This window comes from Pelodiscus sinensis, chromosome 3, assembly GCF_049634645.1.
Source record: "Pelodiscus sinensis isolate JC-2024 chromosome 3, ASM4963464v1, whole genome shotgun sequence".
Classification (NCBI taxonomy): Eukaryota; Metazoa; Chordata; order Testudines; family Trionychidae; genus Pelodiscus; species Pelodiscus sinensis.
The window spans coordinates 35,836,590-35,959,352 of NC_134713.1; the positions used below are offsets into that span (position 1 = coordinate 35,836,590).

Consider the following 122,763-nt stretch of genomic DNA (forward strand, 5'->3'; position numbering starts at 1 on the left):
TTAGGAGAAAAGTGCTGAGCTGGGGGGTGGGAGCACCAGTGAGTAGCCAAGAAGATCAAAGAAGCAGTGCGGGATTGGGGGGACGACTATGGGTTGAGTGGGAAATGTTGGGAGGAGGAGAGAATAGGGGATGTTGGGAGGAGGTGGGCTGAATTGTGGGATTGTGGTGGAAATGGGGTCCTATAGGGGGAAACTGGGGACTGGGATGTTGGGGACGAGTGGCAGATGTTGGTGCTGGGGTTGGTGGGGCTGAGGTGTTGGGACTGCTGTGCGCAGGACATATGCTCAGGGCTCCTGGGATGTGTAGGGCAGTTGTCAGGATAAGTGGGGGCTTGTGGACAGCGGTGAGAGTACATGTAGGGTGGAACGGACATTCAGGGATCTGTATGGGGCAGGGACTAGCAGCAGCTGGAGCAGAGCTACATCAGGGTTGCAGTGACACTCAGGCTTGGCCCAATCATCCCTCTATCAGGATACGGGAAGAGTAACTGGGCCAGACTGGAGTGGAGCTGGAAACACCCCAACTTCCATAATGAACATTGCCTCAAAACTCTTTAGTCCAGTTCCATACTCAGGTTTCCCACTGAAGTGAGAATCATGCATATGTAAACTTATATTCTTAAGGGCCATATTCTGCCTTTTAAAGGTGAACAGTAAAGATGGGGAGGATCTTTCTGCCCACTATCCTTGAGCAGCTGGGTAGGGCCAGATTTCCAGTCCCATTTCCTAGGATTGCACAGTGCCTCAGTGAGTCAGGCAAGGGAAAGGAGCTAGCAATGCCCATGGCTTCACACCTCCTTATCCCTATGCATGGCTAGTGGGAAGTGCTGGAGAGTGAGAGCTCTACCCTGAAAGAGATGAGGAAATGAGAGAGGTTACAATTTCTTCACAGAGGCCGCAAAAGTCACAGAATCCATGACTTCCAACAACCAGATCCCATGGTGGCCAGGAGTTGCAGGGTCCCCCACCGGCCACAGGGACCAGAAACTATGGGTTCCTTCACTGCTCCCTGCAGCTTCTAGCTGCCACAGGCAGTGGGGACCCCTGAAGCTCCAGGCTGCTGTGGGCAGAAGGGGTACCCTGGAGCTCCCGGCTACCACAGGTGTTGGAAATGCAAAGTACCACCAAGTTACTGCAAGTGGCAGGGTGGTCTCCCAGGAGCTAGAGCAGCCCTCAGACCTTCCTAGCCACAGTGACCAGTGTGGGGGCCCCACCACTAAGCTCCTCATTTTGTCATGGATATTTTTCACCAAAGACAGGGACAAGTCATACTCTTCCACGATTTTTTCTTCATTACCCGTGACCTTTTAGTATGGCTTTTACTAAAAATATATGAGACAAAATCTTAGCCTTTGCAATGAATGTACAGCCTCTATTTATTCTCCTTCACCAAAGACTCTTCCAGAATGGCACAATCTGGGCTGTTCGGCTATGTCTACATTGCAGCGCAATGTACCTGTGGTATCCCGAAATAGCTATTCTGCATCTTTTGAACACGCCCATTATTTCAAAATAAAACAGGCTCGCTATTCCAACATCCCTGTAAACCTCATTCCACAAGGAGTAAGGGACATTTCGGAACAGCGATTTATTTCAAAATAAGTGCTGTGTAGACAGCACCAAATTTCTAAATAAACTATTTTGAAACTGACTTGAAATAAGCTACTCAATTTGCATAGCTCAAACTGCGTAGTTTATATTCAGCTATGGGGTGCAGTGTAGACACACCCTTAATAAATTCTTCACAGATATTACTAGTCTGGAATATCTTGATAAGTGTTTTTGTAAACACTACAATAAATAATATTTTTATTCCCTGTTGTAGATTATCATTTGATTACTAAGCTATAAAACATTATTTATTGTCATTCTGTGCATTAACATGAGTGTAACAGCCTGACACTGGTTCATCCATTGACTTTTATAGAAATTTTAAGTACACAAGCAACCAAGTATCAGATCTTATATCTGGTTGCATAATATTACAATATTTAAAGGCTAAATTCTGCCTTTACTCGAACCAATAAAACCTCAATTGAGATGATTTACTAGGAGCAAATGAGGGCATATTTTGACCTAAATGAAGTATAAACTGCTCAAAAATATGGCTGCTGGATCTCAGAATCTCTTTAGGATCTATAAGCTGATTGCTGAAACATATGATACTTAAGCCTTATTTTAATTTGTTCTAATTTCATGCAGAAATGATTCTGCAGAACTGATTCTTTACAAAATGTTCACTTCTTTATTGAGTATGTGTTTTTTCTGGTTTAGCAAATGATTATTTCCAGTGTATACTGCTGCCATCTAGTGTCCAAACCAAGCAACATACTTAAGTAATATATTTTCCATTTAGGGTGCATCTACACTGCACCCATAGCTAGAAATAAGCTATGCAATTTGAGCTACGCAAATTGCGTAACTTATTTCAAGTCAAATTATAAATAGCTTATTTCATAATTTGGTGCTGTCTACACAGTATCAAATTTCGAAATAACCTACTATTCCAAAATGTCCCTTACTCCTCATTGAATGAGGTTTACAGCGACGATGGAATAGTGAGCCTATTATATTTTGAAATAATGGGCTTGCTGTTAAGACACAGGATAGTGTTGCCTGGGTAAGGATGATTTGATCAATTGCTTTTTTAAATGGAGTCTCTTCAGATTCCTTCTTGTCTCTTTTTCCTTTGTAACCCCTTTCCCGCCAAAACATTAAGTGCACACCGCACTATGCTATGTGCACCCCACCCCATAATTATGCACTCAGCTCGAAACTGTGCACTAGGCACTCAAATGAGCTGCACACCACCCAGAAACTGTGCACTCCTCCCTCCTAGAACATTGCACACAGCACCATTCTGTGCACCCAACCCTTATCACCCTTTTCCCGCCTTGAAGAGTTTATAAGCCCTGACCAAAGAGGGGTTTGGATTCAACACTGTCCATCTGTGCTATTGTCAGTCAGTCACTGTCTACCGTTTAGAGTCCTGTCAGTGTTTGTCTGTTTCCCGTGGTGCTCCATTTTGTGGATATTGGTACAAGGATTTAGCTTGAGTCGTGGGAGATAGCCACCGTGAGTGTGGGAATATCCCATTTAATTGGTTGCTGGCTTCTGCCACATGGACTTGGACTTTATTACCATCATCCTTACCTCCTGGATTGGGCTGTGAGTCGAAGGACTATCGAGTGCCAACCCCTGAAGAAACTTACCTTTTCCACTGGAGGCGAGGATCCATCTGCAGGAGGACGCATTTGACTGGACCAATCCCTGTCAGCAAGGGACGCCCTGCTGTCCTCCCCTAAGGCTTCACATTAGCCACAGGGTGGAAGGTCGCAGGCCTTAATCGCCGCCTCTGATATTGTAACGTATACCCCTTGTGTATTCGGGACCTACCTATCTCCTTTCTTTTCTGGGATAGGGTGGGTTTATACCGTTGTTGTTGTTGTGCGTTTGACTTTTCAAAATATATGGTTTGGACCTAAACATTGGTCTCTCACCTGATTTGTGGTTACTCAATCCAACGGCAACTAGATACGTAACACCAGGCCGAATCTGGCTTCTGTGGGGGGCTTCTGTGGGGGGCAACCTGCCTTAGGCCTTAGGTTTCACTACAGGTTTTGGCTTCCACAGTAATTGTTTACCTAAGTCCCCCAGGTAACAGTTTGGTGACCGCGGCAGGACCTGGTGAGGGTTGGTTCAATTCTTATCAGGCCCTGGGCACACTCACACTTATATGGGTGGTGCATGAGCGAACAACAACAACAATTGTATCACTGTCCGTTGGCTCAGGGAGGGTTTCCATCCTCGGGGGCCCTATCCATCATCCCCGTTTGTGGTTTCAAGGTGGTGCTGTGGTTCCAGCTGAGGGGGACGCTTCTCTGTGACCCAGACCACCCGACAGTGACAGGTTCCCGACCCTGTCAGCTGAGGGTAAAGCCCTAATTCTGGGAGCGGTAGCTTGAGAAGGTGGAAGGCCTACTCCGGGTGGTGCACCTGGGCGCCATAGTCATCTTTAAACCCCTCCGCTGCTTTTTGCGGACGGAAGAGCACTGCTCCATATTTGTTTGCGGTTTTGTGTTTTCAGGGTTTTTTTAGTGAGGTACTGACTGGCAGGCTTTGGTTTCCAAGCCTAGTCATAACCCAGTGACTCAGATTCTCTTTAGTGTGGGCTGGGTAAGTAGCCCAATTTAGCAGGATGGCAGCAACTCAGCTATTTGACATCGACGGCTGGAGGCCCATGCGTAATAAAGGTTCTTTAGAATTTGCTGTGAATTCTTTTGGGAATGGAACTAAACCTTGGATAAAAGATTCTTTCAAGGGGGAAGACTCCCTTGACAAGTTTGGTAGTTTATGGGAGAAATATGTGGAGGCTAAGCCTCATCCAAAGAGAAAACACCAGGAAAGGGCCTTGTTATATGGGTTGGCCATGACAAGTCAGGAGCTAGCCTCCCAAATGAGATTGTTAAGATCAATGTATGATGAATCAATGCATCAATTGAATGTAGCTGAGGGAAATTTGGAATGGAAGGAATTTGAGGTAGAATCCAAAGACTCCCATATTCAAACCTTAAATGCCAAAATCTCCATTTTGGAGAATAAAATAGCTGGTCTATGTATAAAGGAAGACAAAGCAAAGGAAATAATTTCAGAAAAGACTAAGCAGCTTAACGACACTCAGGCCACTGTAAGGCATCTTATTAAAGAAGCAAGCAGTGTGCGAGCTGAAGGGGATCACACCAAGTGTAATGCGACCATTTGTAAGCTGCAGCGGCAGCTAGGGATGGCAAAGGGAGTGGTGGCGGCTATTCAGCCCCAATACCGAGAGGTGGATTGGTTGGGAGAAGGTGGAGCAGTCTGGTCTTCCCTCCGCTCCCCCTCCATCGTATCCAGGAAGGGAAGAAACGTTAGAGTCGATGGCTATGGCTCCAATAACCACCACCCGGGTGCAATATCCTGGTCAGCCTTACCCAGTGATAAGGCAGGAGCAGAGCGCCTTAACCTCAGAACAAGCTCAAGCTCTGGGTAAGAACATGGGACTATGTAACCGAGAAAAGGTGTTAGATTGGGTTGCCAGGATATGTGCCACCCCAAATTGGAGCCCAGAGGATATTGTAATCTTATTGAAAGAGTGTATGCCAGTGGAGGATTATCTGGCTCTCCCATGTTCTGTGGTCAGTGAGCCTAACCCAGAAGGGAAAGCATTGCTCACAGCTGTATTCAAGGTGTTCTTCCCTCAAGAAGATCTTATAGGGAAGGCTTACTCAGATCAGCAAAGAGAGGGAGAAAAACCAGAAATATATATTATCAGGAAAAAAACGTTATCTTGGTTGGCCGAGCTTGGAGATCAGAGGGGTGATAGATTGGAGTGTGATAACCCACAATTTAAGAAAATGTGCTATCAAGGCTTACTCCCCTACTTTGAAATTGACCATAGGAGCTTTTGATTATTTGAATGCTCCCCTTACCATGTTAGAGGAAAAATTAAGGGAGGTTTTTGAGTTGCAGCAAATGGCAGCTGCTGGGGCCAAACAACATACAAAAAGAATATCAGCCCTGAATGAGGAAAATCAGGCTGGAGAAAAGCCTTTCAAACTTGAAAATCAACCAAAAGAACAAAAGGCAGTGAAGTCTGGGTTTCCCCCTCGAGTGCTGTGGGGAAAGAGAGAAGAAATTTCTGCCACAGAGGCTTTCTAAATATTTGCCCTGGGACAAGATAAAAACAATGAACACAGACTTTATTTTTAATGAGTTGGTTCGGTGGGAAGGAAAAACGGCTGCCGCAACAGGGACTCCATTTTGTGAGGAGAGATCTAGGGGTACGGCACCACCGTCTTGCCACAGTCCTTTGGGGTCAGATGGGTGCTGCCATTTTGGCAACCGTGAGAACCAATGCCGCCATTTTGAAGACCGTGGGAACCACGATTCCCAATGAGGATGCCGAGTTTCCCTGTCCCTGAAGATGCAATGGATTACATCATTATCATTTGATTTATATGGACGGCCAGTGATAAACATCACATATCAAGGGAAGTTCGGAACCACTGAACAGCAAGCATTGGTGGATACAGAGACCTCTACCAGCTTGATTTGCACAAGACAATCACCTATGATCAAAAATACGACAGTGGACCATATAAGAACTTTACAACCTTATAATGGCAAGACCTCTATTGTACCCTTCATTAAAGATGTTAATTGTCAATTAGGATCTTTATGGATTACAACTACTATTGGTTTGCAGGAACTGGATAATGTAGGCATCATTGGCATGGATTTAATTAAAACCTATGGACTTGTCACAGATCTGCCTAACCAGTGCTTATATAAGATGAGTGAAGAAGATGAAGTAGGAACCATCATACTACCCTCTCACCAGATAGGATCTATAAAAGCATGCCAGGATATAGCGATGCCTACCTGGGAACCAGAGGTGCAAGATATAGTAAACCGTCATTTGGAGGTATTTGCACAACATAAGCTTAGTTGCGGGAAAATACAACAGATGGTTAGTGAAAATGAACCAGACCCGTGACCAATTAAGCAATACAAATTCCCCATAGAAGCACAAAAGGGGATAGATGACACCATCCAGGCTTTATTAACGCAAGGGATAATCGTCAAGTGCGATAGCCCATGTAATTCCCCAATATGGCCAGTTAAGAAGGCTGATGGGAAATCTTGGCGGCTTACTGTAGACTACTGGGAGTTAAATAAAATAACTCCTAGGATGACCACGGTGGTTGTGAAATACCCCGAAATAATCGCCCAAATTGCCAGTGGGGCGCGATGGTTCTCAGTTATCGACATATCCAACGCTTTCTTTTCAATACCCCTCCATCCAGAGTCTTGGTACAAATTTGCTTTCACTTATTTACATCAACAATTTACGTTCACCCAAGTACCTCAGGGGTTCCTTAATGCCCCTACAATTTGTCACCGAACTGTCTCGAGTTTATGGAAGAACTGAAAACATGCTAAACACATTTTAAGCTATGTAGATGACATTTTGATTGCAATGGAAGATTGGGAGGAGCACTTGAAGGTTCTGGACGAGGTATTGGACATTCTGAAAAAAGCTGGATTTTTGATCAATTCTTCAAAAGCCCAATTGGTTAAGAACAATGTTACATATTTAGGAGTAGAGCTGGGCAAAGATGGCAGGAAACCTGATCAAGAACGTATTAAAATGATTGCTAGCCTCCCTGTGCCAACAGACGTTCATACTTTAAGGATGTTTTTAGGCCTTCTGGGTTTCAGCAGGGATTTCATTGAGAACTTTGGGCTAAAGGCAAAACCGCTTTATAAGCTACTGAAGAAATCCCAGCCTTGGCAGTGGGGCACTTTACAACAGGAGGCATTCATGCAGTTAAAACAATCTTTAATGCAAGCACCAGCACTTATCTATCCTGACCCCAGCAAGGAATTCAATCTGCAGTTGTCTACCGGAAAAGAAGCTATTGGGGCCATATTGATGCAGAAGAAGGGAACATCGGTCAAACCAGCTGCATATGTGTCCCGGACATTATCCGAGGTAGAGCAACAATATACGGCTTGCGAAAAGGAGGTGTTAGCTTTAGTGTGGGCTCTACAACACTGGGAGTACCTCGCCGGGATGGCCCCCATCATTTTGAGAACTTGCCATACTCCAGTGAGGTACATTGTATCAGGAAGAACCAACAACGGGTGTGTAAGCCACCCATGCATAACCCAATGGACATTGGCCTTTAGAACCACCCAATTCGAGTGGAGCCATTAAAGACTCAAAATATTGCCCCAGCTTTGCTTTGTCAACCCATAGACTCTACTGCGCTTGAAGATCATAAATGCCCTGTTCCTGAGTATCGAGCCCCGGAGGAGACCTCCCCCTTCTCATTGATAGAAAAACATGAGGCGATTAAAGAACATACCCCAGAAGAAATGTGGGTAGTAGACGGTAGTTGCCTTCAAACTAACAGGAAACTGTCTGCCGGAGCAGCTGCATTACACGTAAGATCCAACAAGGAGATACTGCGATCCATCAACGTTACCTCTGCTCAAGCTGCAGAAATTGTGGCAATAATCCTGGCTCTCGAAAATAGTGATCCCAATACAGACATGACCATCTGTACCGATTCCGAATGGGTGCTTAGAGCTCTGATTGACTGGATGATAGTGTGGAGAGAGAGAGAGAGGAATGAATACTACTAACAATAAGCCAGTAGTGCACGCGACTCTACTAAATCAAGCGTGGAACCTAGCCAAACAACGATTGGACAGAACATACTTTTTTAAAGTAAAAGCACATAGGAAGAACCACGCAGAAATCTCAGACATCAACAATGCAGTAGATCAGTTGGCTAAAAAGGCAGCCACCCTACCCTGGGAGCAATCGTGGAAGACGCCGACGTCACAAGAGATTAATTCCATAGAACCTAAAGAAGATCAGGGGACTATGGAAAATACAAGAATTATAATATCTTTAAGCATCCATGTGGGGTGGTAATGGAGCAATGGCAAAATTGTGACACTCTTGAGGAAGAGGCCCCGGTGGTAATTATGCCTACTGCTCTCCGCCAAGAGTTAGTGTCTCTATCTCACACCCAAGGACACTTTGGGGTGGAGAATACTTTGGATCATTTGTCAGCTGTGGCTTGGTGGCCACAGATCCAACCAGATGTAGAGTATTTTATTCAAAACTGCCTTAGATGCGTACAAAATAACCCGAAAAACAACAATTATGGTAAGCCAATACGACATCAACCCATAAATGGACCATGGTATCAATTACAAATAGATTTTATCGAGCCACTTCCTAAAACTGCAAGAGGAAATCTATATTATCTCGTAATAGTAGACCCTTTCACTAAATGGGTTGAGGCAATACCCATGAAGAATTGTACGGCAAAGACTACTGCTCGAGTTTTACTTAATGAAGTGTTTGCGCGGTTCGGATTGCCATCAGAGATAGACAGCGACCAAGGGACGCATTTTACAGGTGAAGTGACCCAACATCTGTGCACTGCTCTGGGAATACGTCAACAATTACATATTCCGGGACACCCCCAGTCCTCCGGTTTAGTGGAGTGGTCAAATAGAACTATAAAAAACGCTTTACGTAAAATTATTGATTCTTCTGGTAAGAGATGTGATGAACACCTTCCCTTGATCCTCATGGCAATATGATCCATGGTGAGTGCCCATGGGTATTCGCCACATGAGGCACTTTTGGGAAGACCGATGAAAACGCCAGAACTATGGTGGGTTCAAGGAGGGGTGCCTCCAGATGAATTTCGACCACGAATGTTGACGGACCAGTATATACGCCAGCTGTTGGAAACGATATCTTCCATACAAAAAACAGTAGCTATAACTCTGAAAAGAAACATGCAAAAAATGGATAAAAGATTGGCAGAACATCTTCAAATTAAGGAGTTGGAGATAGGAGATCAAGTTTTATACTGCTACGTGAGCGAAAAGCAACATCCCTTGAGCCCACGATGGATAGGACCATGTTACATCATTAATAAAGCAGGACCTACTGTTTATCAGCTGGAAATAAGCATGGGAAAATGGAAAAATAAAAAGTGGTTCCATAGTTCACAATTAAAACAACGAAAGTCTAAAGATGTTAATTCCCAGGTGTCATTATCCTTAGGAGGGAACCAGGTGCTGGAAAATCTCCCATAATTCTAAGAGACTGAGACTAATTATGCTTCTTTCTCTGTCTTTCAACAGATGGAGGAGCTACTGTTCGAGATCTTACTGTTAATTCAAGCTTGGATGGGACGAGGATTGTTATATAGAGAAAATGAATATTGGAGATGCACTGTAATTGATAGACCACTGCGCTATTGGAACATCCCAAAAACTTCAGCTGTAATTACCACCAGACAGAGAAGAGTGGATTTGGTACACTTCCAATCACAAGATCTTATAATGTATGCCTATGCAGCAGGGGATGAGTGCTACTTCAATGTAATTGATGAGCAAACAGGTCAAAAGGAATTAGTGTTTGCTGCTAAAAAGGAGGCCAAAAAGATAGTGTTGCGGATGCATAACTGGTTCGATATGGGTTTAGGCCCTCATGGAGGATGCGATTGGGGAATAGACATCGAACAAGTAGGGTGCCAGACAAAAAGACCGGTACGTTGCATCATTAATTGCCATCGCTTAATTAGTCAATGGGACAATACCAAATACGTTTATATGGACATACTGAGTCCCACTTTCATCAAACCAGGACGCATGAATATCACCGTTCAAGTGGTACACATGGCCAATGAAGTAGAGAGTGTTCCAGTCACCATATTCAATCCTATCAGGCGCAAATACGATCAGAGGATTCCATGTGGGTTGTATGGACAAGCGGCCCAATCCACTACTTATCATGAATCTCCATATTGTAAATGGGAGAAGAGAAGGTATATGATCGGTCATGGGTAATGGGTATGTGGAAGTGGTGGCAATAACTGGTACATGGACCATCCGAGGCCCGTACGAAGTTGAATATAAGCTAAATATCACTATAGCTCATCCTCCGATTATTACTAATGTAGGCCCATATGTCATCAAAAAGGATATTATAAGAACTGTTATGGTGGAACCCAGATACTCCATGAAAATTGTCACCGTGCCGCTGCATGTCTCAACAATCAAATTGGATCCTGCATGTCAAGAGTAAGTAGTTCCCCTGTTGAGCAGATGGAATAGATGGTTGCACATCGTGGAACAAGATATTACACCTAAAAGACCAAAACGAGATTTGGTCACAAAGTTAATGGGAGGAGTCAGAGCAAGTTTAGGCACAATAAACACCATAAATCAAATCCGTATGGCCCAAAGATTAGCTGGTGTGTCCAACAATTTTGCGGCACTAACACATCCCATCCAAGAAGCATTGTTAGCCCTGAACTATCTGCAGGTAGAAATTGCGAAATTGTTACCCTTATGGCTTACCCTGCAAGAAGAGGATAATCTCAAACTTTTACATGCCATAGGATCTCTTCAGGCTAACTTATCTACTGCCTTAGCATGTATTCAGGCACAAACCCTGTTAATAGATGTTGTTAAAGATATAATCCGAGATAGCATCGCGGGGAAGGTCCCCGTCGAAATCGTTACATTGCTAAAGCCTCAATTAAGTAGCTTCGACAGGAGAATCTGGAATGGTGGGCGATCATTGACATCTCTTATGATATAAAAGAAGAATGTCTACAATTGGCCATCCTTACCCTAGTGAATGCCCAAAAAGAGCATTTACATCCCATCATTCCTATTGGGTTGTTTGTAAATTATTCCCTGATGCTTCTGTTGCAAGATAGAATGTGGGCCCATGTAAATGAACAAACCGTTAAAACTGTAAATCTACAGGCTTGCGTAGAGCAAATGGGCCTGGGATATACTTGCACTACCGGTCTATGGGAGGAAAACCATATCTGCCTTAATTCAGATCAAGGGGAATGCCACTACGATCTTCACCCTTCTGATCCCACTAATAACCACTCCGGAGTGGTACAGATTGCGGAGGGATGTCTATGCATCCGCAGTTTGTGTGCAACCTTTATGGTTAACATCTTTTACAATGTAAAGAATTCAAAGGAAAGCAATATGTGTTTATGTGGGGTATTCCATCTGCAAGTGTGCGATATAGAGATAACTCTATATAAGACGGTACAGGAACAACATAGCATCGATATACAAATTCTAAGAAGGATCGAACCTATTCATATAGGCCCAAATATAAATGCTATGGCTTCTTTGTTTCACCAAAGAAATTACTGCTTAGTAAAAGAAATTACTGCTTTAGGCAATAAAACAGGAATTATCATACAGCATGCGGTTGATAAGATTTGTAAAATCAGTAAAAAGGTCCAAACTGAAATTGAGACGCATCATTTGTGGGACATATTCTTGTCATTTGATGATCTTACCTCTATGTTTAGTCATCCTCTAACCATCCGTTGCAAAAATGTATGTTAGTGTATTTAGTTATATTAAGAGTGTATGTATGTCGTAAACCAAAACTGAGATATAAAGATACTTTTGTGTTAAAGAAGGATGAGGAAATGTAAAAAGGTTATATTGTTGATATTGTTATGTTGTTATATACATGTAACCAGTTTAAAATACATATTGTGATGGCTGTGTAACATAAATCCCAATTACTTGTTATTCAGTTACTGCCATCAAGGAGGGGAACTGTTGCCTGGGTAAGGATGATTAGAGCAATTGCTTTTTAAAATGGAGTCTCTTCAGATTCCTTCTTGTCTCTTTTTCCTTTGTAACCCCTTTCCCGCCAAAACATTAAGTGCACACTGCACTATGCTATGTCCACCCCACCCCATAGTTATGCACTCAGCTCGTAACTGTGCACTAGGCACTCAAATGAGCTGCACACCACCCGGAAACTGTGCACTCCTCCCTCCTAGAACGTTGCACACAGCACCATTCTGTGCACCCAACCCTTATCACCCTTTTCCCGCCTTGAAGAGTTTATAAGCCCTGACCAAAGAGGGGTTCAGGTTCGCCACTGTCCGTCTGTGCTATTGTCAGTCAGTCACTGTCTACCGTTTAGAGTCCTGTCAGTGTTTGTCTGTTTCCCGTAGTGCTCCATTTTGGTTTGTGGATATTGGTACAAGGATTTAGCTCGAGTCGTGGGAGATAGCCACCGTGAGTGTGGGAATACCCCGTTTAATTGGTTGCTGGCTTCTGCCACATGGACTTGGACTTTATTACCATCATCCTTACCTACTGGATTGGGCTGTGAGTTGAAGGACTATCGAGTGCCAACCCCTAAAGGAACTTACCTTTTCCACTGGAGGCGAGGATCCATCTGCAGGAGGACACATTTGACTGGACCAATCCCTGTCAGCGAGGGACGCCCTGCTGTCCTCCCCTAAGGCTTCACATTAGCCACAGGGTGGAAGGTCGCAGGCCTTAATCGCCGCCACTGATATTGTAACGTATACCCCTGGTGTATTCGGGACCTATCTATCTCCTTTCTCTTCTGGGATAGGGTGGGTTTATACCGTTGTCGTTGTTGTGCGTTTGACTTTCCAAAATATATGGTTTGGCCCTAAACATTGGTCTCTCGCCTGATTTGTGGTTACCCAATCCAACGGTGACTAGATACGTAACACCAGGCCGAATCTGGTTTCTGTGTGGGGGCAACCTGCCTTAGGCTTCACTACAGGTTTTGGCTTCCACAGTAATTGTTTACCTAAGTCCCCTAGGTAACAATAGCTATTTCGGGATACGTTTGGTATTCCAAAATAGCACTGCAGTGCAGACATAGCCTTATTGTAAAACTAGCAGACTTACAGGTCTGCCACCAGTGGTCTCTGAGCTGTGTGCTTGTGGGGGGCAGCTCAGAGCTGGGGACTGGAGGGAAAGCCAGCCTGGTGCCAGGGTTTGGGGATAGGAAGAGGGAATAAGAGGAAGCTGGATACAAAATGTGGTGATTTTAGCTCTTACTGTTTAGGAGGAGTTTTTGAACAAACAGGGACATGTCAGATAAATGCACAAATCTCTAAAATATATAGAGACTAAGCACCCTGCTTTTAGTGCCCTTAGTTCACTTCTAGATCGGTCCTCTCTTGACCTTGACACAAGCTATGGATACCTCCCATTAATGCTAATGAGATTTTTACAGTTATGTGTGCACACTGGGGATAGACTGTATACCTAAATATTTTCTAATCATTTTAAGAAACAGAGTCTGGTGTCCATAGTACACTGAAACAAAGGTCTCTTGATTATATATTAAACTAAACTGCTGATACATGAAGGCTGCCAACTACAAGTAACCTTTATCAGACTTAGAACTCTGAAAGCGAGAGAATGACTATATGCATTATCCTAATAGCAAGTGGTAATCTGTGACCTTTTGGGACACATGATGGGATCTCCATTGAGGGCAATCTGCATGCAATCCTCACTCATAATAAATAACTTACCATTATGGCACCATCTGTAAAATGTTGGAAACATGTGAGACAATATTTCTTTTAACTCAGCATTGTTTACGTTAGTGTGGATTCAATAAAGGTGTCAGACTAGTCTCATTAAAGTCAGTGGAAGTTTTGTCATTGAAGTCATGTTTTAGCAACAGTGCAAAAGATTGTCTAAAAATCTTCTTCCAAAACATTTGTGCTGATGCTACTAAAAGGTAACTTCATCAAAGGAGCAGGAGCCCCCAGCTTCTCCCGTGTGGAGTTGATGAATTAAAGTTGCATTCCCTAATACTTTCAACCTCTGACTTCAGAATTTTACAGCCCCTCAATTGCTGTTGCTGCTGGGATGGATTAGAGATGCAATTTTTGCCATCGCTCAGGCCTCCAGTTATTGTCACTCATTTCATCTTGCTAATGTTGGATATATTTCCAAAAGCAGATTGCTTTTTCGATGCGTTTTTGCTGTGTGGATGCTCTCTCTCAAAAGAAGTTTTTCTGGAAGATCTTAAATTTGTGTCCCAACACGAGCTACATTTGTATTAAATGCAGGGATAGCTAAAATATGGTTACCAATATTTGTAATTTTGTGGTAATAATAATCTTTTTTAGAGTCATTATTTCCCATCTTGTAAGAAGGACCTGCATTCTTTGTTCATGGATGTACACATTTATGTTTGGCTGTATTGAAATGCATACTGTGTACTTTATCAAGTATCTGGACCTGTCCCATTTCCCTATTTACTTCACCACTACTTTCTGTGTTGTCTACAAACATTGTCAGTAACAATATATTTCCTTCTAGATCACTGAGACAAACATTAAATAGTATAGAACCAATCCCTAGGACCTCACTAGAAACTAGTCCATTTGAGGATTATTCCCCATTTACAATTACCTTTTGACACCTAGGCTACGTCTACACTGGCCCCTTTTCCGAAAGGGGCATGCTAATTTCACAGGTCGTAATAGGGAAATCCGTGGGGGATTTAAATATCCCCCGCGGCATTTAAATAAAAATAGGAATAAGAGGAATTCAAAGTAGGAATAAGAGATCCTCCGGAAAAGGGCTTTTTTCCGGAGGATCGGGGCCAGTGTAGACCTTCTTTTCCGGCTTTTCTAAAAGCCGGAAAAAAGCGGCGGACATTTTTTATTTAAATGCCGCGGGGGATATTTAAATCCCCCGCGGATTTCCCTATTACGACCTGTGAAATTAGCATGCCCCTTTCGGAAAAGGGGCCAGTGTAGACGAGCCCCTATAGTTTAGACATCTTTTAATCAATTTAATGTATGCCATTTTAATTTTGTCTCTTAATTTCTTAATCAAAATTTTGTAATACCAAAACAAATGCCTTACATAAGTCTAAGTATATTATGCCAACACTATTACCTTTATCAACCAAATTTTTTATCTAATCAAAAAAAGATATCAAGTTTGATAGGATCCATTTTCCATGAACTCATCTTGTTTGGCATTAATTATATTACCCTCCTTTTATCCTTTATTGGTCAAATCCCCTATCCGCTATTCCATTATTGTACCCAGGATCAATATCAGAATGGCAAGCCTATAATTATTTACAGCATGTGATTTACCTTTTTTAAATACTGACACAACAGTTTCCTTCCCATCCTCTGAATCTTCTCGTCTTCCAAGAATTATTAAAACCCAGTATTAGCAGTCTTGCAAGCTCCTTGACCAGCTCTCTACAGTCTTGAATGCTACTTATCTGGACATGCTGATTCTGAAATCTTTAACATTAACTACTAAAGTTAATGTCCCCCTGAGTTACTGTTGGAGCACTAAATGTTTCATTATTATATCATATGATTATATTATCAGTTTTTCTTTCCAAATACATAACAGAAATATGTCGAGTATCAGAGGAGTAGCCATGTTAGTCTGAATCTGCAAAAGTGGGGAGGAGTCCTGTGGCACTTATGCGTATGTCTACACTACCACCCTAGTTCGAACTAGGGTGGTAATGTAGGCAACCGGAGTTGCAAATGAAGCCCAGGATTTGAATTTCCCGGGCTTCATTTGCATCTTGCCGGGTGGCGCCATTTTTTAATGTCCGCTAGTGCGGACTCTGTGCCGTGTGTAGCCGCGCGGCACGGAGTCCGCACTAGCGGACATTTAAAAATGGCGCCGCCCAGCAAGATGCAAATGAAGCCCGGGAAATTCAAATCCCGGGCTTCATTTGCAACTCCGGTTGCCTACATTACCACCCTAGTTTGAACTAAGGTGGTAGTGTAGACATACCCTTATAGACTAACCGAAGTGTTGTAGCATAAGCTTTCATGGGCAAAGACGCAGATGACATGCATCTGACGAAGTGGGTCTTTGCCCATGAAAACTTACACTCCAACACTTCGGTTAGTCTATAAGGTGCCACAGGACTCCTCGCCGCTATAACAGAAATAGTTATTGAACACTTCTGCCTTTACTACATTATTGATAATTCTACCATTTCCAACTAGGCACTAATATGGCACTCTTGGTTTTCCAATAATGCTTTTTAAAATAGGGTGTTATAGGAGGAGGAGATAGGATGTGACCCCCCACCCCACCGATGGATTCCAATGAGAATGAGCGTTGGAAGTACAAAGTGTTCCCTATCCCAAATCATTCTCTCTTTTTGACTGCGCCCAGAGACCCCCCACACCTGTGCAGGGATTTGATTTGGAATAAAGGAAGATGCTGGGCCAGGGCAGAACCCAATGGATGGATACCATCCCTGGCATCATCATCCTAGCAAACCCACAGGACTTTAAAAGAGGAGTTAGTGTTGACTTTGTCAACACTCTTTTATCAGTTGACTCTCCTGTGATGGTTAATCCCCTGAAAGGGTTCATGAGAAGCAGTCAGTGAGGCATTTCCTCCAAGTGCAGCTCCTGGTGGAGCTAGAGAAAGCAGGGAAAGGAGGGCTACTGCTGAGATACACAGCTTTCATATGAATGTGCCTCACCTCCACAGACAATAGGATCCATGGGTTCTGAGTACAGAATTCTGTTACTTTGACACACATCTTCCCCACTTCTTCAGAACAATGGGATAAATTTCTACAGATGCAGACCCGCTATTACTTGTTTTTGTAGCTAGTGCAAGGAATGATGTGTCTCTGATTCAGCACCCTTAAAGTGTTAAAATCAATGAGACTATTTCACCACTGGTATAAGTTGACAAAACAATTGCACCAGTTTACACCAGCAGTGGAATTGGCCCACTGACTGTCATGGGACTTTATGCTTCAGTGAGAACTGCTGGGGAAGGTCCAATATTAACAGACATCAGCACAGTTCTGGAAATAATGTTTGTTAATTAACTGCTGAGACAGCAGAAGCATCACAAACATTTTTTATTTACATAAGCAGTGCTGCCTCCTTTAAGATTTCTCAGGAGATAATACTTTCATTGGTACTTCTTCAGTCCATATGAATGCTAGGGTGATGGTGTGTCTCCTACCATAATCAGGCAGCTGAGAATCTCCCTGGTCTGGTGGAATACCTGGGTAGGTACCTGGGTAGGATAGAGTTGAAAAGACAAAACCACAGTCTTTTGGTATCATACCACAGGGCACATGTTATACCAGGCATATATCAAAGGCTGAAGGCAAAGAGGCATGTTCATAACTCCATGCACTCCTTTGATCTCTATGTGCATGCAACTGTCTGCCACCATAAACTAGAATAGCTCTGACGCTGCTCTGACTTATGGCGGGAGCCAATCTACAGCCATATGGACTGAGAAAGCACAAAGATGGGTAAACCTTGTCCTTCACCATCCAGGCACTCTCCTCTGCATAGTTTGTTTAGATCCAAGGACTGGAGTCAAAATATCCAGTATGCAAGTCCAAATAAATAAAATCTGAAGAACAATTTTAAGCTGAATCACACATCTATATCTTTCTCAAATTTTAAAGTGCGTTTCTCAGAGTCTAACTAAATAAAATCTGAAGAACAATTTTAAGCTGAATCACACATCTATATCTTTCTTAAATTTTAAAGTGCGTTTCTCAGAGTCTAACTGTGAGTCCATTTGTTCAAGAACTCCTCTGAAAAGGTAAAAGCGAGGGCCTCCAAATTTGGTAGGCAGCTTCCTCTTAACTTAAATCAAAGTCAGGATTTGGTTGTCAGGACAACTGGAAACCCCAGAAAAAGGACTGTTTTCCATAACATGCAAAGTGAGGGGCTGCTGTTTAGAGGCATATAAGATTGTCCACTGAGGGCAGTGAGCCTGCAGGGGAAAGCTATCCTTCTGAGTTTCCACTGGGGGCAGCCATACCACCAAGGGAGAGGCCAGCAGGGTTGGGGCTCCACCATCTTGCCTGCCAGTACACCAAGTAAGTAGTCACTCTGCCCCAAATCCTTCCCCTCCCCACCCACTCCTGTCCCTTAGCTGTAGCACCTTGGTGGCCCGGGGGAATTGTCGGGGGGAAGGAGGCTCCTAGTGACTGGGGGAACAGAAAACACCCCTAGTAGCTATGGTGGGGCTGGGAGAAGAGAAAACGCCCCTGACAGCTGGGGCGGGATTGAAGGGGGGAGAGAAAACAGCCCTGGTAGCTGGGGGAGAAAAAAGGCCTGTGTTGGATGGGACCCACTGCCCTGAGCCCCTTCTTACTTCCCAAATTATACTTTCACAACTCCTACCCCCAGCCTCTTGCACTGTCCCACTACAACCCCAAGGCCCTGCTGACTCTTGTACCCCCCATCTGTCAGCCCTCTGCCCTGAAGAAACCAGGCAACACTGGCTAAATCTCCTAGTATAAATATTTTCCAAAATATAAAAATATTGCCTTGTGTAAAGGCCTGCCAACAGAGGGCAAAGGAAGCAACTTCCCCGGGGCCCTGAGATTCAAAAGGGCCCAAGGCTCCTGGTCACCGAGCCACTACTGTGGCAGCAGCAGTGGCCAGAGCCCTGGGCCCTTTAAAACAACACTGAAGCCCCGCACGTCATACTTGGAGCAGTGGAAAGGGATGGCTGGGAGGGCAACATGCAATATAGCAATGCTTAAGGCTGGCTACCCCAGTCCTGTCCCTTCTGCCCAAGGCCTTGCCCCTTCCGGGATCACAGAGCTGCTGCCCTCCACCTTATCCAGTGGTTCAGCAATTCTGTTGGCTCCGCTGTTTGTGTGTGTTGACATTTTAGAAATCTCTGCATTTTTACCAGAAAATTATCTCTTTAATACAAATGAGCACAGGAAGTCAACTGCAGACTTTTTAAATTTAGGATTGAGAAACTTTTCCTTAATTTGGCATAAATGTATAACATCTTTCAAGTTTGTAAATCAAAATGATGTGATAAATCTAATGATCAATATGTAATTGCTGCATCTTTCCAAAGCTGAAGAATTAATATGATGGTTGAGGTTAACCGTGACAAGTTCTAGTGTAAATGTCAACATGTTCTGTTAAACATATTGATTTAAAAATAAGATAGATCACAGACAGCAGACTCCAATTAGGGCCAAATCCTGGAGTTGTTAGTTCGGCAAAACTCCCTTTAACTTTAATATAGGGTTTCTTTGTTCTGGAACTGTAGAATTTGACCCTTAACTTTAATGATAAGAGACAAATAAAGAGGATCAGATTTTGTCATCTTTTATCAAATTGAGTGGAACTATGTGTAATCTGATTGGCACTATTTAGCTCAAGTAAGGATCGTACATCCTGACCCAAAGTATAACCACCCTAACCTTTTAGGGGTTGTGTAAGGAGTGATGTGGTGAGAGAAGAAGTCTGGGGTAGAAGGTGGTCTAGGGCAGCCTGCCTTTTCTCTGAGTACTGATGAAAATTAATCATAGAACCCAAAATGCGTCTACATTCCAGTTGGAGCCACATTGTCATGAGTTCAGGAAAGCTCTCTGTCCCTGTGCTCACCTGCAGGCTTTTCTCCAACCACTCCCATTGGTCAGAAATCACAGGCAGGGGGCGGTGCCTGCAAGCACAGTGCAGTGCAGAGTCACTGCCAAACAGGAGCTGTGCCAGGTAAACACCCCACTCTCCTGTCCCCTCCCTCTTCCTATCTTCCTCCTTGACCCCACACTCCCAATCTCCTCCCACACTCTGCCACCCTTCCAGACCTCATCTCTCCACTCTCAGCCCAATGCAGCACCCTACCTCACTCTCATACCCTGCACCCCAATCCAAGTCTGCTCCTGCATCTTACCACTCACTCAGACCCTATATCCCTACCTCCAACCTGCTCCTTGGCAGACCCCTCTCACTGAACTTCTCATTTTTGGCCCCACCACAGAGCCTATGGGCAGGCCCACAAAATCTACAAGGCCAGGTTCCCAGACGAGGTAAGCCAATTCCACCAGCAAAACGAAGCTATCTGCCTGCTACATCAAAGGTGTGTGTATACGTGAGTCCTTTGCCTGTCACCGGGGTACACTGTAGAAGGCATTGCCTTCTGAAGCTATGGGGTTCAAACAGTTGAGAAGGAAGCAGGGCAGGTAAACAAGAAGAGAACACTAAGTCAATAAATGTGGCTTCTGACCCATGCCTCAGGACTGTAAAGATGTGTTTATGCATCCTTTGGAAGTTACAAATTAACCAACACCTTGACAAATGGTATGCTCACTTAATTGGGATGGATACAAGACAAAACATGTAATGTTAGGTACTTCAGTGGCTCTAGACAGTAGGAGAACTGTATATCCAACTGTGCAAAGTCAGTTTAAATAGCATGCCTGATGTTGCCTGCATGCCTGCTCACAGTTGTTTACTGGTATTTGCTAGCATCAATTTCCTACTCTAAGGCACTTTGCTCATTTCATGCTGCTTCTCTCTTCTAATATTGCTGTAAATGAGTTTGTTTTATCATAATAGTTTTAAAAAATAATTCAATGTTTTGCACGTTGCTGTGTTTTAAAGGAATTAATGAGATAAGTGTGACTCTCTCCTAGCACTAGAAATCTCTAACAGTGGAATATACATACCAAGACACATTTTCCTTTTTTACCAAGGTGTGCCAGGAAAAGGATTTACACTTTATAGGCTGGACTGTCTCATCTAAAAGTTTTTAAACCTTTGTTTCCATTTAATAAGACAGTGACTGCATATTTAAAAGCTTCATGTAAAAATATAAAATTCTAAACATTACCGGTTGAGAGGGAGAGGGAAGGTTTATTCAAGGTCAACTGCTATCAACCCTTACTTAGGGCTAGCATGAGAAACATAGAATCATGGTACTGAAAGGAACCTTAAAAGGTTATCTAGTCTAGTTACCTGTATTCATGGGAGATGTGTCTAGTCTGCCCATAGGGTCACAAATATACAAGCCATGAGCCTGACCAAGGGGAAGTATGTATGTGGCCTGAGGGGCAGACCAGGAACCTATTTGTGATAGAGTCAAATTTATCACATTGACAAAAATGATATATGCTACTGTTGGGATTTTGTGGTTCCCAGAGAGTCAGGTGCTGGGCAGAATCAAGAGTCTTCCATACTTCAATTCAATTCAATTCAATTCAACAAGACTTTATTCAATGTGCACAAAGGGAGAGCCTCTGGTACTAAAATCAGCCAGAGCCCTTCGAGCAAGGAGCCCCTCCCCTTGCTGTTTTATAGCACATGGCAGTTACACAACAGGTTACATAACACAAACTTCTAAACCAACCTTTCCATATATGGCTTTGTCTGTCACATGCTTGTACTTCTCCACTCCACATGTTGAGTTCACCCTTCTCCCCTTGGCCTTTTCTAGACTGTTCCTAGGGTGGTGAGCCACAGCATGCTTCTTTATGCATATCTACTTTCCAAACCACATTTTGTTTAAAATGAACACATGCATATCCTTCACTACCATGTGTCACCAATGCCATTGTGCCATGTACATTGGAGAAATCTCTGCACAAAAGAAAAAATGGACACAAATCAGACATCAAGAATGGTAACATATAGAAATCAGTGAGGGAGCACTTTAGCCTCCCTGGACACACAGTACAGACTTGATAATTGCCATACGTGAGCAAAAAAACTTTTAAAAACAGACTGCAGCATGAAATTGTAGAACTGGAATTCATATTTTAACTTGAGACAATCAGACTAGGTGTGAATAGAGATTAGGAGTGGTTAGCTCACCCCCAGAAGCAAATTTTCCCCTTTTTGGTATTCTCCTCAGCTTTACATCAATTGTTGGGAGTGGGCCATATCCACCCTGATTGAATTGGTCTAATTAGCTTTGGTCTTCTGCATAGTAATGTAACACTCCCATTTTGCATGTGTATATATTCCTGCCAAAGTGAAGTTTCCACTTCATGAATCTAACAAAGTAAGCTCCAAACTATGAAAGTTTATGCCCTAATCAATTTGTTTTCTTTAATATGACACAGAACTCCTGGTTGTTTTATTTGGTCTTTCTTTCTGCCTTGCTCCTGGAATGATACAAGCTTTTTAATACCATCTGATTTTGTGTATGTTACAGCTTCAACCACTGCTGGGATAGTGTTAAATTATAGATACAGTTTACTAGGGTATTTCTATACTGCAATACTATTTTTAAATAACTAGCACTATTCCGAAATAACTTAGTCCGCATCTACACAGCAGGCAGTTATTTCAAAATAGTGTCAAAATACTGTCAAGCTGGAGGATTTCTTACTCTGACTCCTGTAACCCTCCTTGTAAGAAGAATAAGGAAAGTCAGAGGTAGAGTGCTCTATTTTTAAATAAGTGCTGTGTAGAAGATGTAACTCAATTTGCATAGTTTATTTCGAGTTAAGCCCTGCACTGTAGATGCACCAGAAACTCAGCAATGAACTGCAAATCAATCAGTGTACAGTTAAGTTTGTTACAACCTTGATCTTGTTCCAGTGAAATCAAGGACAAAACTTTTATTAACCTCAGTTCTTATGAAAATATGTTCATCACTCTGCATCCAGTACTAACACAGTAAGCTGAAAATAAACAACTACAATTCAAAGAATTATAGGTAAGTTTTTTATTGGACTCACAATAATAATAAAAGTCAATTTTCTAGTCTTTAGAAGGAAACGGAAATTTACAGATTGTAATTAAATGTTGAACAAGGCTGGAAATGACGATAGCAAATGTATATTGTACTACAATGTTGTAAATGTATATTACTCGAAATGCTCTCTCAATCTAGCACTTCCAAAGGGGAACTCTTTCACCGCTGCAAGAGTTTATAGCATTAGTAACCATAAGCTATTACTGCATTTCTGCAGTGGACTTTGGAGCCATCTAATTAGCTTCACATACAGTAACTCATATCTTATTTGACCTTCAGGTTTTAATTTCAGTCTAATTAGAACCACTTATCTTGTCTTTCAAAGAGAGACTAAAATTATTCTAAGCTCCTCCACTTTAATGCCTTCAAAGTTTATCAGCCACAGGGCTGGTAAGGAACTACATCTATCAGCTTGCTTGGTCGATCTGTGCTTTCTCAGCTCCAGTGAGACTGGTATCCCACTAGTGCTGCTCTTCTGAGGTACTGCAAGGTTCTCCTTTAAAAACAACTTGATAATGTTAATTAAAGCACATTTTATTTCTCATAAAAGAGTAATCATTGGGTTTATATGAGTATAAAGATCAGCTATACTTTGTCTCCAACAAAGTGAGAAGTGGATTTTTTCCCATGAAAGCTCATGATCAAATAAAGATGTTAGTCTTTAAGATGCCACAGGACTCCTCATTTTTGGAGATAAAGGCTAACGTAGTTACCCTCTGATACTTAGTCTCCAACAGCTGTCCAGGACTGTGTGGACAGTGCACTCAGTCCCAAGAGGGAAAAAGAACCTCTTTATACTTGCAAGTGACTCCTTTGGCCAAAGGCCCAGCAATGAGCTACATCTACGTCCCATTATTTGGAGGAAAGGCCAGAACTCCGGACCTTCTGAGAAAGGACAGAGTAAAAATGGGAGAGAAAGAGACTTCAAAATGGTTTAAATGGACACCTGGGTGGTGGGGGATGAAAAAAAAAGCCTATGTCTGTCTGTCAACAGCAATAGTGCATCTTGAAGAGCAGTAAGGAAAATTAATCAAAGATACTAAGATACCTACAATAACTGCATCTGCTCCATCAATGTTCAGTGTCCCCTTTCCATTGAAGTGTCAATTGTATAAGGGGTTGTGACAAAGCCACTAAATCTGATTTTTTTAAAATTTATAGTGAGGTAACAAATATAATCAAGGGTATTTTTTTTTACCTTTTCAATAAAATAAAAATGATCAGCAGCACAACTCCGGAGCCTATGTAGTTCATACACTGAGCAGCATAAAATAAAATACATTAGAGTTCTCCAAAGGTCACCATTTGAACATCAAAAACCTAACTCTACCACCAATTAATTACTCACATTCAAACAATGACAGAACTGAAAAAAGAACAGAAGACATTAAAAATGTAAACAACCAAGAACTAAATTAATAATTGCCAGGAAAGTGGAGGGGTAACATGCATATATCCACACACCATCTGTATCCATTAAATTGCACATCCAAAATTTTCCATTTATAAAAAAAGGTAGAAACTTGCCAATTCTGATAAATTATTTGGGTATGGAATTGAGAAGACAGATGAAATAATCAGAAAACAGGCTAATTAATTTAGGACCTAATACAAAATCTGCTGAAGTCTATCAAAAGACTCTCATTGACTTAAATGGGCATTGGATGGGGCTTTTATTGTACAAACATTTTCTTTCACTTCCTCCCTCTTTCTTGCTCCATGCCCATAGTTTACTTACATTACAGGATATTTGAAGGGGACCACTTAGGGGATGTCTACACAGCAGTGTTATTTCAGAATAATTGATGTTATTCCAAAATAACATAGTACACATCTATACTATAAGACTTTATTTTTAAATAATTTCGAGCTGGAGGATTTCTTACTCTGATTGCAGGTAACCCTCATTTCACAAGGAGTGTTTGTCCTTCAATTTCCTGCTGTGTAGACAGTCCCAAATGCCAAATTAAGCTATTTCAACTTAAACTATGCAATTGAAGTAGCTGAAGTCGTATGGCTTAATTCAACTTTAGCCCTGATGTGTAGACGTACCCTTAGAGAACTCAGGCTACATTTCATTAACATTAGTAGGGATCTATTGCTGTAATTAACCCCATGTCTAGACTTGGAAAACAGATGTTTTGACATGAGTTATGTGGCAAAGCTCTGGCCATGCCCTGAAGGTCCTGCACTTCCTAGTGGTTAGTGATTGCCTCACAGGCTCTCTGTGACCCTCCACACAACCTTTGCATTTTACTCAAGGCAAAGGTCACAGCATACTGAACCATCCTCATCATAAGCAAATCCATAGTTTGGCATAAAACTCTGTAGTCTTGGTCCCCCCACCCTCAGGGGCAAAGACTATAGTGGCATGGGAAGAGTTGGGGGGGAACCCAGACCCACCCACTATTCCAGGTTTTGGCCCAGGGACCCTAATGCAGTGTCAGCGTTTCTTCCACTACCAGTCGTGCAGACTTTTCCTGGGCCGCTTCCCCCAAACGATTCTTGCCAGTACCTTCTCCCTAATACCTGAGCAATTCTTCCTGCTTCTCCACAGCCCTCTTTCACACTCCCAGTTCCTATCTCTCTTACTGCACCTCTCAGTTCTTAGTCTTCTCCCCTGCACTTCCTGCTGGGAAGCCTTTTAATTGGTGTCTGCCTGCCTTGATTATGTGCAGCAGTGCATGGTCAGTTCATTCAGGGAACAGAAAACTATTTACCCAGTTTCCTGTATATTTGCCCTCCACCAAGCTACTGTAGCCATCTGCTCTGTGTCTGTCACAGCAGAACTTTCCTCCCAATGTAAGTAGTGTGACAGACTGCTGGCCAAGTCAGAGCTCTGCTACTACAGCCTGGCTGAAAAGGCCAAATGGAAGCCAGCTGAACAAGCCCTGGCCTGAAGGGCTAATAGAAGCAGCTGTGGGCCGCATTAGTCAGAGGGCTATATAAGGCAAGGCAAGGCTGGGCTGAGTTAGCTGCTAGAAAACCAAAGCTCTGTAAATAGAAGGTGGTGGGACATTGGCACTGACAATAAAAGGCATGGGTGACTCTACCAGAAAGGGTTTCTGGCTGATTTGTGGACAAAGAAAGTGTCCCAAGGCGAGGGGTCTGAGTAAGGACCTTGCCGCACTAGGAAATGTCATCATTTAAAATCTATCAATTTATCATAGTGCTAAGTATAAGCCATGATCCTGATTCTGTTCCCATGCATTTAATAGTCAATAAAAACTGTACTGAAGTCGATGGAGCTATAAAACATCGATAACCATGTAACCATTATTCCCTGTAAGCTGTGCGCTTGTGTGACCACTCAGGAGCAATACAAATGCTGGACAGATGATTAGCAGAGTGTCCACAGCTAAGTTTTATTTATTTCTACTGATGGTGCACATTCACACGTGCTTCAGTGCACATAAAATTTTATTCTGTGCATGGATAGAAAAAAAATCTGCATATGGATGGAAAGATTAGAGGAAACACCGATTACTATCACACACTTAGGCTTTGTCTACACTAGTGGGTTCTTGCACAAGAACTCTTGTGCAAGAACATATTCACACTGCCATGTGCTTTTGTACAAGAGCATCCGTGGCAGTGTGGACACACTCTTGTGCAAGAAAGCTCTAATGGCCATTTTAGCCATAGGGCTTTCTTGTGCAAGAAACCCTTGCTGCGCATCCACACTGCCCTCTTTTGCAAGAGCTCTTGCACAAGAGAGCTTACACATGTTAGAAAAGAGTGCAGCTCTTGTGCAAGAAGCCCTCTCTTACCACACTTTACTGTAAATCTTCTTGCGCAAGAGCGGGTGGGCAGTGTGGAAGCTCTGCAGAAGAACAGCCATTCTTTCGCAAGAACCCTTAAACATAGCCTTAGGTGCATCTATACTGCACCATGACTTGAAATAAGATATGCAGTTTGAGCTATGTAAATTGTGTATCTTATTTTGATGCTATTTCGAAATTTGCTACATGGCGCCAAATTTCAAAATAAAGCACTATTCTGAAACGTCGCTTACCCCTTGTAAAATGAGGTTTACAGGGACATCAGAATAGCGAGCCCAAAATAAGGGGCTTGCTGTGAAGATGTGGAATACCTATTTTGGGATTTCCAGTATCCTGAAATAGCGCTGCAGTGCAGACCTAGCCTTAAAGACCTCCTCAAGTAGAGCATATATATTAAGTACATATTAAGTATTAAGCTCTACTTACCCATTAGTCATACAATAAGGATAACATTTCATTACCCCTACGTCCACAACAAAAGTAAATTTGAACCCAAAATAGATATAATTAATCACTTTAGCAAAGCAGGCCCATCTGTTTATCGCCTACATAAAACAAGTGTACTTACTCAAATATGGCCTGCTCTTGTGATCTTTTCTCTTAGTTCATGAACAGGTGACAGGGAAAAGCTCATTCAGCCCTTGATTATAGCTGCAAACTTTTTTCTTCCCATTGTTATCATTTTGCTTCGTGTCTGATTTTGTTTATCCAGAGAATGATTCCACTGTTACATATATGGTTATAACTTTTGAGATACTGATAGCATCACTCCTATCCATACTTATCCAGTTTGTTTTTAGATTATTCCATTAAGCAATGGTTATTTTAGAAGAGAGATTGCTAAATAGGAGATAAATGTGATATGGTTAAATACTTTAATTATGCTAAATACAGAAAGTAATATAGATTCAATGGAAATAAATTAAAAATAGTACCTCTTGCATAGGTTTGAGAGCAGAAATTTAAAGGCTACGTCTAGATTGCATCACTTTTTTGTAAAAAAGGGATGCAAATTAGATGTATCGCAATTGCTAATGAAGCGGGGATTTAAATCTCCCCTGCTTCATTAGCATAAAAATGGCTGCCGCTTTTTTTTGGCACGGAGCTTTGCCAGTCTAGACGCGGATCTTTCGGAAAATAAAGCCTTTTCCGAAAGATCCCTTATCCCTCTTAAAATAATCTTTTAAGAACAATCTGGCATAATACAGGAACAATCACTAAGGGCATGTCTACACTACAGCGCTAATTCGATCACCACCCAGAGGACATGGACTGTGTGAGCCCCCAGGATGTTGTCCAGGGCCTCATAATGAGGGCAGGCCTCCAGGTTGGCCCCTGGCTGGGAGGCCCTGGAGTAGGCCTGCCGCAGGTCCTTTATTTTACAGCAGACCTGCTCCTGGGTCCGCATGTGGCCTCTGGTGGCCAGGCAGACAGGCATGTGGCTGTAGACGGCCGTGTTCCTGTGCCTAGTGCAGAGATCGTGGACGTTGGAGGCCTCCCCACAAACCTCGATCAGGTCCACGATCTCCGCACTAGACCAGGCGGACACCTGCCTCTTGCTACCCTGGGCAGTCTCCTGAGAGCCGCCAGCCTGGTCCTGGGAAGAGGCGGAGGGCTGGGTGGCAGCGGGTAGCTGGCTCATGCCGTGCCAGGTTCAGGGTTTGCTGGCTGGGTGCTGGCAGGCTTGCAACTGGCACAAGCACTGTAGCCGGACCGTGGCCCTTTAAGGGCTCTGGGCCGGGAGGGGGGGCAGAAGAGTTTCCCTGGTTTGGTCCAGAGTGGCCACCAGGGCAACCTGGGAAGGGCTAGCCTGCAACTAGTTCGAATTAAGTGGCTACACAGTCCTTAATTCGAACTACTTAATTCAAACTAGGCGTTACTCCTCGTAGAATGAGGTTTACCTAGTTTGAATTAAGCGCTCTGGTATTTCGAATTAAATTCGAAATAGCGGTTTGCATGTATAGCTGCTTTTAAAGGTAATTCGAACTAAACGGCTGTTAGTTCGAATTAACTTTGTAGTGTAGACATACCCTAAGCTACTAAAATCCACTGTCCAGAGTTGGTCCCACTGCCACCAAAACTGATACAAATTTATTTCGGTAACAATCCCTCATGAAATCATAACATTTAAACAGACAAATTACAGAAAGTTACAGGTTTTAATCCTGTTTCATTAACATCATATCCAAAAGGGAAAAACACAATTTGCCAGCCTCCCAAACAGAAAATCAGTAGTTTCAGACTCTGCAACACCCAAAAGTAATGAGGTAAAACTTGTAAAAGGAAGGTATTGAGGCCTACCCAGAATATGTCAAATGAGCACCAGTTTAATTGTAAGTGGAAAGGAAAGGCAGCACTCTCAGATACAGGAGATAAAAATAAAAACAAAATTTGATTGGTTAACCAACAATAATCCCGCTTTTAGGGAAGTAAGTAACTCAGACAGCAGTATGCAACAAAAGTGCTGATTACCCCAAATGGAGCAGATAAAAGTTTTTTGTAAGGGCAGAATGAGACAACAAAAATCTAACGTCAGCAGTTGTCAGGCGAGTGGAGGAGTACCAAAATACCGAAACAGGGTATATAAGGTTGGCTGAAACAGACCAAGAGCGGACGGGTTGCGAATCCGAAAAGCCAGGTCTGATCAACCAGGGCTCCCTCCCCGGCGCTGAATCTCGCTGCCGCACATAAGCTCCGAAAGGGGAACAAATAAGCTCCGAAAGGGGAACGAATACCGGTCGTAAGTTGCAACGAAAAATCCAAAGAAAGGAAAAACATAAAGAAAAGAATATCTCCTGAATCTAAGCAATGCTTCTATCTTTCTTAACGTGAGTGTTATATATTTGTTAACTCCATAAATTGTTTAAAGGTAACTCAGGAGGGTATATCTGTAGGAGAAGTTATTATTTCTTATGTTTTTTTAACTGTACTGTTTTTCTACTTTTTCTTTGTATATTATATTGTCTTAAAAGAATAAAAAATAGTGAATTGATTTAAATGGAAAAATTAATTATAAAGTAAATAGAAAAAATAAAAAATCTTTGTTTGACCCTAAAAAGAAGTATTCCTCTCTCTGTGGTTTCAAATCCTTTAAAGAACCAAACCCAGTTACCCAAAAAACTGAGCACTCCCATTCTCCCATTACCATCATATTTCCCTTTTGCTAAGCGGCTTTAAATGGTGTTCCCAACTCTGATAAATTGGCCTCTTATCATTCTATCCTTCCATTTTATAATCTAAAGCAACATTTGACACAATTTTACCAGCTGTTAATACATGAGATACACATTTTAAGTCTTTGACCTCCTTGCAGGAGGAATAACAGGTAGTTTGAATTAGGGATTTAATTTGAACTACCGGCTCCCTGCCACATGTAGCCCGGGCAGTTAGTCCGGACTAGTGAAATTTCAAAATGGCGACTGGATGGGATGATGCAAATAAAGTCCGGGATATTTAAATCCCGGGCTTCATTTGCAACTTCGAATGCCTACATTAGCCTCCCTAGTTCAAACTAGGGGGCTAGTGTAGATATACCTTTAACTCCCATTGATTTCTCCACTGAATCATTTTGCTGAATCCAGCCACAATCCACCCAGCATAGCAATTTTCTAGAAGAATGTATTGCTGCTCTTAAAACATAGTTATTTTATTACAGCATCAATACAAACATTACATTTTGAAAGTTTTAAATGTAAACTCTAAATATTTTCTCACATCCCATTTTTTCTTACTTTGAATACCATGCAACCTGCCTTTTATCAACCAGTGCAATTCATGTGTTAATTTCCCAGTACTTTCATTTGAATATGTCTCTCCAGATAAACACTCACTGTACTTAATGTTTTCTCCAGTGTTTTATTCTCAACATTCCTCTCAGCAGGACTTACATTTTCATATTTTCCAGAGTCACCCAGACACTCCCCTTAACATGCTATGAAAACTGCAGTGGGGTTAAAAATATTTACTGGCACTCTACTCCAGACACCTCCTGCTGAATCTAAACCCTGCGTATCAGGGAGAAACCAAGGTTTCTAATGCATTATTGGACTCACTCTATTTCACCTTGTCTACTATTTCCCGTGCAAGTTGTTGCCAATTTTTTCTGAGAACAATAATTTGTTAATCCAACCATGGATTATTTTCCAATGAAGTACTTTTTATACCAAAATTCTATCTACGTTTGTTTATGCATCAATACCAAAATAATTGCATCTTTTGATAACTGTAATTGCCCCTCAGGATAAAACATCTATTAGGATTTTAAAACAACAACCAACAAAAAAACCCTACAAACCTCTAATTTTATGAGATGTTGCTTTCTTTGATGTTTCTGCTGTTACTTATTTTACTCTTAGATAGCAATTTCTCTTTTATTTTATTTTTCTATTTGTTGAAACTATTGTATTGATTATTTGGTAAAGGTAAAAACTCCTGGAAAGTGGCTCAATAGTAGGACTGGGCATTTAACTACTCAGCCTGATCCAAACAAAAGGGCACCAAAATGTGCATTGATTTATGGCCTACCTATGGTGGGACAGGAGTTAAACTCACAAGTGCAGCAGTTTGCACAGCAGACAGCACAGGCACTTGAGGAACAGCAGCTTAAGAAGCAAATGGCAAATGGCAGAACAGCAGGCAACAACTGTCCAGTTCACCAGCCTTACAATATAAGGCTCCTAATTAGAACCACAACTGTGGAGCTTGAACACCTCAGCTACTGCTGTTGCTGCTACAGAAACTGCTGTGGAGGTGAAATATAGGAAGCATCAGGAGTTGCAAGCAGTATGTGGTGAGATGACTGCCCCACACTGGCCAGAAAGGGTTAATTCAGGCAGGAGGGAGCCTGCTGGAGCCTTGACCAATTAAAGAGAGGCTTTTTTAGTAGCCAATCAGAGTAGTTTTCTGGGCCATCCCTGTATATAAGGAACTGCCGAGCAGAGCAAGCCTGTTAGGCCCTGCCCATGAAAGGTATAAAACCTGATTCCTGGAGAAGCACCTTTGGGGGAGCAGTGCTGGGCATGTTCAGGCAGGTTAGAGAGGGAGGCTTCGGTCTGATACCTGTTTGGCTGCTGATCTTGCTTCAAGGACCAAAAGGGTGCAAAGGGCCACAAGGGAAGTTGCCCAGGGGACAGGAGGCAGTGAAGGGGAGTAGTGTAGGGTAGGAAAAGGCTGCCACAAAAGGGTTTCTGGGTTGGAACCTAGAGTAGTGTGCGGGCCTGTTCCCCACCCCCATATTACCTTGTATTGTTTCTACCTACCGTGGTTGTGTGGCCTGGAAGGACTGTGGTTGGCCATGGTGGCAAGTACTAGATGAAGGACTGCTGATAACATCCCAAAAGAGGGTGAGAGACCAATGGAGTGAGTACTTCTGCAGGTCAGTGTCCTGAAGAGGATGCTGTGGTTGGAGAGTGATGTGGGTCTGGAACAGGAGTGTTGAATGAGGATGGGGGAGACACCAGCTCGAAGGAGGTGACCTCTGGATTTAAGAATTAATTCCATGGAGCGACCTAATTCCAGGAGGCACTGCAATGGTGATTTACCATAGTGAAAGAGGCCCAAGCTTGCAAACGGTCAGTAAGCCATCTATACTGCCAACACCAGATAGAAAAGCTGCAAAGACAACTGCAGTTAGCTAAGGGTTTGATGGAAGCAATGGAAATTAAAACTTTAGCTGCTTTTAATTCTTGGTTAGATTACATCCAACTCAGATTTTGAAACAGGAGACCTTCCACCAAGGTATCCTCTGAAAGAAAGGCTGGAACCCTCAGCACCTAAATGCTTTGGGGAAGACATGCCTGATGCTAAAGGGTGCCCATTGGCTCCTACAGCGACTGCCATAATGCAGTATGATAATCAGAGACCTCCAGTGATCAAGCATGAGAGTAAGACCTTCACCCCAGAGCAGACTAGGGATCATGGGAAACAGATGAGTCCTTGTAATAATCAAACAGTATTCAATTGATAGGCTAAACTATCAGTGATACCAAATCTTAGTCAAGATGATGTAGTGACACTCCTAAGGGAATTCATGTCCATCGAGATATTTACTTGTTTACCGTATGGAACAATAGTTGATATTAATGCTGATAATCAACTGTATGTAAATGTGTATTGAAATTGTACTTTCCTAATGAGAATATTAAGAGTAAGACATATGCGGAAAGCAAATGCCAGATGAGCAACCAGAAAGGTAATTTTAAAGGAAAAAAAAATTTCATTTTGGGTGGCTGCCATGGGTGTGAACAATGGTGGTATGATTAACTATAATGTCCCTGAACTGAGAATTATATTTTCAGGGTTTGTTACTCAGTATAAGGTTCGGACTAGGCCCAAGAGATGCCTGTTTTTACACAATTACCTGTGTTAGAAGCAAGGGTAAAGGAAGTATGCATGCTACATCAGGTAGCATACCCTAGTGAAAGAACAAGAAAAAGGGTAGAAGTGGTTAATAACAAAACAGCTCCTTGTAAATTTTCAAATAAAGGGCAAATCCTGCAACAAATTACAACACCTGAATTTAGCAATAAACTATTTCATGGCTCGGCAGAGATGAAATTTTTTTACTTAAACTTAGTAAATATGACAAGTCATAGAATAATTGGATAAAGCAAAGATTATTAGCAGAGGAAATGTTCCAGAAATTGGCTGGATGTAAAATAGGAAAAACCAGGACAGATAAAGAAGGAAATAGTCAAAATACTCCACCAGTGGCTTCCAGCTTAGTGAATTAATCATCAGTGATGTCTAACCAATGGACACAGTACTGAGATACCCAGAGCATGGGAAGTTCAGCTATGTTACTCATTTAATTAATGATCAACAGGGAACCCTCAGCATGACGGTTCAACTGAAAGGGAATTTCAGCTGTATTAATCAACAAATTTGGGTTGATACAGGGGTATTTACCAGCTTAATATATACAAAGGCCAATCCTGAAGTAAAGGCAATACCTATTAAGGATATGCAAACTTTCATACCCTGTAATGGAAAGGACAGTTCAATACCTTTCATGGCAGTTCTTTGCTCTGTGGAACATTTAAGTATTTCAGCCTCCCTAAGCCTTACCAGAGGTGAGGATGAAGAAGTGGGCATTATAATACCAGCAGTTCATAGAATCAATGGCTACGTCTAGACTGGTATGATTTTCCGCAAATGTTTTTAACGGAAATGTTTTTCTGTTAAAAGCATTTGCGGAAAAGAGCATCTAGGTTGGCACGGGTGCTTTTCCGCAAAAGCACTTTTTGTGGAAAAGCATCCGTGCCAATCTAGATGCGATTTTGCACAAGAAAGCCCCAATCGCCATTTTCGCTATCGCGGCTTTTTTGCGCAAAACAGTTTTTAGCTGTCTACACTGGCCCTCTTGGACTGTAAGATGGATAGAAAGCTGGCTAGACTGTCGGGCCCAACGGATAGTGATCAATGGCTCAATGTCAGGTTGTTGGTCGGTTTCTAGTGGAGTGCCCCAAGGATCGGTTCTAGGACTGGTTTTGTTCAACATCTTTATTAATGACCTGGATGAAGGGATGGATTGCACCCTCAGCAAGTTTGCAGATGACACTAAGCTAGGGGGAGAGGTAGATACTTTGGAGGTCAGGAACAGAGTTCAGAGTTTCCTAGATAGATTAGAGGATTGGGCCAAAAGAAATCTGATGAGGTTCAACAAGGACAAGTGCAGAGTCCTGCACTTGGGACGGAAGAATCCCAAGCATTGTTACAGGCTGAGGACTGACTAGCTTAGTAGCAGTTCTGCAGAAAAGGACCTGGGGATTACAGTGGATGAGAAGCTGGATATGAGTCAACAGTGTGCCCTTGTAGCCAAGAAGGCTAATGGCATATTAGGTTGCATTAAGAGGAGCATTGCCAGTAGATCTAGAGAAATGATTATTCCCCTTTATTCAGCTCTAGGAGGCCACATCTGGAGTATTGTGTCCAGTTCTGGGCCCCACACTATAGAAAGGATGTGGATACATCTGAGAGGGTCCAGTGGAAGGCAACCAAAATGATTAGGAGGCTGGAGCACATGACCTATGAGGAGAGACTGAAGGATTTGGGTTTGTTTAGTCTGGAGAAGAGTGAGGGGGGATTTGATAGCAGCCTTCAACTTCCTGAAGGGAGGTTCCAAAGAGTATGGAGAAAGGTTGTTCACAGTAGTGACGGATGGCAGAACAAGGAACAGTGGTCTCAAGTTACAGTGGGGGAGGTTTAGGTTGGAAATTAGGAAAAACTATTTCACTAGAAGGGTGGTGAAGTACTGGAATGGGTTACCTAGGGACGTGGTGTAATCTCCATCCCTAGGGGTTTTTAAGTCTCAGCTTGACAAAGCCCTAGCTGAGTCGATTTAGTTGGGATTGGTCCTGCCTTGGGAAGGGGGCTGGACTTGATGACCTCCTGAGGTCTCTTCCAGCTCTATGATTCTATGAACACTGGAACTGATGTACAGAAAGTAGTACCCATTAATTTGATGGAAGCAACCTGAAAAGTTGATCAAAGATTCAATAATAATTTGAAGTATATTAAATGGAATGCCGGGGACCAAGTCCCCTTTAGGTATTTAAAGAGCCATCCTTTAAGCCCAATATGGATAAGACCTGTGACCATTATTAACAACGCAAATCAAGCTACTTATTTGCTTGAGCTAAGATCTGGAAAATGTGTGCAGAAATGGTTTCATAGCTCGCAGGAAAGGAACTTACAGCAGTATCAATAATAGAGCTCTTGAAAAGGAAAAGAAAGTTGATTTTAAAAAGCCCATTTTAATGGACAACTAATTCTTCTGTTTTCTTTGTAAAAAACAAAGAGGATAGCGATTGATACAGAAATTTTAGTATACATATATATAACCCCCCTTTTCCAGAACAGCTACAAATCATATACATCTAATAGAATACTTTAAAATAAACAATCTTTACTGAACTTAAATAAACAGGGATTAACAGATTAGCAATGAATAGCATTAACAACACATATAACAATAATTGAAGCTTATATAGCTAACATTTGTACTAACAGTGACCCCACCCCAGAGTGTGCACACCCCTGGACTCACAGTCCCAGACGCTTGCGTTGGCACGCTGATGTTGCAGCTGTAGTGGAGATTCGGTCCAGGCTAGACAGCAGCTCTGTCCCAGACAGCACTTTTTCAACAAGGCCCAGAAACTTATTGCCTCATGCTGTGCCTATCGGAAGCAGCCTGCTAAATCCCAGTTCCAACAGGCATCTAGTCCGGTCTGTAGCTGTGCTCCAACAGCCCCTAGACTGGATCGATGTCCTTGGCAGCAGCCTGGCTCCTCCTTTGGTTCCAAACTCTAAGACAGAGTCCCAGACTACTAGGCCTCTTTTCTTCAAGCACATGGAGAGAGCAGTCCTCTCTCACACAAGAGTTCTTCCTTCCTGTTTTTCCCAAGGGCTCGTGGGAACTGTAGTCTGGATTGTAGCACACATGGTCTTTTCAGAATAAAACGGAGGCCCCTTTAGTAAGGGAACTACACATAGTTACAACAATGACTTGGTATTCAATTTTTTGTTTGAACATCAGGGAAAACGAACAATGGAAGTGTCAATTAAATGACAGTACAAATGACAGATGGTGTAGAATTTGTTTTGAAATTTGATATTCTGGCTATAGTAGAGTATATGCCATTGGAAGGATTGTACCAGATATTGTACTGAGTAATGGAAGATGACGACGAGATCTGCCAAAGTGAATTAATTCCTCTGGGTCTGAAAAATTGACCCTGACAACCAATTTCTAGCAGCTATTTTGTACAGGTATTAAAATGAGAGGTACTGTTACCTTATCACAGAAGAAGAGTTGAAAAGGAACCAAATTAATCCATTTAGGCAGCTTCTAAAGGCACATCAGTTCCAGAAAATTGGTCTGATAATATTAAGGAAAAAGAGCTCTCAATGGTTGTGATTTGATGATGGACATGGAACATGTTATAAAGGTTTCTAAGAAACTGGCCAATTGGAATTCATCAATGTGTATTTTAAAGTGGATAGCCCTCTTATAAACCAGCATTGAGAGTCTCATGGCCAATGTTGTGTAACATAACATACATGCTTATTCAATCAAAATATACATCTACCCTCCTCGAAGTGAACACCTAATCATGAATCTTCACTGGCATCTCTGTATAAAGCAATGTTAAATAATTATGTTAATTCTAAATTCTGTAGAATGGATGATAATTGTGCTGCTTTACAGTATCTGGCATCAGATACCTCATGGTAAACATCAGCACTCTATACAATGGAAGGTGGCCCATAAAGGACTCTTTTGAGATGATCGATACTATTGAGCAGCATCTTTTAGTTAGAAGGATTGGAAATTTGGGCCATATTTAATCTTTGACAGAACCTCTGTCTTCAGATCTAGGAACAACCAAATTTGATGTGGTAAATTGGTTGCCTTAGTGGTTGGGAATTCAAGAGCAAGATCATCTCCAGGTTTTAGGTACCATTGGAATTAGACAATCAAATCTGTTGGAAGTTTTTGCTTGCATAGAGGTGCAACATGGTTGCTAAGTGTGGCTAAATCAATTATACATGATGACATCTCAATGGAAACATGCCATTGGAATTAAGGAAAATTATTTGGAACAATGTCAATAATTTCAACCATTGTCACACTTAAACTCACCTGAAAGGCTGCCATTGAAGAAAATATTTATCCTTTGGTGCCACTGGGAACAGTAGTTGAAAAATTAGGTCTCTGATTCTAAGGAATACTGTTCTAAGTTTAAACAAAAGACAGGATTATGCAGCACTTTAAAGACTAACAAGATGGTTTATTAGGTAATGAGCTTTCATGGGCCAGACCCAGTCCTCAGATCAAATTGTGGAAGAAAATTGGAATGACCATGTATACCAAAGGGATACAATCAAAAAAAGTGAATACGTATAAAAAAGGACAAATCAAATTTCAGAACAGAGGGGGGATGTGAGGAGGAGGTTAATGTCTGTGAGCTAATGATATTAGAGGTGATAATTGGAGAAGCTATCTTTGTAATGGGTAAGATAATTAGCATCTTTGTTGAGGCCCAGTTGTAAAGTGTCAAATTTAAGCATGAATGACAGTTCAGAGGTTTCTCTTTTTGCAGAAGAAGTTTTTGCGGAAAAAAATGCAGTGTAGATAGGGCCATTTTGTGCAAAAAAAAAAATCCCTTTTGCGCAAGATCGCTTATTCCTCATTTTTTGAGGAAGGTTTTTTTTACAGAAAAGGGTTTTTTTTTTTGCGCAAAATGATCCCATCTACAATGCATTTTTTTCCGCAAAAACCTCTTCCGGAAAAAGGATCGGAAGAGAATATGCAAATGACAGCACAAGAAATGCTAAAGAGCACTTCATTTGCATTTCCTCTTCAGCAAAAACCTGACAGTGTAGACGGAGCTTATGTGAGACTGAGAAAGATTCTTCTCCAAGGTTATATTGGCAGTGACGTTGTGAGGTTTTCACTTGCTTTTGAAATGTGTGAATCCAAGTTACTTACCAGGATTATCTGCATACATCTCACTTGATCATTTCCTGCCATTAACAAGGACTCAGGCACCTGCTATTTTCTGCCTGTGGCACATAACAGTATAGTTTCCCACGGGCTATAACATTTTGACCTAATTTTGGTGTCAGGTTCATGTGCTGATGGTCTATGATATACAGGAGGTCAGACTGGATGATTTAGTGGGCCCTTCTGAATTTAAACTCTATAATTCCTGATGTCTGACAGGTCTCACCTAGCAAGCTCTCCCCTCTAGACCTCAAGGGTATGTCTAGACTATATGGCTCTGTTGCCAGACATTTGGGTATGTCTAGTAAACTAATCTACATGGCTCTGGCGACAGAGCCATGTAGTCTAGACATACCCAAAGTGTCCTCCTTTGGGTACTTCTACACAGCAGCGTTATTTCAGAATAACTGACGTTATTTTGAAATAACATAGTGCGCATCTACACAGCAAGCCATTATTTCAAAATAGTGTGGGGATGGAGGACTTCTTACTCCAACATTTTATGAGGCGTAAGGGAAGTTGAAAGAAAAGTGTTCTTCCCTCTACTTCCTGCTGTGTAGACAGCGCCAAAGGCCAAATTAAGCTATTTCTACTTCAGCTATGCAACTGATATGTAGACGTGCCCTTGAAGTCCAGTTAGCAGCTGTCCACTCACAGATTTTTATATATATATATATATATATATATGAGAGTTTGTGCGTCTGTTTATCTGTGAGTCCATCCATCCAACTGTAAGTCTGTTTGTTCAAGAAATCCTCCTAAACTATAAGAGCTAGGACCACCAAATTTAGTATGCAGCTTCCTCTTATAAAAACTTAAAGCAGTGGTCCCCAACCTTTTTGTGGCTAATAGCACATTCATGTTTTCAGAAGAGTGTGGCGGGCACTAACAATTTTTCAAGGCTTATTTTGTATTTGTACATTAAATAATATGAAAAACATCATATTTAATATTACATAATATATGAATCCATAAGATAAAAAAGGTACTTTTACATGTAAAAGGTATTAATTAAATTATTCAGCAATTATTTGCCCCCCCCTTTGGAGAAAAAATAGAAAAAAGGCATCAAATGCGCAAATTGAAGGCTATTTTCATATTAAATGTGAATTGGGTAAATTTGATAGAAACTTAATTTAGTTGGATAATTTTTATTTTAATTATATTGTAATTCATTTTAAACAAAATTCTGCATTAATAAAAAGGGGGGATGTCCAAATATTGAACAAAAAAGTGCCTTCCCCTCCCCCCCAAAAAATCATGGCACCTTTAAATCTCACACTTCCCATCCCCACCATGTCCCCACCATCTGCTGCCATGTCTCCTCCCCTTACTCCATCAGCTTCCCTGGTGCCTGCTGCCCCCCAACCTCTCACTCTCCTCTGCTGTCCTGACTCCTGCCCTTCTCACTGCTGAGACCTGCCCCCCTCCACCAGCCCTTCTCTCCCCCCTGTGCCCACTCCTCTAGTAGCCCCACCTCCCTCTACACACCTGTCCTGCCTCTCTCCTCTGGTGCTGGTCCCTCCCCTGCATGTGTCTGCCCTTCTGCTTCACCCCCAGAATCCCCTGGCACCTGCACCTTCCCTTACCCCTGCACCGTCCTGGTGCCTCCCCCTTCCCTCACTGCCCCTGCCCCCTTTGACCTCTTTTTCCCTGATGCCCACCCCTGATCACCCTCTGCCCCTGTTCCCCTCATGCCCTGTGCCTTCACACATGATTTGCTCCATCCTGCCTTCCTCATGCCCATCCCTTCTTTCAAGCCTTCTCCCAGAACTTTCCTCTCTCCCTTTAGCCCCCAATGCCCGTACTCTCTCCTCTCCCAGCATCACCCTGTCCCCCCTCCCACTGATACCTCCCCTTCTGCCCTTTTCCTCATTGTCTCCACTTGGCCCCCTGGCATTTGTCTCTCCTCCACGCTGTCCCTTGGTGCCTTCCCTTTTCTTCTCCTGACCTGCCCTCCTCCCCTCAGCACAAGCCCCTTCCTCTCCCACACCTTCCCCCCTATTTTTCCCGCATCCCCACCTTCTGCCTTCCAGTTTGAGTCTGTGATTGGGCCTGGCCCCAACTGCTTCTGTGACCCCAGACCACATGCTGGGCCTGGAGCTGGGCTGCACGGTTTTAAAATTTAAAGTCCCGGGCTGTGACATCACGGCATGCCAGGTGTCTCCCCTCTCAGTTGTTGCACGGGCGCTTAAACCCACCGTACATGCGCTCCCTCGGATGTCTTGCGAACCTGGCATCTCCCCTCTCAGCTGTTGTGTGGAGGGGGTGCGCGAGACGATCGGAGGGAGCGCATGCCGCCATGCAACAGCTGAGAGGGGAGATGTTGGTTGGCAAGACATCCGAGGGAGCGCATGAGCAGCGTGTTCACTGTGCATGCGCTCCCTCGGATATCTTGGGAACCAGCGTCTCCCCTCTCAGCTGTTGCACACTGGCATGCACTCCCTCCGATAGTCTTGCGCAACCACTGGGGTGTGCGCACCCCACTTTGGAGACTACTGTTTTAAAACACTGGCACGGGTGCACATAAATGCCCCAGTGGGCGCTATGGTGTCTGCAGGCACCGCCTTGGGGACCCCTAACTTAAAGCAATGTCAGGCTTTGGTTGTGCCAGGAAAACAGGAAGTGCCTGGAATGGGATTGTTTTCCATAACAAGGAAAGGGAGGGTCTGAGAGCAGGAACAGTTATGCTCCATAATGACCATTGGGAGCAGTAAATGTGGGTTGGAGCAGTTATACAGCAGAGTAGCGGCTTCACCAGGAAGAGAGAGGCCAGCCGAGGCCAGAGCTGTCCGTATTGCTGGCCACTGGCTCCCCTGTTCCAAACCTCTCTCCTGGCCCTGAGCCCCAGTGCAATCCTGCCCCACCCCCAGAGCGGTGGGATGGGGCTAGGCAGTGCAGTCCCATTCCCTCCACTCTCCCATGGAGGAGACATGTGGGCTGGTGTTTGGCAGTGCAGCCCTCGACCCCCTGGAGGAGTAACACAGGCCAGGCAGTGCAGCCTCAGCTCCCGAAGACAGCAAGGCCTTGGATATTCCAGGGAACTGCTCGAGCAGCATCATTTTCACCGCTGCTGTAGGCAGCCCTGGTGAACACTCCCAGCTCTCAGCCCTGACTCCTGCATCCCTTTGCCCTGAGCTCCACAAGGACCTGAGCAACACCAGATAAATCCCCTAGTATGATAAATAATTTTCAGGTCAGCAAGGCTTTTGGCCAAGTTTTGTTCTTGTTCTAATTTTTGTCCTGAAAAAAAAAAATGCAGCTGCCAGCAAAACTCCAATTCCTGGGAGAGCAGCACAGCCCAGGGCAGGAGGGTTAAAACTTGGCACTTCAAAAAGGTTTCCGACCCCTGCCCTATGTTATCTCTCTTTACTATTGTCATGGACCCTGTGCCACTGTTTACTGTTTTCTTGCTGCATGATCACATCCTTGTTTCTCACCAGCTATAAACATCTCACCTGTTTGTGATGTCATCATCAATCCCCTGGAATCTGGATTTAGTCCAGTTGCTAAGTAACCAAATCAGCTCATGTTATTTTTTTGCATTTTTTGCTCTTGTTTAAATATAAACATAGCTGAGTCTTATCACCTGTCATATACTATCAGAGGTGACTGTCTCAAAAATAGTGTTAGAAACGTCCCTTTTCTGAAGAATGTCAATTTTAGTCAAAATATTGTCAGATGGTCAAAGAACACATATGCAAAATTTGAAGCTGAAAGGACTTTTGTTGGAATACATAGAGTACTAAAATTGTCCTTGAAACAGAAAGGATGACTCAACTCTAACTATGGTGTAGACAATTAGTACATTTATTTAGTAAAAGATTTTGATCCATTTGAATTAAAATACTGGACAATAAAAGGTTAAAGTTACTGTCCCATACAACTAGCACTCCTGTGCTGGAACAAATCCAAATACGAAAAGAGGCATGTTTTATAATTCCCACAAATTTATAATGAGCGTATGAAGGGGGAAGACAAGGGAAAATGCTATAACATTTGGCACTAAGTCAAACTTATTATTGTCTACAATTATGGAAGAAGATAGTTGTGTCACTCCAGCAAGTAAACAATTAGTAGCAGCCACAAACATATTCATTCAACCGCTGTCAAAGGAAAAAAAGAAAGCATAAAGTATATTATCCTATATGCCAACTTGTATTCTGATCTCAAACCTATTATTCACATGGGTCACACACAGTTCTGCCAAGATTATAACAAAGATACAAGTAAGTAATAGCCTATTCCAGATAATTAAAAAGATAGCATACAGTGTGGGCAAGAAAATATTCTTGCTTCCATCAGTTATGAGATGAAGCATAAAACCATAAAGGGTGCAAACTCAAGTTATTTAGTGTATTTATTTGGTTTATGACTGGGAAATTTGACTAGAAATGGTTTAATTCTAGCAGCTTCTTGGAGTTTCCATTTGCATTATATCCACTCAGCAAATGAATGGTAATTTACTGTAACACTGTACCAGGTGTTCACCCCTATTATATGGTCTTGATATATTTTGTGCAAAATTATGTTTTGTGAGATATCATTTAAAAATACATTATCGACTTGACATCATCGTCCCGTTACAATGTGTGTATCAATGCTGCGTGTTGATTTTACTTATGATTGTTACTGAAATATGTTGTAGTTCTGAATAATGCCCTCGGACCATTTTCTTTAAGACAAAGGCATACCCGCACACCAACTAAGTGCTAAAAGGTCAGTATCTGTTTGATCGGAGAGTTATAAACAAAGTATTTACAATTCACCTGCAGGACAGCTGGCAGTGCACATAGGTGATGGAACTGCTGATCCCATTACCCAGCAAAGATTTTTCCAGTAAAAAGGGATAGATTATAAGAAGGGAGGAAAGAAGGCCTTTGTCACCTCCCTTCTTCCATCTCTCCTTCTGTCAGCAAGATTGTTTGAACGAATAGGAGTACATCATGATGCATTTTTCAGGACTGTGAATTTGGTAGGGCCCTAACATATTACGTGGATTAAAAACGGGCTATTCAGTATCAAACTATAACTGCAAACAAGGAATGATCACTAATCAGATGTCTCCAGTTTCCACAGATAGCATCGGACAGAGAACCTATTTACCATTTTTGGACAAAAACTTTATCATCACTGATAAAGTTTGCAGATGATAAAAATCAGGGGAGTGGTAAAAAATGAAAAGGAGAGGTCACTGATAAAGAGTGATTCGAATTGCTTGCTAAACTGAGTGCAAGCAAACAACATGCATTTCAATACTACTACATGTAAATCTAGGACATCTAGGAACAAAGAATGTAGGCCAATGTATAGGATGGGGGATTCTATTTTGAGAAGCAGTGACACTAAAAAAGATTTAGGGTTTGTGGTGCATAGTCAGCTTAAAATGAGCTCCCAATGCAAAAATGAGCTAATGTGATCCTGTGATGCATAAACATGGGAATTTCAAGTAGGAGTAGAGAAGTTATTTTACTGCTGTCTGGGGCACTAGTCCAACTGCTGCTGAACTACTGTATATAATTCAAATGCCCACAATTCAAGGAGGATTTGATCAATTGGAAAGGGTTCAGAAAAGAGCTACAAGAATGATTGAAGGATTAGAATTATTAGTGATTGACCTAACAAGCTCACATTTTGCTTAATAAGAAAATGAGTGAGTTAATGAGTGATGATTACCATGCACTATTACCCACCTGCAGAACAAATATTTAATAATGAGCTAATAAATCTAGCAGAGAAAGGTATAATACTATGGCCAGCTGCCTGCTGCAGACACTTGTCCCCACGGTAATCCCCCAGGCCACTCTGTGCCCTACAGTATCCCCCCCAAATTGCAAGGCCTTCCTAAGGCAGTTGTCCAGCCTCTCTACATACTTGAAGAATAACATCCACAGACATCAGCTCACTCTCCCATGACACAAACCCTCTCACACTGCACACTCAGTGTACTTGCATAATGGTGGGCACCACAGCTGCTGTATTTTCAGTTTTGATCTGTTTCACTTAAAATACAAAAGTAGGAAGAAGCAGTATCTCCAGCTATACACAGAAACTTTTAACATTAGCTAACCTAGTGGAGTCTGTAGTGTTACTGCAAATCTTTAGACCCAGGGAAAAGGCAGATTACTTTATTTTTCTGGCAACTCCATAAAAAAAAAAAGTCAAATACAAGCCAGGTGGTAATTCAGCCAGCAGCCCAAGCGCCAGGAGTCCTCCCCAGATAGCATGGCCACCCGTGGGCTGTTCATTGCAGCGGGGACAGACCTTCACAACTCGAGAGTTAAACCCCACAAACCGGCCGCCCCCACCAAAAGAAAACACTCGTCTGCGCGTCCAACTTTCCCCGCAGGGCCGCGCTCAGATCGCTCCTCAAGGCAGGCGCCACGTGGGGGGCGGGAAGCAGCCCCAGCGAATAGGCTCGTAAAAGGAGTAAGGGAAAGCTGAGCTAGTGACATCACAATGGACCGACCCCTGGCGCAACGACCAGTCCTAGGCGCGAGTGAGGGAGGGGCAACTGTTCTCATAGCCTCAGGGCACGGGATACGCCCCTTGCCCCGCCCATAGGGCGGGGCCGGGCTTCTCCCTCCCTCCCACCAACCAAAACATTGACATGTGCTTCTCGCGTCCTTCAGTCACGTGACGAGGGCGGGCTTTGCGGGCGCGTGACGTCACAAACACCCGCCGCCAATCGAAAATCGTGCTGCTGGGTAGCAACAAGCCCAGCCGTAAGTAACCAATCAGCGGGAAGCTGGGGGCGGGGATTTCATCCCCAACCTTAGTTCCGTCAACAGCCTTGAGCTGTTGCTGCTGCGGCTTCGCCAGGTGGGCGCCGCGTCTCCTCGGGCCTGCGTCGGGGCCACGGTAGCGCGCGCTAGGCCGGGGCCGGGGTCAGGAGAGGACGAGGACTGGGTTGGGGCCGGGCTTGGGCTGAGGTGGGAGGGGGCAGGGATTGGGGGGTTGGGACGGGCGGGGCGGGGAGGGCTGGGCTGTGTTGTTGAGCACGGGCACAGGGTGCTGGGATTACGGGAGGAGCGTGGACTAGGCGAGCTGTGGGGCGGGCAATGAGGGGTGACGGCGGTTGGAAACACATTCTTCGGGTTGTTGGGGTCATGGTTGATAGTTAAAAGCAGGGCACGTTTGGGAGCCCGTAGGTTAGAGAAACGGAGGAGGAGGGAGACATGGTGAGTTCAAGGCAAAGAGGAAGTGGTCGGGGTTAAGAGTGGCAGACAGGGTTGGAGTGAGGCAGCTGTCTGTGACGAGAGGCATTAGAGATTTGGGATGGAAGACCGTGAAAATGAGGAGGTGATTTTTTGAGTAGGGAAATCCTCCAGGTGCACAGTGCTCAACAGGAAGGGATGGAGTAACTTGGGATCACATTTTTCTTTCTTTGCTTGATGGGGGATTTCTCCATAAGAATGACTTAGTAGCATACCCTGTTCCGAATGGGAATTCTGGTTCTGTCAGTTGCCTGTGTGATGCTCTGTCCGCGCCACCAAAAGAAAAAGTCTCGGAAATGCTTTGTTAAACAGACTTTATGATTTCCTGTGCCCTTTCAGGAAAGGGTAGAATCCCAAAAGATCAAGAAATTGACTCTAGTTTGTGCTTGTAAATGCATGGAAACAAAGAAGCTAAACAATATCTGTTCTTTATATAGTGCCAGTCACTGCACATTTAAATAAACAAGTTTATTGTAAACTATATCTTGTGTGAAGTTGGAGGATAACTTTGTGAGGGAAAACTAAATATAATGGGTCCAGCATTCAGAAATCCTAGAGAACTCTACTTTTTTTGTGGTGGTGCTAGTTTTCTTTGCATGAGGTAATAAGATCATGAAGATCTCACTCTATGTATGAGGTGTGTGGGTTTATGCAGGCTGGTAGCTCTTTAAACTGATGATCTCAGGAGTGGCCAAATCTTGTTCATCTGAGGGCTATGTTAGTCATTTTCCAGGAAATGAGGATCAAATCTAAGTCCCAATTTTACAACTGGACCATTTTCTGAGTGCCCTGTTGGGTCTTATTTCCTTAATGCAGCCTCCCTTGTTTTCTAATGTCAGTAAGAGGTTGGAGCTTTACATGCTGCAGGAGAGAAGCAAAGTCTATGAAAGCAGGTTTCTGCATACTAAAGGGCTGTGTCTCAACTAATGGTCTATATATCTCAACTAAAGATGGAAACCATGTTGCAGCATTTTCAGGCAGAGCTAGACATATTTTTAATATTGCACAGGATGAGAATATTTTGTTCTTTTGAATTCACAATTCACGTAATTGTGCTAATCTCACATGGAGTTACTGGCTTTCTGTGGCTCTCTCTCACTATGGCTTTCTCCACAAAGGTTTTATTGCTAATTAAATTGGTTTCCTAGGTTTTTTTCTGCCTCTGAAATAGAAGTATGCTTACTTGCCCTAAGCATGGGAGGTCATAAAAGTGCACTGAGAGACAAAGTCTTAAATACTAGTTTGTGTAGGAGCAACAGAAGTATTGCCTATCACTTTCATTAGTACTTTTTAAAAGCTTGAATTCAGTTATCTGTTTTGTAGGGATAAAGAACACATTTCATTAGGAAATACAAATTCAGTAGGAGTGCGATTTTAATCCCAGTGATTTACAAGTCATCTTTAAGGCCTATCAACTAATCAAGAGTTTATTGAACATGTATAGTAAGGCATGCTGTTTTAAAGCAGATACAACTTTTATAGGAGGGTTTGTGCATAATTATACTGACTGTCTGCTAATTGTCAAAGTTCAAGAGCTTAAAGGTACATTTAACTCTTTAAGAATTTAATTTATTCACTCTTTTAATTGGGTTTCACTGGTAATCATATCCTTCCTATTTAATGTAAAATTTGAATGACACAATTTTAGATCCCAATCCTGCTAATTGCTGTACATCTGTTTATCTTCGTGGATGTGAATAATCCCTCTACATTTATAAAAACATGTTAAGAACATAAACTGGAACATTAAGGTAATGAAGAAATTCAGTACAGAGAGGTTCAGCTACTCCTTTGTGATTTTGTGTAGGGCTTGATTGGGTACTATAGATTGAACTTCTCTAGTCTGGCAACATCTGTAGTCCAGCATGATTTCAGTTAGCTGAGTGTCCACATACTATGGGACCACTGGAAACTTGGGTACACCCATAAAGTTTGTTTACAGCAACCAGTCCTGGCTCTTGGTATTTTGTACTGTTATTTAGCTCTAATTTACCCCTACATTTGTTCCAAGAACCCAATAAGCAGTGGAAGTGTTGATAATTCTGGTAGGCAATATTGACCTCCCATGGTCTGGCAAATTCTCTGGTTGAGAACTGGTCATGTCCCAAGGGTGCTGGACTAGAAAGGTTCAACTCGTGCTAACATTGCTTTAAAAAAATGAAATTGAATTTTCTTTGTAATATCTTCTAATCTAGAATACTTCTTTACTTTGATGGAAGTACTGATATATTAAAGACTCTAAAAATGACACAGAACTGCATTGGCTTCTGAGATCACCATAGTTTTCTCCATAAATAGATGCATAATTACAGTATTAATTGTACTACTTCATCTAGTCAATATCCCTGTCTGGTACAAATGTTGCCTAATGAACAGTTTGCAAAGGTTTGTTTCCTCCTCCCTCAAATCATTCCATCTAGTCTCTAATGACTTTTGATGCTCGGAAAGCTTTCCAGATTGTCAGTACCTTTCTTGTAATGAGATACCAGTTTGTGTTTTTTGTGAGTGATTACTTTGCCTGTGTTCCAGTTCTTACAGCAGCACTTCACACATTGTCTTAACGTAGCAGGCTCTATTTTTATTGACACTGTAGTGGTATAGCTCAGTTGGTGATTGCCACAAACACCTAAAAGCTAGATACAGTAAACTTCCCATAATCCAGCACTTTAGGACCCAGGGGTGCCGGATTATCAGATATGCCAGACTATCGGAAGGGGGGGGGGCTATGAGGGGTCTGGGGCCAGACCCCTCATAGCTCCCCCTTCCAATAGTCTGGCTCTGCCATGGTTCAGTCGCTGCTGGTCAGTTTCAGTGACTGCCAGGTTCGTCCGGTAGCGCCGACCCTTGGCGCGGCAAGACCAACTCGGCAGCATCCCAGCTGCTCTTGGGGAGGCCTGGGGCAGAGCAGCTGGGGTGCTGCCAGGTTGGTCCGGCAGCGCCGCTCCTCTGTGCTACTGGACCAACCCGGCAGCACCCAGTTGCTCTGCCCCAGGCATCCCCAAGTCAGCTGCTGCTGAAACTGATCATCAGCTGACTCCAGGAAGCCTGAGGCAGAGCTGCTCTGCCCCGGGCTTCCTGGAGTCAGCCGCTGGTCAGTTTCAGCAGCGGCTAAATCAGGACACCTGGGGCAGAGTAGCTGGGGGGCTGCCGGGTTGGTCCCACAGTGCCGAGGAGTGACACTACTGGACCAACCTAGTAGCACCCCAGCTGCTCTGTCCCAGGTGTACCCAAGTCAGCTGCTGCTGAAACTGACCAGCGGCTGACTCCAGGAAGCCCGGGGCAGAGCAGCTCTACCTTGGGCTTCCTGTAGTCAGCCGCTGATCAGTTTTAGCAGCGGCTGAATCGGGGAAGCTGGGGGCAGAGCAGCTTCAATGGTCCGGCTGCCCGGAGCACTTCCAGGTTCCTGATGGTGCCTGACCATCAGGAGTGCCAGACCATCAGATGTCGGACCATCGGAGTTTTACTGTACCTTGATAAGAAATGTAAAACAACCTTTTATAAGAACAGCATTGCTTTCAGTACAGCACAATGTATGCGGTCGAAAGACATGATTGAAAGACTTCTTTGGGGAGGGATACAGTCCTGCAGACATTTAAAATTGAAACTCACCTGCTAGAAGCTGCAAGTCAGAATCAGGAGAAATTGAAGGGAGAAGCATAACATTGACGTACGCCTGAGATAATAGGAACATGAGAAGCGTCTTGAATAAGGCTTCACATATTCTTTTCTAATACTGTTGATTCTATGGTTGGCAACCTCCAGGATTGTCCTGGAGTTTCAAGAATTAAAGCTTAATCTTTGGTTAAAGACTATGTGATCTGATGGAACAGCCAACCGGCAATGCCAACTGACTGTCGCTCATATGCATTCTCTCTCTTTTTTTTTTTTTTTTAAACACTCTACAGAATATTGTGGCCAAGTTGTCGTTAAGGAATCCAGGAAAATATAAACAGCTTACGCTATTTGCATAACGTGTACTAAATTGTTGGTCAGCACGCCATTTAAAATTTGTGCTGGACAAGATGAATAATGGCTCTCTAAGCAGAGCTGTTCAATATTTTCAACTAAAATTTCCATTGGAAAAACAAGGGTGTTTATCAAACAATTTTTTTAGGATACGTGTATGTTGATCCTTTTCCCTTCAAAAATCAGGAAGCACTAAAATGGAAAATTCTCATTTTAAATTATTATTTGTTGGGTCTTCAGATTTGAAAATTGATTTTTTTTTCCTTTCAATGTTTGATTAACCACTGAAAACAATAAAATGAAATCTAGACTCTTTCCTTCTACCATTCTATACATTTTTAAAGCTTTTCCAAAGTTTGAGAAGTTAGTGGCAAATTTAGATGGTTTCATTTTTCCTTTTGCCACTTAAAGAAAAAAGGAGAGCAGTAAATCCAGTACATAGAATTTTTTTCCCAAACATTTTTTAAACAACATACTTTAAAAAAAATAATTTTCTATTGAAAATGTTATGAAATGTTTTCAATTCTTACCAGACTTGTACAAAATCTCTAAAACAGATTTTAGAATTTCAGACATGAATAACTGTCTTCAGCCTCGTGTCTAACTGACCAAATAATTAAGATTATTGTCTTTACTTCCTCTTGACATTAGAATTCTCAGGATAATTGTGTTTCCATACTTTTGTAAGCTATCATAAGTGTACTTCACTTGATAATGAGCATGATGGGACTTCTCTGTGGAGCTTGTTGATGATCTCTATTAATACAAGACTAAAATAGGGTGGCTGAAGCATGATCCTGAATAGACTTATCCAAAGGTTTTTGGTCAAAATGGCGGGGGGGGGGGGGGGGGGGGAAATAACAGTGGAACAAAATGAACCAAACATCAAACTGAAACATTTTAAATTTGGGGTCTAGATGCACAGGGGTATATAGGCATCATGAACAAAAACCCCAGGAGGAGGAATTGGTGCTCTTAACAGCCAATAACCCGGTGATTTGGGAACCAATGTGCGAGACCCAAATTTAGATCCTCAGTCTGGAACAGAAACTTGATTCCAAATCACCACCTCTTTTTTGCGTAGTTCCTTACAACGTCATACCATGCTACTGTATGAGCAAAATCATGGAAGGCCGGAGAGTTGAATTATACTTTTGTCAGTTTTCCAGAATCTGCACTTCTGTCCACCTACCTCAAACTTTATTGGCAATCTCTTTAATACAAAGAAAAGATGTGACAAAACTTGTTTTTCATCTGTCCTATTCCAATATATTTTTACAGGCTTAGGGAATGTTTATTCTGCCCCACATCTTGGAGTAAGGGGTTGTGAATACCAGCGCACAGTGAGGTACCATGTTATAACTCCCCTCTGTGGATGCTGTGGGCACACACTTAAATGTCTGTGAGAGGCCACAGATGGGAATTATAGTGCATCTCTTTGGTGTGCACTGCTGTTCACACTTCCATAGTCTAAATTGTGGGATAGTGTAGACATCTTAGCATTTTATTGTGTGAAAACTCTTTTGTGTTTCACTTAAAGTTCAAACTTTTTTCATTGTGGATAATATATCTTCTTGGAAATATACATCCACTGAATCACTTAGTTATCTTTTATTCATAAATAAATTCTCAAGATTTGGCTTGCAGGTCTCCATTTTTTTAAATTTCTCTCTAACTCCTGTGTATTCCCACTCATAGTAATTTTAATTTACTATTTTTCATGAGATTCTCTCACTTCTGGAACACTAATGATCTGTAACCTAGCAATTCTTCCTGTGCAAAATGCATGAGCAGGAGAAATAGTTCATTTTGTACTGTAGGTACTTTGAAGGTGACCTGAGGGTTGAGAGAGATGATATTTGTATGCCTTCTTTCTGATTTAATAAGCAACTGAGTTTTAAAAGTCCTCCACAATTTTCAAACATATGTTCTAGATTAGTGCCTTTGAAATATCAGTTAATTGAATAGTCATGAATTCTTATCCATTAGTTGACTATTCTGTAGTCCCCAGCCAGCCTGTTGGGCAGGACGGGTTTGAGCTTCTGGACCCAGTACGAGCCAGAACTGAGCCGGGCTGCCTGGCTACTAATACACTTTAAATGCAGAGTCGCAGTGGGGGTAGGTTCAGGACCCAGTGCAAGCAGGGACTAAGCTGGGCTGCTGGCCAGCCTGCTAAAAAATTTACTGGTACGGGTGGAGGAGAATGGTGTAGTCTATAGCATTAACGTATGAGCTTTGCTTGTTGGTTAATCAACTATACTATTACATCTCTAGTTTAATGTTTCCTGTTTTCTGGAGAGAGACTTGGAAAATGAAGAATGATGGTTTGGAAACTCACTAATTCTTTAATGGAAGGAGCTTTTGACTCTTTAACAAGGTTTTCTTTGATCTTTTTGACTTGCTTGCATTAAATACATCGTTCATCTTAAATGATCTGAATAAAAATCACTTTGTTTCTTAATTTAATCAGGTTTCAGCTTCTGCTGTACCTTTGTTACACTTACCAATTCTCCATCTCTTTCAGATTTCGGGATGTGGGGGAAGGTACATGACTTCTGAATTTCTAATGCAGTAAAACATTTGTTTTATAATTTCAGGTAATCCTTTATTTATCATGAAAGAGAAAAGGGAATAATTTTTTTTCTTTGCCAGACACCGTTAACTGTAGAAATCTAATTTTTCTGAAACTTGCTTGCCCCTTTAAAATGGGGAAAGGGTGGAGTAATGACACAAATGTGAGGGAGGTTCTGAAATATGTCCAGGAATATTTCAGTTAAATATCATACCTGTAATGAATAAACTACTTATTGCTTACAGGAAAGCCATGCCATTTTTGGGCCAAGACTGGAGATCTCCAGGATGGAGATGGATTAAAACAGAAGATGGTTGGAAAAGATGTGAATCCTTCAGTCCAGAACTTGAGGATGAGAACAGCCAGCTCAAGAGCATCAGTCACTCTGTGTAAGTTTCAGAACAAAGAATGATGAATAAAATTCAGCCAGGAAGTAGAAGAAATTGTGCTAATAGGTTAATATTTGCTATGACAGAGTTTCTTACTCAAATTATGACTTTTTTTGTGTGTTTTGCACATTCTTCTCACCTGCACTTATCAGCAACACAGTTATCATAAGCACCTTGAACACGGAATGGCAATCAGTATCTTAATAAGAAAAGGAATTATCTGAAAAACTAACTTGGGCAGGGAAGTGGCTCACTTGATGTGTGGTTAATTTTTATTCAAAATGTATAAAGTAATGGGAGTAAATTACAATAAGTTTTGATCTTCATTAAACTATTGATTAAATCCTCATTTAGAATATAGCAGTAATGCATGGCAGTTCATACAAATTACCTTTCTCTTTATAAGTAACATTTCTTCATCTTGGGTTGGTGTCTACTTGCCAGATGGCTGCTCTAGATGTATTAGTAAATTTGCATACTTTACATTCTTAATAGTATCTGTCTACTATAAATAAAAGGTACACAACATAGGGATGTGACTGGTTAACTGATAAGTATCAGAAGCTTACAAGAAGTGGAAACTTGGACTGATAACTAGGGAGGAGTATAAATATATTGCTCGAGAATGCAGGGAAGTTATCAGGAAGGCGAAAACAATTGGAATTGCAGCTGGCGAGGGATGTGAAGGATAACAAGAAAGGTTTCTACATGCATGTTAGCAAGAAGGTGTGGGGCCCTTACTGGATGAGGGAGATAACCTAGTGACAGGTGATGTGGGAAAAGCTGAAGTACTCAATGCTTTTTTTTTTTTTTTTTTTGGCCTCTGTCTTCACGGACAAGGTCAGGTCCCAGACAAATGCACTAGGCAATGAAGTGCGGGGAAAGAACAAGTTAGGAACTATTTAGAAAAGCTAAACATACACATCCATGGACCCAGATTTAATGCATCCTAAGGTACTGAGGAAGTTAGCAAATGTCATTGTGGAGCCTTTGGCCATTATCTTTGAAAACTCGTGGAGCTAGAGAGAGAGAGCCCAGATGATTGGAAAGAGGCAAATGTAGTGCTCGTCTTTAAAAAAGGGAAGAAGGACGATCCAGGGAACTACAGACCGGTCAGCCTTACCTCAGTCCCAGGAAAAATCATGGAGGGGATCCTCAAGGAATCCATTTTGAAACACGTGGAAGAGAGGAAAAGTGATCAGGAATAGTCAACATGGATTCACGAAGGGCAAGTCATGCCTGACCAATCTGATTAGCTTCTATGATGATGTAACTGGCTCTGTGGATATGGGAAAGTCAGTGGATCTGATATACTTTGTCTTTAGCAAAGCTTTTGAGACAGTCTCCCACAATATTCTTGCCAGCAAGTTAAGGGAGTATGGATTGGATAAATGGACTGTAAGATGGATAGAAAGCTGGCTATGGGTGATGCTTACTGGTTACAGTTAACCATCGGGGCTGGAGCAGCCCCCCGCCCACAACGGGCAGAGAGCTGCTCCAGTCCAGCGAGGCCCACTGTAGGCAACTAGTCAGCAAGCAAAAGCTTATCAGATAGTGGACTAATCCCTTGACTAGTCGCTTCCTGAGGCTGCAAGAGGGAGGAGCAAGGGCTGGTGCTGGGGGGGGACATGGCTTAAAAGCCAGTCGTCCTTCTCCTGCCCCCCCCCCCCCCGTCTCCTCCACACTGTCTCCTGCCTGCTCTTAATACATTTAAAAGGTAGAGCCGCAGCGGTGTTAGCTCCTGGGGCTGGGCTCCCCTGCCTATTGACTAGTTGATGGACAATCCATCAGTTAGTTGATTAAACAAAATTTAATCCATCCTGGGCTAGGGCTCTCCAGCCTGACCAGAGCAGCCCCCATTCTTGTTTAAGTGGTTAATGGTTAAACATAATGTTTAACCAGTTAATTGATTAAACGGGATTTTACATCCCTAAACATTTGCAATATTAGAATGACTTTCATTTATAATCTGAAATAGTGTGTTAGTTTATCATCTCTGGAAAGAAAATGGGGGTCATATTTAGCCACTAGTAGAAGCGAAGGCTGATGGCAGCATATTTGTCCTTAATGGAGTGTCGTCCAGCTCACAGCTGCCATACAGTATGTCATGAATGGCATTTTTCTCTGAGACCAAACAAGGCTGAATAATCTTTTATTGGACCAGCTTCTGTTGCTGAGAGAGAGAGAACCTTTTGAACTATATAAAGCTCTTTTTCAGAACTGAAGTTTGTTTCTCTCTCAAACAGAAGTTGGTTCAATAAAATATATATCCAGCTTGTGTCTGTAATACTCTGTGACTGATATGACTACAACTGTAGCTTTTCTCTTGGGACAGTCATAAAAATGTATTCTAAGCAGGAGCACTAGAGATGAAGATGCTTTAATAGTGCAGATTTCAGAACTCTTGCCAAAATTAAGCCTGAGTCTAGTCACCATTGTTTGTATCTCATTTACTTACCAAACAGCATGGATAGCATTTTCTGGGTTAAAACATTAGGCATTAAAACACTGGTCCACCAAGTTCAGTGGGAGCTGGAAATTTTTCTATTGATTTTAATTGGTGTTTTAATTTACAGCTATCACGTGGTAAATATGATCATACATAAGTTTCGTTGCTATTACTGGAAATTCTCCACAATGAGTCGAGAGTGCATTTGGCTGTTTGGCTCTATTGAGAAACTTATCCTATTTAAAATGTTAGCTAATGTGAGAGTAAAATACAGGTTGCGTCTCTGTAAACTGGAACTCTCTCATCTGGCAATATTTGTGTTTTGGCAGGACCACAGATGTTCCAGGATCAGAGAATCCCAGCACTCTACGGGGCACTCTGCGGGGAGGGTGAGGGGAGATGGGAGCCCAGCGCAATGCAAGGGGGATGTGGGGCACAGGAGCCTAGTGCATGTGACACAGCTGGGCTGGAGGTTGAGGTGGGGAGCCAGGAAGGTTGGCGTGCAGCCCAGGCAGGCTGCGGAATGGGAGTGGGAAGCTTAGCATGCATGACTCAGCTGGGTTGCACAAGGGAGCTGGGGAGTGTGCTGCGCAGATCAGCTGGGCTGCAGGGGAATGTTAAGAGGGGTTGCAGAAAGTCCAGAGAACAACCCAGCTGGGCTATTAAGGGAGCCGGGGAGCCCAGTAAAGTGGCGGGATAAGGGGTGAGGCTGGTAGCAAAGGGCAAGAAATGATCTCTCTTGGTCCAGCAAAATCCCTCATCTGTGACCAGTCAGGTCCTGAGGGTGCCTGGCCAAGAAGATCCAATCTATGATAACTCTTATGATTTTTTTTTTCGTTCAATTTATATCGGTTTCTTTTCCCCAAAATTAGGGGACAGTTCTCTTGGTTAGGACTTCAAGTGCAACCAGTTTACTATCCTGAGGAAAGGGAGCATACAGTATTCAAGTTGTTAGTTCATTGAAAGCTGTGATTAATGAACAAATGAGCACAGTATATTGACTGATTTGAGTATGGGGAAAATAACTGAAAAGGGAATTTATTAGCAAATACAGAAAACTTTGCATAGAAGGGTACCCTGTGCTTGACAAATGCCTCAATTAGCCATGTACAAAATGCAGTCTTTAATTGTTGACAGAAAAGAGTGACTTATGTGCCCATCTCGTTTAAACCTGTCTTGAGACTTGCCTACATTTCAGATCTTTGAAGTTTTTGTTATATACCTTTTTTCTCTGCTTATCTACTACAGACTCTTCTAGTTTTTTAGGCTTTTGTTGGTATGACTGTGACAGTAACTGTTCTTGTTTGGAACAGTGTTCAGTTATCCCTTCATCTTATCAACTCTTGCCTTCAGATAGGATCTATTTCAGAAGATTTCTCGTTTGCCTGTGTTCTTTAATAGTTGCAGTTGAAAAATGAAAATGGGAAACTTAACTTCTGAAGCATTTTGTGAAAGATACTGTTACATTCTATGTAGTACTTTGAGGGGTTTTTTATTAACGTAATGAAAGTTTCCTAGTATATATGGTATGAATTGTATCTCTTTATTCTTGTAAGCTGACATTAACTTGTCAAGGACTTTGTTCGGCTTATCCTAAATGTATTGACTTTCAAAAAAAATCTTAATTTCTGTTTGTGTCCTTAGGTTGCCTCTTCACAGTTAGAAATGGTCCAGATTGATCTCTTAAAAGTTGATTTCAAGATCATGCCTATAGCTTTCTTTCCAAAGGAACTACTCTGCTGCTTGCCTCTTCACAGTTAGAAATGGTCCAGATTGATCTCTTAAAAGTTGATTTCAAGATCATGCCTATAGCTTTCTTTCCAAAGGAACTACTCTGCTGCTATTTGAAAAAAAAAATCTTTAAGAATCTGTTTTATCTTAACATGAAACTAAATGTATTTATAAAAGGATGATTTTAATTTAAGTGCTATGCAGATGTGGTGAACTCATGCACTTCCAAGTGACTACATATGAAATATTTAGAGTTACAGTGGACTTGACATCTGTCCTGTAATAATTTTGCTCAATTTCCTTTAAACTTGATTTTCCATCTATAGAATTCTGTTCTCACTGTTAAACACAGTATATGTAACTATTTATGCAAGAATACATCCCATTTTGTTTACTGATTCTAGGATATCACTTAAGATCCTTTGAAACAAAAAAGATTGCAGACTTCAAATAACAACTAATCCCATTAGCCCCTTCTTACCTTTGAAAATGGAATGTAGCGCTGAATGAGGAAGAATCATGCTTCATTAAATGGGGGACGATTAATTTCAGCTAATGGAAGTAGCACGTAGTAAGTGTCCTTGAGTAGTAGTATATTTTACTACACCTGTGAATGCCTGGGCTCATCTTGTAACCCTCATGGTTACTTGCACCTTCCTCCTCTCCTTCCTGCTCCCCCAGGCACTTCTGTATTCAAGCTGACTCCCCGCTAATACTGGCTCCTGCCAAGTCGACAACCTCGTCTCTTCCCTGCCCCCAGAAGCAACTACCTCCTGCGGAGGCAGCTGTGTGTGGGGGTGGGGGGGGGGTGGGCGGGAGTCGATACGGGGGGGGGGGGGGAGCGGGGAGACAGGAGAAGCTAACTTAAAAGCTGCTCCCGCCTGCATGTGAATGTGTAGCTGCTGAAATGTTCAACAGTTACACGTTTTTACAAAAATAAACTTATTTTAACATCCCAGATGCAGAGTGGTCTGGATTTTTTTTCACTGCAATCTGTGTAAGTGGATAGGCAAAAGCTGTAGTCTTCATTTTAGACAGGTTTTGAACAAGTCTATTCTTCGAAAATGGATTTATCAAAAAACAAAAATCCACCGTAACACTGATGACAGTACTTGAATGTTTGCTGGCTTTTGGAAATATCAATTTCAAGTGAAAAATTTTGTATTAATAAATAAAATACATAGCAAGTATCCTTGAAAGAAATAATGGACAGTTTCTTTAGGCTTAAATTGCAATATACAGTAACTATGAATCTGTTACTCTCCATCTATAATCCATCATAGGGAGAGGCTTGAAAGTGAATGTGGGTGAGTGAAGTTGCTTTACTTGATTTGTGATTAAATGAATTAAGTGTTTGTTCTTTTTCTTTAAGTTCAGTTTTGTTATATAGAGAACTAGAATTTATCTGACTCTGAAAGTTCTGAAAGTTATTTTACTGTTTACTGTGTTGGTATTCTACCTCTTACCTCAATATAAACAAGATGGTAGGCATTGATGCATTAAAATTCTGAATCAAAAGTTTTTGGAAAAGTTAAACACAATGTTTTTTTTAATATAAAATGTATGAATGTAAGACCCCCTTCCAGCCACACACACACACTTCTGATGGCCATTCTCATATTCTTATTTTGGGGAAAATATTCAGTTGCCTTTGAATCTTATCTTTGTAAATCACTTGGAATACTTCTTACATTTATTCATAATCAATTAAATGAGAATAATTATCTAATAGTTACAGCAGAGGCTTTCTTAGAAACTGAGGGACTGGTTAAACATCTCTTGCCTCAGGTAATTCAGTTGGCAGACTGTCAAATCAGGACTTAATGAAAATTGTAGTCTGGCACATGCAGCCATTTAATTATAAATTAAACCGCATAATGTAGAAATAGATATAGGATTGTTCCTGAACTCTGAGATTGTTGGGTGTAATTTTAAATACATTTATGGGAACTGAGATGGAAAAACAGGGTTTCAATTTTGCCATGCTTTTGCTTATTGGCGTGAGTAAAGGAAGTTTTATTGTGCTCATTGTGTCTAAGATATCAAAATAATTAGAAATGAGCATGTTGGAGACAATACTGCTTTAGTGTGATGAAAAAGATACAGAAACACTTGCCGTTCATGGTGTATTCACCACCGTGAATAGCCAAGTTCATGAATACTGGGAACTGCAGCTCTTGGTCACCATGCTGAGCTTTCTGTGGCTTCTGAACTCACCACAGCTGCCAGCATCTGCTACCATAGGGAACTTGCCATGGCTCCCATCCTTGCCACACCCTCCAGGCCTGGATAGGAGACACCTGTGAATCCCAAGGATCTCTTGTACTACTGTTAAAGTATGGTCACATTCTCATCTTTTCTTTCTGTAAAGTAATAGTGAAAAACACATATATTCTTCTGACTGATATAATTGCTACAGAGTTTACATGAAATCAAATACAGGCACTCTAAACTTCTTATAATATAGACCAGATTTTAGTGGAGAGTCCCAGTTTAGATAGCCTTCTAAGCCAAAGTTTCATCCTTGTATAAAGAGGAGCTTCCTTAAAACCAGGTGTACAATAGCCCTGGAACATCTACAGAAATAAATGCTCACCTATTCTGTCCTAAAATTCTATTCATCTTTGAGCCTAGAGCCACACTGTCCAGAGATGAATTTTCTAGTATTGAAGAAATTGCAGGGAACAATTCAAATACTTCTATGGTCGGTGCAGTTCAATGTCTTTCATGGGGATAACCTTTCAGATTATGGGTTTTTTTGTTTTTTTTTTTTTTTGGCTTCCTTCCTTCGGAAATCTCTAATGTAGGATGTTGTGGAAAAACTTCATTCTCAGAAAAGCCTAAGCATCTGTTTTACTTAGCAGCCAGAATGAGGCACCGTGAGATTATAAAGTGCACTTAAACATGAGCTATCAAACTAGCTATTGATTGAACTCTGACCGTGTCTGCTGTAACTGGTCTCTTTTCACATTCCTCCTGCAGTTATGACCTGGGGCAAGAGACTGGGGTGCAAGGTCTGAAAGGGGAATATCATTACCTTAAAAATATTTTTCTTTTTCTGTTGGGGAGGAATTTTGGAGAAAACCATGCAGTCCTGTGAACAGTGCAGATTGTCTGAAAAGTGGAAGCTATGTGTGAATATCTTCTGTTTAGAAGAACTTTAGCACATCATTTAGTGCTAAGGTGCAGACCTGCTGACTTTGGGGGCAGGGAAAGGATAGCAAAAGGGGCAACTGCTTCAGGACCTGATGATTCAAAAGAGCCTTGGGTTCTTAGCCGCCATCGCTTCTGTGGCAGTGGCCAGCGCTCTGGGCCCTCTAGAGCCGCATAGAGTGCACTATGTGGCACTCCAGCAGCAATTTAAGAGTGGGGTGGTGCACTCCAGGCAGTGGTGAGGGCTGGCTGCTTAGGCCCCACCCCTTCTGCTTGAGGCCCTGCCTCTGTGCTCTCAAGACCTTCTCCCCCCCTTCCCAATACACACACCTTGCCCAGGGGCCCAGCATGGCTGTTGAGCCTTCTGACAGGTGGGAGTTTACTTCTTTGTCACTTTATTCATTAGCAGGTTGGCCAGAAGCCTGGCTCAATCCCAGCTTGCACTGGGTCCGGGACTTACCCCTGCTGTGGCTCTGCATTTAAAGTGTACTAGGAGCCAGGCAGGCAGCCCAGCTCAGTTCCGGCTCGCACCAGGTCTAAGAGCTGAGACCATCCCCCTTTTCCCCCCCCCCCCCCCCCGACGGGCTGCTGCCACCCTGTGCAGCTGCCTCTGTATCAGAGGCAGCAATGCAGGGCAACTGGTCTGCAACGGGAGCTGGCTTTTAAACTGTCTCCCCTTGCAGACCACCTCCTACCTGGTACCCCATGCTGCTGCCTCTGATACAGCAGCCCTGACATCATATACATATAGTAGCCCAGTGTCTGAGAGTCTGTAATGCCGAAATGCTGGCTGTTCCCTCTTGGGGGGGGGGGGGGGGGGCGCTGTTGCCTGAAATGCTGGCTGTTCCCTCTGGGGGGGTGCTGTTGCCTGAAATGCTGGCTGTTCCCTCTGAACGGCCCATGGGGAGTGCGGGGCTCAAACTGCTGCTTGCTCCCCTGCAGAGGCCAGCTGAGCGGCGCAGAAGTCAGCCGAGCGCCACGGTGGGAGGCGAAGGGGGGTGGGGCAGTGACGTGCGGTGTGACAGTGGCTGCAGGCCCCGCCCCCTAGCCGTGAACGTCACCGCCCCACCTCCCTTCACCTCCCGCCGTGGTGTTCAGCTGACTTCTGCGCTGCTCAGCTGGGCCATTGCGTGGGAGCAAGCAGCGCGAGCGACCATTTGGGATCCGCGCCCCCCCCCATGCAGCAAGGGGAGAGCAGAGCCTTAAATGGCTGTTTAGGCTCCGCGGTCCCCCGAGTGAGAGGCAGGAAGGGGAGGAGGTGTGTGTGTGTGTGTGTGTGTGTGTGTGTGTGTGTGTGTGTGTGTGTGTGTGTGTGTGTGTGTGTGTGTGTGTGTGTGTGTGTGTGTGTGTGTGTGTGTGTGTGTGTGTGTGACCTGAAAATCCCATCTTATGACGGACTTATTGGCTAGTTATAGAATAGTAGAGTAACCAATAAGAATTCATGAGACTAATGGACTATTCAGTTTAACAAGATTTAATATCCCTGGTCTGGGGTTGAGGTTCGGTGCAGAAGGGAGCTTGGGTAAGGGATCGGGAGTGTGAAATCTGGCACAGAGTTATGACCAGAGACTGGGGTGCAAAGTCTGAATGGGGGTTGTGGCCCAAAGGAGCGGTGTAGGAGGGAATGCAGGGACTTGGAAGGGATTGTGACCTTGAGGAGCAGTGTGGGAGGGGTTACGGGTGCAGGAACACATGCAGAGCGTTTGGGTTACATGAGGTAGAGGAGGCAGAAGAGGGACAGAGGGTTGAAGGGAAGGAGGGACTGGGGTGCCAGAGAGAGGCTGTGGCCAGAAGTTACTTTTACATGGACAGCTTCTGATCAGCAGCTTAATTGGTTTCTCAGCTAGGGTCTCCTTCTTCCATGCCCCTGCACTGGCTGCAAGGGCCTTGTGTGGCTCAGAATGCTGCAAGGCCAGAAGGAAGAGGATATTTCACTCGCTGGCCAATGAGAACTTCAAAATTTTGCTAGGGGTAGGGGCAGCACACGAAGCTTCTTTTTCCCCCTTCGCCTTGGGCTCACAGCGCTCAGAGAGCTGCTCTGAGCAATGTGCAGGGGCAGGGCAGACCGGAAATCTAGTGGAGTATCCAGCAAGCTGGATCTGGGCTGTGTGTTTCATTTAACCTAGCATTCTCTCGTACGATGTTCGATGGCAATTAACAAGATCTTAGTGGGGTTTTTTTGGTTCACTCTTACAAACCATTTGCTGTTTGTTACTGTGTTTTGAAAGAAATAGGCTAGGCTATTGGAGTGACTTATGTGGTTTTGGACAGACCTGTCAAGAATTTCTGAAGTTTTGATTACTTCGCAAGTACATGTTAGGCAAAGTCTCTGAGAGCACTGTTAGTATATTATGACCATGTGAAGAAAGCTTATGTTCTAGCATTTTGATATACCACACTATTTGTAGGTAGGAGTCACCATGTTATTGGAATATATTAATTCAACTAGCTGGAGTTAACCAGCATTGCTCAGGAAACCAGAGGAACAAAATGTAGAAAAACCGTAGTCTATTATCTTTTTTTGAATGGTAGAAAAGTTGCACTGACTTCTATAGGGATTAAAATACAGGTCCGCATCATCCCCGGAGCGGGGGACGGGGTGACCCCGGGTGGAGGGGAAGTTACACATGGGAGGGGCGCCCCAGCTCGCGCCTGGGGCTGCAGGTGCCGGGGGAGGGGGGGCAGGGTGGGTGCCCGAGCCATTGTGCACATGGGGGTGAGGGCATTATGTGCCAGCGTGGGAGGGGCAAAGAGGATCACTCATGTAACCTCGTGGGCAAGAGGTGGCGAGTCCCGAACAGCACTGGGGGCCGCAGGCGGCAGGCACAGGACCTAGGGTGTGTGGGGTGGCCCCTGTAGCGCAGCATGGCGGCTTACTTTTTTATTTTTACAGCTTGAGCTCAGGCCTGATTGGCTCCAAAAGTACCATAAAACCTTCTCCTGGATGAAAGGTTATCCCATGCAAAGTTTGGTTGCGGTAGCTCTTATAGTGTCCAAGTTATTAACACACATTATATTAAGCTAGTAATGTTTGTCTAAGTACGCATTTAAATTAAAAGCAATGTTTTAAAATGACCCTGCGACCCTCTTGCACCTCCTTTTTCAGATAGATCCCCCAGTTTAAGAAATGTTGGTGGTCTCTCTAAAATTTGTATAATGTGGGGGTGGGGCAGAGCACAGAAAAGTTCAAGAACTGTGATATCTGATTCATTTTCATGGGTGTGAATTTTGGTTGTAAGTATTCCAAAAGTTCCTGATGCTTATCAATTTTATGTCCAACAAAGCTAATTATTTGTCCTATTTTAAATCCCTTCCTGAATTTTTTTCTGCAACATTCCTTTAAGGGGCTGTAATGCAATTCAAAAAGCTTAAGCAAGCATCTTTTGCTACTCCCACTTTACCAAGAAATTCATTTGTAGCTTTTATTTAGGATTTGAATAAGTAGAATTTGCAGAAACACAGACATTTGTGTGCCAGAGCACATTGCGGGATTAGAGCCTAAAATATCACTTTCTGTTTAAATTGGACTCTTTCTTTCAGCTCTGGTAATGTAAAAGTCTTTCTGTAACATGCATTTCTGTAGGGTAAAAGCTAAACATAGTTTTTGCTGAATAGTATAATATTCTGTTAAAAGGTCTTAATCTAAAAGCATTCAGTACCCTGTGTTACGTCACTTTGATAAGTTGGCTAATGCTGGTTTTAATTGGTATCAATAAATAGTTATGGGTTGATGTAATTTAATGTTAGCCATGTAATGCCTAGGCAAAGGTTGTTTTCAAATGCCCTTGTATTTGCACTGGTGCTTTACAACATCTAGACTATTGCTGATGCTGCTTGAAGTCTAAACTGATAATGAAAAATAGGTTTAGTTGACAAATTCACTTGTTTTAATAAAATCAAATATTCATGAGTAATAAAAGGCTTGTATACATATTTTTTTGTCAAAAATGATTCTGGGGAAATAAAGCAATTTTACTTCCTTATTGTTGGTCATCCATGCCATATAGCTTTAGTGACTCTACTTATCTATGCAAGGCTTGCTGCCTTCACAATGAGGGCAATCTTTTATTAGGAGTGTTTTGGAAAAGTGAGCACTCATGCTTATCTTTGTCTTTGTATGGTTAGTGTTTCTGTTTCCTCTAGTTATCTGCTGACCTGGAAAGATAAGCTTTAATTTAAGAAACTGCTTTGGCTTTATTCTGTGTTATGTAGGTTTTTTTTCTCAGCTTTATAAATAAGCTTTTTATTGTAGAGGCGAGGTTTTTTTTTTTTTTTTTTTTTTTTTTAAATAAGTTAATTAAAAAGAGGAATGAAAGCAGGAGGGACTCTGATTCTTTGCTGCTCAAGAATATATTAAATATTTAAAACAATTGCAAAATGTCATGGTCGCAGCTTCTAATATAGTGCTTCAGATAATCTTTGTGGGCCATTCTCTTACTGGATTTTTTTTATATATTATTGGAACTCACACACACTGTCTCTGTCTCCCTCCCCTCCCTCTTTCCCCCGCTGCACTTGCCAACCCACTACAGGAGGTAGGCAACTCCGGCTCTTTGCCCCCAGCCTTTTCCCTTCCTGCTCTCTCCTCCACATACGCACACCTCTGTCAGCCAGGCCCTCTTCTCCCTCCTCCCAACCCCGCGGGTCCCGCAGCTGGCACGACGGAGCAGCTGACAGCTGCCCGCCATGTGGTGACTGCTGGAGCTTCAGCCAGCCATTGTGCGGCAACTGAGGGGACCAAGGTCCACCCCAGTCCCAACCCCCTCCCCCCAATCCAGCCCAGGTCCTCCACTGCCCTCTCCTCCCCTCCCCCCGCCAGGGTCCTGCCACAGGCACCTCCTCAGCTATTTTCCTCCTTCGCTAATTCTTCACTCCAAGCCCCAGCTCCAGCTCAACGAAAGTAGGGAAGGAGGGGGTTAGGGCTCCGACTAGGAGTATGGTCCACAAATGAAGGGTTCACAGTGCAAGAGGGGGCTCTGGATGGGGAAGTTAGGATGTAGGAGAGAGTTCAGGGTGCAGCCTCTAGCCAACCAGCATTTACCTCAGACAGCTCCTAGTGCTCAGTGTTTCTGGGCTAAGGCAGGCTCCCTGCCTTCCCTGGCTCCACATTGGCTTCTGGAAGTGGTGGCATCCAGCTCCAGATGTGAGGAGGGCCAGAGGCCTCTGTTTGCTGCTCAGTATGGGGGCAGCGTATGTAGACCCTGTGGTTGCCCTTGCACCTAGGAGCCAGAGGTAGCCAGCCACTTCTGGGAGCTGCGTGGCACCAGGGCAGACAGGGAGCCTGCCTTAGTGTCACTGACTAGACTTTCAATGACCTAATGAGCGATGCTGACTGGAGCCACCAGGAACCCTTTTCGACTGGGTGTTTTGGTCAAACACCAGATGCCCAGCAATCATGAAGTGGGACAGGCAGAATCTGGGAGTGCGTGGATCTCCTCACAGCAGTCTGGCAAGTGTCAGCTCAGGGAGCTCAACCAAATCTGTATCCGGTATTAAATGCTTATCAGTTAAGCAAGTATTCTATTACATTGTTTCTCAACCAGTAGTACAAGTACCCTTAGGGGTACTCAAGAAGTCTGGAGGATAAATCAACAAACTGAAATTTGGAGAAAATTTTTGTGTTAAGTTTTACAGCGCTTTATTATTTTTGTACTTTTTACACCCAAAAATTTCATCGCCCACCCGGCTACAATTAAGTTACTTAAACAATTGTGTTGCAATGGTAGAAAAAAAGTGTGTGTGGGGGGTGGGGAACCTGTAGGTACTGGGGGGTATTTATTTTTTTTAAAAGGAGGTTCTTATTTAAAAAAAAAAGTTGAGACACTATTAAATCAGGGTTTTTTTTCCTATATGATCTGTAAATGCTTTTACTCCCGTACTTCTGTGACTTTAAGGTTTGTGTTTTGACATCCAGTCTTCAGTCTTAAACGACTGAAACAGCCTCATATGATTTACTACAGGTTGGGCCTCCCTTATCTGGCACCTCAGGCCCTGACCTGATCTTTCCCGACTGAGGGAATTTGCCAGATATGGGGAGGTTCCCCTGCCACCGACCACCCAGGACGTTTCCTTGCCCTGCGACTGGCTCCGCTCCAGCCTGCAGGGCTTGGACTTGGACTCCAGCCTACTGGGGCTCCCTGGGGATGGAGCTCCCCAACCACTGTGGCCCTGCTTCTCCCCCACCTGACTGAGAATCCTCCTAATAAATTCTCCTTTAAAAAAAAAAAAAAAATTAAAATGTGCCTAATGTGAATTTTTCTATGGAAGTTGTTACTATAGTTGAAACAAGGATGCTACACAACTATAAAAATGAGAGGAAGTATTGAACATAACAATTGCTCTATTAAGGTCCTGAAAATGGTAATTATTGGGAACCACCTGACACAATGTTCTCTTTAAATTATGAATTTCAAATTGATAGTCTTCTTTCAGTATAGTGAGTGTTTCAGACTTATCATTAGACAGTTTTTAATTAAATGTATTTATTTCAGCATCTTAACTGATGATGAAGAAGAAATATACAGGACTGAAGACTGTGAATTTGCAGCCAAGAAAAGGAAAAAAGATCATATTCGGAGTAACACAAAATCACAATGTAAGACTGGATTGCTTTTAATTCTAGTTTAGAGGATAGTTTATAATGTGGAAGTACAAGGCGAACCTCTCTAGTTTAGCATTCTTTCTTCTGACAACAGTGATGGTCTGGCATGATTTTAGTCAGCCGGATGTCCACTTCTCAGAGGTGTGACCAAGTTTCCCACAGTTGCATAAAGTATGTTTATAGCCACCAGTCCTGTGTCTCAGGGCTCATCTAGACTATTCGAAAGCGTCGAAAAAGGATATGCAAATTCCGCAGGAGTTTGCATAACTTCTTCTGATCTGACTTCCGAAAGCAGAGCTTTCGAACGTGAAAGTAGTTTGGATGTGGCTTTTTCGGCGAACCCCCTTTTTCAAAAAGCCACATAGCTTTGAATATCTTCTTTCGACACTTTAGCATAGTCTAGATGAGCCCTCAGTGTTCAGTGCTGTTACTTAACTCTAATTTGCCTCTAATGTCTTCTCAGAGCCCAATAAGCAGTAGAAGTACTGATGATGCTGCCAGATAATACTAACTTCTTGCAGCTCTGCAAATACTCTGGTTCAGCACCAGTCAAGTCCCAAGGATGTCGGACTGGAGAGGTTCAACCTGTACTTAAATATTTCTATGAAGTGGACATAATTCACTAATCCTTAGTACTGCTTCTACAAAAATCAGCATTAATAATGCATACATAAATTATGCAGCTTTTTTTAAACTATTGTGTCATTGAAGGGCATAAGACCTTAATCCTAATGGAAAATTCATTTGTGATACCACTCTCCTAATCAAAGTCTACTTTTTTTTTTCTGGAGGGTTTTTACTTTAAGGTTCTTAGTATATAAACTTACTTTTCAAATACTACCTTTGTAAGTTTGTGCTAATTTTGTATGTCATTTTAATTCAACTTGACAGCTTTAGGAAAAATGAATTTAGAGCAGCCTTGAGGCTAATCGAACATACTGAAAACTTTGCATTATTAACTTTAAGCTTTTATTTAATATGAAGTCAAATAAAAAGAAAGTCATGCACCTTGTTAATTATCCCTTGTTTTAGCTTTCTTTCTTAAAAAATATATTATATATAACGTTAATAACTTGGGTACTATGGTGTGTCACATACAAACAAGCATATATGATGTTAATATTGGTGCCCAAGACACAATTCACTCTGCTCATGGATGGAAAATCTTAGAGGAAACATTGGTGGGGTCCTGTGTAAAATATGTGATCTTGTAATTAAAACTGTATCTTAATGTGTGCTCATAAGAGAGTAGACTATAGATTGCTGATACAGCCTTAAATCTGGCGTTTCCTTACTTTTTGAATGCTTGATTTTGCCACATAAATAGCTTTCATTTAGTTTAGGGGCTTTTTTGTTTGTTTGTTTTTTGGTAAGTATCTAAGTCACTTAAGTACTTTTGGAACTCTCTATTAAACAGCTGTTTCAAATTTTTGTAAGTAGCCTTCATTAAACCTATTACATTTTTTTAATAAAACCTCTCATTTGCAAAGGGTCTTATCAAAAAAGGATCCATTTATGTAACTTTCTGTTTAACTTTCAGCGCATTTATTAAAATAGTTACACTGATTTATTTTTAGGTTTTTATCATGAAAAATGGATCTATGTTCACAAAGAAAGCACCAGAGAAGTAAGTGTCCTGTGCTGTGGGCCAAGACTTGCAGTCTATTTACTGTGTAATTACATGTGATGTTTAAGTATGCATCTTAAGCTTTATCTTCACTGCATGCTAACCTTATGCTTAATCCTTGGTCTCTCTTCTCTCTCCCTCCCCTCGCCCCACCCCCACCACCATGTGCACACTTAACGCTGTATATATTCATATGTGACTTACCTGTGCCTTACATTAGGGCAGCTGTCACACCAGGGTGGGCAATAATTTTTGGCTGGGGGCCCACTTTCAGAAATTTTTGGAGTGGCTGTCCCAGATGGGGCAGGGCCTCAGGCAGAAGGGGCGGGGCCAGGACACTTCCATGCTTCCCCATCCTGCAAGAGAGCGCTGTGCTTAGTCAACCACCAGCTGAGCAGCAACTGGTGGTTGACTTCAAGTGCCGAGCTCTTGCAGGGTAGGAGGAGACTTCACATGTTCCCCCCCTACCCCCAAACTGTGATTGGCCTAGGGGCAGGGCAGAGCACACGAAGTCTCTCACTCCCTGCCCTCCAGCATGCAGTGCTTGGCATCAACTGCCAGGATTGACTCTAAGCACAATATGTCCCTAAGCTCTGATTGGCTTTAGAGCAGGGGAGTGACAGGGCCTCCATGGACCACATTAACCTGCTTGGTGGGCCCATGGAAGCCCTTTTTCTCACCCTTGTGTCAACTCTGAGCAATAGGATGGTCTATAAGTTAGCTTTTAACATGTGTTGCTACCATGTTAAAACATGGTTATCCATAGCTGCTCAACAACTGAGTTATGGTCTTTAGTTAATTCCCATAAGCTACTTAGGCACCTGTTCATGTGTTCTACCTTGCTGTTTCCCTGTGCCCTGAACCTTGGCCAGAAATGGTCTACCTTTACTTTCCTTTACTCAGGGAAGTACATGGTCTCCTCTACATGCAGTTTCCCCAGCTACCCTATCCCCAGTGTAGGAAACATCAGCAAAGTGGTCCCTAAGAAGCACGTGTGTAGATATGCAGCTTCCTGGCCCTATGAATGAACCAGAATCTTGGTGCAGATTTGAGCTGAAGTACATCAAACTGACATCTTTAATTGTACAAAGAGAAATCTTAAACTACAAAAAGTTAATCTAAGCAGTCTCCAGCTGATCACAAGATTCAGCAGACAAAACAGCAGTGCATGGAGACAGTAAAAAGGCTCAAGGTAAGCTATTGGAAGACCAAAACAAAGAAATCTGGTGATGCCACAACAATGGGTTCATTTTACAATGAAATGAACTGTTTTGAACAGCTCAATGAGCAGAGATCTGTTTTAGCATGAATTCATGTGTGGAACTCGGAGAGATGTGGGTTCAGAATTTGGATGTCCATAGAGATATGACCTAGTCCAATCAGCAGGGCTCGACAAATAATACAGTCTATTCACCACGGGTGAGTAGATTGTAACCCGGAAGAGCTGGGTTCGGGCGATCTGCGCATGTGCAGATCGCCGGACAGCGTGGCTGGCGAGCGGGGCTCGCCGTGGTTTGGCAAGTCCTGCCAATCAGCATGGAGAGGCAGAAGAGGAGGGCTCTTGCCGATTCCACAAGCTTGTCTCCAGTTGGCAAGCGCTAATCCCTTTAAACATTCCAGGAAAAGCACAATATGGCAGAGTGTATCCACACTGAAGAAGCAGGAAAGAACTCAGCATCTTATCTGATTTGCCAACAGTTCTGCAGCAGTCTAAAGATAGCAGTTTATACAGGGCAATAGTAACACTCTACTAAACCTTATTCACTCTCATATTGGAGTACTCTGTCACTTGAGCACAGGGAAGCACCTTACAGAGCTTAATGAATGTGGTTTGTTTTTCATGTGAAAGTTCTGGGCTCATAGTCACCCCATGTTTCCATCATAATGTGCTCCCACCAGTGTGTGCTTGTATTCCTACCTGGAAGCAGTGGCTTGTGTAAGATCAGCATTTTCTCAGTCTATGCCTCCATGGCCACTTGGCCCTATTCAACTACTTTTTTGCTACTTCTGACTGCAAGCTGCTGAGTCAGTCTTCTCTGGCAACAGAACAGCCTCTGAAAACCCTGCCAGCATCTCCAGACACCTAGTGCAGAGGCACAAAAACAAAAAATTGTATTAATAAAAAGCAGTATTTCTTGGCCCTAGTGATTAGGGAACCAAATGGCACATCACTGCATCAGCTTGGTTACTGCCAGGAAGTGAATTTTGTGGGCCAGACAATTTCCTCTCTCAATCCCAAGAATAAACAGCCAAATTGTTCTACAGCACCCTGCTAATGCAAGCTTAGAGTGACACAGTGAATTGTGACACTATGAATCTCAAGATATGAACCAAGATGCCTCCTGGGATGAGGTTTACCTGGATGGTCGACTAATACCTTTGATGTCGACACCCGCGCGTCCAGACTATCGCGCTGAGCCGACAAACAGCTGATCAGCACGGCAGCCATATAAATTTAAATGAAGCGGCGATTATTTAAATCGCCGCTTCATTTTCCTATGTCTGGTAGCCTAATCTACATGCCTCTGGCGATAGAGGCATGTAGTCTAGATGTACCCTTTGTTTGTTTGTCATAGCCACATATGTCATTATAGAAACTGGGCATGACAACAGTGCACTGATGTCAACAGCAATTGTGTAGTAGTAGGGTAGGCAACTAGGCACTTACAAACATGATTACTTATTCCATGGTTCATGTGTGCACCTGATGAAATTGTGCACCACTGCAAAATGCAGAATTTAATGTTTCCCACAGACATTTATTTTTTTCATGTAGTTTGGTTGAAATGTCAAATTCGACTTCCTTTTTCCAGTTTTGTGTGTTTCAGAGGTTTTAGTTATGTATACATGTCTTCTCAAACCCGCCCCCCTTCATTCTCACTTATTACTGTACCTCTTCAGCACTCTTCCTTACTCTGGTCATGGGGGTTCACATACCCCCTCCAAAAACAAAAGGGCATTGGCTGGTGAACCATGTACTCAACACAACTTGCAACACAAGTGCATACACTCCTTCAACACATACTCTACCTGAATTCTCCATTCTCCATGCTAAGCACCGTGTCCTACAACTGCACTATTACTAACACACCAACCCCCATCTTGCTACAGTGACATGACCATAAAACCTTATAATACACATAACACAAAACAGTCCTTAAGTATGATAAAATGCATTTATATATAATGACTTAGTTTAAATGAAATATTTAATTTTGCAAAATAGAAGATAATTGTCAGCAAAGATACATCAAATTTTCAGATTGGAGAGGGGTAACTAGTGGTGTACCCCAAGGGTCAGTCCTGGGACCAATCCTTTTCAACTTATTCATAAATGATCTGGAGAAAGGGGTAAGCAGTGAGGTAGTAAAGTTTTCAGATGATACCAAACTGTTTAGGATAGTCAAGACAGAAGCAGACTGTGAGGGACTCCAAGAAGATCTCACCAAACTCAGTGATTGGGCAGCAAAATGGCAAATGAAATTTAATGTGGAAAAGTGTAAAGTAATGCACATTGGGAAAAATAACCAGAACTATACGTACAGTATGATGGGGGCTAATTTGGCTACAACAAATCAGGAAAGGGATCTTGGAGTTATCGTGGACAGTTCTCTGAAAACTTCCACGCAGTGTGCAGCGGCGGTCAAAAAGGCAAATAGGATGCTAGGAATTATTAGGAAAGGGATAGAAAATAAGACCCAGAATATCAAGTTCTGAAAAAGTGCAGCCAAGTATTTTGGAATAAATTAGCCAGATAATTGAAATGGTTGTGATTAACTTGTGCTACTTTGACAAATATATAGAATTTTGCAGAATTATGAAGTATTGTTCACAGAATTTTTAATTTTTTGGTTCAGAATTCTCCAGGGAGTATTCACAGGTAATAAAGACAAAGCCTCATTAACATGTGAAATCAGGTACCTTTTAGTTCAGAATGAAGCAGTTGTAGTTCCCTCTTCTTCTCTCTCAAGGCTTATCTAGACTATGCAGAACAGTTGAAAACAGTTGAATTTGCATATCTTCTGGGATTGCACTTTCAAAAGCACAGCTTTAAGTCTTGGCTTGACAAAGCCCTGGCCGGGTTGATTTAGTTGGAATTGGTCCTGCCTAGGGCAGGGGGCTGGACTTGATGACCTTCTGAGGTCTCTTCCAGTTCTATGATTCTATGAAAGTGAAAGTAGTTTAGACACAGCTTTTTTCAGCGAACCTCTTTCCCCCCCCCTCCTCCCCATCAAAAAGCTGCATCTAAACTATTTTCGAAAGTGCAATCGGAAGAAGATATGCAAATTCCCGCAGAATTTGCATATCCTCTTTTGACTGTTCCGTGTAGTCTAGATAAGCCCACAGGTTTTGTCTACACTGAAGTGTAAAGTGCAGCTGCAGCAGCACTGCTATCACAGTGCTTTAATGTGACAGTGTGGTCACAGCACTAGTGGCAGGGAGAGAGCAACTCCCTGGTGGAGGTGGCTTACTTACAGGACTGTGAGAGCTAACAGGCACTAACTGTACTGTGCTCAGGGGCATGTCTTTTCACATCCCTGAATGAGAAAGTTACAGCACAGTAAAGTGCTAGGGTACACAAGCCCTAAGAAGTAAAATAGATGCTTGGGCTAGATCAGGGTGAGGAACCTCCTACCTGCACTGGGAATGCTGTTAACCTGGTTTGCGCCGAGACTGCAAGCCATGGCCTCTGGGAGCTGCGAGTGGCTGTGTCTCCAGACACTCAAGCTATCTGGCAGCCTATCAGCAGCTCACTGATGAACCATGTGTGGCCAAAGCTCCAGAACTTCCTCGCCCCAGCCTGTATTTGGGAAAGTATGCCTAAGTGCCCTTATTGAATAGGGATATTTAAAATTCAATGATTAATTGCTTTCTTGAATCAGAACATTAATGGTGATGAACTGAATTATTATTCTTTGCTTTTAAAGTGTTTTTTTTCTTTTTCAAGAGACATGGCTATTGCACTCTGGGAGAAGCTTTTAATCGCTTAGACTTTTCAAGTGCAATTCAGGACATCAGAAGGTTCAATTACGTGGTCAAAGTAAGTTGTTTATATATTTCATAAACACTTTGCTGGATTGTCGGATCTAATATTCTGGCAATTGGCAAATACACAAATAAGCTGCACAAATATAAAAATGTCCAAGTTCTGGAGTAAACTTTGATTTTTGTGTGTGAAACTGATTTATTATCCTGTGAAACTTCTCAGACTCCAGAAGGAAGAAAATAGGATGGTTTATCTGAAAAACCATAAAAAAAGTATAACACTAGTGATAACTTCAGTAGTTATACTTTTTTTTTGGATGGAGCATAAATTATAGTATCCAATAAGAGGTGGAACTAGAAGTACCAAAATAGATTTCAAAGAGCAAACAACTTAAGTTGCAAACAAAATTTTGTTTAAGTATATCAAAAGCAGAAAGCCTGCAGATAAATCAATGTGTCTATTCACTCATCAATAGTTCAAGGGAGCAATTAAGGAAGATAAGCACATTTGAATGCTGGAAAGTTTCTTACCCTGCACCTGCTCTTTTCTTGTAATAAAGATGATGTCCTCAGAGATGTCAGAATAGGTGCTGGAGAAAATTAATTAAAAAAACAGTAAGTTGCCAGGCCCAAATAGTAAATCGAAGAGTTTTGAAGAAGTCTTAAGTAGAAGCAGCAGAGCTGTTAAAACAATCAGTCATTAAAAACAGCCACTGCTCAGAAGATTGGAAGGTAAAAAGTTTACAAAAATGCAATTCTAGAGGTTGATCCAGTGGATTTACATAAGTAATGCTTACTGGATTGTACCTGTCAAATTGGTTGCAAAGGAATAACAAACCACATAGAAGATCGTGGTATAATATAGACTAAGCAGTTGGTTCTCTGCAAAGAATGTGACAAAGTAGTGAATTAAAGAGAACTGGTTGGCATTATAAGCAGTGCAAGCAGATCTGCCTTAGTTAATGTTACATCATTCTTCCCATGTATAGTGCCTGTCTTCTGTGTCTTGCCTTTAGCTTTGCCAAAATTTAACTGTATGCTAAAGGGAAAAGACAAGAACGTGACTGATTGCAGGATGGTTCAGGTACCAATTTCCCTCCAGAACTGGAATGCAATCCAAGATTTTAGTATTGCACCTTGCTAGGGATTTTCATAGATTTGTCAACAGAGGAATGATATGTCCCATTTTTCTCTAGTGCTAGATATGTAGAATGACTGTCTATAACTATCCATTTACTTCATTAGCTTGTTAGAGAAATGTGCTCTGTATCTAAATGTTTCTAGCCTGCTGTTGACCCATGCTGGTGTCCATGTGATGCAGAGTGATGTGATATTTTGTTTTTCTCAATGTCCTTTGCTAAAAAACTAGGAAGGTATATACAAAAATATTACATTAAAGTTGGCATAGTCAACCTTAATTGCAGTGTTTCCTCATTTGAGTTCTTGGATTATAACCCAGTATTTCTGAGAGCATTCTTAATATAACCATTTCTTCTCCATCGAGTGGTCCCCGTGGGTGATCCACTCTGGGTGCTGGTGCGTCCTCGCGCTGGCAACCGGAGACTTTTCTAGCCGTTTCTGCCGCGTTGCGCAGGCGCCGTGGCACGCTCTAGTGTCATTGGAATTGAAGGATGCCTGTGCGTGCGGCTCCTCAGTTCCTTCTCTACCGTCCTTGGCAGCAGACGGAGCCCTCTGTTCTCCTTATTTCTCTCTTAAAAATAGTTGAATACCTTGTTTTATTCCCTAGTTACCTCATCATCCAAGTTCTTTAGCCCTATTTGCCTCCCCTGTCTAGTTATTTAAAAAAAAAAAAAAATCTCCTTGCGGCTTGCTGCTTTTCCCCAACCCCTCATGCCCGGCTCGCCAGGCTTCAAACGCTGCGAGTCATGTTGAGATGCCATGCCTGCTTCCGATGGGCACTCCAACTGTATTAAGTGCCTTGGGGAGGCGCACCAGACTCAGAAGTGCCTGCACTGCTCCAAACTAACAGCGAGGGCGTGACAAGACTGAGCCAATAGACTAAGGACTCTCTTATACGAGAAGTCCCTCCTCAGAGGATTCTCCTACGCTGTCTAGATCACCTCAACTAAGTAAGGATATGGAGAAAAATGAACCCCCTACCCACTCTTCCTCCACGACCTCGAAAAACAGTCTCTCTCCAACTCCATCCCTATCCTCGGCACCGTCAGCGTTACGGGTTAGCACCGAGGATAGGTTGGGAACCTCCGGCACGTCGCAGCCTAAGACGCAGGCACCACACAAAAGAGCTCATTCAGAGCCAAGGCAAAAATCAGCGGCACCGACCGCTATGGCGCCTAAGCCATCCTTGGCACCAACTGCGCTATCGAAAGAGCACAAGGCACCGAAGCATGCCAAAACGGCACCGTGCTCGGCACCGAAAAAGGCCTGTGCCGACAAACCACTTTCGAGCACTCAGGTGCTGGAACAAGCCTCGGCACCGTCAACCCCCCCTGCTGGCGGCGCCGCTACCACCGAAACCACATTGCCCGCACCGTCTCAGAGGCGTGAGCGGTACCGATCCCCAGTGCGGAGCCACACCTCCTCGGCACCGCCGTCCCCGGGTTCCTCTATCCACTCGGTGAGATCTCGGTGCTCCTTGGCCGCTTCTCGCTCAGTCAGTGACATCAGCACCAAACCAAGGAGCAGGTTCTCATCGCAACACTCTAGCCCAACACATAGACCTCCATCCTGGCAGCCGGCGACAGTTCAGTATGCATACCCTCCCCCTCCGCACCCATGGTATGCGCAACAGTAAGCTTACCCACCCCCGCCACATGCCACTCAATGGCAACCCTGGGAATCACGTCCAAAGAAGAGTCACCACCGACCCTCTTCTACTATTTCCAGGCCACCACCTCCCTCGCCTCCTGCCACCGTATCTGCCACTGAGCCGAATTCTCAGACACCCACGACTCCCGCTCTGAAGGCAAGACCAGATCTCCTCTACACAATTCCTCCTCCTCCCCAGACGATGCGGTCACCACCGAAGCCCCGCCATCGGGAGATGACACGAAAAAATGTCAGGAATTATTTAAAAGAGTAGCTATAGCTCAGGAAAGAGATCTCTAAGAGGTGCAGGCCAAACAATATCGCCTTTTTCGTACGCTTCAGCCGCCAACCGCCTCTAGAATTGCTGTCCCCATGGATGAGGCTATTATGGACCCAGCCAACAATATCTGGCAGACCCCAGCATCCGTCACTCCAACAAATAAGAGAGCAGACCGTAAATACTTTATCGCTCCAAAAAATATGGACTTCCTTTTTACCCATCCACTTCCGAACTCCCTAGTAGTGGATTCGGTATGGCACAAGGGTAAACCAACCTAATCTAAGAACAATCCCACAGGACAGGGACCACAGGAAAGTGGACATTATGGGCCGAAAGGTTTACTCTTCATCCACATTACTCCTCAGGGCTGCGAACTATACTGCCATGCTTGCGGACTATGACCACACTAATTATTCCAAGGTCCAGGATCTCCTCCAACACCTTCCAGAGCATAAACAGTCAACCCTACTCAATATTATGCAGGAGGGCCACAACCATCTCCCACACAGTCTTGCAGTCCGCTATGGACGTGGCAGACACCGCAGCTCGAATTACGGCCTCAGCAATAGTGCTCCGCAGAATTTCCTGGTTACAAGCATTTAGGGATCTACAACAAAAGGTTGAGGACTCACCCTTCGATCGAACCAACCTTTTCTCAGCTAAGACTAACGAGGTGTTGCATTCTATGAAGGACTCTCGTACTACTCTCAGGACCCTCGAAATGTACACTCCTCCATTCAAGAGAACTAGGTACCAGCGTTACCAACGCCCGAGAGCTGTTCAGGCAACAACCCAAGTACAATTTCCTCAAACAAAGATCTCAGCGCAGTAGACCACAGCGACGACAACAACAGCAGCACGTTGCACCCCATCCACCATCGAGCAAGCAGCAGGTTTGAAGGTCAGGTCGAGAGCCAGGAAGCTAATCCACTGACACTTCCAACTGGTACCCTTCAGTTCCAGCACCCCCTCTGGGCCTTTTTCCACCAATGGTCCCTCATCACTTCAGACAAATGGGTCTTGGATCTGATTCAATCTGGTTACATTATCCCCTTTACCTCCCTTCCTCCCACCCATCCTCGTACCCCATCCCTTTTCAGGGACCCCTCTCACGAAACCATTCTCCTACAGGAGGTTTCATATCTTCTTCAACTTGGCGCAGTAGAAGACGTACCAACACAATTGTGGGGCCGGGGTTTCTACTCAACCTACTTCCTAACCCAGAAGAAGACGGGAGGGTGGTGACCCATTTTAGACCTCAGGCGCCTCAACAAATACATCACATACCACCGTTTCAAGATGGTCACCCTATCAACTGTCATTCCCACGCTCGATCAACACGATTGGCTTTCGGCTCTCGACCTTCAAGATGCCTATTTCCACATTACAATTCATCCCGCTCACAGACGCTTCTTACAGTTTACAGTAGGCACCCAACACTACCAATACAGGTTGCTCTGTTTGGCCTGTCCACAGCCCCGAGGGTGTTCTCCAAAACCCTGGCGGTCCTAATGGCCTCTCTTCGATGCCAAGGCATCATAATATTCCCGTATTTGGACGATTGCCTCATAAAAGGTGCGTCCTTTGATGAGATGAAGGCCATGACAGATACCACAGTAGCCCTTCTACTCAGCCTCGGGTTTCACATAAATTGCACAAAATCCACTCTATACCCAACGCAGAGGCTGGAATTCATAGGCGCCCTCATTAACACAGTCACAGCAAGGGCTACTCTTCCTGAGCAGAGGTTCGCAACGATATGCGACCTTATCCGAGCAGTACAAGCGGTGCCGACTGTTACGGTCCGCCACTGCCTCAAAATCCTTCGGCACATGGCCTCCATGACCTATGTTGTCAGCCTGGCCAGACTCCACATGAGACCTCTCCAGTCCTGGCCCGCGACGGTTTACAGGCCCTCCAGAGACCAACTTTCCAAGTCCGTTGCCATTCCACCACACATCATCAACTCCCTGCTCTGGTGGACAATTCCTCAAAACATGCTACACGGTGATCCTTTCCAATGCCCACCTTCCACTCTCACAGTTATAACAGATGCCTCACTCATGGGATGGGGAGCCCACTTGGGACACATCACAGCCCAAGGCAAATGGTCATTTATGGAGCAAACTTTCCATATCAACCTCCTCGAGTTACGGGCGGTCAGATATGCATGCCAATATTTCGCTTAGTACATAGCTAACAAGTCTATTATCATCATGACAGACAATACCACCTACATGTACTACATCAACCGTCAGGGTGGTGCTCGATCCCTTTCCCTGTGTTCGGAAGCTATCAAGCTCTGGGACTGGTGCCTATCACACGGGGTCACCCCTTTGGCTGTTTACTTTCCTGAGATACTCAACGTCACAGCAGACGCTCTAAGCCGTATGTTTATGGACCAGCATGAATGGGAAATCGACAGTCGCGCCCTCACTCCGCTCTTCCTTCATTGGGGCCAACTGGAGGTGGACCTCTTCACCACAAAGAACAACCGAAAATGCCACCTCTACTGCTCCAGAGGAGCCCTGGGGAAAAGTTCCCTCGGAGACGCCTTTTTCATCACATGGGATGCCTCTCTCCTGTGTGCCTTTCCCCCCTTCCCGCTCCTACACCAAGTCCTCAACAAGATCAGAACGGACCAGACGCTAGTCATTCTAATGGTACCTGCGTGGCCCAGACAAATGTCGTATCCTTACCATCTCAAGATCGCGGTGACGGACCTGTATCCCTTTCTTCTCCACCACAACCTCCTCTCACAGAACCACGATTGGACTCTTCATCTAGACGTTCTCAAGCTCCATCTCCATGCCTGGCTCCTTCATGGCTCCAGGATGCCGAGACTGCCTGCTTGGAGCAAGTGAAGGACATTCTAATTAATAGTAGAAGACGTTCCACCAGGAAAATCTGCCTGTACAAATGGACTCGATTCTCCCACTGGTATGCTCAAACCCACGCAAGCCCGCCACACCTCGCTCCTGTACATACCTTACTGGACTACTTACTATCCCTAAAACAGTCCGGCCTAGCACTTAGCAGTATCAAGGTCCATGCCGCCGCCATAACGGCCTTTCACCATTCCAGGGATGGCGCTTCTTTTCTCGTTGACCCACTGACTAAACGCTTCTTTAAGGGACTGTAGAATACCTTTCCTCCTGTCCATCCACCAGTCCCCATTTGGGACTTAAACCACGTTCTAAAGAGCCTGACGAAACCGCCATTCGAACCTATAGCCACTTGCTCCTGGTCTCATTTGTCTATGAAAGTATTCTTCCTCATCACCATTGCCTCTAGCAGAAGGGTGAGTGAACTTGCGGCCTTGATGGCCGACCCTCCATACACTGTATTTACAAAGGACAGAGTGATACTCCGACCCCACCCTAAATTCCTCCCTAAAGTACCCTCCCCCTTCCATGTGAATGAATCCATACACTTACCTGCCTTCTTTCTCCATGGCACACTCTTGATGTCCAGCGAGCTCTGGTGTTTTACGTTGATTGCACGAAGCCGTGGCGAGCCTCACCTAGACTCTTTACCTCTTACGCTGAAAGATCTAAGAGGCAAGCAGTCTCATCTCAAAGAATTTCTAAATGGATTACATCCTGCATTCGAACTTGTTATACCCTATATGGCAAGCACTTACCTGGAACTATCACAGCTTATTCCACCAGGGCGGTAGCTACCATGACCACCTTCCTTCATAACATTCCACTTCAAGACATTTGCAATGCTGCTACCTGGTCATCTGACCACTCATTTGCGCAACATCATGCTCTTTCCGCTTCCATAGCATCCTTCATGGCAATGGGACAGGCTGTGTTATCCACAGTTACTACCACACGGCTTGAAACCCTCCTCCGCGAGCTGAAAACTGCCGTGTCGTCACCCAGAGTGGAGCACCCATGGGGACCACTCGAAGGAGAAGAAAAAATTACTCACCTTGTGCAGTAACGGTGGTTCTTCGAGATTTGTCCCCGTGAGTGCTCCACTACCCTCCCTCCTTCCCCTGCTTGGAGCCTTATACTCTAGCGGGTAGAGAAGGAATGGAGGAGCCGTGCGCGCAGGCGCCCGTCAATTCCAACAATACTAGAGGGCATCACAGCGCCTGCACAGCACGGCAGAAACGGCTAGAAAAGTCTCCGGTTGCCTGCGCGAGGACGCACCAGCACCCAGAGTGGAGCACCCACAGGGACACATCTTGAAGAACCACCGTTACTCCCCTTGTACAGTAACTTTTTCTTCAGATTTCCAAAAGGCATTTGACAAGGGCCCAAACGAGATGCTACTGCAGAAGTGTTATAGTCATAGGGTGATAGCATGTTACCATGGATCAAAATCTAGCGAGGAGCATGTCTACACAGCAGGGCTAAACTCAAAATAAGCTACGCAAGTTGAGCTAAGCTAATTGCATTGTTGAAATATATTATTTCGACTTTTGGTGCTGTCTACATAGCAGTTTGAGAGAGAACACACTTTCCACTGTTCGTACAATGAGAGTTACAGGAGTTGGAGTAAGCATTCCTCCAGCTCAACATTATTTTGACATTGTCAAAATAACTGCTTATGTATAGACGCAGACTGTGTTGTTCTGGAATAATGTCAGTTATTCTGAAATAACACTGCTGTGCAGGCTACCCTAGGAGACAGAAAGCAAAAAGAGTAAATTAAATGGCCAATTTTCAGTGTGGTAAGTTTACCAGCAGGGTATCTCAAAGTTCCGTTTTAGGTCTTATGATTAATGCATTTATTAATCATCTGGAAGTGGTAAGTAATGAGTTATATTTGCAAAATGACTCAAAGTTATTTACATTAAGCTGAAATGACAATGTGATGACATATAAAATATTGGTAAATGCGAACTAATCTGCATTGAAGGGGGAAAATGTAAATGTGTACACCTTTTTAAAAAGCTAAATTAGCAGCATCAAATTAAGAAAGGGACATGGCTGTTGTAGAGAGATCAAGGCTTGGATGCATAAGCACTGCAGTGGTGAATTAATGCGAAACGTATTAAAATATTTCTATATAGGTTAGTGGTGTGGCTTCCTCTGAAATAGTATGTGGTATTAATCTCCCATTGTGGTATTAATCTCCCATCTTGAAAAGGATATTGCGCATTAGAGAGGGTTCAGAGAAAGATGAATAATCAAGGGCGCATGGAAAAAATGTCCTAGCAAAAGAGTACAAAAATTGTGTATGTTTACCCCAGAAAAGAGAGAAATTGGAGTAGTGTAATATCTGGAGGTTCAGTCCAGACCAGCAATAGGTTGTCATTGCCTGAGATGTAATCCTGGCTGGCTGAAATGTTCTGCCTCTGTGGCTCACAGCCCAGGTAACAGCCAGTGCATAAGCATGTAGTTCACTGAGAGTATGTCTAGACTACATGGCTCTGTCGATGGAGCCATGTAAACTAGTTTACCCAGCATTGGCAAAGAAGCAATTAAAAAAAGCCGTGGCCACTGCGCTGTGCCGACGATCAGCTGATCCAGCACAGCGCGGCAGTCTAGATGCAGGTCTGTTGGCTAGGGAAGTCTTTGCTGACCGATCCGTTATGCCTCGTGAGCTACATTAATTTTCCATTTCTCCAGTTGAGTCTCATGATATTTCCTGCTGATTTAGCTGATTGCCTTTTTTTTTTTTAAACTGCTAATATGTATATTGAGGTAAACCCCATTTCTTTGTCTAGGATAAAACTCTGCCCAAGCTTACCTGTCTGGATTTAAACACGTAATCACATCATACAGAGAATTTATAACTTCACATATAATACTACATAATTTTACAGTGCTTACTTTTGCCAATGATATCTCTTAGGCATATTTTATACAAATATCATTGCATTAGTGTGTAGCAGATGAATATAGAGGTGACTTGCATCACAAAGGGATATACTGAAAGTATATAAAATAGAAGGTAATTAGGAATCTTGTCTTGCTATCTCATTGCACAAGAACAAAGCAACATTGAATTAAGGTTACAGTTAGGGAAATTTAAAACCAATAAAAGGAAATACTTTTTCACATAACCTGTAATTAAACTGTGGAATTCTGTCACAAGAAGGTGCTAAGGCCAAGAACTTATCAAGGTTCAAATAGGATTGGATATTTATATGCATATTAAGAATATCCAAAGTAGTGATATTTAATGATAACTTTTGAAAGGGGTATTACTTCATGCTTCAGTGCTTAACAAGAATTCAATAAAAAACACTTTAAATTTCTACTTCATTCATTTCTTAGATCTCTTGTAACAGCATGGGAATCTCTCATTACCAGACACTACTGACAATTATTTGCAAAAGGGTCAGCCAGTTTCAAAGCCCATGCTGCATAGGAAAACTTAAGAATTTCATTTTCCTCCACTTATTCTCAAGAGTGCACCATTCTAGGAGTGTCTAGAAAAATGGCTTTTTAAAATCTCATCCTAAATACATCTTAAGTTCTTGTACTCTGTGTTTTTGGTTTCTTAAAAGTGCCACATCTTGTGCATTTGCGTTCAGCGGTGTCGAAGAGAAGAGAGAAAAAGCAGTCAGCCTTTGACCCAGCAAAAAGTGGTGGTGGTGGCCTAGGATTTGCTGACACTATCATCTCCATAGCTGGTTGCTACAAATTGACTGCTCATTGGACCAAGTCTTAATGTGGATTTGCTTGAAATAAACTAGTTCCCAATTACAAGTTTCAGACTGTTCCAGTTTTATCTAAATTGAGTTAGTATTTCATGAAGTGGCATTAGATCTCCTTTTTCTTCCCCTTATCTATTAGGGTTTTTTTAGTCCTACTTAATGACCTAATGCATCTCCCCTTTGGTTGGATCTTATCTTGTCAGAAAGGAAGCTAGGGATTAGTATAAGCCCCATTAAAAAAAATGAACAGTCCTAATCTATACTAAACATTCCCACCAAACTGGCAGTCTTCCCTTCCTCTCCCCTTCCCCTCCCCCCCCCAAACATTCCAGAAAATATTTGAGTTTTGTATTGAGGGTTTTATAACACAATCGTATGCCACCTCTAATATTTGCAAAATATAGTTTAATACATTGTATAGTAACAACCAGAATTGTTCACTTTCAAAATAGCTTTTCAGTGGATCAGGAATACCACTTCTTGAGTGTGAGATTCTATAAAATGATTGATTGAGCTTTGTTGAAATTGTCCAGACCAAGTTCAAAAAGTTCTCTCTCATAATATGACGTAACTACTATGTCGCCAAAAAGAATTGATCTGGATTTCCTTTTTTAAATAATGAAATTAAAATGGCTGAGCGTACTTAGTACACATTAAATATCAGCTCATGAATGCTAGATATTGTAACTTCTACCTCCTTTTTTAAAGGAAAATTATCAAAGCAAGTTCTTAATATAACTCATTAAGAATACAGAAAATTTGAGAAACTAAGAATATCATTAGTGAGGTAGCAAACTATTTTCTCATTGTTGTAATGGTAGGGGATGAGCATGAGTTCAAAGACCATACTGGTCAGACCAAAGGTCTGTCTAGATCAGTATTCTGACTTCTGAGAGTGGCCAATGCCAGATGATGCAGTGGGAATGAACAGAGCAGGGAATCCTCAAGTGATCCAACCCCTGTTGCTTTCCTAGCGTAGGACAATCAGAGTCCAGGGACACAATTTCTGCCCATTCTAGTTAATAGCCATTGATGGATCTATCCTTCATGCATTCATCTAGGATGTTTGTTGTTTGTTTTTTAACCCTGCTAAAGTCCAAGTCTTCACAGCATCCTCTGGCATGGAGTTCAACAGGTTGCGTGAAGAAATATGTCCTTTTTTTGTCTTTTAAATTGGCTACCTGTTAATTTCATTTGGTGACCCTTAGTTCTTGTGTTTTTGGAGCATGTAAATAACTTGTCCTTTTATTTATTTTTTTCCTCCGTATCAGTCATGACTTAGACCTCTACCTTATCCCCCCCATTAGTCTCCTCTTTTCTAAGATGAAAAGTCCCAGTCTGATTAATGTCTCCTCATATGGCAGCTATTCCATATCCCTAATCATTTTTTATTGCCTCTCTCTGAACTTTTTCCAACCAAGGTATTTTTTTTTAGATAAGGCAACCACATCTGCACATAGTATTCAAGATGTGGGCATACCCTGGTGTAGGACTGCTACCATTTTTATTTTCATGCGCACTTAGTCCAGTGTGAGGGGGCTACTGGGCCAAGCTAGTGGCCATCCAGCCATAAACGTCTGCATTCCTGCACCTGGGGCAGAGATCCCGGAGATTGGACTGCTCATCCCACACTTCAAGGTCTAGAATTTTCACACCAGTCCAGGATTGGGCCCTCTTTCACCCCTGGCTGGGGCTTGAGAGGTAGTTGCTGATATTCTTCAAATTCCTTTTTGGACTTCATAATTATATTTTTGCAGATTATAAGACTTTATGCTCACTAGGCTGTAACTTCCACTTTTTAAAGGATGCCTTTTTATCTCTCACTGCTTCTTTTACTGGATTGTTAAGCTACGGTGGCACTTTTTTGTTTCTCCTACTGTGTTTTTTAATTCTGGGTTTACATTTAAGTTTATTCTAGTGTCTTTGCAAACTTTTCATGCAGCTTCTAGGAAATCTACTTTTGGCGCTGTACCTTTTCATTTCTGTTTAACTAGCCTCCTCATTTTTGTGTAGTTCCTCTTTCTGAAACTAAATGTCACAGTGTTAGGCTGCTATGGTGTTTTTCCTGACACAGAGGTGTTAAACTTAATTATATTATGGTCACTATTTCCAAGTGGTCCAGTTAGATTCACCTCTTGGATCAGAGCCTATGCTCCATTTAGGACTAAATCTAGAATTGCCTCTCCTTTTGTGGGTTCATCTCTGCATCCCATCTTGAGGTGACACATATCCAGTCAGTATGGGGATAGTTGAAATCTCCCATTATTATTAAGGTTTTTTTTATTTTTATAGACTCTCTAATCTCCTTTAGCATTTCACATTCACGATCACTTTCTTGGTGATGGTCATTAATGTATCCCTACTGCTATATTCATATACAATAAACTTCCGATAACCCGGTACCCCCTGGGTCCTATAGGTGCCGGATTATCAGATATGCCAGACTATCAGAAGGGGGGATTATGCGGGGTCTGGAATGGAGTGGCAGGGGATGCCACCCCAGACCTCTCATAGCCCCCCCTTACGATAGTCCGGCTCTGCCCCAGGCGTCCCTGATTCAGCCGCTGCTGGTCAGTTTCAGCAGCAGCTGGATCGGGGATGCCTGCAATAGAGCAGCTGGGGTGCTGCCGGGTTGGTCCCGCAGCGCCGAGGGGCGGTGCTACGGCACCAACCCAGCAGCACTCCAGCTGCTTTTGGGGACGCCTGGGACAGAGCAGCTGGCGTACTGCCCGGTTGGTCCTGTAGCGCTGCCCCTCGGGGCTGCAGGACCAACCCGGCAGCACCCCAGCTGCTCTTGGGGACGCCTGGGGCAGAGCAGCTGGAGTGCTGCCGGGTTGGTCCCGCAGCGCCAAAGGATGGCGCTGCGGGACCAACCCGGCAGGACCCCAGCTGCTCTGCCCCAGGGGTCCCCGATTCAGCCACTGCTGAAACAGATCAGCGGCTGATTCCAGGAAGCCCCGGGCAGAGCTGCTCTGCCCGGGGCTTCCTGGAATCAGCCGCTGATCTGTTTCAGCAGCGGCTGACTTGAGGACGCCTGGGGCACAGCAGCTGGGGTCCTGCCAGGTTGGTCCCGCAGCGCCGAGGGGCGGCACTACGAGACCAACCCCGCAGCACCCCGGCTTGCTGTGTCCCAGGCATCCGGATTCAGCCTGCTGGTGAAACTGACGCTGCTGGTTAGTTTCAGCAGCGGCTGAATCCCGATGCCTGGGGCAAAGCAGTTGGGGTGCTGCCGGGTTGGTCCCGCAGCCCCGAGGGGCAGCGCTACGAGACCAACCCGGCAGCACCCCAGCTGCTCTGCTGCCGGCTTCCCCGATTCAGCTGCTGGTCAGTTTTAGCAGTAACTGAATGGGGGAAGCCTGTCCGGCTGCCCCAGCACTTCCGGGTTCCTGATGGTGCCGGACCATCAGGAGTCCCGGAGCATTGGATGCCGGACTAATGGAGTTTTACTGTACTTAGAAAATGGTATTGGTATCCAAGAAGATTCTATGGAACAGTTTGGTTCATTTACAATTTTTAGTTCATTTGAGTCTACACTTTTATATATTGCCACTCCCCCACCAGAATGACCTATTATGTCTTTCCAATATATTTTGTACCCTGGTTTGTATTACTATGTCCCTTTGATTATGCCCATTCCCCCAAGTTTCTATGATACATATTATATCAATATCCTCACTTAGTACAGGGCACTCTAGTTCTCCCATCTTACTATTTAGATTTCTAGCATTTGTATTGAGGATGTAAAATCCCAGTTAATCTGTTAACCAACTAAAGCAGGATCTTAGGAGAGAATTCTGTAAATTGCCACACAACTGCATTCTGGCTGGTCCTACAGCAGTGTTCCCCAGCATGAGTGGTGGAGACCATTTGAGATAAATATGTCTCTCTCAGTATTTGTAGAAGTGAGAAAACCAGCCAGGAGCTATGATTAATGTCAAATACTAAAGCTATTCTGAAATCAAAAGCAGAGTTCTCCATCTGCAATTCACTGTGCTTTAGATCAGCTCCATACTAACCTATGTTTAAGAGGCAATGTTTAATTCTTTAAATACAATTGTATATTTTTCAGATTAATACTAACTTATGAATACTCGGATCTATTTTGACTATTCATAAATTAGTATTGATCTGAAAAATATACAGTTGTATTTTATTTTGACTGCTATTAAACTGTTGCATGTCTTGTAATGTGAACACCATTCATCAGATTATTGCTGCTATCTGTTTCTGAGGCTGAACGTGAAAATAATCTAGAGTACTTGAATTCATGAAAGATGTTGCACCTTTCCTCTTGACTCTGATGCATTACAATGAGCCCATCATCCCATGATTCAATCAGTGTATGGTCTACCACTGGCGATTCTAAGCCCTGTCCCTGATCTTCAAATCTATCAATGAGCAAAGGTCCATACCTATCAGAGGCCACATCTTTAGGGCCCTAGCAAATCCACTGCCATGGAAAAATGTATTATGGATCGTGAAACCTGATCTCCCCTGTGAAATCTGGTCTTGTGGGTGCTTTTACCCAATACTACTCAGATTTCAGAGGAGACTAGTGTTTCTAAAACTGGGTTCTTGACCCAGAACAGAGTTGCAGGGGAGGTCACAAGGTTATTTTAGGGGAATTGTGGTAGTGCCACCATTACTCCTGAGCAGCTGGAAAATAGTGGCTCTTGGCTGGGTGCCCAGCTCCAAAAGCAGTGCCTTGCCAGAAGTAAAGGTGGCAGTATGACACCGTATCACCTTTCACTTCTATGCTGCTGATGGCAGCAGCTCTGCCTTCAAAGCTGGCTCCAAGTCAGCAGCTACCACTCTCCAGTTGCCCAGCTCTGAAGGCTGCACTGCCACTAGCAGCATTGTGAAAAGCATGGGTAGCAGTGCTGCAACCAACCTTTCCTCCACTATAACCTTGTGACTACTGCAAAACTCCTTTTTGGGTCAGGATCCCTAAAATTACAGTGCTATGAAATTTCAGATTTAAATAGCTGAAACCATGAAATTATTACAAGTGAGGTATAAGTTAATAAGATATCAGAACAGCCTATAGCAAATTTTTATGTAAAAGGTATGAAAGGGAAACAGACCAAATCAGTCAAACAAAAGGCCTGCTGACATAACTCAAGGACTTAAAATCATGCATGGTGAATAAAAGAATTGTGGAACAAGGAATCAGTGCATCAGAAATTGTCAGAAATAGCTTTAAATGGTGGACAAAATAGTGAGGGGATGGTCTATTCCACCCGCCATTCCCTATTAGGATCTGTAAAGTAAGAGACTTTGGTAGAAAAATTGGTTGCTGGAATGAACTTTGCCAACATGGCTGTTAACCCTCACTGCCACATGAGACCTCAGGCCTTCATTGTCCTGATCCTGAGACATGTCCTGACCAGACCAGGCTAAAGAAAGAGATCTAGTTGACACTGCCATCTATGCCTGAATGCCAAACTCAACCTAGGATATGCAACTTAGTCTCTTCCTTCCTCCCCCACGTGTGTCCTTGTCCTTCCCCACAATATTTCTTCTTTCCTTTTTCCCCCTCTGTCTAATAAGAGACTGGCCTTATGTGGTCAAGACTGTACATTGTGCATTACTGCTGTTTCTTGTGACCAGAATAATAGACTAAGATCAGTGCCCTAAAGAGCCTGATGCTGGTATATGTTTTGCATATCTTAGAAATAAGACTGTTAACGCTGCCTGCGTGTCTCATCAGCAGTGAGGTTGCAAATGAGTCATCTTGACAGAAGCTGCATTTTCTATCCTTGCTGGGGGGAGGGTTCTCTCTAGACTTTAACAATAGCAAGGAGAGTGTCAGCCCATCTCAACTAATTTATTTTCTCAAAAAGTAGAGCTTCTCAAATCTGCAGATATCTGTCTTTGTGGATACAGATATTCATGGATCATGTTTGTAGATTGGATGCTAATACAAATTTCAAACCTATGCAGGGCTCTACCAAAAAGACAATTGCCATCTTTAATACCATATAAAAGAAAGTCCAACAAGAAGGGGATTTTTCTTCTGAAAACTGTCTGCAGCTAAAGAGAAAGGGAAGATGTTAACAATGAAATCTTTATGTAATACTTCACATTTCAAGTGCTTTAACTGTTTTTTCTTTTCTATTACTTTAGTATAAAGTTTAAAGGATGTTTCATATGGTTCAATAAGGTATTGCACAGGCTAAGGTTGCTATATACCAAACTCTGAAACTTGTTTTAAAACTGTTTGAGTGATAGCGGGTGAGTTAGGTTAATGCCTTTAGCCCATGTATTCCATCTAAAGTATTAAAACTCCATCTTGTTCAGCAAACCTCACTAGACAAATATAATGTACCTGAAGAGCAGTTGAATGTTACCATTGAGTTAGTCCTCAGATTCTCAGCTACATTTCTAAGAATTTTGGCAGTGGCTCCTTTCAGATAGCTGCATGGCGTTTGTTAACATCGTCTAGACCAGTGGTTCTCAACCTATTTATGTCCTCCACTTAACTCCCCTCAATCCCACATATCCAGTGTTCTCTGCCCAGATGCCCCTCCACTGAATGGGACCAAGAGCAGAGAGCTGGGGGCAGGGCCAGCTGTGACCCCGAACCCTACTGTGTGAGGCCAGGTGACAGCCAGGACATCGTGGTGTTTATCACACAACTGAGCTGGGCCACTGTTGTATGCTATCTAGGTCACAGGTTGAGAACAGCTAGTCTAGACTAAATCCTTTAATTTGATTGATTTTTTTTTTTTTTGTAATTTTGGAGTTTGGCACAGCAATTTCAGATAAGAATGTTCAGATTAAGGAGGAGAAAAATTACAATCAGTGTACATGCTCTCTCAGAAAACATTGCTTAAAGTAAATTATGAATTATGTGCCCTTTGCAGTTGTACATGGGTAGCTTTTCTAAAAGCTATGGTGAAAAGGGGATCTATCCCATGAACTGTAAGAAATGTGACTATTTTATTATTCTTAGACTACGTGGATTTTTCTCAGAAGCCATTTGGTAGTAATCTCAAGAATACAATATTTGTACAGTACACTGAAAATGTATGTCTCAATTTGAGCTAGTAATGGGAGGTTAATTAGTGGAACCTTATGTGTACTTCTAATTTTCTTTTACTTTTATGCTTTTTCTCTCTTGCACTGTTATTTCATAAGGCATAACTGTGATGCTACAGTCTTTCATAGAAGAATATCTAAAACATGTTTGGTTTTGTAGTCTTTCCTTTTAATGTTTTTTTTTTTTTATTTTTAGTTGTTGCAGTTAATTGCAAAATCACAACTAACTTCACTGAGTGGTGCAGCACAGAAGAACTATTTTAATATTTTGGACAAAATTGTACGAAAGGGTATGTTATGGGTTCATTAACATTGAATATATTGCTTTTCTGACTTTCAGCTAGTTTAACTATTTTGAAAAAACATGTTTACTTAGTAGAAATCTAATACACTTTTAATCAGGTTCTCAATATTGAAGAATATTATTCAGACAATTTATAAAGTCAAAGAAGACATTATTCTTCATGGTCAAAAGTTCTTTGCTCTCTTTTACTATACTATACTCCTTATCCAATCTGAAAGTTCTTAGTTCAGAACAAAACCATTCTTTATTAACCTGACTACTGTGTATGTCTTTATTGAAAACATTTACATCATGAACTAAAACACTTTTAATCCAAATTTGCCAAGTTGTCCACAGAAGTATGCAAGAAAACACAATTATTCCCGGTATGTGTCATAAGAAAACTGGGTCTTGCATGGTAATGTTGAAAAATGAATTTTATAAAGTTGACCATTGTATATTTAATACTGTCTGTCTTGAAAATAGGAAATCTATTTGAAAAACTAAGACATAGCATTAATTTTATTAACACGTGGCATGAAATGTTGCACTGATGCTTTGATAGCGGTATTGTTTTCAACATTAATCTTGCACCCATGGGACCTGCCAGAGCAAACTTCTTTGTGGAATCATGACATGCAGCTTAGTGATAGAAATGTAGCCGTGTTAGTCTGGGGTAGTTGAAGCAAAATGCAGGACAATGTAGCACTTTAAAGACTAACAAGATGGTTTATTAGATGATGAGCTTTCGTGGGCCAGACCCACTTCCTCAGATCAAATAGTGGAAGAAAGTAGTCACAACCATAAATTGTATCCTTTGGTATATATGGTTGTGACTACTTTCTTCCACTATTTGATCTGAGGAAGTGGGTCTGGCCCACGAAAGCTCATCATCTAATAAACCATCTTGTTAGTCTTTAAAGTGCGACATGCAGCTTGTAAGTGAACCCACTGCTCGGCTGTAGTTTTGAGTTAGCTCAGGTAGGGGAATGTCAGTTTGGTGTTAAATCTAAAAAATCAACAGTATCTCTCATTCTTTTTTTTTCTAGTTTTGGAAGACCAACATAATCCACGCTTAATCAAAGATCTTCTTCAGGATTTGAGTTCTACCCTCTGTATACTTATTAGGGGAGTAGGGAAATCTGTATTGGTCGGGAACATCAATATTTGGATTTGCCGATTAGAAACTATCCTTACGTGGCAACAACAGCTAAAAAATCTTCAGATGAACAAGGTATATTAAGTTTGTTAAATCAGTATTGGGAAAGAGGAAGAAGGTGCTTTGAATACTGCCTTTTGGTTTGCATAGAAGCAAAGTTTTAAATGTCTAAAGCTATTTTTAATTCATTAGTCATTTTGTACACAATATTTCATACAGGTATAAAATTAAAGTTCAGGATTGTTTTACACTCAGTATTTTATCCTCTTTTTTGTGGTGAGGACCACAGTAACTTTAAACTTTAGCAACACACATTAACAGACTCATGACAGATGTTCAGAGACTAAATTTTCTGATAGTCCAATCATAAATTTCAAAACTGATAGCTCTCAGTTGGCCTTACTCTGACTATTTAGATATAATAATTCTCTTACTAAGGAAACTCAGACCTGAAATCCAAGATTAGAGATGGACTAAAAAAAGATAATTGAAGTAATGATTCCAAAACTTTGCCAGCCAGCCATGAAAATAGGTAACTCGTGGATTCCTGGAAGCTTTAAAAGTTTGGATATGGTTACAACTTTTTTTTAAAGCATACAGTACAAGATGGGGGGGCAGAAGGTTAGGAGAGCAAGCAAGCAGAGGTATTGAGAGACTTGGGGGTAAAGAAGAAAGGAGAGGCAGTCAGCTGTAGACTAGGGGTATGTCTAAACCTACATTTCTTTTTCAATAAAGGGACGTAAATTAGACAAATCGAAATTATAAATGAAGCCGGGATTTGAATTTCCTATGCTTCATTTGCATAATCAGGGCTCAACAATCTATGTAACCTACTTGCTCGTGGTGAGTAGATTACAACCCGGAAGAGCCGGGTTTGGGCGATCTGTGCATGCGCAGAATGGTGGCTGTGGCTTTTTTCGAAAAGCTGCTGGTTTACAGGATCTTTCAAAATGAGGCATTTCTGTTGAAAGATTCCTGTCTTGACAGTGGTGTGTGGTGGTTTTGTGTTTTGTTTTGTTTTTTGAAAAGCGGCTTTTCAAAAAAATGCCGTGGATGCCATTACGCAAATGAAGTGCAGGAAATTCAAATCCCGGCTTCATTTACAATTTCGATATGTCTAATTTACATCCCTTTATCGAAAAAGGAATGCAGTTTAGACATACCCTAGGAGAGAGATTCCCAAATATTTTTACCTGTTTCCTGTCTCTTGCATCTGCTAGCCCCCTCCTCTCTCTGGTGTGCACAAGTTTAACTCAAGGCAGAGTACTTAGCCCCCTGCTTACCTAGTAAATGAGAAACATATCATTCTCCATTTTCTAATATTAAACATATACAAATTAAGACTGAATGTATATTAAGATATCTAATTGTTTAAATACATGAATATAGATGCAGTGTCTCTCTCCTGGTTAGCAAAAAGAAGTACTGCATTTAGTGTAAAGTCTATATTTAATTGCAAATCAACATGTCAACAACCAATAAAAAAATAGACCTTTTTTTAGGAAAATAACTAAAAAGTACCAGCGCAAAGCATATTATATCTTAATCATTTAAATCTACCCTGAAGCAAAGTCAAAAGATCTTGGCAGCAATAAACTAATATAACTGATTATCTAATATGCAAATTTGCTTACTTGGTAGGGAGCAGCAGGGGAATTTTTTTCTTTAACTTTTGACTTTATCATTCTGCCCTGAATGAATCACAACAAATTTTGAAATAGAAGATAGATCACTCTGAAGAAATGGGACATTCAGCATTGAAGATGTCATGTGGCCAACAAACCAAAACACCATCGTGGCTTGACAAATGACAGTTGTTTGATTTGTTTTCTTTGTATCTGCCACTAGAGTGCTTTCGCTTTAGGTATGTGTTACAAATGCAAGATTGGAATCATTATGTTCACAGATGCCTAAGTGTGATCTCTCTCAAACTCTATGCAAGATATCACTACAGAAAGTTATATTCTGTAAGCAAAACTAAATGAGTTTAATGAACTAAATTATGGCATTAAACTAGAGCTGTCTATTATATCCAGCCATCCTAAGAAGTGCAGCTGTTGTAATACCATTGAAGAGAATGATGCATAGGCTCTCCTTCACATCTGATCAGGTCTACTCAGTGAGGCCACTGTTATCTCTCTTGCACAAACAACTGACAGCAATGCTAGCTCTATATAGTCCCTAAGGCTCGTCTACGCTGCGGAGTTATTTCGGGATACTGTCAGTATCCTGAAATAGCTGTTCCGTGTCTTTTGAGCAAGCCCGTTATTTCAAAATATAACAGACTTGCTAGTCCGACGTCCCTGCAAATCTCATTCTGCGTGAAGTAAGGGATGTTTCAGAATAGCGTTCTATTTTGAAATTTGGCACTGTGTAGACAGCATCAAATTTTGAAATAAGCTATTTCAAAATTAACTCAAAATAAAAAATTGCGTAATTTATTTTGAGCTCTGGGTAGAGTGTAGAGCCCTAACAGTGTCTTTTAGGCTGTGTCTAGACTACATCCCTTTTCTCAAAAAAGGGATGTAAATTAGACACTTCAAAATGGCAAATGAAGCTGGGATTTAAATTTCCCGCACTTCATTTGCATAGTGGCAGCCGCGGGGGGTTTTCCAACACGGTGCTTTTTGATAGAAAAATGGCAGTTTAAACAGGGATCTTTCAAAAAAGGGTTTTATTTTCGAAAGATCCCCGTTTAAACTGCTGTTTTTCTATCAAAAAGCCCCGTGTTGGAAACAAATGCGGCTGCCATTATGCAAATTAAAAGTGGGAAATTTAAATCTTGGAGGGATAGCGCTCTTCCATTAAGTTCAAATAAATTCAAATAGAGGAAAGTGAGAAGTACTTTTTACATTCCCCTACTGCAAGGAAGAGACTCTCCCTAGCCCCCACCTTAGGTTCTGCTGCACAGAGACTATAAAAGAGGACTCCTTTTGGTCACCCACTGTATATTCTGATCTCCTGTAAGTGTGACAGTGGCAGTATTTCATCTGTTGGGGAGCTCTCTACAGAGGTGGGATTTGTCTTACTCTCTTCCCTCCAACTCTTACATTCCAAATCTATTGCACATCCTGCTTAATAGAATAAGAGTGTGTATACACAACATCCTAAACTCAAAATAATATACACAATTTATACTATGCTGTTGTATGTAACTTTTAACTAACTTTCAGATTCCATATTTTTGGATAATTTTGTAATCCTTGAATTAATTTGCTTTTAATTTCCAAAGCTTTTGCATCAAAATCATAACTTTACATTCTCAGAATTATCACTCACTTTACACGAGAAGAACTAAGAGCTGCAAAATCACATTATTCAACTTCTGTTCCTTGTGTTATTGAAAATTAAACAACAAACTTGCAGAATAATCTTAACAAATACTGAAAATAAAATGATCAAAATATCAAACTAGCAAAAATACTCATGTGCAAATTTTTTCAGGGAGCACGCACACAATTTAAAATTATATCATTTAAATTAATAGGTAGCAGGTTTTAAAAAAACAAAAGTATTTCTTTACGCAATGCACAACCTGTGGATCTCCTTGCCAGAGGATGTTGTGAAGACCAAGCCTTTAGCAGGGTTCAAAAATAACTAGATCAATTCATGGAGGGATAGGTTCATCAACCAGGCTGGGTAGAAATAGTTTCTCAGAGGCTTGAAATGGGTTATAGAAGAGGAATCACCTGATGAATGCCTGTTGTGTTCATGCCCTCTGGAGCACCTCGCATTGGCTACTGTCAGAAGACAGGATGCTGGGCTAGCTGGACCTTTGATCTGACCCAGTATGGCTGTTTTTATGTAATTATAAATTATAAAAAAATATAATTCTAAAAGCTGAGGGGGAAAAAAAGTGAGGTAGCTTTATTGGTGTAAATGTAAAATTGAAATCTGTATTTATAAATTAAACTAATAATTCCATGCAGTTAAAAGTTAATTCTTATTTTTCAGCAAGTCAGCAACGGTCTCACACTCAGCGACCTCCCTCTGCATATGCTGAATAACATTTTATACAGATTCTCAGATGGCTGGGATATTATTACACTAGGTCAAGTGACCCCAACACTATACATGCTCAGTGAAGACAGGCATTTGTGGAAAAAACTTTGCCAGTACCATTTTGCAGAAAAACAGGTAATGAGAGAGAGAGAGAGAGAGAGAGGGAGGTGTGTGTATGTAATCTAATACTGTTTTGTCACACTGAATGTAGATGATCTCAGTATAAATTCCTCTGTGACATTTCTCTTGCTTTAATGTTGAACTATGGCACTATGAGTAACAAGAAAATACTTTTTCAGAGGTGGTGTCTACCCTTGGTTTCTATTGATTTCTGCGAGAATTGTGCTTTGTAAATCATCCCAAGAGATTTCATCTGGATGTTTCCTATGCGTGGGAGGGATGGAGAGGTAGTGTAGGCAACGTCTACACTAAGCTTTTGCTCTCCTTCATATTTTCCATCCTTCCTGCCAATTGTGGCAAATCTGAGTCTTAAAGCTTTGTTATATGTATGTTAGATGCCAAGGTGCTTCAAGCTAAGATGGTTCATTCATTCCACAAATAGCCATGAACTCCTAGATTACATTTCTCTGCCTGACTATTTTGTGTAGATTTTCTTTTTTTGGGAGGGAGGGGTATACAAGTAACTTTTATCAGGCCTGCAGTAGTTTCAGAGTTCACCTAATAACATTGAGATCCCGTGGCATTAACCTACCCATTCTTGAAACACCCATTAGTAGGTGTATATGTGTACACGTACACTGCTACCTTTTAACATGCAAGGCTAACTATTGAAGATCTGTTTTTCCAAACAACTGTCAAGAAAATCTAAGTACAGGTTGGAAGTGAATCAGAGTACCTCTTTCTGCTAACTTGGGTGAACTCTAAGGCCTTGGACACAACTTACCAAAATTAACCCTACTTCCACCCTTAATAGTCAAAGAGGAGAACAGTGTAAAACCTTGTGGCTGTCCATTCATGAATTTATACACTGCACTAGTAAATTATTTCTTAAATATTGAATATGTATACAAAATAGTGTACACTTTTCATTATGCAAGTAATTCTGGGATTCTCGAGATCTAGCAGACATGAGATTGGGGGAAGTTCCTGCTTTCTGAAGATTTGAAAGTGGTGCATTCAAGGTAGCACTCCTGCAACTATCAATCAGATGAGCTGAATAGAAGTTGTTCTCGTCTCATTAGGCTGAGCTAATACAATTGTAACCCAGGTTCTTTTCTCTGAGTATAATCCCACATTATTATTATTACTGGTTGAACCCCTCTAGTCTGGCTCCCTTGGATCCTGACCGCTGGCAAACCAGAGAATTTGCCAAACCACCAAAGGTCAGTATTGTCTAGCAACATTACCAACATTTGCACTGCTTGCTGGGCTCTTAAAAGACGTTTAGGGGTAAATTAGAACTTGTCAGAGCTGTTCTCCACTCTGGCCCTCAGAGTGCAGAAGGTGGGGGCCCTCAAGAGACCTTAAGTACCTTGCCTTTATAGTCTCTGCTCACAAAAACTCCTCAGAGTCACGGTTTCACTGACTTTGTGAGGTAGCTGCCACCATCAAGTGATTTAATCCCTAAAAAAAGGGGGGAGAAACACTTGGAATACTTCCTAAGGTGTACCCCAATCTCTTTTGCCCTTATGGGGGGGGGGGGGGGAAGAAACAAAAAACACAGAAAATAAACTGTGTCCATGATTGCTGACCTCTCTCAGTTTAGGCAGGCAAACACACAGAACTCCTGTTACTTTCCAGGACACAAGAATCAAATCATCGCCTTAGAAAAGGTGTTTTTTATTAACAAAAGAAAATATACATGATAAAGCATACTTGTTGCTAGATGGTACAGAGCAACTGAGAAAAGAACAGATTAAAACAGAGAAAAATGACACATCTGAGCAGTAGCTCACATATGGCGAGTGGGAGAGGGAATACATGATAGATTCACACAGAAGTTTAACCAAACAACCAAAACAAAGAAAAATACCCTGATTGTGACTAAATATACACTTTTCCCTTATTTACTCATGATCCCTTCATATCCCAGTCCACTTTCATGCCCCAAATTTCTTGGCGGCATTGTAGTCCTGCCTGAATGTGTAAATATATACCTGCTGCCATTTTCTTTGTGCAAGTTTTAAGACAGGAGTTGGGGGCGGGGGCGGGGGGGGGGGAGAGAATGATTTGAATTTTAAATTTCAGCATTGTATCCCATTAGTTCTTCTTGCTCTCTTCCAACAACATCCTTAGCTACATGAGTTTAACTCTTTAGTCCCCAAGTGCTGGTCAGAACTCCTCCTATCCATCACAGAGCTAAATAAGAGCATAGGGCACTGAGAGTCAGGACTAGTGGCTGTGAACAAACTTTATAGGACCACAGGAAACTTGGCCACGGCCATGACAAATGATCATCTGGCTAACTAAAATCATGTCAGAGTGGGGATGTTGCCGGACCAGAGTGTGCCAGATTAAAGAGGTTCAACCTGTACAGGCAGTCCCCGGGTTACGTACAAGATAGGGACTGTAGGTTTGTTCTTAAGTTGAATTTGTATGTAAGTCAGAACTGGCGTCCAGATTCAGCCGCTGCTGAAACTGACCAGCGGCTGACTACAGGAAGCCCGAGGCAGAGTTGCTGTGCCCTGGGCTTCCTGGAATTAGCCGCTGATCAGTTTCAACAGCGGCTGAATTTGGACGGCTGGGACAGAGCAGCTGGGGCGCTGCCGGGTAGGTCCCCGCAGCGCCGCACCTCAGCGCTGCAGGGACCAACCCGGCAGCACCCCAGCTGCTCTACCCCAGGTGTCACCAAGTTAGCCGCTGCTGAAACTGACGAGCGGCTGATTCCAGGAAGCCTGGGGCAGAGCTTATTTCCTCTGTCTTTAGACTGTAAACTCTTTGGGGGCAAGAATGATTTTATTGACTATACAACATTGAGCTCATTGTGGGTCTTAACTAATTTAATAAATAAATGGTGATTAGCTCACATTGACGTGGCACCTTGGCAAAAGATGAAAAGGCAGGGGAATAGGTAGTATCCAAAGGCCAGGTTAGGAGGGTAATGTGGTAAAAATGTGCAGGAATAAGAAGAATGATAGCTGAGAAGTAGGCAGGATGGGGTTGATCACCTTGAATTTGATGTATAAGACCAGAGAACTGCCACCCACAGAAGTAGCCAGTGGCATTGCGAGCAGTGAGCCCTGCTAGCTGGGGCGCAGAGGCCTGCTATAGCCAAAGTGAAACCAGCCTGGAACGGAATCCCATCAGCCCAAAGAAGAGCCTGAACAGGGGATGGACAGTCCCGCTGCCCAAAATGGGGCCGGTAACCCAAAGAGGAGCCACACCAGTAGGCTGGGGTCAATGCACTGGCCGGGAGAGCTTAAGGTCTTGACCTCCCCTGGTCCAGCAAACTCCCTTGTTAGGGACTGCTCAGATCCTGATGGTCCTGGACCAGGGAATCCTAACCTGTATAAGGATCTGAAGGACTGTTGCTTGGAAAAATTAGGCAGTACATTTATCCACATGCTTTGTACCATGCTTCCAAAAAAATATACAAAGTATGTGCAAGTAAGCCCAGTATGCATTCATTTAAAATTAAAGAAAAGCATTATTTAATTTTGAGAATAGTTGTGTAAAATATCTTAAATTTGGAAAATACGTAGTCTCCAACTGCATTTACAAGGTCTAAAGCCTTTGTTGCTTTGCCTGTACTTTTACAGAGAGTCTCTAAAACTGTGCTTTTGGAGTTTCAAGTTGATACTCCATAAAGCTGTGTATGAGTTAAAAATATTTTATAATTGGGACTCTTTCGTGCTAATATTCTATATTAAACCATTCTTTTAGTTTTTATTGTCTTGAATACTTTCTGCTAATTTAAAGAAAAATATTAATTTTATGTCCAGTTCTGTAGGCATTTGATCCTGTCAGAAAAAGGTCACATTGACTGGAAGCTGATGTACTTTGCACTTCAAAAATATTATCCCATAAAGGAACAATATGGAGACACGCTGCATTTTTGTCGACATTGTAGTATTCTGTTTTGGAAGGTGAGAACTGGAAATGTGTAACTTAACATTAAAAAATACTTTTTTTTCAGTAGCTAACTCTACATAGTTGACAGGGGAAATGCTAGAATTGTATAATTGTGTGCCATCTTAAGTGGAAAGTAATCGGGCTTTAAATCAAGCTGTGTGGTCACGTAGCTTGGTGGTGTTCCAAAAAGGGATTCAAAAGTGACAAAATGAGAATTCAGAAGTTCAGTTCTGCAGTATATTTAGTGATAACATCTGCACCAGTAACTGATATTCTGTGCTTGTACATTGTAAAGAAGGAAGAGAAGGGTGTTACTCCCCCAATTTCCAGCAGCCTTTTTGTTTAAGTACAACTGTAATGTACAAGTGCTCAGGAGCGATGGGGAGGCAGGCAGAGGATTAACTTCCACATTATGCCATCTAATAAAAAGGGATCAATAGTCACATCTTACCACATTATTTCTATAGCATGATTACTAAATCATGTATGACTGTCTCATGAAAAGCATTGAAGAACGTGTTGGAAATCATCTTTCTATACATGCATGTTGTGTTTCCCTTATCTTGCTATTTAAAAATAAGTACATTCACCCTTTAAGAAAGATTTTTGTTTCTCTATGGTAATCTGCTTCTTAACTCACCTGACGTCATAATCCTATTTTGGTTGAACGTTCGATGGTTGGAAAAGTGGATTATAGTGCAATTTGCAAGCCAAAGACTACCGTAAATTAAGATTTCAAATGGCAAAAAAGAAGCAAGAGTTGCTTGGAAACCTTGAAAAGCCTTCTCCTTAGAAATCATTTTGCTTTAATACATTGAGTTTTTTCCACTTACATGATTCTGAAATTCTAAAGACATGTGAACGCAGGACTGTATACAAATTTGTCTGCACTTTCCTCCCTCTCCTCCCAAAGAAGATAATTCTTCCTGTGTGACCATAGGTGTTCTGCGTGGCTTTGTAATTTGTCCAATGAGGCGTAATAGCATGCATGCCAATAACAATGTATGAACCGTGTCATTCTGAATTTGAATATCCATATTATCTTGACTGTAGCCACAAACCGTAATTAAATCGGCAATATAAAAATTTACATAGCCAGTATATGCTTCTGATTTTTAAAAAAAATCTGGACGTCTTATTAATACATAGCTTTTGCACGTCTGATAAAGGTTTGCTAGGGAATAAGTGCCCCTTGAAGAAGACTCTGTAGGATACAGCTTTCTCTGAAAAATGCAGCTGGTTGTATGACCATGTAGTTATGAGAGAGTTGGATTTTAGTTCTTTCTAATTTCTGAAGTCTGAAGGCTTTGTTGTCAAAGGTATTCCTGTGTAAAGGGATAGCCTGGTATTGACTTTTTGCCTCCATTCAAGTGTTTGCTCCTATTGTGATTTGGGGTATGGTGCATTTAATGCTGGGAATGACCAGGTTCATGGTATTCCTAAAAGACTAAAACTGAAGTTAAGAGATCACAAGGATGAAGCAGAAATGCCACACACGTGGTAGAATAGCTAAATACTAAGAATTGTTGAGTATTCCATGCAAATGTACTTATTCAGTCCTTCCTCCTATTATAGTACTGAGTGCTGCTCTGCAGATCAGTTCCCAGACAGGGGTAGCAATAATTTCTGTGTGGCACTGGCACCAGTGTTTGCGGTTGCAGGACTTCATATATAGAAGTGAGTTGTTTGTTTGGGCTGATGGTGGATTTTTATAACTTTCAGATGGGAACAATTTAAAAACTAAGCTGAGTGGCTTTAGTTTTCAGGCTCTCGGGAAAAGCAAATATGGGAATGTGACAAATGTTCAACTTGCTAAAATACAGGTTGAACCTCTCCTAGTCTGGCACCCTCTGGTCCAGCAACATCCATGGTCCAGCATGATTTTAGTTACCCAGATGTCCACTTATCATAGGTGTAACCAAGTTTTCTGCAGTTCCATAAAATTTGTTTACTGCCATCAATCCTGGTTCTCAGTGTTCTGTGCGATTATTTACCTCTGATTTACCCTTAAGTGTCTTTTAAAAGCCCAGTAAGCAGGGGAAGTGTTGGTAATGCTGCAAAACAAAATTGACCTCCTGTGGTTTGGCAAACATTCTTGTTTGGCACTGGTCTAGTCCAGAGGATGCCGGACTAGAGAAGTAATTACTGACGTTTGCCTGTAGAGGAGAACTATTTTTTTTCCTCTATGCAAAGTGATTTAACTGCTTGGCTTAGTGCTACTAAATCTCTTTTTGGTGAGACTTTTTATTCTTGTGTTATCTTATGGTGACTAGGTCAAAGAAGGGTATTGTATTTTGTTCAAAGGATACTGAGGTTTATTGGTATCCTGATTTTATGATGGAGCGGATTAAAAATTCACCTGCGAGAGGGGACACAATGCATCATCTTGCATGTTTTGCTTTGATGTTTCCAGTTCCAGTGGAATGTGGTTATCATGGGAGGTCATAAGAATGGCTGCACTGGGTCAGACCAAAGGTCCATTTAGCCCAGTAGCCTGTCTGCCAACAGTGGCCAGCACCAAGTGCCCTGGAGGGGGTGGACTGAAGACAATGATCAAGCAGTTTGTCTCGTGCCATCTATCTCTAGCCTCTGACAAACAGAGGCCAGGGACACCATTCCTACCCCTGGGCTAATAGCCTTTTATGGACCTAACCTCCATGAATTTATCTAGCTTCTCTTTAAACTCTGTTATAGTTCTAGCCTTCGCAGCCTCCTCTGGGTGGGAGAGGTCCTATAGGTAGTATGTGACAGTCTCATCAAGATGTTTGATGAAAACCTTTAATCCAAGGGAAGCAAGAGCAGGAGGCAGAGTATCAGGCCTCAGTTGTGGCTGAGCACACATTCTACTGTGTTCTGAATCTGTAGTAGCTTTTTTTTTAAAATTGATGGCTTCATCCTTGGAGGCAGAAAATTACAATAGTCAAGTTTGAAGTTGACAGATGTGCCAATCACTGGACACCATGGCTAAATCTGTGTAGGTTTCCTACTATCTGTGAATGAAAAATAAGCTTTATGGCATGCACAGGACCAGTGGTCACTGAGGTTCTGAACTAGAGCGATCTCAAAGCAGTTGTTAATGTCAGTCAAGCTGGGAGAATGTGTCCAATGCAAAGGTGCTGTAAAGTTGGGTATCTTCTGTGTATTGTGTACCTTCTATTATTTACTCCTTCAATTGGGAATATGGCCAGTGTACTCAGGTTAATACTTTTTTTATGTAGGAATTGTAGCAAGATTGTTAGTGACTCAGAATCTGACTTACATCTTCCAAAGGATGGTAGCTTGAGCAGAACATACACGTACACCCCTTCAAATGTGGTGGGTTATTGGTTCAGTAATTAATCTGAGGGAAGAGAGCCATTTATTGAATTACTGGGGGCATAGATCAGTGTTCATGCTGAACTCCCTATCAGTACCTGGCCCAAACTGGGGAACCTAATGATGCAACCAGAGGACCAATTTTAGTGATGAAGTCCTGGTCACATGTCACTGGAAGCATGTTGCACGCATGCTCAAATGACTGAATTACCATTCCAGTACTATGACCATTCTTGGGCCTGCTGTTTTGAGGGACCTAGTACAAGTGATGTGTGCAGAATAATTAATTCATTACACCAGATGCAAATTCAGTAATCTTTGACACCATGATCACTTCCATAGCAACTGATTATGATATCAAATATGATTATGACTTCAGGTGTGGAATAAGCATGGATGTCTTCTGAGATTAGTGATAAAATACAGAATTTATCTCATCCACAACATTAGAATATGAACCACATCCATGTCTTTTAACAAATGTTTAACATTGCTGAAATAACTGGAGGTGTTAACTTCATTTCTAAATAGACTGATTTCTACACTATACCTGGCACCTTTGTTGGCAGAGATGCCAAAGGCTTGATCAGCAACAGAGCCTGACTTGCCTCCTTGCTCTGATCCTTTCATAAGCTTTTTAACCCTAAAAAGGGGCACTCAGCCAATAGAAATGAAACCTCTGTTCATGTCATCTCTGAGATGATGCACTCTTTGGAAACAGCTATATTAACTGGAAAAAGAGGTATATTAATTTAAATATATTAATGGGAATAAACAACTGTTAAAACCACGTACTACACTGGATCTTAACTTGGTGTGAATAAAATGCATACAGTACAAGGGTAGTATCTGTACTTATCATGTATTTTTTCCCCAACTGAAATGTGACCCTCTACAATTCTTTTGGATACTTTCAAATCTAATCTAAATTATTCTGTAATTTTATAATTTGTGTATTTTTTAAAAGGAAAAATAGTAATTTTGAATTTTGGGGCAGAGGTGGAAATCTGGTAAGACATTTATATTTTGTTAAATTATATATTATTAATACGTACTATGAAGAATATAAAGAGAGAGTTTTTTAATTGGATATCATTATTTTGAAAGCTAGTAAAATTTTAAAAGTTAAATTTTGACACTCCACTTTTGTTTTATAGTTGCTTTCCTATCTTGATGTTTTTGTCACACAAGAGACACATAAAGGAGGCTGGCTTGACTAGATGGAACTAGTGAAATTGACTATAAAATTGTTTTCAAATACAAACAGTAAAGAAAATGATCTCAGTTTTCATTTGTAATTCATTCAGTACTAGTCATTTTATCTGCTGTTTTTATAACAATAATAGCTTTTAAAAACCTTCAGACAACAGTGTGTAGGATATTTTTTTGGGGTGGGGACTGTGTTCCTTTAAAACAGGGTGGGGTAATTTAAGGCCTGGGGGCCAGATTGAGCCTTTGGCTTGCTTAGATCCTGCCCTTGAGGCTTAGGGCTCCCCCTCAGCACTGGGGAGCACATGTTAGCACTCCAACCCTCCGCCGCCTCCCCTCCACTGTTCCCCTGCGGGGCTGGAGCACACAAAATCTACTAGGGCCCGCTTAGGCCTTGGTGTACAAGAGGAACATGGGGAGTGTCTTTCTACTTCTCAGTCAAGGGCCTCATCAGTGAGGGGAGGAGGTGTGTTGTTGTTTGCTTCTTTTGTGTGCGTGTGTGTGGTCCCCAATTGATTTTTTTTTTCTGTGGGTCGGCGGCCCTGGCCCTAAAAATGTTCCTAACCCCTGCTATAAAACAATCATAGGAAACGTAAATACAGCAATGAAGCCATTATGAACTATTTCATAGGAAGTGTGGTGATATAAAAACATCCTGTACTCTTAAATATTAAGAGGAAATTATTATGGTGCACACTCATCACCTTAACTGACATTTTGAGAAGTGATTTTTTTTTAAGATTGTTCACTTTTAATATAGACTAAATATGTAATTACTCAGTGGAGTAAAAAAGCTGACATATAATACTAGGTGATGCATTTTTGTGAGCATGACTTTGTTCATATCATAAATCTTCCATGTTACTATGTGGTGTCACCAAGGAGAGTAAATTTCTTCCACTAACTGGATGATATATTTCAGCAGGTCTAGAGATGGATATGAATGATGGAGTATTTGTCCCTCTTTAATAGTAATTTTTTCAATGGTAGGCACATCATCGAAGTACTATGCAGTGACTAAAAGTTATTTTGAACAGATAGTACAATCTAGTGCTTGTTCTTACTTCTCGAGGTTTAATGTTGTCTTATGTGGGCTTTGTCTCCCAACAGATTAAAATACTCTAGTGCAGAATAGTCCTGTGGCAAATAATTAATAATTACTAAATTTCTTACTCTAAATGACAGCCACTCCAATAAATCTTAATGTTTCTCTCTCTTACTTTATTGCACTCCTTCCTGCTTCTTCCTTCATGATCCCAAAGGACTACCACCTTGCTTTGTTACTCAAGGTATTTCATGTGTGGTTCATCCCTACTTTAATCTGTGCTGGTTCTGTAATGTTGAAGTGAACAAGATGTTAAACTTGTAATTTGTTTGTTTGTCATGATCAGCTAAGAACAAGCTATTCCTGCAGCTGTTGACACTGTTAGATACTAACATCTTTCAACTTCTGCTTTTGCACCCTTTGTTGTTATGGCTATTTTTATTGCAGTGTTCCCTACTGTACTGTTTCAACTTAAAAGACTACATTCAGCTAGCTGAATTAAGCAGGTGCTGCTGTCAAACTCAGAAGGTTATATGCCCTCTTACGCTAAGGATGGATTTTGCAAAAAGTAGGCAATTTAATGATTGTTTCCACATTCTAATGGAATAAAATTCCATATTGAAATCTAAGAACAATAAAGGAAACATCACAAAATTCTCTCTCTGTATTATGAAACAAAGGCACTGAAATTGCTTTTACTCCATTGAATAATTTAATTACACTATAACCTGTTTTACTTGAATACTTTTTCCAAACAGCAAATTTTTAAAAAAATACCTCTTGTGATTGGAGGAAAAGGAAATTATCACATTGCTTTCTCAATGAGACACACATTAGAGCACTATAGGCCCAGGGTTGTCATGGGGACATCATAATTTGCAATTAAGCTGAAATTTGAGGAAGAATACAATTTTATATTTGTCATTAGGTATTCCTTGTAGACAGTACACATTTTCTTTTAATGTACATTTATTTTGATCTAATTAAACAGATTTATTGAAACTTGATTAGAAGTGAATCATTATACATGAGCAAACTTTTAAACAAATAATTCTCAGGAGCATTCAGAATCACCAGTTGATGTGCAGTGCTGTACCTAAAAAAAACCTCATATAGCTCTTCAACTCCATAAGGTTCTCCTATAGTAAAATCCAGATTTTAAAAAACCAAAATGGATTGTAATTGAGATTCTTCAGGCTTTTCTTCCTGACTGAAGAGAAGAGCTTGGGAAGGTGTTTTCCTGCTGTCATGAAGAGGTATACAGATACCACCTGGCAGGCTATGCCTTGAAATTACATTTAGAAAGTCTCTAAAGGTGGAGTGGTCCCAGAAGCTGGGAAATGAGTTCTGATGGCAGTGGGGAGAAGTTGGGTGCTAGTAGATTACAGTATCTGATTTCCAGGGAGAGAGACTACTCTGCCACTGTAGTTTGCAAAACAGGTGGGGAACCTTCCCCCCTGCACTGCCCCCTCCCCCCGCCACACACAGAAAACCTATCAGGGGGCCACACAAGCAAAAACAAACGCTTCCTCATGATACATTTGCTCCCAAGATAGGATTTTTTTGTTTTGCTTCCCTACTCACATTCAACTTGCTATCCACTGTGCTCCAGATCCATGGGAAGAGGGGGTTCCAGGTTGGGGCTACTCCTGCAGCAGGATGAGCCTGCACTCATGCTTCAGTCCTGCATGGGGGGGGGGAGAGTAGTCATGGAGACTTGGGCTTTCCATCCTGTGGTGCGGAGTAGGTTCTCCACCCCTGTAAAAATCTTTTTCAAGAGAGTAAGTGAGGTTCAGCTTTCATATGTTCTGAACCCTTGGCATCTTCTCTCTTCACTCTCTCTGAAGCCAATTCAGTTAGGGACTTTATTGTTAGATGTTCAGTATCAAGCTGTGTCCACACTGCAGGCTTATTTCAGAAGAAGCATTTCTAGAAGAGACCTTCCGGTAAAAGTTCTTCCGAAAGAGAGCATCCACACTGCCAAAGCACGTTGAGAAAGCTATCTGCTTTTTCGAAAGATTCACTCCATTCAGTGTGGATACTATCTCTCATTTAATCTGTAATTACTATGACAGAGTGGCCACCAGGGCACCTTTGCTTTTTCCTCTTTCCTTTTCTTTTGAAAGAACTCTCTCTTCCCCATCCACACACGCCTTTTTCCGAAAGAGCTCTTTCGGAAAAAGTTGTCTTCCTCCATAGAATGAGGATTACCAATGTCGGGAGAAACTCCTCTTTTCTTTCGATTCACTTTCAAAAGAAAGTGGTTGCAGTGTGGACGGAACTAAGGTTTTTTTTTAAAAAGGCCATTTTTTTCCGAAAAAACTCTGTAGTATAGACATACCCTCAGGCTTAATTTTCAGGCTGCTAGCAAAGAAGGAACATAAATAGATCTTTTGTTTTAAAATCTCATTTATTATTTTTTTCCTTTAAATCCAGAGTAGGGTATTTTTTTTTTTTATAGTGTGAGACTCTTCCTTTCTAAAGTTTCATGGGCCCCAATAGAAATTAAAGTCCCCCGTTTAAAATGAATATTTCATCCTTAGCTCACCTTATTGTGCCAATGTATTGCAGTAGTCTTGGAACATCCTATATCAGGGATGCCATACGTGCTTCCATATCTAGTTTTTAAGGAATTCAGAGCTTCCATTTAAGCTCTTGCTTTCTGTGAAATACAGTTCCTTTCTCTCTCTTCCCTCCCTCCCACCTATTGAAATGTCGTCATGGAATACTTCATTGCCGGAAATAGTGTGTAACATTAATGGTAGAGGCTGTGCGACTTCTTTAATGTGTATTCACCACCTTTTGAGCCTTCCTTGTGGTTGCACATAGCAAGTACATTAAAAAGCAGATGCTGTCCATGACTTTCTGAGTGATTATTTTTAAGATATTTACTAAACTCACTATCCAGACTTGTTAAAGACTTTGAGCTCGCTGCACCTGTAGCATTTTGGTTCAATAATGGTTGTTATAGGTAATGAGATGTGCGCATTACATCATACAATTAACTCAAATCCTAAATGTTTTCAGCAATACAAAAGCCTCATGCTGAGGATAGGCTCTCAGTAACATCAGTTTGAAAGCAAGAATAAATATACCCACATAAGAATGAATGCATTTTGGGCCACACCACTGTAAATATATGTTACTGTTGAACCTACTGGTCATTGCTGAATATAATTTTCATATCTTAGTTAATTTCTTAGCACAGTGCCCAAAGAGCACTTTGTTCAACATGAGTCAATGGGAAAGCATTGATGGAGCCTTTCAACTTGAGGTCACCAATTTAAACCTTGACTAGTCCAGTATTGATCATAAGTCAGAGATGAAAATGCTGTGTCCAAAAGCAACTAGTGCTCTGTCAATCATTGTTCCAGGGTCACAATTGGCTACATGTTCAGGAAAAGAGAATTGGATGGATGCAAATTACATTCTCCTCACTCCTATTACAAGTGCTCTGCCTAGAACAAGGTCCAGTGCAGTGTTAGAGGATTGCTTTGTTGCCATTCTTTTGAGTGTTTAGGGAAGTTGTTTTTGGAGGGGGGAGGAACTAGGGGAAAATACAGTACAACAGATGTCTCTCTGTGGCAAGAATGAAGAGGTCCACTGTTACGAAAGCGTGTACAGGCAGTCCCCGAGTTACGCGGATCCGACTTATGTCGGATCCGCAGTTACGAACGGGGATTTCTCACCCCGGAGGACTGGAGCGGCGGGACGCCTGGTCCCGCCGCCCGCATCCTCCGGGACGAGAAAAGCTGCTCCCCGTTTCCCTGGTCTGCTGGCGGAGCCAGCAGACCAGGGAGACGGGGAGCAAAGCGGCGGAGGACCCGGGGCCGGACCCGCGGCCGCTTCCAGATCAGCTGGAAGCGCCGCGGTCCGGCCCGGGTCCTCCGCCACTTTGCTCCACGTCTCCCTGGTTTGCTGGGGGGGACGCAGCTAGTGCACCCCCCCAGCAGACCAGGGAGACGTGGAGCAAAGCCGGGGGCCTGTGGTAGAGCAGGTGGGGCACTGCCGGTTGGTCCCGCAGCACTGCTCCTTCGCGCTACTGGACCAACCTGGCAGCACCCGAGCTGCTCTGCCCCAGGCGTCCCCAAGTCAGCCGCTGCTGAAACTGACCAGCGGCTGACTACAGGAAGCCCGAGGCAGAGTTGCTCTGCCCTGGGCTTCCTGGAATCAGCTGCTGATCAGTTTCAGCAGCAGCTGACTTGGGGACACCTGGGGTTCTTAAGTTGAATCTGTATGTAAGTGGAACTGGTGTCCAGATTCAGCCGCTGTTGAAATTGATCAGTTTCAGCAGCGGCTGAATCTGGATGCCAGTTCCGACTTACAGATTCAACTTAAGAACAAACCTACAGTCCCTATCTTGTACGTAACCCGGGGGCTGCCTGTATTTTAAAGTGCTAAATGTATACAAACAAGTCTTTGCTAGAATATTTTAGACTTGATTAATCATTGAAAATAATGAGGGTATGACTAGCATTGTATGTATGCTTAGTATATGGTTGGATATTTGCAAGATATGTGAATTTTGGTGAATATATCTTTAAAACACATCGTCTCACATTCCTTCTGAATGCTGTTCCATTGTACATTGGTATAGTGAAATGTGACAAAACAGTAAAATAACCACAGCAGGGAAGTTCTTAAACTACTCAGAAGTGTACGTGTTGGTATACTTACATCAAGGCATTGCCATTTTCCTGAAAGTAAATTCTCAGAAGATAAAGGAGATGTTGAAATGGAGAAAATTTAGAGCCAGCTTGTTGGCTATGAATTAGAAACAGCATGGGGATCAGCCATAAAAGTAGCTGCTTTCGCCTCCTGTGACCGCATAAATTGTAACGAAGCTCTTTGTCCACAGTTTACTGCTTAAGCATTAAGAGTGTTAAATCTTTAAAACTCAAAAGTAATGCTATTGAAATTTATAAATGACACGCAGTATGTACTCCTTGATAGTTTCTCCCAAATTGATATATGTGGCAGTCCCCACTACCTTGTGAGCCTCTTGATATGTACCACCCACCCCCAATCACAAATATAGCTAGCTCCAACACAAGAACTACATTGTAACTGGTGGTTCTACTCCATGGTATTTGTACAGCTATGAGTTCCCTGCCCTATCTTCTTAACTAATCTGAGGAACAATATGAAGTACACTTCAGTGACTTGACTACTTCCTCCCTTGCAAAAGAGGAAGGACTGAAGCACTTTTGAAATGGAGCACACTGCAGAAGGAGAATCTAATTGTACAGCATATTCGGCTGCTGTACAAAAGTTCCACATTACTCCTTTCCTCCTTTTAAAAAAAAATGCAACTCACAAGTGTGAGTTAATACAAGAAGAAGAAAGCATGGGGGTGAAACAGTAGGAAAAAAGGAAAACAAACAGATGTCTCCAGTCTTTATTTGTTCATATTTAACCACATGTGTTGTAGAGACTGCCTTGCTGAGTGCACAGTTAACACTAAAATGAGAAAAGACAGAGGAAAAAACAGTTGTATAGAGAAGAAGATAAAAGAAACAGAAAATGTGCTACTGTATAATTCTCCAAGAATATTTCTCCACCAGCCAAATCAAATAAACAATTGCTCATTTGGTTTGGTAGAATGTAAATGCTGCTACTTTTATTTAGTTGTCCCAACCATTTTTCTTCTCCAATTCCTTTCTCCAGCCATTTTGCCTTAACAGCATTAACCATATGTATGTATGTGTAAAACTAACATTGTAACGTATAGTATCCAATCCTGAAACTCTAAATAAAGTTCTTCTCCCGTTTACTTGTGTACCCTCTCTGCCAAAATTATACTCCTTGCTGGTGGATCAAACTATATAATTTCCCTTTTTGAATTACTCCACTGGGTTCGCCTTGCCCCACCCTCCCCCTCGAGATTCAGAGTCCTGTCCAACAGTTTGTCTATAGATTTAATTACTTATTGTATTCCCCATTCTCTCTTTTCATGCCACCAATCTTGCAACCCCCTACTTTCCATACTATTCTCCTCTTCATGAAGGGCCATCACTATATTCTAGAATTCAGTCCTCCAGCACCATCCTTCCACATTAATTTCCATCATAAAGGCCCATATTTTCCTTAAGGTCTAAAGCCAGGCAAAATTAGAGTAAGGATCTAAGATCATAAACTACTTCTGCTACATCTGGTACATCATCTCTGCTATTACTACTTGTTTGTATCCCAGTAGCATCTAGAAACCTCAATCAGAACTTGTTGCTACATAGGCATGGTGAACCCATGTGTACAAGGAGCTTTACTCTCTAAGTAACTATGGTTTTGTCTACACTGCAGGGTTTTTGCACAAGAAGCCTTTTGCAGAAGAGTTCTTGCGCAAAAGTGCATCCGAATCTCAAAGTGCATCACAAAAGCGATGCGCGTTTGTACAAGAAAGCATCTGCACTGCATGGACACTCTTGCGCAAGAAAGCTCTCATGGCCATCAGAGAATGGCCATCAGAGCACCTGTGCTTTTTTCAATAGGGATTTCTTGTGCAAAAACCCCTCCAGCATGTCCACACCTGCCTTTTTGCGCAAGAGCTGTAGTGCAAAAAGGAGTTATTCCTCGTGGGGAGAGGAATAACTCTATCAGCAAAAAAGCCCTCTGTTCTGTCAATTTTCTTGCACAAAAACACGCTTGAGGTGTGGACACTCCGCTGGTGTGTTTTTTTTTGTTTTGTTTTTTTTCAAAAACAGCTGATTTTTGCACAAAAACCCTGTAGTGTAGACATAGCCTGTGTGTCCTAGGCAGTTTTTTCTTTTTAAGGGCCTCATAGGTCTTGAACCACAGTGCCAAAAGGCCAGTGACTTAAAAACCAATGTGAATTCTTGCAGCTTTTTCTTCCAAAATCAGTGCTTGGCAGCTTTTTTTTTTTTTTTTTTTGTGAGGTTTTTTGTTTGTTTGTTTAAGGAGAAAATAACCTTATCATACCTTTTAATTTCTCTAGGATACAGGACATCCCTGCACAGCCAATGATCCAGACACCTGCTTCATGCCAGTTTCTCCTCAACACTTCATTGATCTCTTCAAATTTTAAGATGTGCAATAGCCTTGTTTTTGTTTTTTTTTTATTTTTGTAAAGAATCATGCAGTAGTAGTATTCTTCCTGTGCAATATCTTTTTTAATGTATTTCATAGTTAAAAGGGAAGTCTAGGAGGAAGGGGAAAATTGAACAAATTCCACGTATCACTTGTGTGCAGAAATGAACTGACGAGGAATAAACATCTCCAAAGAAGACACATTCTATAGAGATGCCTGTAAGAGACTCTTCTAAATCCAAGAAGAAATACATGTTTAGTCCTGCCTGTAAGTCCATTTTGTACTGATTTGACATTTCATTCAAACTGTTGGGACTTGGGGGGGAGAGTAATTGAAAGTGCTAGTCTTAGAGTTACCAAAAAACAATTTGTCTTAATCCTTTATTCATTTGATGCAACCATTTTCCAAGAACTTAATCATCTGATACCTTTTTGGACTCCTTGATATTTATGAAGTCAATTATCAAGTCAGCATTAGTCATTGTGAGTTTGTGAATAAAATAATAGAGTTGTGATTGTCTGTCTGTCTGAACTTTGTTATGAAGGAAACCATCCTCTGTACATTATGCAAAATATTTATTTTTCTTAAAAGGTATTTTATTAACCACATCAAATCTGTTTAAAGGTATCCTAAATAGTATGGGAGATTGTTCAGTGGCTGCTAAAGAATGATGGTTTTTTTTCCCCCAGTGGTAGCCCCAGTCTTCATTTTTATTTCAGTTTTAAGTTTTTCTGTTAAACTTGCAGACAGACTTTTAGACATCCAAAAAAGATATGTTACTGGACTTTAATTCAGAAAATGAATACCCTGTGTTGCTAGGTCTCTGATATAGCGGTGGTACTGTATTGTTCTAGTAACTGAGGCTGAGCTGGAAATTCTTTATACCAGCAGGTGGGTTGTTGATCTGGAGCTCCTCCTGCTGACTAACCCCATAGTGACATGAATTCTGCAAGAAGCTACCTTTTTATACCATTGTAAATTAGGAGTAATTACAGAGGAGGGAAGGGGTGCTGACAGGAAAAAATAACAAGTGATCAAAGTTTTTGGAGATCATTTGCCAACTGTGCAATGTACAGACAAAATACAAAATATGTGATATCACACTGCTTGTTTTGAATCTAGTTTTGTACACAATGTAATAAATCATGTTTTACCTATAACTCTTAACCGTTTGTTTTTCATTTGTAAATGAGTCCATTTGAATGTATAGCACTGGCTTCTGTGTCCATCACAAGTACATGTTATCATTTGCTAACTGAACAAGAAAAATGTAGAAATCTACTGTTTCCAAGAAAATTTGAATTTATTTTAAGAGCCAGAAGTTTCGCACTAGTGATTTGTGCAAGAAAGGAAGAATATTTAAGTGCTTCAAAAGAAAAGTTAACTTTTTCACAATTTGAACTACTCTCTGGATTTAATATTGGTATGTCCTTATCCATCCAGATGTGAATGGTAATAAATCTTTTTGTTCTAAAAGCGAGGTCGTCAGATACTTATGGCAGGACACAGTACCATCTAGACCATCCCTGATGTCTATCTAACTTGCTCTTAAATAAATAAGGATACAGGAGCAGAGTGGTAAATGCTTTCTTCAGCCATCTAGTATGAGATCTGCCTAAAATCATCAATCCATTCAATGTCTCCAAAACTTGCTGTTGATTGAATGAATGTGGACACCTCTTCCATGGGACACAAACATAACTCACATAACTACTGGGCTCCACTTGCTTCAGTACATTTAGGGTACGTCTAGACTACAGGCTTTTGTCCACAGAGGTTTTGTCGACATACTGTGAACAAAGCTGTTGACGGAGAGCGTCTAAACTACAGCCAGTTCTGTCGACAAAGCAAGCCACGTGATAATGTAGACACAAAGGACAGTGTAGATGCAGAACTCTGTTGACAAAAGGCGTTATTCTTTGTAGAATGAGGTGTACTGCCGTTGACACAACTGCTGAGTTTTGTCGATGTTATGTTGACAGAACTCAGCGGTAGTGTATAGTTTTGTCAAAAGTCTTTTGTCGACAAAACCCTGTAGTCTAGACACACCCTTAGTTTGCTTCTGTTTCAGCTTCTTACTCCTCTCAAAACAAGGACCAAACTTTACTAGTAACCCCTTCTCCATGCCCAAGTTGCCAGGACAGTTGTGGTCCTCTGAGACAATGCAGTTTACTAAGATGAGGGTAAAACATATGACAACCAGAAATAAAGGCTTAAATGTTGGTCTCCTTAAAGTCCATGGTAGTTTTGCCATTGACTTCATAGGCTACAAGATTTCTTGCAACATCATGTAATTTGATTTATGCATAAAGTCCCAAAGGGAAGTCAGAGCAATATGGCCTCTCACCACTTTAGGACATCAAGCAAGGGGCTCCTTTTTCAGAAGCTTTCATATCCTAACGAATGATTTTACAGATCTTTGGGTAAGTGTATGTAGGTATTTAACTGAGACGGCCCTTCTTGTAAAACAGAAGGGAAGAGAAATCTACTAGAGGCACTTACTAAACAGATCTATGCAGGGGCAGATGACCGTTTTGCGGGGCCCAGGGCAGCATAATCTCACGGGGCCCCCCTTTGCCACGGCGCAGGGCTTTTTGAAGCGCGGGGCCTGGGGCAGCCGCCCCGCTCGCCCTGCCCTATATCCGCCCCTGGATCTATGTAAAGGGTGGACACTTCAGTGTTGAGAGAGAGAGAGAGAAACCCTAAAAGCTATTGTATGGTCCAACTATTCAAGCTGATTCATTTGCTTTGGTGGTTCTGCAAAATTTTATTCCTGCCCCATTCTAGTAGTGGGGAAGTTTTAGCCCTTGAAGATCTTTTGTTCAAATATATCGACCTTAGCCTCTTGTGAGGATTTTTTTTCCCCCTAGAATTGTTCATCCTCACTTTAGTTGGCTTATTTGCAGTGTTTTGTTTGATTGGGGGGAGTGCAGGATGGGGTAAATTCACAGTTCAAAGGCAAAAGTAGGAAAAACTGTCATGAGAGTATTAGCATAAATTTCCTGGGTCCAGGCTGGCCTCTGCAAGCTAAATATTTATTAAATGCTTCACTGTACTTGATATACTGTAGTACAGGGCAGATTATTTGAGCTTGTGCTAGTTGGCTGGTTACTTTGCACATACTTTCAACTAAAGCGCACAGTGTTTTACAAACATTGCATAAATCTCTCATGCCCAGGCTACATGGTCACTAGTGATTGTGTATGTGTCTATGTATATGATGTCCATCTCTAAAGCCTTGAAACACATCTGAAGCGAAGTAAGTGAGCATGCCTGAAGTGTGTGTAACAAGACTCATATTGGGCTTCGGCATGGCCCTATACCTGTGCCAGTGTGCAGTGCGATGGGGCCAGGAGCATATCTCAGGTTCTGAATTTCAATATTCCTCCAATGTACTGAGCCACTTTTTTGCCTGACTCTTACCCCATCTGCAGGCCAGGGTGAGGGGACAGCAGAAGACAAAGACTCACAGGACGAAGAACATGCGATTCTGCCCCTCTAGCCAGTGATGCTGGTGGACAAAATCCACCCCAGCAAACCTGAACTGCATCGGGACCTAAGGTTGTTAAAACTAGACTCCCCCATCCTCCCTGCCAATATTCCCTTCTGCTCTGGTGTTATACTCCTGAGTTTCTCAACCCCCACACATCACTTTAACATTTATAGGGTCCCCAAGCAACAAACAGCTATAAATCAATGATTGGATTGATTGCCAGTAAGCCATTATTGTGCATTTTGCAGAAGCAATAACAGATTATCAACAATCTTTGTTCATTTCTCAACCAACATGCTGTCAGTAAAGCTAGTGCTGATGTTGTGTGGACCAGAGGAAGAAGGGGTGAGTTCAGAAAGGTCCCAGGTGGGACTGCTAGTTATTTGCCCCTAGTAATAGCTGTCTCTTGAAAGATTACACCTTTTCACTTCTTATACCTACTTCTGATCATAACATCCCTTTGCACAGAAACCACACAGAATGGAGGCAAGGGTTGAGGTGGAGGGTAGGAATTAGACCCTCAGAAGGAGAAGGGAATGCTTTCTGGTTGGCTGAGGAAAAGTTGGTCACAGCTGTCCATTCTCCTTTGGAAAGTCACAGAATTTTTACCATTCCTGTGTCTGGCATCTCCTCATAGTGAGTCATACAGCATGAAATGGGGCTGAGAGAAGGAGCCTGTGTGGCAGATGCATAAATACAAGCTGGTGTCACAAAGAGGCAAAAATGACATGGTGCTGAACTAAAACAATGGGGAATAAAAATAAAGCACTGTGTCTTTTTCTTTCTCTGGTTACTTCATCATTATTAGGCAGGCACAAGGGCAGGATTTTCTGGTGAGGGCGGTGTTTGTGGTGCACATCTCCCTTTCCATCATAGCTCCTTATGCTACCCAAGAATAGGCTCAATTTCCAGTTGAGAGGCTTTCAGAAATAGGAGGCAAATTTCTGCAGACTTTGTGTAACCAAAACTCCAGTTGCATCTTGAGCTTCAATGAAAATGCAAATCATAGGTGACCAAATCCCACCATTCTGCAAGAGGTAGGCTGGTGCCCATTAGCAGAAAAATCTCTGGCATAGGTTTCCTCCACAGAAGTGGAAAGTCATCCTGGGTATCATGAAACCATACTATGTTCTCCAAAGGTTGCCCAGCTTTTCAAAAATAAATTGTACACTGGTAACTTAGCTCCTGGAGGAATTGTCACCCCTGCCCCATCCCTTGACACACTATGAACATTTCTAAAAGCATTAATCCATATATCTTACCCTTTGTAGCCAGTGCTGCTTCATAGGTTGCAAAAGTCTGACAACTCAGGGGAGTCTAACAGTCACAACTCTGGAATGCTGAAAACGATCAATAGTTGTGGCCTTCCACAAGTGAGAGAATTTATTGGCTTCTTCCAAAGGACAGAAAATAATTGTAAGCCATTCCACCAGGAGGGCAGGAGCAGCACCGGAGAGGGAGGAATACTTTGGAGAACCTGCTCAATGCACAGACATGTGATGTCTAAGTGCCATAGAGCATGGGAGGCACAGGCCTTCCACCAGGATGAGACACTGATGCATCAGTTCAGAGCTGGTTACACACCTTAGCAAACAGGGGCATGGCATAATGGAGAGACTGATAGAACTGAGGACCTAATGTGTACAGGGCCACCTGCTGTCACAGGTGCATCTCTCCATGAATCATCATTATCAGCTCCTCCAGCTGCCAACCAGCTAGCTATTGAGTGAGAGGAGCCAGTCAAGAATGCTGGACAATGATCTTGCAGGAGGTTGAGGGCCTGGAGCAGATACGATTGTATCTTAGATCTTGGCTATTGACAATGGATCATGTGATGTGTCCTGGATGGAAGCCAGTGGCATGTAGCTAAGCATAACAGTCAGTAGATGGCAGTGTTTATGTGACCATCATTTATTTGTACTATAGTGTCCAGGACGGCGTGGGCAAAAGAACCTCTACACACCAGCGCTAGGCTGCCAAGCAGGTTGATCTGACCCACATATTCTCTGCTGCTCCCTGACCCCCAGGCCAATCAGGGCCTGGGATTGAGGGAGCACACAAAGTCGTCTCTCCCGCCAGGGGCGTGCAGTGGTTAGTCAACCATCAGGGTTGACTATGTGCAGCACTCGCTTGCATGGTGGGGGCAGGGAGTGAGAGACTTCCAGTGCTTGCTCTCCTGCCCCCAGGCTCTGATTGACCTGGGGAGGTAAGGAGAGGGGGCCAAAGCATGCAAAGGCTCCTCCCGCCCTGCAGGGGGCATGCAGTGCTTAAAGTCAACCACCAGCTGGCGGTTGACTGTAAGTGCAGCGCTCCCTTGCAGGGCAGGGGTAGCGGTAGGGAGCAAGAAACTTCCGATAAGCCCCCTCCCCCCAGGCACTGATTGACCGGGGGGGGGGGGGGCGGTGAGCAGTCTCCTTCTGCTGCCTGGTGCTTGGGAACCTAGAGAGAACTGCCAGCTTTTCAGAACAGCCGGTGATTCTCTCGGGGGGGGGGGGGGGGGGGTTAGGGGCCGCAGGAGCAAAGACTTCACCACTCCCCCCCACACCCAGGCCAATCAGGGTCTGTGGGTGGGAAAGCACAGAAATGTCCTGCCCCGCCCGTTCTGGGGCAGCCCGGGGCCACTTCAAAAACGTCTGTGGTGGCCCCCTGTCTAAAATTATTGCCCACCCTGGTCCAGGACTTGGATTGCTTGCATGGGCTGGGCCAGGTTAAGGCCGGTGGTGGGGGGGGTGGAAATAATTGAAATCCCAGTGGAATTCTTCAAGGGTCTCCTTCTCATGGGTCCATATGATGAAGCTATAAATATAGTGCAAGTGAAAGAAGGGTACTAAGGGACAAGAGCTGAGAACGTACTGTTCATAAACATGTTGGCATACTGTGGGGCCATGCAGGTACCCAAAGCAGTGCCGCTGATTTGAAGGTATAAATTGTCCCCAAACAGGAAATGGTTGTGGGTGAGGACAAAGCCACAAAGCTTAGCCACCAGGTGTGCCATGGCATGATTGGGGATATTGTTCCTGACAGCTTGTAGTCCATCCTTGTGTGGAATGTTGGTGGTAGAGAGCTTCTACATCCATGGTGGCCAGGATAGTGTTTTCAGGAAGATTACTGATACTGTAGTTTCCTTTTAAGCCGGCTCCCCCCAGCACCCTCTCTTCTTTTCCCCCCACCCTTTGCTGCCTCTTTCCAAAGCAATTAGTCGAATAGTGTGTCAACTATCTGATAAGCTTTTACTTATCAGATAGTTGATTAATTGATTAGTCACTTACATCCCTCGACTGTATTGGCCTTGTTAGCACTGGTCCTACACTTGATATGTAATTCCCTTCTTTTGAGATTATATATAAAATCTCCCTGGCTCTGTAATTTCCATTCCAATGCATCTGATGATGTGGTTTTTACTCTCAAAAGCTTATGCCCAAATAAATGTGTTAATCTTTAAGGTGCCCCAGGACTTCTCATTGTTTTTGCAGACACAAGCTAACACGGGTGCCTCTCTGGGACATTCTGTATAGTATTTTTAATAGATGTTATATTGTATTGGACTTGTTTGTGGACCCTCCTTAACTCTGATGAATGCAAGAGGTTTTCAGATTCAGGACTGGGTCCCATGAAACAGCACATGGATTGGAATAAGGTAAATGGATATGCAGGAGGAATGGGGAAAGAACTCACAGCACAGAAAATGGATAGTGAAATGTCTTTATGGCTTGCTTCATTTGCAGAAAAACACAACACAGTTCAAGTAACAATGCAGCCATCTGTCACCTTGTGATAAAACAGCTCCTGTTTCCCACTTCCAAACCTAGAGCAGTTTCAGTTCTGGGCTTAGTGCTTTGTAGCAGCACAAAATGCAGGTAACATTGCTGAAAAAGAATAGCTAAAAAAAAAATCCCAAGATGGGTACATAGCCTATTCCTGAAAAGCAATTATTGATAAGGTAATTAAGAGTGAGCACTCCTGATAAGAGCTTTATATACAAGTGTGAAGAGTTAAGACAAAAGAACTGCACAGTGACTGCAGTACAACTCACCTGCCACTCTGCACAGCACTAACCTATCAGCAGGACAAAGAGCAATGGTCTCAAGTTGCAGTGGGGTGCGGGGGGGAGAGTCTAGGTTGGATATGAAGGAAAAATTTTACTAGAAAAGTGGTGAAGCACTGGAATGGGTTACCTAGGGAGGTGGTGGAATCTCCATCCTTAGAGGTTTTTAAGTCCCGACTTGACAAAGCCCTGGCTGGGATGGTTTAGTTAAGGTTGGTCCTGCCTTGGGCAGGGGGCTGGACTCGATGACCTCCTGAGGTCTCTTTCAGCTCTATGATTCTAACCCAACCCTAAGAGGATAACCCAGTTGAGGTGCTCTGTTATTATAGTACTTTGTGAACTATCACAAGAATGAAGGACTAATGATTAGGATAGTGTAGATCACAGTGGATGGTTGCTATAAGCAAAGTGCCAGAACTAATAACTCAATGACAAAGATCAGGTTTCTCACACCTGCACAATCCTGATCCTGGTCCTGATAAGTGGCTTTCCAACACCGAAGTGATCTGCAATGGATTAACACTTTTCTGGTGTTGGCAGTTTCCCTACAGCAATAGATACCCACTTCTGACACTTCTACATCCATAGTGGCCAGGATAGTGTTTTCAGGAAGTTTACTGATATTGTAGTTTCCTTTTAAGCCAGCTCCCCCCAGCACCCTCTCTTCTTTTCCCCCCACCCCTTGCTGCCTCTTTCTGAAGCAACTAGTCAACTAATGTGTCAACTATCTGATAAGCTTTTACTTATCGGATAGTTGATTAATTAATGCCACAGAACTCCTTGCCGCTACTTCTGACCCAGTTTCCCTGAATCGAGACCTCTGGCGCTAGAGGAATGGTGCAAACTTCCAGCACCGCTTCTTGAAGCAACAGCTGATCGTTCCAAGTGCCAAGGACAATCTGTGCAACAATCCCTGGGAAGACCCCTTCAGTGTGCAGCTCTCATTAGAGTAAGCCTTCTTGAACTGAACCTTCGAGTCCTCATCACCTCTGCTTCACACAATGATCTCTGGTCAGTGAGTCCAGTTCAGATGAACACCTGAGAGCTACATCTACACTCAAAGGGAGCAAAGACCTCCCCCCCCCCCCCCCTTCAGCATCTGCAGTGCTTCTCAGCCAGCACTGTAAAAGCAATTGGGTTTATTAGATGTCTGGAACACAGCCCAGAAATCCTTGATTAGGACAGAGAAAAGAAAGTAACAGCATGGTCCATTCTGGCTACCCAGAGTCCCAGCAAAGCAGTTTCCATCCTTGGCTCTAAATCTGTCCTCTTTGTTCAAATTCCTAGACCAATCTCCTTCCCAGTCCTTTGTTCCCAGCTGGCTTCCTTCAGAGAGGTGGGCCATCCATGGTCTTTAGCCACTAAAAAGCAAATGCACTGGGACCTGGCTTTGCCAGTGTCTTCATGGACTATCCAGTGATGTGGGCCTCAAACAGAAGACAGCCAGGCATCAGCCACACCTGTTTAGTAGCATGCCTGAGAGTAAACTGCTTTTTTCCAGCCCTTTGATGACAGTGAAGGATACAGGGGAAACTGAGTCACACAATATTCATACTTTTTTTTTTTTTTACAGAACATTACCACTCTGCCATACCAGGGTTCCAAAATGACATGATTCCACCACACTGTGCTGGTTCTCCTGAGCCAGAAGCAACAGGCCACACAGGGCAATACCAGCAGTCACCGTATCTACCTTGGGAGCCAGATGAATTGTCATGCACCTCAAAGTCAGCCACCTAACAGGTGTCAGAAAGTTCTGCCAAATTGCAGCCAGCATGTTGCTGATCACCTACTTCGTCGCAGAGACATTTGTCTCATCACAAGAAGCAGGAGCCAAACCAGCTCATTATTCAATTGCTATGTCTCCCCTTCTCCCCCCATTTGGACATATGAACAGGAACTCTCATAAGCAAATGTGTGAAGGTGGAGGGAGTATCAACACCATAAAGAAAACTAAGTTCCTAGTATGTCTCCCTGTATTGCACTGAAACCTGGAATAGCACTACCATTTCAGGAACAGCAACACCAGAAGTATCCCAAAAAAACTCCGCCACATCTAGGGAACACATCTGCTCTAACCTCTTCCACTTTTTTTTTTATGGAAGAGCAGACATGCTCTTTCAGAAGCCCTGTCTTCCTCCTCCCGCAAGGAAGAAGGGCTCTTCCAAAAAAGGAGGCTTTTCTGAAATTTGACCCAGTGTAGACGGGCCAAATTTCGGAAAAGCCTCTTCTGAAAAAACGATCGGAAAGAGATATGCAAATTTCGCCACGCAATTTGCATACCTTTTTCCGGTAGATCACTGTAGTGTAGACATAGCCTCTGTGTATATGTTAACAAGTGGCTGTGACTGTTTTCCCTAGTTTTTTTCCATATAAGTTATTTTTAAATTATGATTAAAATGTGCTCAGGCATCAATTTCTAAGCCCTTCCTGGATAATTTTACCTTCAACTCTAAACCTGAATAACAATCTGAGACATGCACAAATGGTTATGACTTAATTCTGATCTTACTTAAAGTTAGATGTTTTTACACTCTTACTTAAAGTTAGATATTTTTACAATCTTCATACAGTCTCTTTCCCCTTGAATGGTCACTTTTTCTATATTATTTTATACTGAGTACTGACGGAGGAAATGTAATTAGTTTGCAAAGGCGTAATTCTCTGTTCACATACAATGATCATATTGTGGCTCAAAATTCCTCAATCTCAAAGCATTTTTCCATTTTGCTTTAATACCCTTTATCTTGACAAGCTGTGGTTCTTAAGGGAACCACTAACAGCACAGATTCTTTTGCATATACTTCCCCTCCTAAAGTGGATTATACAACAGCCCTGCAACAATAACAATACAGTACTGGACTAGATGAAAAAGTAGTACTGGGCCAGTAACAAGGAAAAGTCTGTTTTCATAGGACCTTTGCAGATTTTCCTCATGTTAAATGTCTGGTATTAGGACTGATCTTCTCTCCTTGCCAGGGAGACCCTTGATGGAAGCCACTAAGATATTGAAACAGTAGCAGCTACCAATACTGACTGGTGTACCAGGGACTGGAGCCAGTACAGAGTGACCTAACATATCTGATATTGGTACCAGGAGTGAATCTTTTCTTCGGGTGAAATTATTACCCTGATTAATTTAGAATCATTTTTCCCTTCAAATCAAATACATTTTAATACACACTTCCTGGCTGTGTCTACATTGGCACCCCTTTCCTGAAAAGGGATGCTAATGTAGACTTCGGAATAGCAAAATCCGCGGGGGATTTAAATATCCTCCGCGGCATTTGCATTTACATGGCTGCCGCTTTTTTCCGGCTTGGGTGTAAGCTGGAGAAAAGCGTCAGTCTAGACGTGATTCTCCGGAAAATAAGCCCTTTTCCGGAGGATCTCTTATTCCTACAATATCCCCCGCGGACTGTGCTATTCCGATGTGTCTAATCTGCATCTCTTTTCCGGAAAAGGGGTGCAGTGTAGACACAGCCCCTTTGTTTCATCTCTCTTTAGGGTAGAGC

At 42.4% G+C, this 122,763-nt stretch overlaps 1 protein-coding gene across 7 annotated transcripts; it reads left to right on the forward strand.

Annotated features, from left to right (window-relative positions):
* Nucleotides 1-44,700: 44,700 nt before the first annotated feature.
* FBXO25 (F-box protein 25) lies at nt 44,701-112,870 on the forward strand. 7 transcript variants are annotated; one of them, XM_025188607.2, is made up of 12 exons: nt 44,701-44,921; nt 51,904-51,976; nt 52,197-52,340; nt 66,165-66,268; nt 67,852-67,901; nt 72,850-72,942; nt 89,817-89,910; nt 90,953-91,137; nt 95,017-95,199; nt 98,967-99,110; nt 104,883-104,909; nt 111,618-112,870. In XM_025188607.2, exons 3-12 carry the CDS (start codon nt 52,204-52,206, stop codon nt 111,705-111,707), a joined length of 1,107 nt encoding a protein of 368 aa, XP_025044392.1. In that variant the 5' UTR covers nt 44,701-44,921; nt 51,904-51,976; nt 52,197-52,203; the 3' UTR covers nt 111,708-112,870. The 7 variants fall into 7 exon arrangements, with proteins under 7 accessions (XP_025044392.1, XP_006131032.1, XP_025044393.1 ...); XM_006130969.3 differs by lacking the exon at nt 44,701-44,921 and adding an exon at nt 44,942-45,018; XM_006130970.4 differs by lacking the exon at nt 51,904-51,976 and having other exon boundaries at nt 44,701-45,018.
* Nucleotides 112,871-122,763: the final 9,893 nt, after the last annotated feature.

Coding starts and splice junctions, on each gene's coding strand:
- FBXO25 (XM_006130970.4), top strand. CDS start 52,204: ATGCCATTTTTGGGCCAAGACTGGAGATCTCCAGGATGGAGATGGATT. Junction 95,200..98,966: donor ACCATTTTGCAGAAAAACAG/GTAATGAGAGAG, acceptor TTTTATGTCCAG/TTCTGTAGGCATTTGATCCT. Junction 104,910..111,617: donor ACCTTGCTTTGTTACTCAAG/GTATTTCATGTG, acceptor TAATTTCTCTAG/GATACAGGACATCCCTGCAC.